Source organism: Pleurodeles waltl, chromosome 9 (genome assembly GCF_031143425.1).
Source record: "Pleurodeles waltl isolate 20211129_DDA chromosome 9, aPleWal1.hap1.20221129, whole genome shotgun sequence".
Classification (NCBI taxonomy): Eukaryota; Metazoa; Chordata; class Amphibia; order Caudata; family Salamandridae; genus Pleurodeles; species Pleurodeles waltl.
In genome coordinates, this window is record NC_090448.1 from 1,011,691,418 (window position 1) to 1,011,835,596 (window position 144,179).

General features: G+C 45.4%; 1 protein-coding gene across 1 annotated transcript; it reads right to left on the reverse strand.

The window, feature by feature from the left end:
* Window positions 1-11,571: 11,571 nt before the first annotated feature.
* On the reverse strand, window positions 11,572-71,912 carry TRAPPC6B (trafficking protein particle complex subunit 6B). The gene is made up of 6 exons (XM_069208612.1): window positions 71,645-71,912; window positions 47,989-48,056; window positions 47,702-47,819; window positions 33,903-33,986; window positions 20,111-20,204; window positions 11,572-19,476 (listed from the first exon to the last, which is right to left on the reverse strand). Exons 1-6 carry the CDS (start codon window positions 71,738-71,740, stop codon window positions 19,445-19,447), a joined length of 492 nt encoding a protein of 163 aa, XP_069064713.1. The 5' UTR covers window positions 71,741-71,912; the 3' UTR covers window positions 11,572-19,444.
* Between the last annotated feature and the right edge of the window lie 72,267 nt (window positions 71,913-144,179).

Here is a 144,179-nt window from a genome sequence, read left to right on the forward strand (position 1 = left end):
TATGGTTTCTCCGGTTTGAAAATAATCACATGATAAAGCTGACCAATCATTTATACCATGGTTTTAAAGTCATCATTTGGTGTACATGAGGATGCACTTACATCTGCATTCCACAACCTGTGTTACTGTCACCATGAGGTATCTTGTGTGTGAAATCATCTCAGCTCTGGAGTTTGGATTTGCCACATGCAACAAATCTGTCTCCTTCACCCATACAATTTAGGATGGGTCTGTGACATGATTGGACATTGCTAGACTTACATGTACATCCCAAACCGGATTGGCATGTTGGAGACCTAGACATTATTGAGATTTAGTCCCAGTAGGGGACTTTCTCTTGATCAGACATGTGAGTGTCAATGAGAGGTGTGTTTTCATATGAGGTTTGTGATGGTATCATACAGACACATTTATAGAATGGGTGTGTTTGTGGTTCCTGTAGAGCCGTTCCGTGGCAGCAGGTGGCACAAGTTCGACATGGGTGCAGTCTATTGTACCCAGCACATGCGGGAACCCAGAAATTAGGTAGAAATCTTGCTCCGTCTCCTGCTGCAGTTGCTGGGTGTTGGGGAAGCAGATGTGGTGGGGTGTGAGGCGGATAACTGCTTCCAGAACCTTTGATAGGAAGGCAAATACCTGGTACTTTTGTTTGTTGTCTGAAATGATCCTGATGCCAGCATGTGGAGGACAGCCAGGAGTTTTGTCATCGGTGGAATAGTTGTTGGAGTTTCCACCCTTGCAGTGATGTCTGGTGCAATGTGGTGGAGCAGGCGTACAATGGACTTCTGCTTCAGGTTGGTTATGATCACATTTTGTTCCCTGAGCGCAAGGATGGTTGTGAGCTGTCAAAACATCCTCTCCTGCCTTTTGCACTGCCTTTGTGGCTGCTGTGGTGCTGGTAGGACCCGTTGTCGTTGCTATCTGCGGCGTGTGCCAAGCTGGAACATTAACAGTTCGATGTTGTCCAGGAGGTAGCCAATGCTCCTTCTGGGTTTTTTCCTTAAGTAGTAGTGTGTGGACCTCATTTTAATGCCTGGCCTGACCAGGTGTTAAAATTTGATGATAATCGTGTCATTTTTTGGGACTGGGTCCTTGTGCATTGCTTTAGCGTTGGGTTGTAGGTATGGCCCTGGAGGACTAGTGCCATTTTTTGGCAGGGGAACACCTACCTTGCATATCATAGTCACAAAACAACGCAAGGTGGGGTGGTGCTCCCCAAAAAATGATGGCAACTCAGAAATGTTGTTCCTAGACGGGGTTAGCGAGAAAATATAAATATCGTGCTAGGTGTGCGCCACTTTTACGTTAAAAAAAAAATGTTGCAAAGGCAGCGCAAACTTTTCTTAAATATGGGCCTAAGTTTATCTAGTAATTTTTGAGGACGTGTGCATTAAAGGGTAAGCATCCACTACCCATTAGCCTAGGCACCAATGTTTTAGTGAATACTAACACTTATTTGTATTTAGGAGTCACTTTTACTTCATTGGGTTCGTAGGCCCATCATATAGCACAAAATAGGACCAAGTTTTCAAGGGCAGTTGGCTCCTTGTTGAATATTCCCTTCCCAAAGCATGAGACTCCTCAGTTCTCTTAAGCATATATATTCGGCTCAATGTGTCCCAGTAACGACTAAAGGGCAGGAATTTGGGGAATGCGGGACTCGAGAAGTTTGCATAAGGAAGAGAAACACTTTTGTAAAAGGATATTATCAGCCCCTCAAACAACTTCCACTTTTATATGCCACAATGAGCTGGGTCTAAGGCAGAGGTTCCCAAACTGTGCGCCGCGGCTTCCAGGTGCGCCATTAAAGCCAGCCAGGGGCGCCGTGAAAAGATGCACTTTATGATACAATTATGTGCTGATGGTGCCAATTAATCTTATGACCTAATAGGAAATCAAATTTTAAAACTGTAAATTTATATAAGAATCATTTTTTTGTTCATTCCTTTGTTACTGGAGTTCGTTAAATTGCACAAAAGTCACATAATTCAAATATATACAAACAGATACCAAAGCCCTAATTTGGCATTTTCATCGAGGACTATGCTAGTTCCATAGACAGCATTTAACAGGCTCGGACGCCACCTACTGGAGAGGGATTGAATATTTCATGTTAAACTACTTCATTTATTTCTGTATGATATACATAGCATGGTTATTTATTACCTAATGAACTTGGTTATTCCAATGCTCAGCATTTGGGCAACATGCCGGTTGAGGGGGAAACTGCTTACATATATTTTCCCACAGGTTCTGTGTAAACACCTTTATGTTTTTTATTGAGCAAACACATTCCTGTGCATGGGTAACAATCCGCGTTTCTCAACTGAGAAAATTCCTCTGTGATGTTAGCCCAGTTTGGGTCTATTGTTTTAAAAAAATCCAAATGTACACCCAAGTGTTGAAGAGTATTGTTTCTGACTTTACAAATTAAAGTTTGTTTTTTTAAATTAAACAATTGTTACATTTTAATTTTGTTATATTTATGAATATGGTACCTTCATCGGCTCCATCCCAATTATGTTTTAAAGTGAAAAAAGGAACTACTCCAGAGGCCGGGCTTACATCCCCCCACCCACCAAAAAAAAGTAACATAATGGGGAGCCATGGCCAGTGGCCAATAGGTCAGGGGAGCCGCGGGTCAAAAAACTTTGGGAACCACTGGTCTAAGGTATTTGTGTGATTTTAGCCAGATTAGACCGGTCATGCTATGGATGTCCATCTGGAGGTCTGAGGAAGCAGTTCTATCCAGAGATATAATCTGTGACTACTTGGCCTGCGATAGGTGTTGTATTGTACCCTGGTTACCTTATGTTGGCAAATCTTTAGAGATTGGTGGCCTAGCAAATCTGTTGGATGATGGAACTCAGAGTGCTTTAATTAGTAAAATGTATGTGCAAGGTTTATTGCAAGAGCTTGCTGAAACAGAGAGGTTTCAGGCTGAGGAGAATAATTCAAATGTAAAGAGTAATTTATATCTGACTCCTGGTGTTATTTCTTCTGAATATCTGTGGAATAATAATATGCATGGCATTTTTTTTTCTGTTTAGCTTTCGGACGGGCATTATGAAGTATTTTCTTTGTTTTCCATGTGGGTTCTAGGCAAACGTTGAAATTATGGTATGCCCATGTAGTAATTTGCACAAACAAACTATGCTGCACTTACTTTTTTTCTGTGGATACTATAAAATGTACACTAAAAGATTGCTTGAACCTTTGTTGAATCGTAGGAATATTCGGGGTTGTCTGCCTGGTTACCCTTTTTTTAGAGGCACACTCTGATGAGGAAATATGCGAGCAGGTGTTTTATTCCTTCAAGCTACAGTACGCTCAAGAAAGTCGATGCACCGAGATTAGAAACTCTTGCAGTATGACCTGATTTTATTGTTGTACATGGTCTCGCTGGTTTTGTGTTTTAATGTATTTTTATCAAGTGGTTTTATATGTTTTTGCTTTTATGGCTGTTGGCAGCCGATTGAAGAAGAGCGATTGTGACTGATGTATGTGGTGGCTGACAGCGAGGGAGGGTGTTCAATAAATTTGGAAACTTCATTCTGGCGATTTGCAATGTTTGGGGGCTGATAGGTGATAATCTGTTTCCTGAAAGTGATTGGCCTTTCAAACTTAAGTGACATTTACCTGCAGGGTCCACTTATTTTTTCCTGGTTCCTCAGACCAGACCAGCCTCTTTAGTTACCAAATACAAATCTACTCAAAATACTCCAGTTCTCTTCAACAGTAGTGCACTTGATTACACAGGTCTACCTCGCTGGGACGGAGTTCCTCAGAATCAGGAGGAAGTGGATGGAAGGACTCAGGGCAGGACTACCTCAACAGCCAGAAGGAGAAAGTCTTTGACTTCAAAGAGAAACCAAGATGATGGAAAAGACTCTGAGGCCTAGTAGTCACTCAGCTCTGTGGATGGGAGAGAGACACGCTGATTTGTGAAATGCTGCGGATTGTGTGTTTACTGCATTGCTGGCTCAAATGTGAAACTCCTCTGTATGTTCTTGCTCTGCCTCTGAGTCTTCCTGGTGCACTCCTGACTCCTCATGAAGCTTACCTCGCTTCCCTTTGTCCTTTTCCTTTACTCTATAATACAGTTAGTGTTTTCCAATATACAGGCCTTTTCCTGCACAAACAAAACTCAGTGAAAGCTCAAGACTCCAGCTTACTTAATGGACAGGTTCAACCAGGCACCCAAGAATGACACACATTCCAAAAAGAATGGAGGTAGACCGCCCAATTTGGCAATAAAGTGTCATTTTCCTTTTAACAATCATAATTTTTAGAACTGGGTGGGTTAACTTCAATCCCCCATAATTTGTCTTTTTCAAACCTACAAGACATAACATTTAGAGATATCTGGGGTCTCTCTGGGGTAGAAGTACTGTTTGCAATGCATTTAATCAAACTGTTTCATACTTATCCCTTCATCATTTCCTTCAACAACAGATTGATGACGGTGTGCTGTTCGGCGCTCTGATGAATATCGGCAGTTTCCTTTGTGTAGTGTTTGTCTTTGTCAGACCTTTTCCAAAATCCCCTTTCCCATACATGGATCACACACTTGCTGGGGTGAATGTGGTGATAGTGACACCAACTCACTGTATGACCTTCTAGTACCTGAGCAATATTCCACACCAGCCCCATCAACAGCATCGTTAAGGCTTGTTGTGTTGTGATCTGCATTAATGCTTAACCTTGTCCAAACATTCTTGATTCTGAGTCAACCTCTCCTGATTCCATGATTTCATTTCTTAAGTTTAGTATTTGAATACTGGCTCCCCGCCATTGCTCAGAAGAAGTTGATATTGCTAGTTTTTTTATCATCATATCAGGTCTTCTTTGTTGTGTGTCAAATACTGTCATTGTGGTAATCTGGCATCAGTCTTTCTAAAGTAATTATGCAATATGACCCACTAACTCTCCGTTTTCTTTCAATCTAGTTGACAGTGATGCATAACCCTTTGATTTATCCTGCAGTTTGAGTTTGCATAGATGGGAGTGGCACCTTCTGTCTTCCCTGTTAGCACGCTAGCCTGCTACTACTACTACTACTACTACTACTACTACTGACCACCCTCCCTTAAGATGCCGCCTTGGGAAAAACCCTGCAGAAGAAGACTCCCTTGCTCCATCTATTCAGGCAAGAGGAGAACTATGGATTAAAGTTAACTGTTTAGTTAATAATTAAGTCCTACTGAAAAAGATGTCTGTCTGCGGCTAGGTTTTTGTAGGCAAAATAGGCAATGTCAACCATCCGGTAGTTGTCAATATAGTTGCAGAGGGCAGTAGAGCAAGGGTATAAGTAAATGACATACCTTTTTTAGCATATTTAACAAAAAAACAAAAACAGGCTACACTAAAAAACAGCAGTGCAAATTCAAACACCGAAAAACAATTGAGGCATAAATTAAGTAAAATATATTATCTCCTTTTTATTTTTAACAAATACAAAAACCCACCCTTTCCACCCACAACAGGCCCACCCCTGTCCACATATAGCCCGTCCCTAAAAAGTCCAACGGATAGTCCAATATGAAAAGCTTTTGAAAACCCTGTCCCAGCTCCCTCCCCACCCTCTCCACCCACTAGTGCCTCCCACCAAAACAAAAAAAAAAAAAAAAAGGGCTCAGAAGAGGGCACTGTCTATGTGGGTCTGTAGCTGGTCCAGGCTCTGCTCAATCCTAGAGCCGGCTCTCCACTTGGTCTATTCGCTACAGGATACAAAGGAGCAATGCCCTGTAAGAGCTGGAGGATGGCAGCAGATGCAGTTAGCGACTCTGACAGCTGGCCCCGGCGATGTAGTGGCCAGGAGGCTGGAGGTGGCATGCTGCTGAGCTGGGTTGTGGGTCCAAGGCAGCTATTTCAGCCCCTTCCTCCTCCAGGACCACCAGTAGCCCGTATACGGTATGGGGGTTCTCCAGCCTCCGATGCCTTAGACGGGCCGCTATTTCTTGCCTGGTTCATAGTCATCAAGCAGGAGTAGCTATACTGAGAAAAACAAAAATTGTAACAATGCTCTGAACAAACCCTTCAAAAGTAGGTAGTACTACAATGCTGGTCCGCTAGGGACATTGGAATTTGATGTGATTATGATCAGGAAAGTCCCAGGGCCAATTTAATTTGTTTACCAGCACATGCCTCATTTAAAAAGCGCTGTCTGGTAGAAAAGAATTCAGGCAGAATAACACCAGATTAAAAAAAAAAAAACGGATTTAATTATTATTATTTTTTTAAAGGCTTTTCTAGTAACTAAACAGACAGTTTCAGTAAAAAAAAACAAAAAAAAATGAATGACATCTCAGTTATGAGTTAGGCATCATGCACTATGGAGTACAAGTTGTTTTCCCAAATCAATGGAGGCATGCTAGCCAGAGCTTCAATTACTTTGCTATTGTTTGCCGCTGGGGCAGCTGTAGTTGACAATTATCTATCTTTAATTCCAATGGCCCTGCTCTTCCAAAAAAGCCTTTCACTTATTCCTACCCTAACTCCAAAGAGGCAGATTAATAAGATACGACACACGTCATGTATAAAATGCAGATATATTTATTCTGTCTGCCGTAAGTAGATGGTGGGGAAAACGATGCACTGCACTACAGGGAAAGGAATGGGCTATATAGATTGTATTTGGCACATTCATCACTGAGTATACCTTAAGCCAAACTTTAAAGCAAATTGGGCACTTACTAATCCCACTTTACTCACTGTTCTCGCCCACCACCACAAATTAATTTGCTAGGCAGTATGGAATGGAAAGTTGCCTTACTCTACTGCAGAGTAAGCCAGAGGGATTAGGCGGGTAGGTAGAGCCTTTGCTATAGAACAGAGGGGTGTCACTCATCATAGATTCATTGTGTGCCTTGTTCAGTCACTGTATAGACGAACGTCTGAAAGGGATAAATCTGAACAGGCATAAAATAAATCTGTTATGGGAAACTATGAAATATATTTGGAAACATTTCACATAGCCATAAAAATGTGGCACATGCCAAGAATGGATTTTTTAATTTGTTTGGTAGGCTGGGACGGAAGAACTTAGGAAAGAATAAAGGAGTGAAGTACTAAGAAGTGACTGAGTGGGCAAAGGGGAAACAACTCACCTTGTGTGTTCGGTTTGCAATGCATTGAAAACTTTATAAATGCAGCATTAACTGAAGCAGAAGCACATTGCACAGCCAACACGTCAGGCACAAATTGAACCATACTGCACTTCTTCGGAGATGGGTGGTGACATGCCATGGGCAGGGAGGGGGCTGATGAATGACGGTGATGGGTGGGATACATACCTGCCTCTATAACAAATACAGTGAGCCAAGGGATTAGAACACAAATTAAAATACCCCCCCACTTTGAACCATAGCTTTGATAACCATAAAACACAAAGTAAGCAAAGTAGATGAGCAGCATGCCCCTCTACAGAAAAGCTCCCATGTTTATTCATCCAATCAATTATTTAATCATCCTTTCATTCTTCCTATTATATTCACCCAAAGCCACCATGATTTAAGCTTTACTTTCTCTCATCCAGTCTTTCACCAAAACTCAAAATCCCTACCCATCCATTCAGTATCCACTATCCACCCTTTCTTTCAATCATCCTTTCACCCATTCATCCTTTTACCCAATACTCACTCCGCATCCTTTCACCCACCAATCCATACATCCTTTCCTTTAGCTCATTTCACCGATCCTTTCTTTTAACCTTCAGTTCTTTCCAGTTTTCATCAAGCCATCATTCTTAGTGTACAATATATGTGCCTTTGCTGAGCTGCAGATAGAAGAGGCCATAGGTAACCCATCCACAGCTGCAGCTGTAAAGTGGGGAGGGCTTCAGGAACATGACGATGCCCTTGTAGTTAATAATAGTAATTTTCAATATACAAGCAATGCGACTTACCCACAGTCGTCCCTGCACAGCTTCTCCCCCTGCTCCAAGTGCTCCTGCAGTGGAACTTGAGCCAGCTCCACTGGTGGTCGGTGTGGCTAGAAAAAAACATTATACAGTTTTTAGATGCCAGGTGCACATCCCCTTAATTTTTCTAATAAAATAAATACAACTGGAATACACTGTTACATTTCAGTTAGCGCTGCAGTTATCGTCTATCAAAAATATCATTCTGGCCATACTTTGCGTAATGGCAGAGCAGAGCTATAGGCTATGATGATGACTCTGAATCATTGAAGCACAATGAAGGGGTGGAATAAAAATGGTAAATAAAAAAGACAGGGAAAAAAAAGATAATGCAGGGATAACAGGATTAAAACAAAAAATGGATAGGGGAGTTGGAAAAAAGGAGATAGTGTAAAAAAGTAAACCAGGCAAAATTAAAAGTAGCCTAATAGTGGGCAGAGGTAAATGTTAGGGAAATAATAATATTACATAATAAAGCTTAGTTGGATGAGCAGAGCCCTCAGCACTGGCGCTGGTGGTCGACACGTCCCCAGCTCCTGCCAGACCCGCCTCTATGGTGCCCCTCTTTTTGACCTTGGGTGCTGATGTAAGAAATGAAGATAAAAAACATTTGATTAGTGGTACAGTTAATCTCCACAAAATTATTATGTAACAGGCAAATGCAGTAACATTGTATTTATCTAAATCATATCTCCTATGGTACTAGTACAAGCGACTATCGTTGAGTTGGCTATACTCACAAAATCCCTATTTCAAATTTCCTTAACAAAAACTACATTTAGAACTAATGCATTGCAATGAGTGATCTTTGATTCTATTCTCTTTTCTCAACCCCCCTCATGGGCCAACTCAGTCTCCCTTTTTGGCAATGCATAGATAAATAATAGTACAACACATCACTGAGAAACTGCTTGGGACTGTGTGAGCTACATAAAGTTACAGAGGACGCTAACTCACAGATATCACTATTCACTATGGTGACAGGAGGACAGAGGAGTCTGTATTGCAATGGCTTCTTAAATAATCACCCAAAGCGAGTGCCTAGGAGTATGATGATGTAGCACCGAGCACCTGCCTACCACTAGCTGGATCACGTAATAAATAATATACTTAATGTAAACTAAATGTAACTTACCTCGGAGTGTGAGCAGCATGCTAATCAGAAAAAAGTAAGCATTGTAGAACACAAATACAATAGTTTAGTTAATACTCACTGAGCCCCGGAATCTCCATGCCTAGGAGGTCCTGCCTGAGGTCGATGATATCCACCCAGCTGTGCGTCAGCAAGGTGGTGCATTGGACCTGGGTGGTGCCCTGAACATACCTGCGCACCCTAGCCCAACAAAGCCAGCGCTCCTGCAGTTTTATGCTAGCCCGCAGAGTTCTGTGTAGAGTGAATCTGCATTCCGCTCAGGCCCAATGATCAGATGTGTGTGGTTGTTTTGTTGCATGTGGTCTGTGCTACATTTGTGCTGTGGGAGACCTGTGCATGTGTGTTGTCAGCTTTATGGCTGAAAAAAAACAACTTTTGGGGACGGATTAGCATCTTCACTTTGCTATGGGGCTGCTAATTTTGAAAAACATACTTTCAAGCAAACTTGATTTTCTTTTTAATCTAGTGCTCCAAAACTGTCTATCTTTGAACCATAAAAAAAGATTTGAAGGCAGCAGATGCGCCATGGTGCAAACGAACACATGCAATCATGCTGAGCCACACTGCATCATGTACGTACACGTAATCACACTATTTTTGCCAATGCTATCCGCATCAGGAAAAACTATTGGCAAAGCCAATAGGATTGTATTGCCAGCCAAAAAGCCAAACTTACTGGCTATTCCAATGTTCAATAAACGTGTGTCCGAAGGTGTAAATAAGTTGCAAAGTTTAAGTTTTTCTTCTTTCTTCAGGATATGGCTAAAGTACTGCAAGAAAAGACAGAGGGAGTTTCTTCCAAAAAGTGATCATGCTGTACAACTGGCATAGCTTAAGAGCTATAGGGGTCTATATCTTGAAAGGGTACACTACCTCTCCTGGTGATTTTTCTAAAGGGAGCAACATGACAGATGACCTTACCTTCAATTTATGAAAGCAGATTCCAAAAAGACTTGTTCGGGTAATGTCAACCAAGTAAATCAACATTAGTTTTATGATAGAGTAGACTTGGGTGATAAATATTGATAATGTCAGAGACTGTAGTTTTGTCTGAAGTCTTTTTTCCCCATATAAATGATAATAATTATAAAAAAACATACACACTGTTTGCATCCATGCTCTCACAGTACATTGATTCTATAGCAGATGGGACAACATTTGGGGAACCTTAGAATTGTGATTCAGAGTGGATGTGCTCCTCTCTTTAGAACAGGGTAATCAATAGAAAAAGGGAATCCAAAGCGTAATTATCCTATTGATTCTGCATGTTTTACATGTTTCTTCATTGCAGAATAATCGTTCCTTATTACCTTGTATATTTCTGAATGGACATTACAGGGGAAACCATGTATTATAGGACTGGACCAGATTATAAGGGCACTTTTTCTGCAGCAATATTTATCACCCAAGTCTACTCTATCATAAATGAACCACTTGACTTGGAGAATCTGGTGTACTGATAACATCTCTGGAAGGAGGGAATTTGAATGTTAAATGCATTATGTTCTCACAGTGTTCTTATTCATGTGCAATGACATTTTATTTGCTGTATCACTTCTTATCTGCTTCGAGCCATTATGCATGCATAGTTTTCACTTGAATAATCTAATAACTGCACTAGCTGAAATTGGTGAAACACAAATTGAGATCATTTACACAAGTAACTGCTCCTACTATAGCATTGTGGTCTGTGAGTGACCTGTTGCCAGAAAGTAGAGTTGTTCTGACTGGCTGCTGCCATGTGCTGCGCCTGACAACACTTCTGGAGTTGTTATTTTCTGGTATGGTGCTAATCTGTTAACTAATAATTTTTCAGTGAAATTCAAGAGAACCTCTTCTGTTAAGGAATGTGTTATCATGCTGAAGTTAACAATGGTGATAGAAAATGTGAATTACTTTCAAAGGGATCCATACTTTCAAACTCAAGGAAATGTTAGTTTCTTTGTATGAAAGTTTTAAAAATGTAGATTATTGTTGTACCGACTGATATCTTTCAGGGAGAGCTATGGTGATTTACATGAAACATAATAACAAAATTCTTAAGCACAAGAACTGTGTTCCAACTTTTCAGAAGTGCTTGCAACTGATAAATGTTTGTTGCGACAGATTACGATTGTTTTTTCACTGGTATATTAATGACTGTTCTCTCAACCATCATGCAGACTTTTGGAGGATTTTTACTTGCCAATTAAAAAGTTGTTTTATTCCAAAAGCAAAATGCCGCTTTCGGTATAGCCAGTTTATCAGATCTAGATTTGGCATTATGAAAAAATAGTATTTCAAACAGGTGTAAAGTAACAAACATTAGGAGTTGAAGGTATACAGCTGGTAAGACAACTGTGATTAGGCCCACCTACGTTCCTTATTTGGGGGTCGATAGTTTTACTGCTGAATCTGCACAATTTGTTTGGTCTTTCACATGCGTATCTCAAAGAGTTGAGTAACAATATTAAAACTGTGTTGAACAGACATACAATAATGAATCCAACAAAACGACTGTTGCTATATGTTTTATTTTTATTTTGCTTTCATTTAAAAGAAAATGTACAAACACTGAATAACAATACTGAAACACAAAGTGGTATTTACTGCTTAAGAGTCATTGCTTAATAATTTCATTACATATGTCGGGAGTTGAGAAACACTTACTTCACCAGAGACAGTAAAAAAGAAAATGTGAAATAAGCTCTCTGTCTCATTTGATGAGATATGCTTTAAAGATGATAACCGTGATAGCAGGTGAAATGGGCTGCTTCTTCCCACAACCCACTAAATGTGTCATTATCTTTAAGATAGTGCAATTAAACTATGCCACACTGAATGCTGCCTTAGCCAACTTACTTCAATATATTAACTGTAAAAAAACAAATAAAAACACACAAAAAACTGAACATTTTGTTACTTTTCCCAAAGAGAATCTAGAACTGCATTATATTACTTACAGAAAACATTTAGCATTACATTCCTTCACAACACACGTGTACAAATGTAATTTTTAGAATTGTATTATTTTAGCAATTACTCACAATTCTTTTGAAATAACAGCATGTGCAAATTAACTAGGTTATAGATTGGATTCTCTAGACCACATACAGAGAAAATGCAGCAGTTTGTAAAAGCATCACAAAAATAATGTTACATGTATTTTATTAGTTGTTTGAACGAACAGCTTGAAAGTTGTTGGCACCAATTTAAACATGAGAGGAATCTTACAAACACTGGTAAAATACTAGGTTTTAAGTTTCTTCAAAAACCCCCAAAAAGGCTGGCTAAACAACATTCCTGAAACAGAGTGTTCTTAAGATGTAACACCCCCAGAGAATGCCTTATGCTGATGGTAGTCAAGTTTCAGACTTTAACATGACCAAATGGAATCCGCCAAGTAACTGAAAGAAATACACATACGTATGGAGGAAGAGTCTTTCCCTTCGATTAGTTGAACAAAAATTCCCCAAAACACAACAAATTATTGAAAACGAGTAACTGTATTTGTGAGTGAAAGAAATTGGTCAATTTATTTATTTCTTGCTGAATCAAGGCATTTGTTCTAACTAGAAGAAAGTCATACCACTTCATAAACATTGCCTAAAACAGATCTACATTTTTAGACATCAGTACAGTATGTTCTACTGGGTGATTTTTTTTTTTAAGAAACTCCATATCTGATGAACTTCACTTCAGACACAGCAATTGCATAATAAGTAATTTTAAATTGTAGCAGTATTGTTCTTCAAAAACATTTTATACAGACAATATATATTTTAGAATATTTTAGACCTACTACTAAAGATCCCTGTTTTGCAATCACTCATGAAAAGTTCAATGTTAGCTGCAATGTAATTAGTAATCTGAGCTTCTTCATGACATGGTAGGGTACTGTCATTTGCGTGGAACCTTCTAACATAGGAACCTTTTATAAAAGCAAGTGAGGTAAAAACTGAACGGTACAAGAAACTCACCAACTACATTCTCAGAATTAGACTGTATATGTACATGTGTATAAGCTTATATTGTGATGAAAAAATAATGCAAACAGATGTGCCAGAGGTGAGGACAGTGCCAAACACTGTTGAGGTTTGTCCTTGTAATAAAGGCTAAAGTACTGGCACAAGTAGTGTTCATGGAAAGCAAGGGGATTTATAGCACTCTACACTGGCAAACATTCAGGTTGCTTTTTAAATAGGTGCTGGTCACAATAATACAGAAATAAAACAAGTTAGTTAATAAACATGATATATTTTAACATTAAGACAGTCAAAGGCACAAGAAACTAATTTAAGAGCAGCTTTTTTTAAGCAAGGTCATGGTTTAAAAAATAATCTAAAATAAGTGCCTGACAAAACTTATGCTATATTTTCCCATACCTAAGTTGTAGTGTTATGAGATGTTTTACAACAAAACCTGGTTCCAGTATCCTGTTTAACTGGCATGCTGTGCATGTGTAAGTGGTGCACTGACCAGTTCGTAGCTCCCAGGCAACAGTCAGACGGGGTTCAAAGGCTTTCCCCCACAGGAAGGTGTTTGCCAAGTTACACAAGCAAAAGCAAAACATTTCTAAATGAGGTGAACAAAACGGATAGAAGCATGCTATGAAGATAGAAAATTACATTACTGAGCATTTAAAGAAAACAGATTCTAGTAAAAGACAGTCTCTTGACTGGAAGGATTTTTGGTGAACAAGGCAATTAATTATTTTACTTTTATTTCTCTAGACATTTCTTGTGCAGGAGATAAAGAAGGGGGGGGGAGTTACCTGCAGCCCATTTGGGGGCATTGGTGATTGCCCACCTTCCTTGTTTCTACCACAGAGTTATTTCTCTCTGCTTTCACGCAGTGCAGAAACTAAAACTAATTAAGGCATTCAAAATAGTTCTTGTAAGATTTAGAAGCCATAATGATTAATTAACTCATATCAAAAAGGCAGAAAATACTCCAATCAAGCACTTTCATAGTATTAAAGATGTCTGTGCCTGCCGAATATAATGCAAGGTGAACTTTAATTTACCAAGTGCAATCTCTATACAACGACTAGCACTCCCTTCAAGCTGATCTGGAAATGTAATTCCATCTCTTAAGAGGTGAGATGGTGTGTCTACTTATATCTGACTGATTACATTTCATGATGTGCCCAAGGCGTATTCCTCTAGATGGATGAACAATCAGTGTCTAGTGCCTGTCATTGTTCAGCCACGTGTTCCCCTCCTGTCTTTCAACTCCATCTCAAAGAACTTCTGCTTGGATCTGGTTTTGAAGTGGTAGCTCTGAAAGACTTTGATTTCGTAGAACCATTTTAGCACTAGACTAAAGAACCTACTTCTTGAACAAAAGCACTTTTGATGGTTCAGCCTCATTTGTGCGGTGCCCTCTGGGTTAATTGAAGATCTTCTGTGTTCTGCTAGAAATCTCCAAGGATTTTTTGTTTAAAACATGTCTTCTCCTCCACTTCCATTTGCAAATATATTTCTCCATTCTGTAACCAGAGTCTCATATTGTTCTTTGGTCCTTCTGAACTCAACTGAAAAATTGCTCAACACAATACTGCCAGGGATTCATTTATTTACTAATATGAATCCGTCAATTCACAAAAACAATGTGCATGCGGAAGGAAGACTTGAACATCCCAATTAATACAATGCAAAGACGTTGGCAACAAGCTGTTCGGTAAAACACTTGCAGCTGCGCAACTACTGATGTGCATTTAGAAATTAGTAAAACCTCATGTGTGCAAGCAATGGGATATCGCAAGGGCCAGGCCCAATGGTAGCATATACTGATTCACAAAGCTGTGTGTAGTAATCCAGAATTAAGTCAAGTGATATTTGCAACAGCACAAAGGACAACATGGTTGCCACTTTCAATGTGGAGCTGTGCTATGTCATGCATAAAGGCAAATACATTTTTTGAAAAGTGCTGGAAGGTCCACTGCTTTCAGGCCAGTGCTATGAACTCCGGGTCTATAACATCTAAGGTAATCTACTGCCACCTACCAAAAGTATTCTTCTGCTGTACCAAATTGGCAATGGGAGCCAGTTAATATGCACGAGGCTGACAAATGCCTTACTTCTATCTACTCATGAGACAATCAGCTTTATAACAATGTTGCCCTCTCAAAATACAGAAGTTTGATTTGTGCAAGTGGCTTCCTGCACATTTTTGTTTGTGCATTTGGACTCACTTATTCTTAAAGAAGTGCAACAATCCTGTGTTGACAATTGTGAACTTGCTGAACAATTATTAAGGCTAGTAGTAGACGTTCAGTATTTGCCTCATAACAGGTACCTTGACATTGATCTAAGAGCCTCCTCTGTCTCGGTTCATTCGAACTCTTTGGCTAAAGAACAACAAATTGGAATTGATTTTGGCAGGTTATAAAAAGTGCTGAACAGCTTCTGAGCTGGTGTATTTTTTTTCATTATCTGTCTCTTGTTTGGTAGCCCCACGGAATGCACAAATGTCAGTTTTCCTAATATTAACATCATCATAAATATTATATACATTTCTGTCGCATTGAACTCTCAGGTACACGATATGGAAACTTATCTTAAAATGCATACACTCTTTCACCCTGGAAGGTGATTTGATCGGAGCTACAAAGAACTTCCTAAACTTCAGCGCTAAGCAAGTAAATATGAAGGGGACAACAGTTATGTTACAGAGATCAAAAACTGAGGTCATATTATCACCCACTGGAGAGGTTAGTCTCTTCCGTTTCTTGAAGGCCAACCCTGCCTAAATAATGTTAACACTCCAAAATGTGTCAGTTTGTTAAAGATCCCTATTGTATTTAACATAAATGTGTTCAATACATATATCGGAAAATAGAACTAATCAAATATTAAATTATTTTAAGCACTGATTAAGTTCTCTTACTCGAAGGTCCTATCCCATTTTGTTTGATTTGAGGAATTTACCAAGAAGAAAAGGTCATTCCTTTTAGCAAAGTGATTTTTTCCCCAATGGGTAGTGGAAGACTAGTGAACGGAAGCCAGATTAGTAAGAGGTGAGTGACACAAGGTATGTATAGTTATTCAGCATGTTATGGGCTATTTGTTGCGCAACTCTACCCTAGCTAGGTATGGTGTGGGGTTGTCCAGTCAGTTATGAAAAGGAATGCCTATACACAGGATCACATTTAGAGAAATTGTTAAAATAGTGGAAATCCTACAGTAGCAAGTGTTTAAAATAACAAGAAGGAAGTACCCAATCCAAGGGGACTCATAAAACATTGTTTCGAATTCTCCATTTATGTGTTTTGTTCTGACTAGAGTAGTATGGTTTCTACTAAGCTGTTGGGATAACATGGTTGTGGGAATAATTACTTGGGTAGAGTACTGGGGGTACAAAGGGCAACATGCTTTCTTTCATGCAAACCTTGTTGGCAGTATTTCATCTAAGATAATGGTGTAGAAAATCACTACTGCTTGATTTCTGAAACAATCTGGTTCTTTACTGGGTTATGTTACTGCAATTCTAATGTAAGTGTTTTTGCAAAACACCGACTATTAAGTTTAATATTTAAAGTGATTACAGCCTTGTCTTCTGCTAGTACGCTAGAGACCTTGTTTTATTTCTTCTTTATGCTCTGAGTGCACATAGGTGATCTGTGATGGGAAGCATCGGTGCTCAGTGGCTGTCTAGTGCTAGAGGCGGCAATTCAGAGACAGCTGGAAACAACACTCGAGAAATGATCAAGAGCAGAGGAATCAGTAGCTTGTCCATCGCACATCAAGTTTTTTTTAACATCTTGACAAACTTGCAAAACACCTAAAGACAATATTTGAAAAACAGGTTTTGCACGTCGGCCCATATACCAAAATTCTATATCCCTGGCCTGCCATAAGAAAACAACAAATAATACAAATGTTGTCAGACAAAGCAGATCCTCAAACTTCACAGTAATTTTTTTTTTTTTTTTTTAAAGGAATGATACCATAGAGACCCATAGGCCGCTTCACACTTGTTACTGCAATCTCCATGAGTACTAACATATACTTTGTCACTTTCTAGCTCCCCTTCATCACTGCCATGCTAATGACACTGGTTTGAAGATGCTTAGAAGGTCACTGGAACATTCACATCACCCTGTGCATTGCTACCTCTGGGGGTGCAGCTCACATGCCAAGTCATGCTGCCTACATCTGCTCTTGCAGCTTCTGCCATTGCACCTTATAGTTGCAAACATTCATCGGTAAGGTTGACATTCAAAAAGGTTCTAGACTCCTCACTAAGCATACACACTTCAACACAAGAGATTTTGTTTGCGTTTGCTTAATTAATATAGCTTGAGGCAGATTTGTTTTTACTCAGAGAAGCAGCAGAGCAGCACTTGAGTGACTGTGTAGCTGCAGCTTTTTATTCGCACTCTTCAGCAGCCTCCCACTTGTCTGTTTAAAAGAAGGTAAATTGAGTATTCTATTTTCTTCTGACAGCATTTACTGTGTTCACCAAATTCTTCGTCATAATACTACTTTTTGGGGCCAGAAGACATAAATAGCCCACAGGACTAGGTAAGAAAAGAAAAGCTCAAAAGGCCATATGTTTCAGCTTTTAACTATTGTGTTTAAGGAGGAAAACTCATCTATGCTACCTACCACAGACATATTTGCACACTTCATACGGAGGTAGTACTGCTTCAAGAATTTTAAACGTTTCTATTATCATTCCTTTCTCAAATGAAGTATCTTGGGTTCAGTAGTACATCTTCCTTTATCTCCTTTACCCTCTTTGTGCACCCAATATAGCCCTGCTTTTCATCAAATTCCTGCATTGTGAAGTTTCTATGAAGCATGTTTACTCTTCAAATACACATGCAGTTGTAATCATAACGATACTAACTTGTAACCTAATTGTCTGCCTACCTCTGGCCAAGTTCAAACACAGCTTCAACAAGAGAAAGCAACAAGAGAAAGCAGCAGAGTGCTTCCAAAACATGCTACAACAGCTCTGGAGGTAGCTTCTCTGCAACACACCCCGCTCAACCTATTCATTTTCTGGCTGTTATCAAGTTCCTCTTCTGATCAACTTCTGAAGAGATATCCTTCCATATTACCTATCCCTGTCTACAGAGCAAAGGCTTTCTACTTTATATTTCCTGTCTGTGCATTCCTTATTTTCTCTCTCTAATTGTGACAGCAAAAAAAAAAAAAAAAAAAAAAAAAAAGTTAAGTTAGTACACAAATTCGATTTCACAGAACCGGCAAAATGCACGAAGAGCTTATTTGTTCTTGTATTCATTCACCCACAGCAAATGACTTTGATCTAGTGTTTCAGGACACCTTTCGTTTATATGTAATCTCGAAGTTCAGACATTGAGGATGAACCTTTTCTCCTCTTTACAGAGCTTACAATTATTTTCTAACTTGGCAGAAATGCAGGTTCTTCTGTAGTTAGTCATATGAGAAAGTGTGTGCTCTATTAAGTCAGAAATGTGTGTTATCCGTCAGTGCCGCCCTTTCTCACAAAATGTTATTATCAACCCGGTGTTATTGCACACTTGATGTATACCAAAGTAGTTCAATTTTGCTACCATTCCACGTGCACATATGTATGTTAACACCTTCATCCTGTGACCAAAGCAAAGTGTCCACTGCACAGAACCCCTCTGGGTTAATTTCACACACTGCATAGCTTACACCGCTCTAAAGTTTGAGTCCTTTCAAATTATATACCTTTACACCAGGGCTTGAGACATTTAAAATCCTTTATTCGATTCCAGAAAGATTCGTAATTCCAAATAAACTCACTGAATCCACATTTTCAACAAAGCTGCATTTTAACAGCTTACGTCTAACAGCCACCCCATCAGTAAGTCTTTTGATTTGCACCCCTGCACTGGGATCCAAGCCCCCCCAGGAGTTAAGTGTCTGCCCAAGAATCTCCCCCAATGGTACAAATCCACCCATCACCCCCCAGAGAAAAGGTGAACTCCGAAATGCACTGGGGCCAGGAACTGCATTGGGGTGAACATAAAATGTAGTTGTTTCGAAATTGCGGAATTATGAAACTATCTGGAATTGAATAAAAAAATAAAAATAAATCAAGTCTGAGTAAAGAACTACAGCTAGAGAGAAGAAATAACTTTTTCAGCAGCGTAAAGATGTATCAAGACGTGTTCTGTCAAGCCTTAAAAATGCATTAATCAGCTTCACAAAATAAGCAGAAATCAGCACTCACACAAACATGGAATCCATACTTACATACTGGAAATCTCCAGCTCATTAAAAACAGAAGGTAAATTGTTACATACTGCGAATATATAGCCTCATTTGAAATCTAATATCGATAATAAATAAATTGCTTTTGAGTTAATGTGGTCAAGTAAAGTACTTTTAAATAATCAGGATGTCTGGAATTTACTTATTTTGAATATTCTACATCTTCTGTATCATCACTTGGAATTTGCCTGGAAGAAGAAAAAAAAAACATTTCAACTTGGTTGTACAGGTTACAAAAAAGAGAAAATATTATCGGAGAAACTTCAGTTTGGTGAATGCTGTCCTGACGCCATATTACAACTTGCCAGTTTTATAGCTTGATGAAGTTTACCAAGAGGCTAAAAAAACTACACTGTAGGACTGTGCAATAAAGGCTAGATTTTAATTACCTCTATCACTGGCCGAGTGTTATACAGGTATAAAAAGTCCGACCTTGCCAAATTCCTGCACAGTAGACCACATTTACAGGCTCTACGCTTTTAAACCTCATGGCATTCTCTTTTTGACACTAAAGCTTTGAAACAATCTGCCCTGCGTTCAAGGAAAAATAGCTCATTTATCCTTCGGAAAGGCACCAAAAATATTTCTGTTTCGTTATTTGTGATTTTCCATGAGTATTTTTTAAGTCACCCACTGATCTCTCATTTATTTCTTTAGTGCCAGGAAGCCTCTTAGATAGTTGCACGTTTTAGAAACATTTAATGAGAACAGCTGTAATTCAGCTTAACGTATCATTGCATGTCAGGTTCTCTATGTTGCAGGAATTCTGTAATCACGAAGTATGACATTGTATTCCTGGCACTATTTCTTCAGAATACTCACATGCAGGCATTATGGAGACTTCTGCTGTCACTATGCTTTTTATTCCCAAATTGGATAAACCTCCTCGGATTAATCCGCAGGTGAACGCCAAATACTGTACAAAAAGAAAATTCATGTCATACAAGTAAGTCAAAGCGTAACAAAATAATTTCACAAGTGAAAAATATGAAAAATGGTTGGTTGTAAGGACAATTGTTCCTCAAACTTACTGAATAGTTAACTTTTATTAAATCATTTTTAAACACATTTATCAGATGAAAAAGAAGACATTGAAGATTGATGGTGGATCTAAACATTTGGTTTAATGAGATTGGGAGCAACAAGAAAGGAGGGAAGAAGAGGTAGTAAAGAGGAGTTCTAATTTTCCTCAAATTTCAAACTGCATCAAAAATAGAGAGAGCTCTACCCTACTGTCTAGACTAATCAGTTCTACTTACAGAAGAAGCAGAATCGAGATGCAGTATTGGAAACTCCAGTAAAAGAAAAGACAGAACCGTCACTAGTATGCATTACCACATACAATCTTGTCTCAGACAGCGTTAGGAAGATCAGAAGCAATTGACGTATCCTCAACACAGGACCCAGGCATTGGGGTTACCCCCTTTTTTCCAACAAAAGAACAAAAACCTGAAAGATACACTGGTGCATACCAGACCTAAAGCAAAACCAACTAACACCATCCACAATGCCCTAAGTATCCCAGGACTAGTAGGTCACTACCCATGTGACCAGTGTAGTGTATCTAACTGTACCCAATAAAAGATAGATTTGGGTCTACGCTCTCCCTGGCTTTAGAGAAAACATATGAATTGTATCACAAAAGAAATGATAAACCTTATAACCTGCACAAGGAATCTTAAATACGTAGGCATGACTAGGAGAAAAAAAAGCACCAGGATAAGTGAGCACAGGAGCACTATCAGGTGCAGGTGCAACACTACAAAAATTTCAGAACATTACAAATTTACTGGACACTCTGTTAAAGATCTCAGGTGAGTCATCCTAGAACAAGTCAATGTAAGAACAAGAAACCTAGATAAAACACTATTTGAGAAAGAACAGCTTTGGATTTCCAAACTAACCAAGCATTAAAAAAAATTAAATGGTGATGTTCCCTGGTGGAATATACTGTAATGGAAAAAATACTCCATGTATAACCAGTAAGATGTTTTGAGATATCAGCACACAAACACTTTCCTTTTGCATCTTTTTAACCCTCATGTTTGTTAGTACTCACTGTGCCAACCTCACAATGAGGTTTCACTTTTTTTCAGTATTTTTTAACACGTTTTAAGACACCCCAGTGTGTATTTCAAAAATGTCCTTTCCGTGTGATCCCTATATACACAATGCCAAATACCCAACATAAACCCAGTTTCTGCATTCAGCCTTCTGTAACCAGGTGGCGGAACTACAGTTCCCTACCTCTCCAGCCCTCTTGACTACCTTCACCAATATGAGAGCTGAGTCACCACATTATTCCTTACCGCCAACAGCACTGGGGCATGAACAGAAGGTGGGACTATATTTCCCAGCCTCCCCACTTAATTAGGCATCAAAACCAATGGGATTTAACCCCCGGATCATGTGACATGGACATGTGACACCTGCCATTTACCTTCAAAATCTTGCATAAATACGGCCTGTGCCAGACATATTGGAGAAGTGCGGGCATAAGAAAGGGTGAAGTCCTTTGTTTAAATAAGTGTGTGTGTGAGTGGGGGGGGGGGGGGTGGGGGGGGGATGTGTCTCTCTTTTCTAAAAGGGAACAGGAGTACTTATGCCCTGGATATATTCTTTTGAAAAGGCTCACTATCTCTTTTATTCCCCCAGAGTGTGACTTCAGGGATTCCCCCACCCCCACATGAAGTCCTACTTAGAGGATATGTAGGTTTTACGGATTCTTTATTTACGGTATACACATTTGTTTCAATGCTGAACACTATATTATCTGCTTTTATTTACCTTTCTGTGTGTGTGTGTGTATATATATATATATATATATATATATATATATATATATATATATATATATATATATATATATATATATATATATATATATGGAAAATGTCACTTACCCAGTGTACATCTGTTCGTGGCATGAGACACTGCAGATTCACATGCTGTGCATTATCCTGCCATCTAGTGTTGGGCTCGGAGTGTTACAAGTTGTTTTTCTTCGAAGAAGTCTTTTCGAGTCACGAGATCGAGGGACTCCTCCCCTTTCGGCTCCATTGCGCATGGGCGTCGACTCCATCTTAGATTGTTTTCCCCGCGGAGGGTGAGGTAGGAGTTGTGTATATAGTAATAGTGCCCATGCAATGGAGTAAGTATGTATGTACATAATGTGTCTAAAAGTGATATATATTTACAAAAGTACAAGTTTTATTTTTATCAACTTATAACGGCTACAGGCTCCCGGGGAGGCGGGAGGGCGCATGTGAATCTGCAGCGACTCATGCCACGAACAGATGTACACTGAGTAAGTGACATTTTCCGTTCAATGGCATGTTATCTCCCCAAAAGCAGTGGTTTAGCCTGTAGGAGTTGAAGTTTGAAATAATGTCCGTAATACTGCCTGTCCTACTGTGGCTTGTTGTGTTGTTAACACATCCACACAGTTATGTTTTGTGAATGTATGAGGCGTAGACCATGTGGCTGCCTTACAGATTTCTGTCATAGGTATATTTCCCAGAAAGGCCATTGTGGTGCCTTTCTTTCTAGTGGAGTGTACCTTCAGTGTAATAGGCAGGTCTCTCTTAGCTTTTACATAGCAGGTTTGAATACACATAACTATCCATCTGGCAATGCCTTGTTTGGATAATGGATTTCCTGCATGAGGTTTTTGAAAAGCTACAAACAATTGTTTTGTTTTGCGAAATTGTTTGGTTCTATCAATGTAATACATTAGTGCCCTTTTGATGTCTAATGTATGTAATGCCCTTTCAGCTACAGAGTCTGGTTGTGGAAAAAATACTGGGAGTTCCACAGTTTGATTTAGGTGTAACAGTGATATAACTTTTGGTAAAAATTTGGGATTTGTGCGTAGAACCACTTTATGTTTGTGTATTTGTATTAAGGGTTCTTGTATGGTAAATGCTTGTATTTCACTTACTCTTCTAAGAGATGTGATAGCTATTAGGAAGGCTACTTTCCATGTTAAGTATTGCATTTCACAAGAGTGCATGGGTTCAAATGGTGGACCCATGAGTCGTGTTAATACAATATTAAGGTTCCATGAGGGAACTGGTGGTGTTCTTGGGGGTATGATTCTTTTTAGACCCTCCATAAATGCTTTTATGACTGGGATTCTAAAGAGTGATGTTGAATGTGTAATTTGCAGATAGGCAGAAATAGCTGTGAGATGTATCTTAATGGATGAAAAAACTAGCTTAGATTTTTGTAAGTGTAAGATGTAGCTTACAATGTTCTTTGTGGACGCATTTAGTGGTTGAATTTGATTATTATGACAGTAATAAACAAATCTTTTCCATTTATTTGCGTAGCAATGTCTAGTAGTAGGTTTCCTAGCTTGTTTAATGACCTCCATACATTCTTGTGTACGGTCTAGATGTCCAAATTCTAAGACTTCAGGAGCCAGAGTGCTAGATTGAGTGATGCTGGATTTGGGTGTCTGATCTGTTGTTTGTGTTGAGTTAACAGATCTGGTCTGTTTGGTAGTTTGATATGAGGGACTACTGATAGATCTAGTAGTGTTGTGTACCATGGTTGGCGAGCCCAAGTTGGTGCTACTAGTATTCGTTTGAGTTTGTTTTGACTCAATTTGTTTACTAGATACGGAAAGGAGTGGGAGAGGGGGGAAAAGCGTAAGCAAATATCCCTGACCAACTCATCTATAACGCATTGCCCTTGGAGTGAGGGTGTGGGTACCTGGACACGAAGTTTTGGCATTTTGCGTTTGCTTTTGTTGCAAATAGGTCTATTTGCGGTGTTCCCCAGTTTTGAAAGTAAGTTTGCAGTATCTGGGGATGAATTTCCCATTCGTGGATCTGTTGGTGATCTCGACTGAGATTGTCGGCCAACTGGTTTTGAATTCCTGGGATGTACTGTGCTATTAGGCGAATGTGAATCGCCCAATGCCAAATCTTCTGTGCTAAGAGACACAGCTGTGATGAGTGTGTCCCTCCCTGTTTGTTTAGATAATACATTGTTGTCATGTTGTCTGTTTTGACAAGATTGTGTTTGTGGGCTATTAACGGTTGAAATGCTTTCAATGCTAGAAACACTGCTAGTAGTTCTAGTTGATTTATACGAAGCTGGCTTTGTTGAGTGTCCCATTGTCCCTGGATGCTGTGCTGGTTGAGGTGTGCTCCCCACCCTACCATGGAAGCATCTGTTTTGATCACGTATTGAGGCACTGGGTCATGGAAAGGCCGCCCTTGGTTTAAATTTATAGGATTCCACAATTGAAGCGAGGAGTGTGTTTGGCGGTTTATCAACACTAGATCTTGAAGTTACCCTGTGCTTGTGTCCATTGTGTTGCTAGGCACTGTTGTAAGGGCTGCATGTGTAATCTTGCGTTTGGGACAATGGCTATACATGAAGACATCATGTCTAGAAGTTTCATCACAAACCTTACTTGATACTGTTGGTTTGGGTGCATGTTTAGTATTAAGTTTTGGAATGCTTGTACCCTTTGTGGACTTGGAGTGGCAATCCCTTTTTCTGTGTTGATTGTTGCTCCTAAGTATTGTTGTATTTGACATGGTTGTAAGTGTGATTTTAGGTAGTTTATTAAGAACCCTAGCTTGTGAAGGGTTTCTATTACGTATTTTGAAGACACTGTTTCTGAGTGCTGGTTTTTATTAACCAATCGTCTAGGTACGGGAATATGTGTATGCGCTGTCTTCTGATATGTGCAGCTACTACCGCAAGGTATTTTGTAAATACCCTTGGTGCTGTTGTTATCCCGAATGGTAACACTTTGAATTGGTAATGTACTCCTTGGATTACAAACCTTAAGTATTTCCTGTGGGAAGGATGTATGGGTATATGGAAGTAAGCATCCTTGAGGTCTAATGTTGACATGTAGTCTTGATGTTTGAGCAAGGGAATCACATCTTGAAGTGTCACCATGTGAAAGTGATCTGATTTGATGTAAAGATTTAGTGTTCTAAGATCTAAGATGGGTCTCAGTGTTTTGTCCTTTTTTGGTATTAGAAAATACAGGGAGTAAACACCTGTTCCTTTCTGATGGTTGGGTACTAGTTCTATTGCTTCTTTTTGTAACAACGCTTGGACTTCTTGCCGTAATAGATCCAAGTGCTGTTTGGACATGTTGTGTGATTTTGGTGGCACATTTGGTGTAATTGTAGGAATTCTATGCAATAACCATGTTGGATAATGGCTAGGACCCACAAGTCCGTAGTTATGTCTTTCCAATTTTTGAAATAATCTGTGAGTCTCCCCCCCACTGGTGTTATGTGTTGGGGATTTGTGACATTGGAGTCACTGTTTAGTTTGTGGGGTTTTTGGGCTTTGGAATTTCCCTGTTGTTTTAGGGAACTGTCCACTCCTATATTGTCCCCGAGAGCCTCCTCTTTGGTATTGGCCCTGGCCTTTGGTGTGGGTCTGGCCTGTGAGGTTGAAAATTCTGTACTTTGGGCTCGAAACCCCCCTCTAAAGTGTGGCTTCCTAAAGGTGCCTCTGCTCTGTGGGGAGCAGAGCGCGCCCATGGCTTTGGCCGTGTCCATGTCTTTCTTTAGCTTTTCTATAGCTGTATCCACCTCCGGCCCAAACAACTGTGTCCATTAAAAGGCCGCCGTGTTTACTGTTCTGGTGGCTGTGTCCGCTGTGTCCATAGCCGATCTTATCTGGTTGTTGGAGATACTTTGGCCCTCCTCCACCACATGTTGTGCACGCTTCTGAAACTCTTTGGGAAGATGTTCAATGAAATGTTGCATTTCGTCCCAATGAGCCCTATCATATCTTGCCAATAAAGCCTGTGAATTGGCAATGCGCCATTGATTGGCTGCTTGTGCTGCAACTCTTTTCCCTGCTGCATCGAACTTTCGACTTTCTTTGTCGGGTGGTGGTGCATCCCCAGAAGTCTGTGAGTTTGCCCTTTTCCGGGCTGCCCCTACTACCACCGCGTCAGGTGTTAGTTGTTGCGTGATGTACACAGGGTCCGTAGGGGGGAGGTTTGTACTTTTTCTCCACCCTAGGTGTGATGGCTCTGCCTTTGACTGGGTCTTGAAACACCTGTTTCGCGTGTTTTAACATGCCTGGTAACATAGGCAGACTCTGGTATTGGCTGTGTGTTGACAACAGGGTATTGAATAAGAAGTCGTCCTCTATAGGTTCAGAATGCAGTGCTACACTGTGAAAAGTAGCTGCTCTGTACACCACCTGCATGTAAGCAGTACTGTCTTCTGGTGGTGATGGTCTTGCCGGGTAGCAATCCGGACTATTGTCAGATACTGGTGCATCGTATAGATCCCATGCATCTGGGTCATCTTGGCTCATCCCTGTGTGCGTTGGTGATTGCATCACTGGGGGTGTTGCAATTGGTGACAGTTGTGGCGATGGCTGTGGAGAAAAACGTGGTGGTGTTTTTTTCTTTCGCCACTTTTGCTTTTGGCTGTTTTTCAGTTTCCTGGAAAGCGAGTTTCCGTTTCATTTTAATTGGGGGGGGGTAGAGTTCTTATTTTCCCTCTGTCCTTTTGTATATGGAGCCTTCTTTGTGTATAGTCTGGCTCTCCCATCTCTAGTTCTTGTCCGAATTTATGGCCTTGTAGTTGTGATGAAAAGTCTTATTCTTCGGTATAGGAGCTCTGTTTCTGCTCCGAGGCTGGATGTTTTGGCACCAAAACCTTTTCAGCAGTCTTTTTCGGCTCTGAAGCCACCTTTTTCAGTTTCAGGGTGCCGATATCTCGGTGCCTAGTTTGGTCGTAGCCAGTATCTCGGTGCAGAGTATACTCTGTGCCGGTATCTCGACCGGAGTCGGATGTCTTCGGCTGTTGTGAGCCCTTTTTCTGTGCCGATGCTTGGTCACCGTGTTTACGGGTTAAGCCATGGCCTGTCGGCGGTGGCGTCCCCTGGGCTTTCATTATTTTTGTGTGAGTTTTGGCCGGGGCAGTTTTACTCACTGTTTGGTGCCTCGCCGGCTGCTCACTCTCGGCGTCGTCCAAGTCCGAATAAGGAATGGAGAAAGTCTCCTCTTCTTCGACGTCGGGGTGTCCTGCCGGTGTCGACGCCATTTGAAGCCTTCGAGCTCTCCGGTCCCGTAGCGTCTTCTTCGACCGAAATGCCCGACAGGCCTCGCAGGTATCCTCTTTGTGTTCGGGGTACAAACACAAATTACAGACCAAATGCTGGTCTGTATAAGGATACTTATTGTGGCATTCGGGGCTGAAGCGGAATGGGGTCTGTTCCATGAACCTTGAAGACGCACGCGGTTGGGCCGACCAGGCCCCGCAGGGGAATGGAAGCCCCGAAGGGCTACCGGAGATCTTCTTTTCTTCGGTGTCGATATGCTATTACTAACCCGATACCAAGCGCAAACAATACCATCAAATTTTCCGATATTTAACTAACTTTCCGAACCGAAACACGGAGCGAAAAGGAACACGTCCGAACCCGATGGCGGAAAGAAAACAATCTAAGATTAAGTCGACACCCATGCGCAATGGAGCCGAAAGGGGAGGAGTGCCTCGATCTCGTGACTCAAAAAGACTTCTTTGAAGAAAAACAGCTTGTAACACTCCGAGCCCAACACTAGATGGCAGGATAATGCACAGCATGTGTATCTGCAGCTACACATGCCACTGAACACACACACACATATATATATATATATATATATATATATATATATATATATATATATACTTTTACTGGGCAACTGATAGAAAGAGCAGCATTCGCCCTGATGTTACAATTCATTGAAGACAACTCCATACTTTCAGACTACCAAACTGGATTTCGCCCAGGAAGAGAAACTGAATCAGCACTCATAGCAATTTGGGATGATCTTTAAAACACAGTCGACAGCAATGGAGTTGCTGCACTACTTCTCTTGGACTTCTCAGCTGCCTTTGATACTTTTGACCATGACACCCTAATTCAAAGACTCCCTGAAGCCGGCATAGAAGGGACTGCTCTGCACCGGATTACATCCTACCTTCAAAACAGAACTAACCGTATCTATTCTCCCCCCTTCTCGTCCAAACCCTGCCTCACAAAAGCAGGGGTCCCCCAAAGATCAACCATCTCACCTATGCTTATCAACATCTACATGATGTAATTACCAGAACTGATCAATGATTTTCAGCTCACATGCTGCAACTATGCAGATGACACAAATACGACTTTGATTGGAATGCCCCAAAGACATTGAAAACTCCCAAAACTTCAGTTGCCTCAGAGCCGTTGATCAGTGGATAACTAGGAGCCATCTCAAACTGAATGCTTCCAAAAATGAAATACTCACATGTGGCGACTGGAAAAATTAGGACCCCCAGTCAACTTCAAATAAAACTTCCTTAATTATCTCAAGAGTATCAGTTTGTGGTAAACTGGTATAGAGGGTCACAGTAGATTGTACAATGGACTGAAGTCTATATCCCGGATGAGACATAGGACGTCTTTCGTATTCCTTCAGATATGTGCTAGTTCCCTGTACTATTGGCCTTAAGAAGAAGTCAGCAAATTTTGATAAATGTTCCAAAATAGAGCAGAGATGAGAAACAATAGGGCATCAGGGTGGGGAGAACAGACAGATTCTTAAGAACCTTGGGAATGGTGAATCTTGTTCCTCAAAACATCTGCCTCTTTTGTAGTTATCCAGTCATTAGCCAATACTTGCTCTGTCATTCTTTTGATTTTTCTACTCAAATCTTCTGTGGGATCCACTTTTAAACGCTCGTAATTTCTCTCATCATTCAGGTAACAGAGGCACTCCTTCTAGTATTTCTCAGTAGGACTGAATTACAACTGCCCCTCCCTTGTCTGCTGGTTTGATGACAATAGTGTTTTTTCTTCTCAGTTCCTTTTTTGCAAAGCTCTCTTCTCATGTTATGGAAGGTTTTGTTCAGGGTAGAATCAATTGCCCCTAGCTCTTTCATTACTGCTTTTTCAAAAGCCACTACTTCCACTGGTACTGTGCTGGGTGGGATGGTAGATTTAAGTTTTAGCCCTGCATCCCCATTAATGAGCCCTGCTGTGATTGTCTAGGTGGTTCTCCCTTTCACACGTGTGGGTAAGAACAAGGTAGAAGGTGCCCAGAAGGGCCACACTTGAGCAGTGAGGCTGTGCAGTAAGCATCTTCAAACAGATCATGCTGCATTTATAAGAACAGACAGAAGACACTTTTTTAGGTGATAGAGTATAAATATGTAATCACTTTCTGTTGGGTTTCTTTTCCTCCGGAGCACGATGGTGATTAGGTCTCATCACTGCCTTATTCTTACCTTGCTGAGACAGTTGAGGTACTAAGGCTTTTTTTTCCTTTGGGTCTCCACAATTTTGCTTTGCGAATGGCATGCTAAAATAATCTTCCCCTTACACTGTGATATTTCACACAGCAAGTCATTTCTCTACACTGAGAGATTTCTACCTAATGGTTTGGCCCTGACCACATAATGATTGTTGTAATTACAATAAGGTATTTGGTTTTATGTTAAGGTTTTTCCATTTACTTTCGCAGACACTGGTTCCTTCAACTTCCTCAGTCCTGAGGAGGCCCCTAAATGATATTGGCCGAAACGCTTCAACCTTCTTTGGAAGGAGTCTGAATAAGTAGAAATTTATTTCTTAGAGATGTGGTAGGATATATCAAAATACATTTTACCCTATACTCCTGCTTTGATGAAACTACCTTTAGGTGCCTTCTGAATAAGTAGACATTTCTTTAGATTAGAGTAGTGGTAGGATATATCAAAAGGCATTTTACCCTGTACTCCTTCTTTGATGAAACCACCTTTAGGTAGATTACAGGCTGGAAGAGTGTGAATAACCACCATGTGCATTAAAGAAACAGGACGAAGCTTGAAGGACTGGACTGTGGACACATTCTCCTGCGGAGGAAACACATGCAAGGATTATGTGAAAGGGACAGATGGCATAATGGACCTCCTATTATATGAGGGTTATGAATTGTTATAGTTTTCACTATATAAATAAGGTTTTAAACAATTTATGGTTTTCTGATCAGAGTCCATTACATTTGATCGTGTTGGAGTAGAACCAGTACAGGATTGTGGACATTCTGGAATTCAAATGAATTGTCTGGATTAACTGGGATTCAGTTATAATTGAATGTTTCACTGTTTTGGGTATTAGGATGTATTGATCTTTTCCCTCTGTCACCCACAGTATGTGTTGCAATTCCCTGCTCTGGCACCAGCTCCACTACTCCATTCTGCAGCAGGGCTGGCACTTTCTACTGCAGGATCTGATGATGGTGTCTCAGAGAAAATAGTATTGGGGGAGTTTGCTGGCAGAAGGGTTGAGTATATTGACAAATCTACGATTTGTAGGACCTATCGGTCTGAAGTATTAGCCTGCCTCACAAAGAGGATATCGTCGTCCCACTGCCATCAGGTACTCCTTCGCAGACAAACTACTTAGACTTCCCTGGTGGCGTTCTTTGCATCTACCTCTGTATTAACAGACCAGATGGTTCTACTGTTGTTTGCCATACATTGTCGATTGGCTCCATCTGTAATGGAATCTTCTACCAACGGCCTTGGGCCCTCAATACTGATGAAAATCTCTGGATGTGAACTGAAATCTCAGAGATCTTGCTGCGGTTCTTCCTTCCTTAAAGCAATAAAGAGCTGTGTCTCCCTTTTATCCTTTTATTCAAAGAGATAACAGAATTTCCATTAACATATTCTGTACATATCCTGAAAATCACGTGACCTGCAGCCTACCATGCATTCTCAAAGTGATCAATAATCATACAAATCAAATAGGGGATACTCTTACGATATTAGGTTCAAGGTAATGTGTTACGGACCAGGAACACAATCAGTCACTAGGAGTGTCTGCTCATAGGAGGACAAGCCCTCACCCAGCCGAAGATGGCATGCTTCATAATTGAGCCAGCTCCTCATTGGGCACTTTGCCGGAGATCTTTTGATTCGCTAGAAAAGGTCTGGGTTTATTGGTGAGCACAAGCAACTGAGTAGGAAGATTGGATCATGTGGTGGGTTAAAATTGACTACAGATGTTTGCTGCATGTTTAATTGGGATTAAAGGATCTATGTCAAGGTTAATAAAAGATAGAGTGAGAAACTAGAGGAAATACTGTTCTCAGTTTCTAATATGAAATACCCATTCCTTGGTACAAGATACATGTGCAGTTAAATTAGACAGAATTCATGGCCAACGTGTTTCATGCTTCTGCTGTCATGAAGAACAATGGCATTTCATCAGGACCTCTAGAGAAACACCTAATCTTCTCTGGGGAAGCGGGTCCTAAGCTGATAGTATGACGACAGCAGTCCCCACTTTTGTGAAGAACACCAAAATATTGATTAAATCACCAACATACACTCCCAATGTGTAGGTTGTAGTTCCAATACTAGTGACTCTCCTCTATTAAGGAATAAGCCACTTGGAGGACATGGATAAACAAAGGATGCGGGCGAGAGGTAGGCGAATTAGCAAGACCCCACTTTCAGCAAAATTCCTGAGAAGAGTGTCCCCACATACTCTAAGGAGCCCATTCTTTAATATTGGAGGGTCACTAGTATTGGAAACACCTACACATATGGAGGATAAGTCTAAGTACTCAGATTGCAACATAAAAATCTCCTTTCGGGGCTTGGGACCCGGACATCATTAAAATTGACTATTTTCAAAGACTGGAAAGACAAAAGGGACAATGTAAAATGTTTCCCTTCTATTCCTCAGTTTGGTTAAATTGGATGATTTAAATGTCATAATTGTCATTTTCATCAACAAAAAGTGAAAACGTTTCATTTAATGTGAACATGTTTTGGGACAACACATCCCCTAAGCCTCAAGGCAATGCTCAATGTATTCAAATTAGAGAGTGCATCAGAAGTAACAAAGGGAAAGCGTAATGTCAATGGCCCATAAGCGATATTCCATACAGTATGTAAACCATGAAAAAAAGTACTAAACACAACAAGTAATACAGGAAAACCAGCTGCTCCCCCACATTTAGCAAACTAAAATAGTTGCAATTCACCCTCAGTTACCTGAAAATACAAAAGTATTTATAAAGGCATAACCCACTCTCTGCTATATGACCTCCTGCTTTGCAGTTTTCAGACACTAATGTTACACTAAGATTATTTTTAGTTTCTTTAAGTCTACTGACAAATAACACATTTGTAGGTGGGACTGATAAAAATATTTAATTAATTTGCCACAGGGATAAAATCTATTGACCTGGATTGGTGGTCAACCCATTAGTCCATTTTGTGTTGTCAGTATGTAGCTTAGCTTTTAGATTTTTTGTATTTTGAATCTTGCAGGGGTTTTGGAGTGAGGTCAGTGTGCCTTCTGTTTCTTGGGGGGGCAGCCTGCAGCAAGTCAGCCAGAATTTTGCTTTCTAATCATTTAGTTTTTTTTTTTTTTTTTTTACAGATGGAAAATAAAACATGGTTTCTTTACTGCCTTCTCTTCAAGGCTTCTTTGAGTATCCTCTCCTTAAGTCTAGACCTGGGGCAGATGCTCCAATAAATTGTCCACTAGAGAGACAGATGGTGCACTAGGCATTCCTAGTGTCTCTGGGGGTATATCATTTGTCAGTGTCAGCAGGCCACAATTCTTCTTGGGAAGAGAGTTAAAAACTTTGGAGATGCTATCAGTGCAAGTTATACTGAGAATGAAGAACTGGTGATGTTTTTAAGAATGCAGACAGGCAGCAATGTATATGTGGGCTTGTGGGGCACCAGGATTGTTCTCAGGTAGGTTTTCCAAGACAGGACTGCAGGGTGTGACTGACCCTCTTCCCCAATTGAGACCATGCACAATAAACACTTTAACAGGCCCATCTGTAACTGTTCCTAAGGCGGACGTGGGAGAACTGTTCCCACGTGGTCAGCCTTTCCCATGGCAAGCCTCATACTTGCTAGTTTGTTACTTAGGTAGGAAGTCAACGGCAGTTTGGTCTGCTGGGCCACTGGGCCATGCTGCATCTGAGGCCAAATCCATTATACCCGTAGAGTACAATTGTGGGTTGTTTATGGGTGCATGTGTGTGTGTCTGCCTAAGCTCATCTGGGGAGTCTGGCGGCAACTAATTCACCCAGAGACATTATTAAGAATAATGGACTATTGTAATGCTATTACATGATTCCATTTACGTTGGTTAAATAGACTGGTGGTATTGTGAACTGAGCCACAACCTTTACTGAATCAAACAGTCAGCAGGAAAACAGGCAATAATATTATGGTTCTTTCACGCCTTAAGCTGGGCACTAGAGATTATCAGGTATCTGGTGAGTAAGAAAACATATCCACCGGCAGAATCACCATTCCCAGAGTTCAGGTAGAATTAGCTTTTAGAAAATGTACCTCCTCCTGTAAACAACCTCAGTATCTGTTCTCCTTGTTGTTTCTTCCAAAGTAATACAACAAAGGTCATTTAAAGTGGCAAGGAGAACTGCAAGGGTCACACTGATCAATGAAGGAATACGCCTTAAGGCATTAAAGAAATATTTCTGTCAAGAGCTAAATCAGGTCTTCCAGTTCATGTGCCGTTAACTATAAGTCAAGTAAGCCTATTTTTTTTTTTACATAAATGTGTTAATTTAAAACATCAAGACCTATGTTTGAGGGATCAACTGTACCTTAGGTGCATGTGACAAATACTGCTTCCCCATTGACATCTGACTCAAAAGGCGGAATTTGTTGTCTTGAAGTACATAAATACCCTGGAAAGAAAAGGGAAAGATATGTTAAACAGTATTGAAAAGTGTTCTTTTCTGCGGATTAATTTCTAAGTATTACCAATCAGCAATATAAAAATCAAGCTTCAGACTAATACATTTCTTTTGACAAAAAGTATATATTTTTTTTACTCTCAAGACCATTTAACACCGAGTAATAACTGACCCATAAAAACCCCCCAGTTATGCCATACACTCCTTTTTAGCATACTACAATTGCCCTTTGAATGAAATGTTATGTTAGTATGTAAACATTGGGAGTGGTTCAAACATAGCATTATTTCTCCCAATAATTATGTTTTTCACAAACAAAAATATATCTCAGTTTCTCCTAAAGCCATTTAACTGACAAACGAAATTACACTTCACTATACATATACATACACTTTTCAGGAGTACTTTTTACTTCATTTTATTCGCTAAACTATGATATAGCTAGCAGACAGGATTATATGGCTAGATGGTAATGCCAGTACTGGATGGCAAAGAAAGAAGTACAGAAGTGGGGCAGTATTGACTGAATGAACAGGTTTTTGTCTTTAAGGAATCCGGACCCCCACCCCTAACCAGGATCAAAATACACTTAAACACAAAGTGTATTTCTAATCGACACTTCTACCTGCAGATGATTCTTCACTTTTAGAACAATGTGTGTCAGACTGGAACCGGAAACTTCAAAGCTCTCATCTCGCCAGTAGGGGGCACAGGATTTGTTTTGATGTACGAAGTTTCACCCTATGACAACATCAAAGCATAATAGCGCCCCCCCTGGCATAACCATATCAGTTCCCTTTTCTCCGTGCCTTTAATACAGATTCGGTGCTTGCACTCTGTGGGACTGTCTTCTCACAAAAATGAAAACCGTTGCAGTACCATGTCCCCTCCTGAGAAATCAGGGTCCACAGCCTGTAGGGTCTGTGAGGGACAGATGTCCATATGGGCCCCCAAGCTATTCGTCTTAGGTGCCTGGAGTCATACCATGCCTCCTGGGCCTGTGACTCTGGTAAAAAATGCACGCCCAGGCCATAAAAGAGCATGAGGCAAAACTCTTTATGGTCAGGGATAGGGATGACCATCATGTCACAATCCCTGTGGCATCACTTCAGATCTTCATCTGAAGCTGGTGGGCATAGCAAGGGAGACCTTGAAGGCAGTAATTGTGTCCTGCAGGCCTGTCCACCAGCTCAATCCCTGAATGACCTGGGAGAGGCTAAGGAATTAGGGTCCAGACCATCCGATAGGTGTGTGCTGTCACTAGTAACATTAGTCATATATTAATGAAGCACCTGGAAGTAAGCACCAGGAGTTTCTGAGAGCCTAGAAGGGAGGGGGCACTGGCAAGCTCCTTCCCACTACCCCCACAATGAAATGCTGCCCTCCATAGTGGTGGAGCAAAATAAAAAAAGGGGGGTGAGAAAGCTGGCATCATACCAATTGATTGGAAAACATGATGTATGTATATGTCATAAGCATATGGACACCCCTTCATTTTGACTATATACATGTCATTAGAATAGTAAAATGGTTACAATTACAAAGTTTTCCAGTTCATGTTATAAATCCAACATGAATTGACTGAAATCAATAGAAAGCGCACTCTAGGAATGCTGAAGTGTTGAATTTATTTATGGTAGTTATGAATATGCTGCAACCAACTCTTTTTGGCTAACACCTTTGACCTGTGACATGTCTGAGAGACATTCTAAGGATTTATTGCATTTTATATACGAACATATCCCTCCTGTTCTACTTTCCAAAGAGAAGTTAACCTTCCACACTTTTGCTGATAGGCTCACCTTTCCCCTCCTTCCCTTTGAATTTTTCCTCACTCTTTACATCGATGTGAATATTCTAAAGACCTAATTTTATTACTTCATGTATAAACTTCCCCATTATCTTATGATCTTTTGATAAAAATTATAGATCACACTAATCTAGGTTATATTTCCATATGCTAATTTATTCTGTTTTCTGTTGTCTATATGTAATCATTTCCAACGTGTTTCCTGATGGTCCTACATCAAGCCTTGTGTGCCATATGAAACAACAAAATAAATAGATTCAGAAGGAAATAAAAATGATATTGATCTTTAGTAGTGTGCAAAGGCAACTTGCTACCAAAGCCAGTGAATGTAAAATAATTTAGAGGATTTTTAAGCAATGTATGCAATTATAATCGGTTAATGAATTGCACATACCATTCTTATGAGTGTAATGGGGCGAGCTACCTTTAGCCATGCTTCCATGTGCAATTAAATAACCAAAATCCCTGCCTACTTCTAATTGGAGTTTAGTCTACATGATACCGAGACGGAAGGTCTTAGAATATTTAAAGCACCTGCTCTGGCCCTATCAGCAAACAAGGTATTTCCATTATAGTTCCCCCAATTAACAGATTAGATCTCTTTCCACAATCAAAAAGAGAAAATGAAACAGAGAGCTAATGGGGGGTGGGTGGGGGGGAAATCAAAGGTCAGATACTATTCAAATTTTGAGCTCTCCGAGTCCTTCAAGTTAAAAAGAATACACTGTTAACTATTTGAGGAATGACTGAAAACGTTCCCGACCATGTATGAAGACCGCCAAACTCACGGTGGCGGAATCCTTGGGTGACTCCAAATACGGCGGTCTTCAGGCACCCGCAACTTCGGTGGTCTTTCAAGAAGACAACTGAATTCATAATGAGGGCCGAAATCTACTGATGGCAGACAATATCCGCACCTAGGGTTCTAAAAAGCAAAGCTTCTGGAACTTAGTTGAACAACCAGTTATGTTCAAAGAGATTACTTTAACACCCTTGCTAATACAGCTAAGTATTTTTATGCTTGCTTGTATGATCAGAATTAGGTACACATGCTAGCCATTCCACTTAAATATATTGTCCCCTGAACGGGCCCCAGGAGCATCACTATCAGGTCCTAGGAGAGTAACAGATCTACCTGATGACCCAACTGAAATTACAGTTCATTTAGCGTTTTGTTTAATAAAACCTCTGTAGGGACCTCACAGTTCTCAAAAGGGGCATTGGCCTATACTAAAGAAGCCATTAGTTTTCTAAAATCAAGTTCACTGTGGTTTTGAAAGTAATAGTGACCCTGAATCTCTTCTCAATTGAGATGATCCATAACGGAACTTGTAAAATATCGTTACTCCTTATCACACTGAAATGGACTATTTCTGACATGCATTTTAATAACGAAGAGCGATCAAATAAGACACTTCATTATCAAACAGAAGCAAATAAATCAAGAGTCAATGGGGGTTATTTCATTTCACAGAGAATCAGAGGGAAAATATGGCTGCCTGGCAAAGCGCCACAAGGCCATAATGGGATTAAATAGGTCAGCTCTAGGATCTAAAGTAAAATAACAGAGGTTCGATTTAATTTAATGAAGGGAGGCTGTGTGTGTGGGGAGGCTATTTGGGGGGTTGGGGGGCAGTTTTTGGTTATGAGCATATTCTCCTCCATCCAAGTTCAGATTATGGATAATAGGCGCTGATATTGGGGCAGACTGGACAATGCCTATAAGTAGAGCAGGTTCTGTGTGGCAGTCTGAAGAATTAACCTGTCTAGTGTCCTCAAGAACCAATTTAATTTTCCTTGATCCCTATTTGCTTATCCTATGACATTTTGTTTCTTGACTTACCTTCTGATGGTAGAGCGAGATGATGTATTCAATTTACAAAGAAGCCGACTCTTTATGTGGTATGTCAATGACTAGATATACCGTGTAAAGAGTCAAGGGGTTACCCAGTGAGTGGACAGTGGCTTGCTATGCAATCCCAAAGTGCTCTATTTGGAGGTAGTGTGGTCAAGCAGCCTCAGGCTTAACACAGAGGAGTGTATTTGTGCAAGACATCCACAAATACACACAAGTCACACGACTCAAGAAGTTAATCACACCAATTTATAAAAATAGCACATAGATTTATGCATGTTTACGCATGAGAGAAAAATCCTTCAGGTAAGTACATTTTTAAATAGGAATACTTTTCAGTTTAAAAAATGGACACAGTGCAATTTCTGAGTTCTGCAATGTTATCCTAAGGGAGGAAAAACAAGTTCTGCAAACAGGTAGACTACAGAGACGTACAAGACCAATATCCAGTAGTTACGGCGAGTGGTGGACAAGGTCAAGGCAGCACTAGCAGTACATCACCAGCGGCACGGCAACGGCCAGGTGCAGGGTGCAAAACAGCGACAGATGCACAATGTGTTTCAATGGAGATCGGTCAATGTGAAAAGAGGCAGCAGGCTCTGGCCAGGAAGTCAGTTAGGCTGAATCAACAGGGGGGCTCAGGCCTCAAGACGCTCAGGCACAGGTAGGCACCTTTGGTTTTCTTCTTCACAGCATGGGGCAACAGGTGCAGCCATGTCTGGTTTTTCTTACCGGAGTGGCTGCAGTAGAGGGGGAGGGGGGGTTGGGGCTGCATGCAGAAGCTGCAGGCATCAGCAGGAAGTCCAGGAGGGGAGAAACCACAATGCCCTCTGAATCTGAAGGGTGGGGGAACCTTCTTGGCACTGGTGATCTACTTCAACTTGGGTCAGAGATGGCGGGTGCTGTGGTGAGTTCAGTTGTCGGGTTTTGGTGGCTCTAGAGGCTTCAGAGTTCCTTCTTTGGAGTTTCTTGGAGAACAGGTCCACTGTTCATGGGAGTCCTGGAGTCTTTTTCCAAAGAGAGGATGTCCTCCCAGGTTTCTGGAGACATAGCCGCAGGACAAGTCAACTTTAGTGCAGATGTTTGACTAGGGGCACAGACAGGCTGGCGGGGTTGGTACCAGGTCAGTTGCTTCTTTTCTCCTCTTCTGCTTTCATGGCTCTTCAGGATCCTTGGTCTTCTTAGGTCATCAGGACCTGCTTCTCTGGTGCCAGGGGCTACCCTAAATACTACATTTAGTGGCATTAGGGGAGTGTAGGGTGGTAGCCAATAGGCTACTTACCCTTGGGGTCACTACGCCCCCTATATAACCACTTCCTGTGGGAATGGGTTTAACCCTGTCCCAGAATTCCTAGGTATGCCATCACAAAGACGGATACCTCTGAAAATTTGTGTTCACCTCGGGGTAGCCCACCTTAAGGGTGGGACAAGCCCGAGGGTGGCATGCCTACCCGACTAGCTCATTTTCTGGCCTATCCAGTTGCCTAAGGGGGCCTCTCCTGTGAGGGGGAGCCAGGTTTGCAGTTTAAAGGCGGCAGCCCGTTGAGCCTTGCCACCTTAGGAAGGCTAATCAGCAGGTCATCCTGCGGGAGGGTGTGTTACACCCTCTTCTCGAACAGGCCTTTTTACTGGGCCTCCTGAGCGCAGAAGGCTATCAACCTAGGAGGTCAGACCAGTGTCTTGGGTGGCAGGCTGGCAAAAACCAGTCAGCATGCACACCAAAGGCTGGTAGGTTTTCAGGGGGCACCTCTAAGGTGCCCTCTGCGTGCATGTATTGATACATCCATCACTGGAATCACTGTAGGTTTATCAATACGAGTAATTTGATACCAAACATCCCTATTTTCAGTGGAGTCATCATGTAGCTACAGAACTCGTATTGACCAGTGTCCAGCACATGTATTTATTATGACTTCACTGCACACTTACTATGTCTAAGAATCAACAAAAACCTAGCAGGGGCATATTTGCTCTAGCAGATATACCCTCATGTAATACAATGCACCCTGCCTTAGGGTTGTAAAGCCTGCTGTAGGGGTGACTTACAAAATATTACAGGCAGTATTTTAGGGGACATGGCACACAGAGTGTGTGCCATGTGTGTTTTCACTTTTAGGAGCACCTTGTCACGCAGCCTGCAATGGCAGTCTGCATGAAGTTGTTGCTGGGTCCCTTAGAGTGGCACAAGTTGTGCTGTTGCTCTTAGTGCTCTCTTCAGTACCCATACTATGTACCAGGGCTACCATTTCCTAGGAACCTACAGCGGTGCTATAGCACCTGGCCACTTGGGGATCAAGTGACCAGGTGTCTTGTTTTGGGGATGGAACACTGGCACTGGGGACCTGGTTAGCAGGAACCCAGTGCACTTCAGTCAAAGCTGCACCAAAAACCAGGCAAAAAGTGTGGGGGTACTGCAACCAGAGCCCAGTTTCCTACAAGTTTTGCTTTTCTTTTCTGTTAAAAATTGGAAATTAAGTATGTGAAGTGTTATGGGGTGGACTACCGATTGCCCTAAAGGGGTTGCCTTTGAGCTTCAATATGTCCTCTGGAGAAAAAGAGCTTGTCTCTATTTCAGAGGTATAAACTATCAATTTACAAACACTGTTAGAAGCCCTTGATAAAGGACAACCAACTTGAGTCCTCACCTCATTGTAGTCACCTGGCCTATTTTTAAAGTGCTTATCCTCGAACTTGATTTCTAATTTTGTAGGTAGATCTTTGAAGATCACAAGTAGGATGCCAAGTATATGATCCAAGGTGACTCATTTTTTTCAGGCAGATTCGGGATGGAAGATAAAATATGTTGCAAGTAGCGAAGAGCTTCAAAATATTCAACATAGTCCCCAGGAAGGTGGTAAGAAGCATTCAAATTAAGTTCTGGAGCTCCTGATAAGTTGGAAACTGAGGATAAGAGTTTACTCGGTGTGCTGCAGAATGCAGACATCAGGATTTTACTGGCTGGCAAAGCAGAGGAACTAGGAGTAGGAGTAGTTAGAACTGTAGGTAATGATTACTGGTGATGGGCAAAACTAATATCCAGCAAGGTATAATGGAGAAAAAAAAGGAGCAGATGCGTTAATCAGCTCCAATGGCTTCTTAAACTTAGCCTCCTTTGTTACTTGGAGGTTACAGAGATTTTGATCCAATAGGCTGTTGTCTCCTGGGGCCGTATTAAATTAAAACTCTACCTTAATGTTAGACCCACATGATTTAAGGAAATAAACAGGGATAGGAGGGATCCCCTTCAATGCTCCAACGTGGTTAGGTTTGCTTCTTAAGGGGTTCATTAGGACAAATCCTAGTGGAAATTAGATTCAATTTTTTTTGCCATCATTTTAAAAGGCAGCAGTTTTCAGCAAATAGCACAGGAGCACAAGCTAAACTTCGGGGTTTCAGTAATAAACTAAGCCTCGCCCTGATAATGTAGAGAGGGGAGACCTTTCTGGCACCAGAGAGGCACCTTCCTACAGAACAACAGTGCAGGCAGGGGGGCCTAGAGAGAAGGAAAATGTGTGACCTCGTTTGTTGCTACCAACCCAAAGATAAACAGGGGTTGGGTAATATTGCCCAGCACAAGCAAAGCAGTGTATTTGGGTGTATTTGAAAGCAAACAACAGCGTGCTTAGAGTGAGGCGGGGTAGGGCAGGGGGATGAAGTGGACGGAAGCTGCACCAGCATCTAAGCCGGTCGCTTCTGCATCTATTCAATCCCCGACCCTGCACGACAGGAGCCTAATCCCAGAGCTCATTCCTGCCAAGCATATAAGTTTGCTAGGAGACCCAGGGGTTTACCCACTTTGGCTGTGTTCCCCGAGGCCAATGTACCACTATGCCGCCCTGCTTCACTGCAAGTCCAGCAAGGTGCCCTGCTCGCCGCTCACAGCTGCTGTGCCTGCTGCAAGCCTGCTCAGCTCCACCTCCACGAACAACGAAGGGGGGATACCATTATGGTGAACGTCTGCATAAAAAGGATTTTTATGCTATTTTATCTGACAAGTTACTTGTACTATACCACACAATAACAATTTACAGGCAGCCAAAGATTTGTTGGGAGGTAAATTATGTATAATAAAGTCAGAGATTCTCTGGCCTAGGTAGAAACGAGAATCTTTAGGAACAGAGTTTGAACCGTGCAAGAAGTCATGATAGTCTTAACAGAGAAGCCAGGCAGAGACCTTATGACGAGTAATTATCAATGACTCTCACTTATAAATCTGGATTATAAAAAGTATTTGCCAAAACATTATCCAGAAGAATAGAGATGATGCTCCTGTCCTTAACATTGATCTGTTAGAATGTTGCGGGTAGTAGAGGTTCTGAAAAGCTACGGCTCATCTGTAACCTAATTAATATTGCTGAAAAAGTGAACTAGGAGTCATTGTTTGCAGCTTTTGATGCCGACAAGGTCCTTCATTCAGTGGTGTGACCTTTAAGTAGAGGCCGTTAAGGTGGCTTGGACTTAAAGATGATTACAGTAACTTAGTATAGATTCTCTACGGATCTCCTTAATTGTGTGCTTTTGCTAACGGTGTATGTCACCTCATTTAGAATTGGAACATGGTATTAAACAAGGGTGTGTACCATTGTGTATGGGATGTGAAAAGGCATAATACACCATTATGCATAGCTCTGTCAACTTATCAAATGGGCAGTTATTGTCAATACCTATATTTTGTTTACATACTTGGCCCATGTTACAGAGCACTATGGAGTATGTGGCTTGGATAGGATACTAAAAAAGTTTGGAATCCATAAAGAATGTGGAAAAGAAAGGGAGATGAGCAACTTTAGCAAACTGCAGGAATGTGCATAGTCATAAGTAAATATTGAAAGGATGAGACATTTAGAGTGATTGTATTAATTTTCAAGTTTAAACAAATTATGTTCTTGCTGCTACGCTAGAGATTATCAAGTCCTATGAGAGTAAATCAGGGTACAAATTAAACATCGGTATGTGTGAGCAGCTTCCATTTTCTGATCCAGTGACAAATTACACCACTTGAGATATAGTCTGGAATGGAGAATGTTAACAAGAGGGCGGCAATTACATATACCAGTTAGTCAGAGTCACTTGGAGGAGATAATACTAAAAGCCTGTATATTTCTTGTCTGGATTTACTTTCCTGTGCAACTAAAAGTTTAGTATCAAAACTAAGAGCTTCTAAAGTTTCCCAGTTGTTGAAATTGAATGTTTCAGGCCGGATTCAACTTTTCACGGCTGAAGTAGCAAGTTTCGGATTGTGAGGAACATTAAGTCTGCCATTTCAGCGGTAATCAGTTCAAATTTAGAGATGACAGCCAACCCAATTGTCATCTATTTACCATCAAAGGAACAGCGGTCACAATGGGTCCTTTCAAGACATAGAAAGTTTGCTGGAGGGCTGCCATCAGTTGTGATGGAACTTCACCAAAAATGTAGTTTTTTAATCTTTCAGAATCAAACCCAACGCATGAGTTTGTTTCTGAAAAACAAAAAGCATATTTTTCTGTCCTGCAAAGTCATGCTCTTCCTGGCGGTGAGGGACAGAAACACCCCACATGTTCCAATGGAGTGGGCGGTGTGAGGGCTTTACCCTGACTGCCTGTACTTAGTCATGCTGCCGATCTAAGTTTCCACCGACAGAACCAATAGGCGCTTTGATATATCTTTGGTCTACAAGTTTGAGCTAGTGTCACACATGTGGCTTACATTTCCTAAAACTCAGCTGGGACATCGCTTCCTGTGATGGAAAAAAGTAGGTAATATGGCTGAAGTATTGATGCCTATGGTGATGAGTCAATTTGCGAAAAGAGGATCACTCCATGCATGCTAAGTGCAATGCACAGCAATGACATTTTTTTTTAAAGAGGGCACAAAGTGGCTATAGAATGATACAATCTGTCATTTCCGTACCACCTGCTCATTTGACTTCAAACAGCAATATATTGACCTTTACTGGTTCTAAAGCACCACTACAGAGCAAAATGCAAAAGAGCGTAGGGCTAGTAAAGAAGGGTAATATAAAAGGATTAACACTGCTAACTGGGCAAAAAAAGACTGGGCAGATCTGCTGCTCCTTATCTGCTGCTAGAGGAGAAGAGCAGGATCAGGATATTTCTGAGATCTCCTTTACAAATATGTCCTATATGATAGAAGATGTGTGCTTAACAAAGCATTCATAGCTACTTTGAAAGATGGGCTTACTTGTCCAATCAAGGCACACAACAGTGCAAGCTACTTACTGACAAGGTATGGCAGTGATACATAGTTAAAAGGCATCATCTAGTGGTCCCTTCTACAAAACGTGATGGCAGAAGCACACAGTTCCCTTTCAGACAGAGGTCCATGACACCCAGGATACGACACAGAGAAATGTTTCTTGATTTAACTGGAAGTATGATACTGGTGTACTTGCTACTGGAACACATAACCACTACTAATGTCATTGATACTGCTACTACCTTCACTGGTACTGCTACTATTGGCACTGTTGCTGCTACAACTGCTGGCTTTGGTTCTCCTACTAACAGCATTGTTGCTACTGGTTCTGCTAATGAAGGCACTGATATATTAAATACTTCTGCTACTACCTTCACTACCATTACTAATTTCACTACTCATACTGCTACTATTTGTACTGACAGCTGAATACCGTGCAACTGCAAACAAAATACTGGCCTCATCCTTCCCCATCTCTCATGGGAAAAGCCAACATGTGCTCTAGTAGCTTTGACCATCCGAATAGCCTTACTTAGATGGGTCTGTGTGGTACCCGGTGCACTACATGAGCACTGAATCTTGACAATCTCACGTAGATTCTCATAAAATGTACCACCTACATATCTATGTGAAATACCAACATCCTCTGCATTCTCCAGAACTGCAGACCGGCTTTACAACATCGGACTAAGATTACCAACTTGACTGCAAACCTGGTCCTCTAATTTATGTTTCTGGCAGAAACATGTCTTAATGATAGCTCTTAAGCTGTCCTAGACTTTCTTCTTCTCCCCAACTATGGTTATATATGCCTCCACAGAGAAGGCAAAATGAGCATTGGAGTGACTGGGATCCACAATCTATTCCCTGAAAATGGTAGGAACAGAAACTCGCCCAACCTTCCACTGCCTCAATATAGACATGAGGGCCTCAAATGAAAAGCTCATTAAATTCAATAACAATACAATTTGGCTGAAAGCTGTATTGACTTTGTCAAGACACAAATCAATGGCAATGACACAAAGATCTGCTCCTCTGACCCCACTAATGTTGAATGGTCTATCTAGTTATCTTTAAAATGTCCTTCTCCAAATCTATAACAAACTGTCAACCTAAGTGCCAAAAACCCAATCAGAGGCAGTAATAACATCAATCCTGACACTCTTGACTCTTGCTTGGCCCTCAGACTCCTTCACCCAGTACATACCAGGAGAAAAACTCTACAACTAATTTCTTCGACAACACACTTACTGCAATGGTGGATGAAGTAGCCCACCTAGAAGAGAAGCTGGCCTGGGATCAAGAACACTCATTCACAATACAGTAAAGATCTTAATGAAAAAGGACAGCACATAAGAATCATTGAACACTCCGTGTCACAATCCCTCTGGCCAAATCTTGCACCCCGCGTGCAGCTCTAGATGTGCATACAAAAATGAAGCCTGAATGCAATTCCGTACTTATTAGGTCCTGGGTTCCTGGTGTTAAAAATAGACCCAAAAAGCCCTCAGAAGTTGTGAAAGCAACATCCACCCCTACGGGCTCACATGATTATACCTGAGCATGACAAACAGAGTGAAGAATTGGCCCACTTCTTCCATACCAAGATAACTTTTGAGGCCTCTATTCTCATGACTCCAGTCCCAACAGTATCATAACCAACAAAACACAACAACTGAGCTACCTTCAGGGACATCTCTCAGCCTGAGCTCCATAACTTTATCTCCAAACTCAAACCTTCTAAATACTTTCTTAGTTCCCTACCTGTGTACCTGGCTAAAGAAATAAGTAACGCTCTCATACTTGAATGGGTCAGCTTCATTAACTTGTCTCCATGCCAGGGTTCTCTTTCCAACTAGGGCAAGTAGTGTCCTATCTCACGACTTCCCTTTCTAGTAAACTCCTTCAAAGCTGTGTCAATGACCAGCTTAACCAGTTTAAAAAAGAAAACAATTTGTTGAATGAGTTCCAATCTGGTTCCAGGCCTAATCGAAGTATGGACCTACCAATAACCAAAGATGCACTAAGAACGCTGAACAACTGTGAGTCATGTCTCCTCATTCTTCTCGATTTCTTGGCAGACTTTGACACCCTACGTTTAGAAGGATCGGTAGTGAATTGCTGCACATCTCACCTAGAGAATCCCTCTCACCTACTGAAGATTAAGCATGCTTCATTAGCGGTTCCCCAGGGCGCCCCACAAGGATCTTTGCTAACCAGCTAGGTGTGCTCCTAAAGGACTCTGGCCTGTCAGCCTCATTAATTTGTCTCTGATGACATCCAGCCCTACTTAAAAGCTTCTTCCTCTACTGGTATATCCTATTTGGCCAAAACACTTGACAAAATGAAGTCCTGGATGACTCAAGCTCAATCTTCATAAAACGGTTGCTTCTCTTTTCGCCAGTGTCTCCTTCTTTGCCCATCTATTTTCGACTAATAGTCTTGACTTCTCTCCCTCGATTACCAACACCACCAAATCTCTTGGCTCCACAGCAGACTGCACTTCATTGGCCACGTCAGTCTTGCTCCCAAAAATGCCAACTAACAACTTACACCCATTTGTAGGATCAAATGATTCCTTCCTGAAAACGACCTTCAAAGCGTCATCCAAGCCACTGTGCTTCCTAGACTTAAAAAAAGGGAACACCATTCTTCCCAGCATTCCTAAAATTCACAAAGCCACAATCAAAGTCCTTCTGAATGCTGCTGCTTGCCTGGCCACAAGATCTGGTGGCTGCAACTAAATCTACCCTATCCTGTCAACTCTTGGCTGGCTCCCTAAAGAAGGCAGATCCTTGTACAAAACTACCTGTTTTGTTTATAGATACTGACCATTCCTATTACTTGGGCAACAAACTTAAGCTCTGCAGTCGCACTCTTCAAGAAGAGAGTCAGTGCTCCAAAGTTGTAGTCTCTGCTTTCAAGAAAATGCATACTGTGACACAATCCTTCTCCTGCTGAGTGCCTTAAAATTTGGAACTCACTTCCTCCCAACATCTGGACCATACTCTCACACCCAGCTTTCAAGAAACAACCCAAAGACTTTCTCAGTATCAAAATGTTGAATGTTTCCGCTTAACAGCCAAGTGACATTTATGAATTGTAGCATCATTGACTATTGCTGGGATTCCCTGGCATATCCCCACTTGGTCTACAAATCCTTTTTAACATGCAACCCTTCTGAGCTTCAGCTCATCATGGTCTCTCCCCTTTGGAATGCTACTCTTACCCTATTTTTGCAGTTTTTATCTTTCTGATTTCTCTCTGAATACGTTTTTGATATTGTTTTAAAGCACTCTAATGCTCTTGGGCCTTGTATGCACTATATAAAAATCTGAATAAATAAATGTAAAAATATTAGCAGTTTGCTGCAGTTTAAACAGTTTGGGCTAGTAATTAACCCACCAGATTGCAGATCCACTTTCATTCCAATTAGCAGTTTGCAGATTTATTTGCCCAACTCCTATCAGCACCTTTCAGCAGCGTGAAATATGCTACCACATGAACACTTATATACGTTTTGATTTGTCTGCTCTGATCAGAAGTCTCTGTCCCTAAGCTGTTATTAAGAAAACATAGTGATTCACATCACAATGTTATTTTACAAATGTATCCACAAAAGTAAAGGGAAACATTTAAGCAAACCCTCTCAAAATCCAGTCGCCTTTCTCGACGACTCCTCACTAATGGCAGTGCATAAATGTTATGTCTACAGAAAAGGATGGTGAAGTCTGGAACTTGAAACGTATCTTGATTTTATGAGGAAAAAAACACAAAAGTTTCAAACTCGAAGAGTCCTGTAATGGGTGTGGTGGTTACAAAGCAGGTTATCATCTCTACTACCTGATGATTTGTTCTCAAGTTGTCAATTTGCTTTTTAAACACAGTCGTCCAAAAATCCTTGCAAACAAACTTCATTATATCCAACTCATCCTTGAACCTTGCAGTGTCCTTTGTAAATCTGAAAATGAAATAATTGAATATGTCACAGTGTAATCTTTAATACAGAACACTCAAGTACTAAATATATGAATAATTTACAAAAGCACCACTGATGAAAGAAAAGATAGGCTCAATAACAATCATGCTTGCGATATTCGAAACATCCAGAGCTAAGGTGGGCAATGTACCTTTCTATCAGACCCTGTCCCACTCTGAAGCCCATATTTTCCAGTTTAGTGATGCATCTTCCATTTTCCTAGAAGATAAAAAAGTATGGATTGATGGTGATTCGTTTGCTTCAGTTCAGTAAATGTATACAGTACACTTAATGCAAAGGATAATAATATGTCAGCAGTGTTGGTTGCCCATGTATGTGAGTGCCACTGAACTGAAAAAAAAGCCCATGCAAAGGGCACCCTTGAAGACAGAAAATGTGTTTTAGCAAATACCTACCAGACCAAATTGTAGTTTGCACGCATATAGATTCTTTTTTGCATAAAACAATACGTCAAATATGTGCATGTTAAATCTTTGGCATATCAGTGGGCAGATAAACAAATGGCAGCAACTGAAAAATGTCCCCAAAATAAGGTTTTCTGATGATATCCAACCCTGATCAGTTTACAGAAGTAAAACCACAAGAACTGATAAAAAAGACCCCATAACGAAATGCATACTGTCTCTTCTACAAAACACTGACGGACATACTTTTACGTTAGATATAGAAGGAAGCTAATCCTTGTATCAGTTGCAAAAATGCCCCCATTCTGTCAAAACATTAATCATATTTCACAAGCTACCCAAGTCCAGTGTCTAGTATGAAGCATCTGTAAAGGTTTTGTGAAAAACAGGACTACATGGTCAACTCAAAGTATGAACCTTTCTGATGCAGTAGTACTAAAAAGAGACAGTGCTCAAGGATAGTAAAGCTTAGATGCAACCATTAGGTTTTTACGTCTCGCATAGACACTGTATGCTCCGTCTCTCCAAGACATTTGGTTTGCAATTAGTAGGTTTAGAGCCCGCCCATAGCTTATCATTGGATAGCTTCAGCATTGCTCACATTTGCTTTGTTCCAATTTGTCTCAGCAAGCCTGCGTCATGTCCTCTTTTTGTGCTTGGCCCTGCCTACAGAGTGGACCAACTCCTAGTGTCCTTTCACTGCTCCCGTCTTAGGAAACTTTTTTCTTTATGTTCAAGCACTCCATATGAGTGCTTGTGTTTTCAGGCCCTTTCCCATATTTTGATTCTTTTCACTCCCACCCACTCACATCCGTGACATCTCCCCTCTAACTCGTACAATACCTGCTTCATCCCGCTCCTCTATCCGCACTCATGTCAGTTTCTTCTCTTACCCCCCCAAACCTTTGTCGGTTTCTTCTACTCCTCCAACACCCTCCAAGTAGGAAGTCCTACTACCTTGACCATGTCGCTCCCAAGCAAACACCCCGTTCGTTCTTGTTGATCTATATGTATTACTATTCCCACACTGCATATATAAAACAAGAACAGGTTTTATTCCCAAAGTAAAACGTACACTATAAACTTCTGGGTTAGTCTACTCACAGTCCTCCTATTTGCAGGTAAGGCTACGCAGTGCACCTACAGCGGCGGCTACTTCATTTTTTCAGCAAATCGCAAATCCGAATGTAGGATGGTGTCCCTGACACCATCTGTGATTCGCAAGGGCTTCGCAAATGCTCACCTAGTGAATAATCATGAGGTGGGTCGCAATTTGCGACCCCCTTGCGAATAGCGGCCCTCACAGGGATGGTGGCCTGCTGGAGACAGCAGACCACCATGTCTGTGACTGCTTCCTTAAAGGAAAACGAGATGCATTACAAAAACGAAAAATACAACGTTTTCGTTTCATTTTTTCAGAGCAGGCAGTGGTCTGCAGGACCACTGCTTGCTCTGAAAAAATGTTTACAGTGACATTCACAGTGGGGAAGGGGTCCCATGGGGAACCCTTCCCTTTTGCGAAAGTGTTAGCACCCATTTGAAATGGGTGCAAACTGCGATTGGTTTGCGCCCGCGTTCGCGGTCACAAAACAATCCTACATTGCACTGCGAGTCGCAATTAGGAAGGGAACAACCCTTCCTAATTGCGAGTGGCAAACCCGTTTTGCGATTCGGTAACCAGGTTACTGAATCGCAAAACTGGGTTTGTGCATCGCAGTGTGCTTTTTGCATGTCGCAAACAGCAAAAGTCGCTGTTTGCGACATGCAAAAAGCTACCTACATATGGGTCTTGGTCCCTAATTAGGTCTGGTGTTAACAAAGACATTTTGTTTTTATTAAACTTCTTTTCTCTCTCTTTCGGCTGGCTTTACTGTGAGTGATTGCATTCTGCTCTTCCACAAGGAGCATATTGGCACACAAAGTAGTTTTGTTCAGTGTCAGGAACTACAGTGGCAATCAGTGACGTAACGAAACTGAAGGGTGCCCCTTTGCAAAGAACATGGAGGAGCCCCCTCTCCAGACTCACTCAGGGCAGGTGCTGTGCTGAAGGGGCCCCCTGGAGGGCGGCTGCAGGGCCTTTGTTAAACCACTGGTGGCAACGTGTGCTTTTAGAGTTCAAAAACTTTGGGGGGGGGGGGGGGGGGGGTTTGCCAGTGTTTGTTACAATGTTGAGGGCCTGGTAGCTCCCACAACAATAAAGTGTTACAAAAGCCATGTCAAAACAAGACACGCATTGATGAAACTAAAAAAACTTATAAAAATATGTCAGACCAGTTGGCTTTGTCAGTGTTTGTTTATTTTCATGCTTCCCATATTCGTGTTGAAAATGGTTACACTGATTTTCCATTAGAAATATTTTTGGGAAATACTAGCATGCATCAACACATTTTACTAAATTACACTTCATTTGCATCTAATCAGAGAGCATTCTGGGAGCATTATACATAGCCTCATAGCCTAAACTTTTCAAACATGTGTATACACGGTTTTGTTTTTTTTGTACTGGAACCAACGTCAGTAGTAAAGTGTGACCTTAAAACATATATTTACAGCACTCACCCTAATAATGAAGGCTTTCAATTAATGAACCATAAATACAAGTTCGAACAGCATTATTTTTTGGAAACACATTACCTCCACTGCAGAGAGTTCCACTCTCTGTAAACAGGCAGCCAAAGGGTTTGTGCTGCAGAGGGTTGGGCCTACTTGTCCCAAGGACAAAGTAAACATAAAAACTTGTTGCCCTTGACCCCAAACAAGATGCCCCGGGGCGTCGGGCGATAGGAATTCCACATCCCTGAAAATGCTAACTCGCCAGCATATTAAGACTCAAAGGAGCGGTCAATGTCAGAAATCTAGGGGTTGGCTCAAGTGGTTACCCCAATGAATGCAGACAAGATTGTGTGATAGAGTGGCAGTCCTAACTCGACTTCACAAAGATAGACCTGTGCTGGGAGCGGAGGGTGGGTGGCAGCATTTCAGGTGACTGTGTATTCGCCTATGTCACATGCTCCTTACACATGCCAGGATGAATTTGAAGCAGCAGTTACATTGTTCATGGGTGGGCCTATGTTTTGGCTTCCGTCCAGAGCAAAAACTGTTTGATGGCTATAGCAGGCCACTATAAAGCTTTGAGAAGAAGTTGCAGTGGGTGGCTAACAGATGAGTTGTTGAAACCCATATACTGTTTGGTTCATATAGGTATGTGTGTGTATATATATATATATATATACATACATATATATATACATACACATACACACACACACACAACTCAAATACTGTAAGGTGCACATTGCATGCCTGCAAGAAGCTCACCTTGTTAAAAACAAGCTGGAGAAATTTAGGAAACAATGGAGAGGTAATTTGATAGAATTAGTGCACTCGGGGTGTGGCCAGGCGCCGGCTAAGATGGCAGACATGTAGCAGAGCTCTGCACTGAAGCGAGCTAAACCCCCAAATATCCTGCCATCAATCCACATGATCTGGTTGGAATGGGTGCCCGACGGCTCTGGAGACGGAGGAGAGGTGATTCGAGGGGCCGAGTGGTGCTGTTAGGGACAGGAGGCAGCGTGCAGCCGAAGGAGGCCCGGCACTGATCGGGGAACCAGTTGCAGTGATAGAGGACGGGGCGCCTGGCCAGGGCCCCTGGAAGTGAGTCTGGTCGGCCACGGGAACTGGGAGAGACCGTGGCGGTGATTTTCTGGCTCGCGAAGGAATCCCCCTCCCCTCTGTTTTTGGATTGGGTAGTGGCTGCTGGTGCCGGCCGGGTGAGCAGAACGGGCCAGACGGCTGGCAGGAGGACCGCTTCCTGAGACGGGGTCTTGAGGTCTGTGAAGGGGGACGGGGAGTCGCGACCCAGACCAGACAGTGGTCTGCACCCCCACCCTCCCTGCGTTCAGCACTTTTTTTGGAGCAGATCTTGTGGCGTGGGTGCCTCCGCCACCCCTCCCCCGGAGGATGGGTCTGAGGTGGCCCGCAGTGGCGGCAGAGAGACCACTCGGTGGAGGGTGGTGTGACCCGCCGCCTGCGCCTGGACTGTGATTCGCGCAGGACCTGTGGCCTGGTGGGGCCCGGGTGACCTGCTAGAGGGGGCACATCTAGTATGGTGAGGACCAAAGGCCAGCTTCTGCAGCAAACAAGATGGACAACTACACAATGCCAAGACAGCTGGGAGATCCTGGGGTCGTGGGAGGTGACATGGGGGGGAAAGGGGGTGGGGGGGGCAGAACCCCAGCCCGTGCGCAAGATTATGGCAGCGGTCAAAGACCTGAAGGGTGGTGGTAGTGGACGTGGGCCTTCTCTGGGCCGACCTTCAAAAAGTCTACAAGAAGGTCTCAACAGCGGAGACAGATATAACCAGTCTATATCCAAGGCACTGGAGGAGCAAGTGCAGTTTCTCACAGCGGAATATGGGCACATGGCGGCGCGCCTAGAGGACCAGGAGGGATGGGCGCGGAGAAACAATATCAGCGTCGTAGGGGTATCGGAGGGAGCAGAGGGTCCGAAAGTCGAGCTTTTTGTGGAAACCCTGATTACTGGGTCCATTATTGCACCCATCTCATTTTAGTGATTGTGATGCTATCCTCCAGGCTGCCACCTCAAGGGGGGACCTACAATTCGAGAATGCCACTGTTCGCTTCTTCCCAGACTTTACACTACAGGTCCAACGGCAGCGCCAAAGTTTTGGGGGAAGTCAAAAAAGCTCTACGGGACCGTGAACGTAAGTATATGATGCTCTTCCTGGTGCGGCTGAGGGTCATTGCAGATGGTAAGACCTGGCACATTGCCGCGCCGGAGGAGGCCTAGGAGGGGCTTAAGGGGTCAAAAGCTACGGGCTGCCCGGATCTTCGGAAGGCGAGAGGAGGGCCCAGTGGAAGGAGGAAGACGGCCTCGCAGACGGGGCAACAGAAGCTGGGACCGGGACAGACAGACGTGCCTGCAGCATAGTGATGGAGGGGTTGGCGACATGGCTGGTGCCTGCCGTGGCTCAACAGGAGACACAACAGACGATGCATAGTATGGTGCGATGGGGGATTACTTTGAATTGACTGTTTATATACCGTATGGTGGAGGTCATGCTTGGTTACGCTGGTCCACCCATGTTTTGGACAATAGGCGCTCTGTTGTTTGGGGGGTGCAGTTTAAAGCCTGCTATGCAGGGCTGCGGTGCGGGGGAGTTTTCTTAGGGGAATGTTATTTTGTAGTTTATGGTTGCACCTTGTTCTTAAGCCACTGCATGATACTGCAACACTATGGGACATTGTTTGGGGATGGGACACACACACACACAGGACTACAGAATCGAGGTACACTTAATGGCAGGTTCGAGAGCACGTTCTCTTAGGGCCATGACATGTAATGTTAATGGGCTTGGGAGTCGGATTAAACGGACCACAGTCCTCCAGTTTCTGCGCAGAAATAGCCCTGATCTTGTTTTATTGCAGGTAACACACCTAAAAGGAAAGTAATACAGGGCGTTGACAGGTTTGGGTGCCAATTGATTGCTCATGCGGGTTACATAGCGGGATCCCGGGGTGTGGGTATTCTTCTTAAAAAAAATCAATACCATTCATCCGAACACGCACCTGGTGGGATGCGCTGGGACGATATGTTGCAGTCTCGGGGGTTTGGGAGGGGCACAATCTTAACAATTGTCTGTCTACGCTCCACTGCGGCTTCAGGGGTCCACCCTGGCGGACCTAGGTGCACTGTTACGCGACTTCCTGACGGGGCTCCTGGTTCTGGGTGGGATATGAACCTGGTGGTTGATCCAGGACTCAATAGAGTCACACATGCATGAACGCCTGATGTTTCCACTATGCTGAAGTCCTTTCTGGACTCCCTCGGTCTGGTGGATGTGTGGAGGGAACATAATCCAGGACTGAGGCAGTTCACCTTCTCCTCGGCCCCCCATGGTGGCTCGGTGAGGCTGGATCATTTATTCACGGCCTGGATCCATTTGGATAGGTTCCAGGAGGCTATGCACTATCCGAGAGGGATATCCGACCATTCCCCTGTTGGGAGTCAAAGTGCTGGGCTCCTAACGGGCATACTCACAGCTGAATCCATGTTATCTGAGAGATAAACCCTTTGCTGACAGGGTAAGGGAGGGGGCGGATCAATACTTTGAGGAGAACTTGGGTTCAGTAGACTCTGCGGCCATTTTGTGGGAAGCCTTTAAAACAGCCCTGAGGGGTCAAGTACAGGCCATGATTGGGGGAAAAGAGGAAGGCACAACATTTGCAGGTCACGGAATTGGAGCTAGAAATCGTAGCTCTAGAAGCCAGCTGTCAGGCAGAGGGAGGGGCTATCGCACCAGTTGCGACTCAAACGATATGAGCTGCGTGCTCTGGCCGAGCAACATGTCAGCGCCTATGCTTTGGCGTCTCAGCGCCGGCTGTATGATGTGGGGGACAAAGCCAACAGACTATTGGTGTGGCTAGATAAGCGCAACCAGGAGCGCCCTTGGGTCAGGATGATACTGACCGAGGAAAGAGCCATGTGTGAATCCAGCGAATCCATAACGGAGGCATTTGCTGCCTATTACGAGGAGGTTCATGCCTTGGTGTCTCAGATGACAGAGGAGGACTGCTCGGACCTCCTGTGGGATATCCAGTTGCCGGTGCCCTCGGAGTCGGAGAGAGGGGACCTTGAAGCTGAGCTTATGGAGGAGGAGGTCGTGGATGTGCTGCGGGGGCTTCAATCGGGCAAGGCGGCGGGGCCCAATGGACTCCCGGTAGAATTGTTTAAGTGCATGGGTGGTAAAGTGACAAAGCATATGTTGGCCATGTTCCGGGAGTCGCGGGACGTGGGACGGCTGCCGCTGGATCAAAGGACCGCGACGGTTGTGGTGGTCCAAAAGAAAGGTAGACCCCCAGAGAGATGCGCCTCCTACAGGCCCATCTCCCTATTAAATACTGAGGTTAGGGTCCTGGCAAGGGTCTTGGCGACTAGTCTGAGCGTAATCATTACTAAACTGGTGCATCCAGACTAAACAGCCTTCGTGCCATCCAAGTCTACGTGTCTGAACTTGCGGAGACTGTACGGTGTCTTACATATGACGGAAGGTCAGAACAGGGAGCAGGCAGCGCTTTTGTCCCTAGATGCCCGAATGGCCTTCGGCAGTGTGGAATGGCCCTATATCTTCGCTGTCCTCAAAACATTTGGGGTTGGCCCATGATTTTTGTCATGGATCAGATTGCTGTACTGGGATCCAGTGGCTCAGGTGAGGGCCAATACTGTGTTGTCAAGGCCCTTCTCCCTCCACAGGGGCTCCCGGCAGAGGTGACCCCTTTCTCCCATCCGGTTTGCCCTGGGAGTGTTTTTTGAGGGAAAATCTTCAACCCCAGCTTGACAGATTTCACAGGGATGTGGCCCACAGGAGGACATTGCTCTTTCCACTGGTGGGCAGGGCTGCACTCTTCAAAATTACGACACTGCCCCGCCTCCTATGTGTTTTCCAGAACACTCCATATGAGATAATGACAGAGGTGTTCCGGAGTCTAGACAAAAGAGGCTACTATTATGGGACGGCGGCTGCTCTTGTGTGGCACGGTCAAAATTGAAGCTTGACGTGTATGAGGGTGGGTTGGCCATTCCAGATCTCCTTTGATATTATTGGGCGACTCATCTGGTCAATATTAATGATTGGGCATTCACGGAATGGGAGGGCACATCCTTTCAGGAGGACAGACAAGATGCGGGGGTGGAATATGAGCCCGCCTCTATTTCCGTGGGAGTTCGCGGTAGCTTCCGGCTCACACCGCGATGGTGGTGAAGGCCTGGCATGACGCCACCCATTATCTGGGCTTGGGCTCCACCCTGACAGCGCGGAACCCCTCTGGTGTAGTGATTTGTTGAAGGATTTGAGGACCGTGGGTGGATTCCACAAATGGTCACTGGTGGGGGTTGATCACCTGAGAGATGTCTGGAGGGGTCAGGCACTTGTGACGTTCGAGGTCCTGCAGCAGGAATGCGATATGGCAGGAACAGAGTGGTTCAGGTACCGCAGCTGTGGCATGCTTTGAGTCAATATATTTCGAAACACGAGCAGTTGCCAAAGGCAAATCCTCTGGAGGACAGACTCCTGATGGAGCCCCTAGAGTCGAAGGCCATATCCTTGCTTTACAGGAAACTACTAAATAACTCGCCAGATCAGATAACTGACCTAAGGCTAAAATGGGAGTCGGATTTGGGTACACTCTCCGACGAGGACTGGGGAGCGGCGAGACAGGGTCTCAGGGTGGTGGCGATCAAGGCACGGTTTAGACTGATCCAGCTTTGGATTCTTCACAGGGCATACTATTCCAAGGTAGTGATGCATGGGATTGGTCGGACTCAGAGTGTGCAGTGCTTGTGGCGATGCAGGTTGGAGGGCACCTTCTATCATATTTTATGAACATGCCCCAGGCAGCAGACTTATTGGCCCTGTTGTACCAGGGGAGGCGGCTCTGGTCCTTGGAAGAGCGGTCCCACTAGATCCTGAGCTGTTGTTCTTCAATATAGTTGGAGAGGAACACTGGACGAAGCAGCAGGCAACATGGTTGGCAATAGCAGCTGTAGTCGCTAAGAGTAATATAGTGTGGATGTGGGGGCACGGAGATCAGACCTCGACTGGAGCCGCGGTGCGGAAAAAGTAATCTATGGCAGCTGGGGGTGCCCGCGGGAAATGGAAGAAAATTTGGGATGGGTGAGGGCCTAAAGGGGAAGGGATTGATCCTTCTGCCTGCTCTGTTCTGCGGAAGGTGTGCAGATAGTGTTCTGCGAAATGCTGTGTACTAAATGGGGGATGTCTGCCTATGATGTTAATTTGATATTGCACGATTTTGTACTCCCACTCTGAGAGGTTGACAAATGATGGGTTCTCAATGGTCGTATGTTACATGATGCAATGGCAGTTTCGTTTTTTAATAAAAAGAATTAAAAAAATAAAAAAATAGCACACACTGCATTCTTAAGAGGTGCACTAATATGGATTGCCCCTGGCACACCATACACTATAACCACCACACACAAACATATAAGGGATGTATATGTTACTAGAGGGCCAATTAGGTAGGAATGCCCTCAGATTAGCTGCCATATATGCACCTAATAAAAATTAAATGCAGTTCTAAACCCTAGGCCGGCTGTGCTATACAATGTGTGCTATGTTTTGGGGTCAGAGACTATAATGCTGTTCTAGATATTGAGAAAGACAGACAGGGCATTCTGCTGCAAGGGGCACCCTGTAGGATAGTGACCAAGGTTTTCACAATGGACACATAACTGTCAATTTCAGTATGAATAAAGAGAGGTGTACCCGGGTAACAGTGAGCACTCATTCCACTCACCAGTACATGGGACATGTACAAGGCTTGATATATTTCTATTGAGAATGGGAAAAATGCTGGGTATGAACAGGAACAGAGTTGAATCACAACCTCTTGCTGTTACGGTCTGAATGGGGGACACAGCAGTGTGGCACACCAACATAGATCTTGCAGACAAAATCACTAACCCATACCTCTTTTAGGGCTGTGACTGGAGCGCATGCAGACAATGACATTAAATACAATCAAGAAAATGTGATGACACAGCAAAGGAATGGGTTGCAATCAAGGTGAACATTAGAGGTGTATGTCTGAAAACCTATACAGTGTTAATATTTCCTTAAGCATGCAAATATATGCTATGGATGCAGAACAGAGTTCTCGAGTTAAGGGTAGTACCCGACAGCTCCTTGGCAAACACAATGACAGAAGTCAATGAGAGAAGCCTTCTCTGTGGTGCTACCAAAGGCTGGGTGAGACCCTTTGGACACAAAACCTTATAGGCTGTTGTCTCACCTAAACATGGAATACAAGACTTTGGATTAAATACATTTCCAACAGATTAGTCCAAATGATCTAGATCTGGTACACCAGAATGGGTTTATACCCGAATGGCACACACATATAAACCAAATAAAGGCTGTTCTGTGTGCTACATAAGGCCCATGAACAGCTCTGTGCCTCAGCCATAGGGTTCTTGTATACAGAAAAGGCCGTTAATACTCTTAATCTTTGCTTACTACGTTAAGGAAAGTGGGGATTGGTGAATATTTGATTAAACCAATAAAACTATTATACACCAGGTTGAATGCCACAGTCTGCACCGGACAAACCTTCTCACATAGCTGGGTCATACGAAGGGAAACTCGGTAGGGTTGCACGCTTCCCCCGAAGCTGTTTGGGCGACGGAGCCTTTAGCATGTATGCAGTGGGAACAAGCGGATGATTGGGGAGTGCGGTTATTAAGTGCAAAATATATAATTTCCTGTATGCTGATAACACATTACTATGCTTAAGGGCTCTGGAACGTGATCTCCCCTCCCCAGGTAATGCTCATACTGAAATTGTTCCTGGAGTTGTTTGGTCTCAAGATTAATTGGGACAAATCTTTTGTTTTTCCCCTGAAGCAGGAATTAATTATGTCCCCCTTAATTGAGAACCACACACATTCAAGTGTGTTAGAGGTCCAAATGTATCATGATACAGACCTCCTTCAGGCGGGGACAAGGCTGGAAACAAAAAAAGACAGCTTCCTAATCACCACTATGTTGTGCTGCTAACCTCAAAATGTTAATTCTACCTTTGTGCAGCACTTCCCATAATCCTTAAAGAAGCCTTCTTTGTAGAGTTGAATGGTATTCTGTCAGACTTGATCTGAGGTAAGAACAGAAAAAAAAATGATTGGGAAGTCTATGATGCCCCTGAAGGAAGGCAGCAATAGTGCACCCCTTCTTGAGCCATACTACTTGACATCACAGCTGATATGGCAGATGTGTTGTTTGAGATGTGAGAAAGATCATGAGAGAAAGATCATGAGAGACGTGACATACAGCCTCCCCTTGGTGCAGCATTGTTAGCTGGGGCCTTAAAAGGTACAATAAAAACTGAATATTTTGCACTGCAGGGCGCTTGGATTAGCTAGTTTCCGCTGGTCCCAATATACACACATTTAGGGATGTGATATCATTGGTCTCGGTATAGACATATAATTAGGGATGTAAGAATGTATGCATCAGAGATAGTTATGTGGTATATGGCCAAATTTACACCTACTTATGATGTAGGATAAAGGCCGTGAGAGGATGTGGGCGTCAGGGTACTAAATCTAAACACAAATGGGATGCTCTGAGACAATTCAAACCAAAAGTGCAACAGCAGCATGACAGCATATGTCTCATAATGCTTTGAGGAGAGTTGCTAGATGAACTTGGGGAATGGAGGACACCGAGCCCAACATCCTGCATGGATGCACTACAAATAATGTTATCTAGCTGGATATGCGGTAACCAGTTTACATACTCCTACAGCACTCGCATTCAACACAGACTTGTCACAAATGAAATTGAATTGGGAGCAAACATTTGATAAGGAAATCCGGAAAGGGTCTGGGCTAGAATGTTGAAATACATCAGAGCTGTCACTAGAAATTCCCACTTTAAATGTACATAACTTAATTACCACTACCAGGTGTTTTTATCACCTTCCAAATGGTCCAAACTGTACCCAGTTGTCTGGGTATATATCTGTCAAAGATGTCAGCAGGAGAAAGCAGATATACAACGTGTGGTATGGGAGTGAAAACAGACAATTCTGAGAGAAGTTATTCGAAAATATAAAGGAAGTCTTCCTCAAAAGAATAGACCCCAACCCTTTAAGTTGCCTACTGCTCCAAATGAAACATCCAAAACTGTTAAAACAAGAATGCAGATTTGCAGACATGGCATTAGTGGTTTTTAAACGAACTAAAGCTATGGGTGGGAAAGCTCATAAGACACCTGATGTCGAAACATGGCTGACTGGCCTAAAAAAGAATGGGATGCTGCAGAACTGACTGTACTGCTCATACAAAAGAACAACAGTGAGAAGAGTAAGGCAACAGATGGATTGAGCACAGTCCTGTTATCCATAAGGGCTAACATGGACAATAGATCCCCTTACCATGTCCAGGGTTATTAGCACCAAATGATAAATGTAAATTAAGGTACCTCTCTGAGGGCAAGTAAGTGGGCAGGATGGAGAGAGGTTGATTGATAGAGGGCAGAGAAGTAGTCTGGGAAGAAATACAATACAATCTGTATGTGCTTTACTAGGAGACACTCTATAGGAAGCAGGAGGCACTCCTTGACAGAGTACAGTTTCCGACTCTGCCTCAGGGTACGGCTGGGGAACTAGGGGGTTTGATTACTGCTCTGGAACTACGTCAAGTGATCAAGGAGATGGCCAAGGGTAAAACTCCGGGGTCCGATGGCCTTCTGTCTGAATTCTATACTACATAAATGGATGTACTGACTCCAAAGCTGGAATTCCTATATGCTACCTCATTAGAAAGGGGTAGTCTACCGGAATCCACTAGGAATGCACTGGTGCTTCCACTCCCTAAGACTACACGTGCAGAGGCACCTGCCTCAGCATTTCATCCATTATCTATGATAAACATTGACTTCAAAATACTCAGCAAGGTTTTGGCAAATGGAATTCTTTCCTAACAAATACTCATAGACAAAGTTCAGAACGGGTTTATCCTGGGTACAACACCTCCCTTAACCTCTGCAGACTTTTCCACATTCTGCACCACCCTGACGCGCGGTCCCAGGCTGAGGCCACAATGATGTTTGTTGATCTTGAGAAAGCGTTTTATTCTATTCACTGGGACTTCTTGCCTAGGATTATGCAGTGAGTGAACCTAGGGGAGGACGGGATAAGGTGGGTGACGCTGCTGTACACTGAGCCAACTGCTAGGGTGCAAACTGGGGTTACGGTCTCCCTGTATATGCAGTCAACAGAGGGACTAGGCAGGGTTGCCCATTATCACCTTTATTATTTACGTTTGCCATAGAACAATTGGCAGCCTGGTTCTGAAAAGATTGTGCAGAAACTGGACTACTATTGGAAGGACACTGCAATACTATTGTATTGTATGCGGATGACCTCCTCCTGTACTTGGAGAATGGTAGGACTGGTGTGAACAACCCCATTTAGAGACTAGAGGAATTTAAGAGAGTATTTGGCTTGTGGCTGAATCGAGTGAAGACCTGCCTATTCCACTGGACTAAGGATGGCCAGCACTCGCAGCACCTACTGATGGGAACCCTCCTTTAGATATTTCAGCGTCCAGATTTACCATACCATTGAAGGTGTGTCCGAAACGAACTTGAGAAGAGCGTATCACTCTTTTAAGAGCAATTTTCTTTTCTAAAGGTCACTAAAATTATACCTGATGGTTTGCATAGCAATTACTAAAATGGTGGTGTTTACCCCACCTCCTCTACTTTTTAGCAAATATACCGATTAACATCCCAGTTGTCTGGTTTCGTCAGGTGGATGCATTTCTCAGAGACCTCATATGGGATGGGAGCAGACAGAGTGTTGCTCGCAATTTTGAGACACCCTTCAGAAGAGTTAGGTCTAGAAGTCTGTGATGAGTTATATTATTTAGCGGCGCAACTGCAGTGGATTGCCAGGTGGCTTGGAGATGCCCACCGGGGTTGTTAGATCAGATAGGCTTGTCCCCTTACCAGGGCTTATTATTGCCACAGTTACTGAGGCCAGATGTACCAATTTCCCATCCAACTATATTGCTGAAAGTGGCCTTAAATACATAAAAGAGAAGTCAGGTGAGGGCTCAAAGACCAGTAGTGTATGCATCTGGACTACATTTAGTAGGCCTCCCACATACGGAACGGATTACTTATTTTACAGCGACCAGGCTTTCGAGCTGGTGGCCACTGGTTTGGTGATGGTCGGCGACTGTTTCAAGAGGGAGGGCTCAGCCCCCTGGGGGGATCTCATGGACACTTACGGCCTGCCTGGTGATCAGTTTCTGACCTATGAGGCCGTGGTGCGATCCTATGCAGACCTATGGCACTGTGGTCAGAAGGAACCCCCACACATGCTATACTTCTGCTACTTCTCTCATTGGGCTCGTCTAGGAGGTTGATTACCTGGTTCTACAAAGTGCTGAGTGAGATGGGGCATACACCCTTAATGTTAAGAACTACATGGGAAGGGGTCTTGGGAAAAGAGATATCTTATAGAGACTGGAGCGGGATGATGGCATACCCAAGAGTCTCTCGCGTAACACCAGGCTTAAATATATTCAATTCAACTTCCTACAAATGACCTACTTGATGCCGGAATGGACTATGGGTAATATATATCAGAGGGGTGCCCAAGATGTGGAATGTTAGATGCAGACTTCACATGACATGGGGATGTGCTCCCTTGCAGCTTTTTGGAGGACGGTCATTATTAAAATACACCTCACACTCAGACACCCCCTCCCACACACCATTGACGTTTGCTTGGTGAGTGACTTCCCCAAACCAAGGAAGTGCAAGGTTGGGTCCCGGTTCATAGGTCTAGCACTGGTTTTGGCAAAGATGCGCATTACAATTACCTGGAAATCGGCCAGATGCCCAAGTTTTGATGAATGGGAAGAAGATATTACGAAGTAGGTGGGAGCAGAAGAGCGAGAACTTAAGAAAAGAAGACAGCAACTAGATCAGAAGGCGCTCTATAGCACACCTCTGGACAGAGATAATGAAAGCATGGCTGCAACCAAAAGTAGATACTGAATCCGACGACAGGGTGGGCACCAACTATATGTACACACCACGGAAGGTAGACCAGACGTAGAGGAGATGTGTAAAGGGAGCAACGGAAGGAAGGCTTGGAAGTAGTGGAAGAGGCTCATGATAGCCCGCCTTGCCTACAAAGCTAGGGATGCCATATCCCCCCCATTAGGACCCCGGCCCAACTGAAGCATGCCTCATTCGGAGATTGAGGTTTCCAATTATTATGTATTAGCCTAACTGAAAATGCAACTTCCCCACAATCCGGCATACCATCTATTACCGGAGTCGCCGTAGTTAAACTTAAGTTTCCTTTTTCCTTCCCCCTTTTTTTTCTCTAGGGTTTCCAATTGTCCACCTTGGACTCGGCTACAAATACACAGTGCCCTATGCCCAAGCGGTCATACTGGGGTAGCAATAAGCATGTGCAGCAGTGTGTATGGTAGAGTGGCACCCCCCTAAATTGTGGGGGGGGGGGCTCTTAGAGCACAGGCCGCCTTGGCCCAAGCCCTGCGCACTTGTCGTGCGTTGGCTTACCGGCAACACTTCCGCCCCCTTGGCTGGCGAGGCGGGAGGGTGGAAATGCATGATCCTGGAGTCATGCGGGCCGCGTCATTTCCGGGTCCGCCTGCTGGCGCCGCATCCGTTGGGGAGGTACATAAGTGTCCCCCAGAGAAGGCCTCAGCCTTTTTAGTGGATGAGGAGGTGGTGACTGGGGCCTGGAGCAGCATAACACACCCTCCCATCCCCTGGTTGTAGGTTAGAGTTTGGAGGGAGAGGAGATACTACAGTCACCTTAAGCAACAGAGGGGTCACAAAGGCAGGGACCCCAGGAAAACACCGAAGGTAGGCTCCTGCAGTTCTGAACCAACTGGCGGGATAACACATCAGCTTGGGGGTTAGGGAGCCCAGATCGCTGGGGTGGGCACGGGGCTCCCGCTCCTGGCCACCCTGTTACACCCCATAGCAGATTGGTGTTTTTGGGGAGGGGGCGGAACTTTAGCACAAGGGACAGTGAAGTGTGGGGAACCACCCCCCCCCCCCAGGGATACAGGTGAGGTACAGTTCACCTGGGTGGTCCAACGGAAGTTCGGAAGCAGATGGATCCATTAGATGCCTGAGTGCTTGCAAGATTAATGACTTGATTGATTGAAATGTTACAAATGTATTGATGTCATTTTAATTGAAATTAACTGTGTGTTTTTAATCCCAACGTTGTAAATAAATTCCTTCCAATGCAAAACAGACAGTCTTTGTCGGTTGCGTGTGGCGGGTGTTGGGGCGGGAGCCGCCTGGTAGCATCTGGACTCTATAATACAAGGTGGCCTTGGAACTACAAGCAAAATATACTTCATACAAGTGTGTACAGATCGGGGAACTCAAATAGTCAGACTCCATTATAACCGATAAACATACTATGTTCAAATGGCATAAGGAGTCGATGACGTTTCGACCTATAGTGACTTAAGCACCATCATCAGCATTAATGGATTAATACAGAAGCAAGAGCAGGAAATATGCAAATCATAAAAATTAGATTAATATAAAAAGGAGGGCTGAAATTCCAGAAGAGTTAATGGATATACAGTCCTGCCAAGCGCCACTCATCAGGCGCTTGACTAACGCAAATTTAGTAATTTACCTGCATCCCCGCACTTGCCAGAATTGTCGCGCATATTTAAGTCTTTTGTACGAGGACCGGCTGATTGATCAAGACACTTAAGAGTGGTTGCAGGCGGGTGCTGGCTCACCAAGGGTTAACAATCCAGTGCTGAACCTGACTAGCATTTAGCTGCTGCCTGGAAGGCTCAGAGAGGTGGTTGCCATGGTTACAAACTGGGGGTGTGGCTTGCACATGGAAACCTCTCAAAAGCTAAAGCAAGACCAAGGGGAAGAACCTGGCTGGCTAGGAAATGCATATAGGAAAAAACTTTTAATTTGTGTATTTGTTTGTGACAAGCACATTTGGAGACAGTGAATGGATTAGGTCCTTGCTGCCAGGCATGGCTGTGCAGCTACAAAGTCTATCCTCTCACCCCAACAATCACTGCCAGTTCTGCTTAATGATATATAACACTGGGGCACTCTATAAAGCTCTGTTGACAAAGTATTACCAAAGAGATAGTCCATATATTTGTGTGTTTTGGTATTTTGAGTAGACATTAGAATGAGGCTGGTAATTTATTTAATTTACTTTAGAAAGCATTGCTTTTTCCCATGCCTCGCTTAAGGCTGCTTTCACTTTTTGTTTCTCCCAGGCCTTGCTACTATACACTATGCGAAATGGTGATCTCAGCAGAGACCATAACCTGACATGCTTTGTGACGCAAGTGTGCTCCTGCCCTCCAAGGTGTACTAATAAGGGACTGTCTTTACTCAAAACTGTCAGCAGGTCCTGAATACTTATTGTAGCCCTGCACGCATGGTGTCAGCAACATGTACAAATTGGGTCTCTGATGAGTCCATGTCTTCTTGTCTTATCTGTCGTATCAGACTTCTTAAGTGAGTTCTGGCTTTGTAGTCAACTGTACAGAAAACAGTTCAGGTAAACTACAAGTCCCAGAATGCAACTGTATATTAGAAAAGAAATGTCATAACTGGCTGAAAATCTCATACAATATAGGGCTAATTTTGGAAAGCTGTTCTCCTGTCTTTGCATGACTTGGTGCTACTTTATAGCCACCAGCCAGACAGTCAGCTACTGGCAACTGAAGTGATTCCTGCATGTCCTATTTGTGGGTTCAATCATGCTAACAGTAGAAAACAAATTTTAAATTAGTATGATGCATTTTGTCTGCAGGGCCAAATGTTGGTTAATATATTTTAAGTAAATATTAAAATGAGTGTATGTTACATTATTTGATTTCAAGGACTTTGAATGTAAATACGTGTTTATTTTAGAGAAAGGACTTAGTTAAGTGAACCTGTGTAACTAGTTCCGGAGCATTGTGCAGTTTCAGGGCTATATCTAAAGCACAATATTTCATTTTAAGTAGCAATACCTGAAATTTACCTCATTGCGTGGACGTCACACTGCCCGGGATAAGGCGTCACACATAAGGTACAGAAACATCACACATCCGCACTCTAAAACAGTGGTTCTCAGCTTGGGGTACGCAGCCCCCCCAGGGATCTGTGACAATTCCAGGGGGGCCATGGGCCTGGGCCCGCAGGAAGGCACTTCTCCAGCTGGGGCCTCGGACAGAAAAGTGTGTGCTTTTATATTTATTACTTCCTTCGTGCAGCAGTTTTAAAGGTACTGCAAAGCCATGTTCGGGCAAAAATAAAACTGTCAAGATAACTCTGGTGATTGATGCACCTGCTGGAGAGAGATTGGGATTTTGTCAAGCCAACGCTATTCACTGTGTTATGTTCTGAATCCTGAGCTTTTGCTTCTCCAGACCAAGCAATCTTAGAAAATGCCTACCAGACATGTGAATCCTACACCTTGCAGTCCCTGTAAAGTGCTTCAACACCCTACACTGGTATGAGAGGTGCTATAAAATAATTAATTGCATGTTACAGAGAAGTTATAGAGAGGAGAGAGGACCTTATGGTTTTAATTCCTTTTCCCACCACATATTTATGTGAAAAAGTTCTTAGATCGTATGTACCTAAAAAACATAAAAACAGAAATCGCTTAGGAAATGTAGACTCTGACCTAAGGATTCAACTTTCCTAAATAATTCCAAACATTGAAAAGTTAGTCGCCAAGATGCAGTACCAACCTTCCCATTAAAATGTTTCAATTTTTGTATATTTTTTCAATATGAAATAATCGTATCTTTAGTAACTCGAGTATTTGTTTGTTGTGTATTTTTTGCGAAATAAATTAATGTTTGAAATTTAAACTGTACAAATTACTTGAGGTCCCCAGCTTCCAGTAATGAATCATTGGGAGTCCGCCAGAATCAAAAGGTTGGGAACCACTGCCCTAAAAAATGGAAATGTCACACAGAACGAAACCTTAAACAAACTTACTCCACAACCTGGCCTTCGAGTGGGTAGTGTTTCATAACAATACAGTAATGAGCTCTTGAAGAATTCTGGAACATCTAAAAAAGAGGGTTAGTTATTGGATCCAGATAAGGATTAATGGTCAAGTACGCTTAAAACAGCGAATGTATTCTAGGTAGGGCTGCAAGCAAGTCAGCGTGGTGAGCTGGATGACAGCGAGTGTCAATGTCCAAGAATCCCTCTGGAATGATCAGGCAGGGCAAGGACCTCAGTGATCATGAAGAAGGTTCCGGGAGCAGCGTGGTCAAAGAAAATGAAAGAAATACCCTGAGTGGAAAGAGAGGCCCAGAGGGCTAAATACTATTGGGAGACAGAGAAGGGGTGGAGGGGTCAAGGAATAAACTTCAACAGTAAAAACAAAAACAAAAAAAAAAAAAAGCAAGCATTTGCAATGCATGGGTCTTGCATTTCCTCGAGTTAGAGCTATTAGCGTTGTAAATTCCTAACTGGACTTTTCTTGCCACATAAACTAAAAAATGAAAAGTAAAACAGTTGACATAAGCAGGCCAATTCAAAGCATCACAGCCGCAATGAGCTTAAGCGCAAAGGAAAGACACAAAAGGAAAAAGAAGTTTGCTTGCAGTCAAAAGAATAGGCAAACATTCAATTACCCATGTAACAGGGCTGATGGCCAAAGTGGTAAAGAAACTGCCCCAAGGAGGGACAAACGTAAAGCATTTACCAATGTTAACAAAAGATTTTTGAAAGGCAAGCCCATGAACCAGTGATAGTGATGGGCGTGGTTAAAAGCCCATAGATAAATTACAACACGTCAGAGCGCTTAAGCGCTCAAAATAAAAAACAGCGAAAGAATGAACAAATGCCTGATGAAAAAAAAAAAATGAATGAAACAAGGAAAGAAATAACCAAGTTTTTGCACGTTTAAAAAAAGAGGAGGTAGCAAGAGAAAGAGGGACTTTTTTTTTTTTTAAAGGGAGAGGATTAGAAATAAACAATTGAAAGAAAGAGTGAAACTGTTAACCTGTGGATTTTAAGAGCTGAAAAGAGAAAATTGGGCGAGAAAGAAAACATTGAGAGTAAACAGAGTAAAGGGAAGAACGGACTGAGATAGGTGAAACAGACCTGCCCAAATAAAGATGGCAGCTAACAATAGATTTAATTAGCTCATCCACACACTCAAACATAAGTCAGAATGTGGAACAGCAGGGGGCACTCCAGAACAGCAGGAGGTGCATTAGTTGAGTTGTATGTGAACCCCAATACAGCAATATTATGGCGCTGTAGATCAAGATTGGGGGTATAGACAGAGCTGTGTCCCGGCCCAGGGCTGGAATAAGAGAAAGGCAGAGGGTGAGGAATGAGAAACGGAGCGCGGTGAAATTCCTGTTATTGGAATAATGGGGCGCTGCAGGTTAGAGTTGAGGTGCACTGACAGTAGTATGTGGGCTGCAGTACTAGTAACGGGCACACATGGTCAGAAGTGAGGTATGTTAATGGAGCTATATGTGGAACCTAGTATTGGTGTGCCAGTGTTGGCGAGTGTTAGCTTGGAGGTGCTCTGCTGAAGCTGCGAGTGGAGCCCAGTATGGGAGTGGCATTGCCTCTGAACCAGAGAAGCGAGTAGTTCTGAAGGGTGTGTGTGTGTGTGTGTGTGAGCCTTAATACTGAGAAGAAATGTGCACTGAATGTTTGAATTTATGGATTCTGGCGGAGCTGTGGTGGTTCCCATCAACAGTGGCGTTGGATGTTAGACTTTGGGTGCTCTGGCTGAGCTGTATTTTGCTCTTCTGGGTTCATTATTGGCTTGGCAGTGAATATTAGAATTGAGCTGCTGTAATGGAACTGTATGTGAGCGGGGTCCCACTATAGGAAAGGAAGTGACCTCGCCGGGGTAGAACTGAGGTGCACTGATGGAGCTGCACCAGAGCTCCTACTCCTGCAACAGAGCGTGAACTGACTGTAAGAACTGGCATCGTCTGGCAGACAGCGTGTGTGGGGTTCTGGCACAGTGTAATGATATTTGTGTTTTGACCACGGACTCCACGTTGCACTTAGCCTAGCAGCACACTGTCACATTAGTGACCATCAACTTCATTTTGCCTATTGACTTTATTTTAGAATTAGCCACTGCCACGTTAAAAGCTGCAAGTAATTTTCCATGCACACGTTATACAGTGTGCTCATGTTTTTATTCTGCGTGTTCTTTTCTCACCAAGGGCTTAGGCTAAGAATGTACTAGGACGGCAGGGAACGGTTTTGTTTTGATAGAGAGCACCTTGGGATTCTGGCCAATTCCTGACGTGTTTTTTTCAAAGCTGACCTAAAGTAACCAGCATGTTTCGAATAATTAACTTATGCAGTGGGAGGGAGTTTTTAGAATTCTCCTTTCTTGTTTGTTAAAAGTATATAAGAGACCAAGGTCGACGGTGGGGAGATTCAGAGACCTCAATCAGTATTGAGACATTGAATGCCTGATATATTTCCCATGAGGGTAGATCTCTTTTTCTCACTGCAGTCGAACCGGGGTCAACGATTTGCTGCCATGAGAAGGATGAAGCACCAGATAGGTCCCATGGTGATTAATTTTTACTAATTATTTGCTTTGCATTGTGTATGAATATATATCAATACAAGTATTTGTATCTTTGCATGTATATATTTGTTGTGTATATGGCAGTGGAGAATCATTTGTACATGTTTTCATTGCATTGCTGTGACCATTTTTAAATGTGCACTTTCAGCATGCTAATCTCCTTCACGAACCTTGCAAAGTGATTTAATAAAAGTCTACTTTAGACTAAGAAGCGCATTCCAGAGATTTTTGTCAGTGCATGAGTGTTTCAGCTCAGTTATTACTGAAGCAAAACAAACGGCTGAGGGCTTGGAGTGTGAACTGAGGTGCACTGATGGAGCTGCGCTCGAGGTCTCACTACTAGAACAGCAGAGTGTACTGACTGTAAGAACTGAGGTGCTCTGGCAGACAGTGTGTGTGGGGTTGTGGCACAGCAGAGGGGCTTGGAGTGTGTGAACTGAGGTGCACTGATAGAGATGCGCCCAAGGTCCCAGTACTGGAACATCAGTGTATACTGACTGTAAGAACTGAGGTGCTCTGGCAGACAGTGTGTGTGGGGTCGCACAGGCTCGACTGAGGGGATTGGAGTGTGTATACTGAGATGCACTGATGGAGCTGCGCCTGAGGTCCCAGTACTGGTGCAGCAGAGTACTGACTGCAAGAACTGAGGTGCACTGGCAGGCAGCGAATGTGGGGTTCCTGGCATTGGCACAGCTGAGGGCTTGGAGTGTGTGAACTGTGGTGCACTGATGGAGCTGCGCCCAAGATCTCAGTACTGGAGCAGCAGAGTGAACTGACTGCAAGAACTGAGGTGCTCTGGCAGACAGCATGTGAGGGGTTCCTGTCACTAGCATAGCTGAGGGCTCGGAGTGTGTGAACTACAGTGCACTGATGGAGCTGCGCCTGAGTTCCCGGTACTGGAGCAGCAGTGTGTACTGACTGCAAGAACTGAGGTGCTCTGGCAAACAGCCCGTGTAGCGTTCTAGGCACGACTGAGGGCTTGGAAGGTGTGAACTGTGGTGCACCTATGGAGCTGCACCCAAGGTCCCAGTACTGGAGCAGCAGAGTGTACTGACAAAGAACAGAGGTGCTCTGGCAGAGAGTGCATGTGGGGTTCCTGATACTGGCCCTTTCAGCACACAGACAGGAACACTTGGTAAAGAAAATCCAAGCCAAGGAAGGGCAGGAGCAAGGCAGCTGAGAGAGGGTGCAGAGGGCCCACAAAGACCAAATGTGACCAAAATAACAGCCTGATTTATAGCCTTGTTTACAGCTAAGCCCAAAGGAAGAATGCTCTGCAAATGAAAAGGGATGCTTCCCTGGACAGGAGCAGGAATGAAAGTAAAAAAAAAAAAAAAAAAAAAAGTTAGCTGCAAACCCGATAAACAGAACAAAGTGTAACTATACAGTAGTTGGTCCCTGCTCCCACACAGAGGAAGAAGGGGCAAAGAGGCATGACTGACTAGCAAGTAAGGATTTTTAAAATGACACTGAAACTAACAAATGAAATAGTTGGAAGCCCACAGAAGTAGTATACAAGAGGTCACATGCTTACGCTCGACCTAACTAAAAGTGTACAAGAGGTCATACGCTTACGCTGGACCTAAAAAGATGTGCAACAGTAAGAACTAACAAACAAAAGAGGGTTGGGGGGTAAAACTACTTTCTTTTATAGATGTTCCTGATTTATTTGAGACTTCTTTATTGAATCTTTTGAGCTACTTAGCGCTCCCTGTGTGATTAATTCAGCAGAAAGCATTATTCTTTGGATGCTGTCAAATTGCACGAGTATACAATTATGTCTGCACGCCGACAAGGGTACTCCAGCAGTTTACTTTCATTACTGTTGTTTCATTTGTGCTATATGGATGTTTGCGATTTGAAACCCCTCCCACTACCCTTATGCTTTTCCGTGTTCTTCACCTTCCAGCGAGCGCCAACCTATGCTCGTTATGCTATCCACCTATCATTCGCTGCTCTTCCCGACAACCACTGGCAACGTTAGGACAGCTTAGGGCGGCGGTTGCCAGGGACCCAGCTAACTCTTTAAACGAAGGAGTACCATTTGTCCTCTACACATAATGCCGGCTTCCCCTTTAAACCCTTATTCACAAAGTACCACCGCTGCCCCCTGCATCCCGTGCTCAGCACCCCATCCTGGTGCCTCCTCCCTTGTGCCCACCACCTCAAACTCTTGCTTCACGGAGTACCCCTTCCCCGTCCTCACCACTTCCCCCTGCTCGGCTGACTTGTAGACACAGGTCACGATCTCGTTATGCAGCAACAGGAAGAGCGCCTCATCCGCCATCTCCTGCTTGTTCATCCTCCCGGGTGCCGGGGCCCTGTGGCCCGCTGGGGAGCAGGGACTCCTTGCACACCGCGGCTCCCAGTCACGGCCGCCGAACACCAGGTCACCAGCTGACAGCCCAGCACTGGGCACACTCCGGCCCCGCCCACCAACGCGAGGGCCGTCACTTCCGTTTTCGACAGTCCATTTCCGCCTCCTCAGCTCCTTTGACGTGTATAGTAAAGTTATGCGAGCGGTTAGCTGCGCTGGGTAACAGAGTTACAAGGAAAGAGCGTGATAAAAGCCCATAGAAAAGGAATGGAACTGGCGGGTTATAGCCTGTAGATTTAGTGTTTTTTGTATTTACCAAAGTCTTGTAGGTAAGTAGCAGTAATTCGGTGCATAACTGCATACCTCTGAACCTTTTGAATCTCCAGGGTGTGCAAGATGGAGTGGTTTTTTTACGTGAGCCTTTTGAGGTCAGTGGAGATTAAATATTTATTGAGTGATGGCGAAGGTTTTCAGAATGGGTGATTCCGTTGAAGTGGGTGCCCTGGTCTTGTTTAGACCGTGGCGTTGACTTTATGGAGGTAGCATCCTCCATATGAGGGTAGTATCAGGTACATAGACAGGGTCGGCTTTAGGGCGGTGCGACCCTTAAGGTGCGTGCATTTTTCGAGTAGCAAAACATTATTAAAGTGAGCTATATTAACAGCCAATACCTGGCTGGTTTTGTAGCAGCTCCACCAATATTTTAATATCCCGGCCCGTACAAAAAAACAAATCGCGTCAAGTAGGTAGATAGTTTTATGTTGCAATGCTTGTGCTTCGTGACATTGGTCCTTCGCCTATTGTTGTCACTAAGGGCCAGATGTAGCAAAGGTTTTTACCCATTCTGTGTCTATGGGAAAATGTGTTCGTACATATGGCCCTAAGTTCGAGCGTGGCAACCGGGGAGGATTCGGAGGGAGACGGTTGGTGCCATCGCCGGCATTAAGACGGCTTGTTTTGTCTGTTTTTACAGTAATAAACGTATTCACCACAGACCAGATTGTTGTATCTCTACATTTTTGTTCTTATTTGTACAAACTCCAATCAGCAAATATAAATAGAAAGCTATTTTAAATGTGTTATTGAGCCGCTTTAAAGAACCTTGACTAATAATTGAAGCGAACAAAGTCAAAACGTCATGTTAAAATAGAATACATATTATTTTGTTTAAAGGCCTATTTAGTATCATGTCCGGGTAGTCAACAACAATAAATGGCTGTTTTTTTTCTTCTTTTTGGTAGGTGGCAACCCTTTCTATTGGCTAAATATATCTCCTGGCACAATACGTCAGATAGTTAAGGCACCTTCAGCAGAGTACAGCATGTCTCCAGTCAGTCTCAGCATTCACTGAAACAGAATCATAACCTTTCCTGTTTTTTCAGCAACAGAACTTTGGCTGGAGTTGCATTCTCACTTTTCTTATAACTATGGGTTTAAAAGTCCTAGCATCAAAAATTTGGTCGGCTAAAAAGCTAGGCCAGCTGATGGTGTCACACATGACAGCTCACTTGCAGAAATTCAAAGCTGCTTTGTGTGCAATGTTACATGGAGTGGATCTTTGCATTAAGTGGAAAGTTATACAGAATGCACTGTGATGGTATGTCATGCATAGAATGGTGGGGCTGGGTGGTGCCAGTTCTCTGCGTGGAATGTTGAACCTTGGGGGGGTGGTGGGAAAACAGCAGTTCTTGCTGGGACGAGGAAAGGAGAGGAATGAAGGAAAAGATCACCAAGACGATGTCGTCCTCCTTTCAGTGTAGACAGGGATGGGATGAAGCGATCCAGGGGGAGAAGCGAGCATCGGAACATGCTTGTGGTTGTACTGTGTCACAAAATTCAGGTGTGTGCAGCAAGCTAGGAGAGGCACATTGCTTGGGGGACGGATTAATCGGAAGGCGTTAAGCCAATTTCAAGCGGCCGTGAGCTGCTGTGGAGTATGGTGATCACAACGATTGCGGTATAACAGCAGCTGTTCACGGAGTTGAGTGAACTGTGGAGGTGTGGTTCCAACACTGCGCATGTCTGGTGGACAAATTGAATGTGGGGAAGAATAGAGGGACATATAGGAAGGACTACGGACCTGCTGGAGGCAATGTACCGCAAATGTCTGGTGGCTATACTGGCAGGTTAGGGAGAATTTTAAACAACATGCCCAACCAACTGGAAAAAAGACAAACGGGTGAAAAATTGAAAAGTAAATAATTTGAGAACAATCAAGCGTATATTTAAATAATTACATAGGATGCATTAACAACAAGAAAACCTTGATTAGAATAGGAAAAAAAGGAACGCTTAAAGGTCTAGATAGTCTGTAATTCCAATCAAAAGGAGCATTATAACTGAGAAGCACAGAAATTTGAAAGGTGAAAATGCAAAACTCAAGATGGAAAGGATACCTGCACCTGCACCATTTTTACAGGTGTCAGGAACACACCAGGTTGACTTGAAAATGTTGAAAGAGACATTTGAGGCATACTTAGAGGCCATAGATAGGGACACGTTTACTTCTAAAAAGAAAAAAGCACTTTAAATATATAATTTAGGTGCAGAATGCAGGAATATATTAAAAATATTACCGATGGAACCAGTGAGTATTTTGACAGTAGGGGATGATGGAATTGAATCAACGTCTACAATAGATGAATATGTGTCTATAATTAGCACATTGGACAAGAGATTCAACCCTAGAAAAAACGTAGTTCTTGAAAGGCATACATTTCTTCAGCGCACCCGCATTCTGGGAGAGTCAATAGACGATTTTGTGGCAGCACTCCATAAACTTGCAATGAGTTGCAATTATTGAGTGTTCAGAGATGAGATAATGCGCAATTACAATTAAATTGAGAGGACAAATAACAAAAAGATAGAAGAAAAACTATTATCCACAGAAGACGCAGATTTAGAAACTGCTTTGAAGTTGGCTAGGAGTATAGAACATTCACAACTTTGCATGAGTGTAATGAACGAAAACGTTAAGTCTTCAGAGATAAGACAAATAAAAGTGAAACAAGTTGCAAAACGACCAAGAGAGGATATAAAGAAAACGGATATGGTGATCAGGAGGTTTTATTTTCCAGGAAGAAAAATGAAATAGCATGCTACCGGTGTGGAAGTAAATCTCGTGGGCAATTCAAAAGCCTGTGTAGCCGTGAATCAATTATGTTTCAAGTGCGGGAAAAGAGGTAATTTTGCACGGGTATGCAAAGCAAGCACTAGCACAAAGAATACGGCGCAGACAGTTAGAATGATTGGAAAGAGCTATGTGGACTCGGATGAAGAAGAGAATGTTATCCTCGTGCTCTCATCTGATAGTCAGAAAGACAACGGAACTGTAGAGATACCATCCATGATGGAGACCCAGTGGTTTCTGTGACCAATGAAAATGTGAGGTTTCTAGCAGATTCAGGGCCCCCATTAACATTAATTAATGTGATAGATTTTAAGGATAGTAACAATATGGTTATGCATGAATCCCGCATAAAAATGTCCGCTAACAGTGGAAAGCTTGTAGAGGGGGTTTGAAAATTTGAAGCTAATTTGAAATTCGATCGGAAATGTGCAGTAGGAACTGTATATGTTATTAAGGAGGGAGCTAATTTGTTGGGTTGCGATGAACAAGGGGTGTTAGGAATCGTCCTGGACCCGAATCACCCTGATATGGTGTTGTAAAAAAGTAGCAGTATTTACCAGATTGGTATGGGGTAATTAAGGATTGGATCAATGATTAGCCATAAATATTTGCAGAGGAGTTAGGAAAGCTCAAAGGGTTTAACCATCGCATAATATTAAAACAAGGTGCCAGGGCTGTGGCTCACAAGGTGCGCAAAGTACAGTTGGCCTTACGTGCTGAGTTAAACAGGAATGACAAATCCTTAAGACTTAGTGTGGATTTGAGAAACTTAAATGCCAATATTTGGGTTGATCGTAAACCGCTACCAAACATTAATGAAATGTTGGCAACTTTGAAAGGATCACATTTTTTCACCTCACTTGGCATATCCTCTGCATACCATCAGGTAGAGTTGAGTAGGTATTCTAGACACTACATGTCATTTGTGACTCCTGAAGAAGTATATCGGTATGTCCGTATGCCGTTTGGACTGGCATCGGCATCTGCAGTATTTCAGCATTTGATGAACAAGTTTGATAACAAAAAAGGAGTCAAGTATTTTGAAGACGATATTTTGATATTTGGAGAAACTGTAGAAATGCATGATGAAAGAGTAAAGAATGTTTTGGAAGTTACCAGGTCAAATGGGGTGACTTTAAGGAAAGACAAAAGCAGGTTTATGCAGGAAGGTGTAGATTATTTGGGACATCACGTATCGGAAAAGGGCGTTGAACCCAAGATGAAAATTTTAGATGCGATTCGACATGCACCAATACCTACAGACAAAAAACAATTATGGTCTTTTCTTGGCTTAGTAGAGTACTATGCAAAATTTATGCACAATTTCTTGGGTATAACAGCATGTTTACGTTATCTTTTGAAGAGAATTGTCAAGTTTACATGGGACAAGGAATGTGACAATAGATTTGAATTAATGAACAAGAGTATAGCTGATGTGCATCCCCTCAAGGCTTTTGATATCAATGACACGTATAATTTCAACTGATGCGAGTAATACAGGTGTCGGTGCTGTTCTTATGCAGCAGAGGAATAATTCAAAGGAGGACACTATTGCTTTTGCATTGAGAACCTTGAGGGTGGTGGAATCTACATACTCTACAATTGGAAAAAAGCCCTAGCCATGGGGAGTGGTGTAGAGCATTTTAAACATTTTCTGTGGGGAAAAGAATTTATATTAAGAACAGACCATAAGACATTGGTGGATCTTTTCACCCCAAAGGGAAGGGGCAGGGCCACTCCCCGCATTGCAAAGTGGCAATATAGACTACATGAATTCAAATACAAACTAGAGTATATGCCAGGTGTGAAGAATCGGGTGGCTGATTGTCTGTCCAGATTAACTTTGACAGTGTGTGAAGACGAATCAGGCACAGTAGATGAAATGGAAATTGTGTGTCAGGTGAGTTCTGTTGGTGAAGTCTCTAAAGGAGCGTTGATGGAGCAGGAGTGGGTAAATGCATATTTGAATGATGAAGAGTTGGAGGAGGTAAAGAATTTAATCACAAGCAGATGGCCTAATGTGAAAAACACCCCAGAAGCTTTAATTCCCTACAAAAGAGTTGAAGAGGCATTATCCATTGTTGGGAATATAATGCATAGAGGTACTCAGCTGATAGTCCCTGGCAGTTTGTGGAAAAAAAGTGTTAGACTTGGCACATGAGGGGCATCTTGGGATTCATGCTATGAAGCGTAGAGTAAGAGAGGATTTCTGGTGGCCTAAGGTGGATAGAGCAATTGAACACTGTGCGGGACTGTTGCATGTGTGTGCTGAGTGACAAATCTTGGGTGACGTGTCCCTCCTCTGTGAACCCAAATGAGGTTAAAAATGTGCCATGATCTAAGTTGACATTTGATATCTCAGGACCGTTTGGGGTTATTGGAAGTACACCGAAGCATGCCCTAGTAATTGTAGACTACATGACCAAATGGCCTGAAGTGACATTTGTGGATAACATAAACACTGGTTCCGTCACTACATTTTTTAAAGAAGTGTTCCTGAGAGAAGGTTCCCCAGAAGTGATCGTAACTGATAATGGGACACAACTAGTTTCTAGAGAGTTGGCAGATTTCTTAGCTGGCTTGGGGATAAAGCACATTCAAACATCCCTATATCATCCTTGTAGCCAAGGGTTGGTGGAAAGGTTGAACCATGTCATAAGAGACAATTTGCAGTTTGCACTTGTCAATGGGCTACAGTGGAAAGAATCTGCTGAAGACCTACTGTAGGGGATTAGGACCAGACCCCACATTAGCACAGGGATATCCCCGTTCACGTTACTAAGAGGTAGAGGAGCTGGTTTGAAGTTAAATAAGGAATGGATGGCTAGGAGCATGTTGATATGGATAAGGTGGGAAGTGTGGTGGATGTGAGAACTGCAGTGCAGGAGAAATACAATACCAAGGAGAAGCAACACAGAGGTTCTGTTGTTCAGGAAGGTGATTGAGTGAGAATTAAGAGACTGGGTTTTGTACAAAAGGGGTTGTCTAGGTTTTCTTCTCCTGCAAAGGAGAGCAAGGTTCTAGATCACGTAGGTGTGTTAGAAAATGAAAAAAATGGAACAAATGTTTTCTTTCCATTGTTCCGGAATCTAAAATGGACTATGTCGGCAGAAGGATGGGTGTACAAACAAGAGAATGTTACATGGTGTGACGGGCTGGACTCTGCTCGCCCACACTCTGCTCCTGCTTGTGCTGACTCTGCCCCTGGTGCTCTAAGGCTCCCTGATCGTGATTGGTGGAAGAACCGGCAGTGGCGATGCGCTGACACTTCAAAACTACTGCGGCTGACTTTCATGGCGTTCAAAGCCTTGGAGGAACTCCCAGGAGAGGAGGGGAGCGCTGTGAACCCTTTCGTGAAAGAAGAAACACCCAGCAACCGAGACGTGAAGGTGAAAGACCAGGATCGGAAGTCGCCAAAGAGTAGGAGACGGCGGTCTCCTACAAGCCCTGAAGCTGCAGACGAAAGACGAGCGTCCGGAGAACCTGATCCAGGCATCCGGGGAGACGAGTGGCTGCATCCCGCCATGCTTCAGGAGAAGCGTGGCCGTTCAGGTGCGTGGGACTACGTCCCTGAACGATTGTGCGAGTGAGAGACAGAGGGTACAAGGAGGGAGGTCGGAAAGTGTGGAACAGCGGGAGGGGAAAGAAAACAAAACGAGGACTCATAACCAATACGAAAACGGAGGAAAGGAGGGGGGGGGCTGGAACAGAGTAAACAGATAAATATCAGAGGAAAGGTGAGGAAGGAAACGATTATACTACGTACCCGAGTCCTTGTAGAAAATCCAAAACGAAGGCCAGCAAATCCATGTGTAGGTCCACATACTAGGAAAATAGAAAGGATAGAAGTAAAAACACTGAAGAAAGACAACATCTGTTATTTATTACTAACAATTGTAATAAGACGAACAGAGAGTCAGGGGGGGAAAGAAAAGGATATAAAGACTAAACCGAGTTGGGTGGCATGTACACTTACTGCTGTCTCCTCTTCTCTCCACATGCACTTCCCGGGAATGACTTGTGAACCAAGGAGACAGAAACGAAGAGTGAAGATAGACTCTCAAGACGATCCCCACCCTCAAGTCATACAACCAAATACTCACCTGGTTTCTCCTACATCTTCAACTTTCAATAAACATAAACCTTTCTTCAGCTTACTGCGGTCTAGAGTGCTTTATATCCGACTACCCGCTCACAAGTGGTGTCAGAAGTGGGATTTCCAAACATAGAAAAGAATCCACAACTATGGAAGAGAAGGCAACTATGGCAGATGTCATAGCCCAGTTGGCTGAGGGACAAAGACATCTTCAGTTGATATGGGAACAGCAAATGAAAGAAGCCAAAGAGGAATGGGAGGCATTGCAAACAGCGCTAAAAAGCCAGGCGACGATTATGGCTAATAACCAACTGGTACATGAAACAGCATTGGGTAAACTTACCGACACCATCGCCCATACAAAAGTACACCCCACAGTTCCAAGTAGTGTGTTACAACGATACCAGGACTCGGAAGACCCCGACTCTTTCTTCACGAACTTTGAAAGAGTGGCCAGTACTGCTAATTGGCCTGAGGATAAATGGGGTCAATCTATCGCTCCCCTACTCACCGGCCACTTGCAAACAACGTATCAAGCTATCAATCCGAGTGGGAACTTGCCATATAAAGACATAAAGAAAACTATCCTAGAAAGAGTGGGTTTGGACAGTGAGAGTTATCGCACGAAGTTTAGGCATCTAAAATGGCAACACCAGGAAAATCCCCGTACCTTATACTATAGAGTCCAACATTCAGCCGGGAGATGGTTGCAACCTACAGAGAGGACCAGAGAAGAAATGTTTGATATAATAGTATTAGAACAGTACTTGGATGCTTTACCTCCTACCACTCGGAACTGGGTACGCCAGCATCCTGGACTTACAAATGAAACAGCAGTAGATCTTGCCTGTGCTTACCATAGAGGTTCTGATTTCTGGGCTACAGTTAGCCGGGCTCCTCCTCCTACGATCCGACCAGTCCTTCCTAGACTACAACAATCTCGGCCAGCCGGAGCCCATGGACCGGAAAGAGCACAACCCTGGGGCCCTGGACCCTCTGGATATACCAGCTCTAGTCCTCAATGCTACAATTGATCAGAATGGGGCCATATAGCCCGATATTGCCCACAAAAAAAAGATGTTGAGGAACCCATGGAGATAGGGCTGGCAAAGGGGAGAGTATTCTGGACTGGAGGAGAAAAACCAAAATATATCCTCCCTATCTTTGTCAATAACATAGAAAGATGGGCCCTAATCGACTCCGGGTGTAGTCAGAGCGTGATCTGTAAGGATTTAGGGGGTCATTCTGACCCCAGCGGTCTAAGACCGCCGGGGCCAGGGTCGGCGGGAGCACCGCCGACAGGCCGGCGGTGCCCCGCAGGGCATTCTGACCGCGGCGGTTCGGCCGCGGTCAGAAGAGGCAAACCGGCGGTCTCCCGCCGGTTTACCGCTGCCCTCAGAATCCCCCATGGCAGCGCAGCTTGCTGTGCCGCCATGGGGGATTCTGACACCCCCTACCGACATCCTGTTCCTGGCGGTTCGCCCGCCAGGAACAGGATGGCGGTAGGGGGTGCCGCGGGGCCCCTGGGGGCCCCTGCCGTGCCCATGCCACTGGCATGGGCACGGCAGGGGCCCCCGTAAGAGGGCCCCACAAAGTATTTCAGTGTCTGCCTAGCAGACACTGAAATACGCGACGGGTGCAATTGCACCCGTCGCACCTTCCCACTCCGCCGGCTCAATTCTGAGCCGGCATCCTAGTGGGAAGGTTGATTTGCCCTGGGCTGGCGGGCGGCCTTTTGGCGGCCGCCCGCCAGCCCAGGGCAAATCTCAGAATCACCGCCGCGGTCTTTCGACCGCGGTGTGGTGTTCTGACGGCGGAACCTTGGCGGACGGCCTCCGCCGTCCGCCAAGGTTAGAATCAGCCCCTTAGTGTTGCCAGGGCAGGAAGAACCCGGGTCCCAGGTTCTCATCACCTGTGTACATGGGGACCAACGATACTATCCCCTTGCCACAGTAAAAGTAAAATAGAGAGAACAAATCGAGAATCTTCGGGGCGGGGTACTCTCCACCCTAGACGAAGACATAATCCTTGGGACTGATTATGAGGACTTCCCTTCATTATTAGAGAAAGCCGGGCAAGAACACCTCCTGAGGGGTTGGTGGGCGGAGGCGCCTAGTGATATCACCACTGAAGAACCCACATGGGGAAAGAGTATCCTCAGCAGGAGACAAAAAAGAGAGCAACGACGGGCGTATATACAGCACTATACATCATTAGGCGACCCTGCTACAAGGGGAAAGATTTACACGATCACGGGGGATTTTCGACAGAATCAGCATGAGGACCACACTTTAAAACATGCATGGCAACAGGCTGAGGCTGCGGCAGCAACAGGGGTAGGTCCCAGGTTCCTGATTCGTAATAACCTGTTATATAGAAATCCTACACCCACTAGAGGGAACGCCCTGCAGTTAGTAGTGCCTAAAAGTCACCGCCAACAAGTGTTACAATTAGCCCATGGGGATAACGGAGAAGGGCATTTAGAGAGAGAGAAAACTGAGGAAGCAATCCTTAGACGATTCTATTGGCCAGGGGTTTATGGTGAAATAAGGAAGCATTGTTCGGAGTGTCCCAAATGCCAGTTGTATAACCCCTCTCCACAAAAACCTGCACCCCTACAACCTCTTCCGATTATTGACATTCCCTTTACCAGGGTTGGAATGGACCTTATCGGGCCCCTCACCCCTTCCACTCGAGGTAGACAATATGTTCTAGTCCTAGTGGACTATGCCTCACGCTATCCCAAGGCCATACACCTTTCCAGTATACACACTAAAGCTATCTCCCAGGCAATGATAGAGTTCTTTTCACGGGTGGGTTTTCCAAAAGAAATATTGACGGACCAAGGGACTCCTTTTATGTCTCGGTTAATGGCTGAAGTATGTCGTTTGCTTGGATTAAAGCAAATCCGTACGTTGGTGTATCATCCTCAGACAGATGGGTTAGTGGAACGATACAACAAAACCATTAAATCCTTGCTACGAAAGAGTATATCTGAGGCTGGTAAGGATTTGGAGAAAAAACTACCTCTGGTTCTGTATGCTATCCGTACCCATGTACAAGCTTCTTTAGGTCATAGCCCTTTTGAAATGCTGTTCGGTCGCCAACCACGCACCTTGTTAGATATGTTAGCCGAACAGTGGGAGGACACGGAGGAAGAGGTAAAAGACCTCTTGACCTATACACGGTGTCTTATCCAGGTGGCTGGTTCACCTGTGCGGTATAAGTCAATAAGGACGCTCAATGAAGGACCACACGCAAATTATAAATACAATTTAGCTTTACTAGAATTGCAGGTAAAAATGTAAGCATTTAGCACATTAATAATAGTAGAATAAGAATAGCAATGAAAAAGCATCTATTTATATATATATATATATAGGCAACGAATTAATTGACAGATATGTCTTGATTAACTGTACACTAAAATGCATTGCACTACAATATTCAGGAATACGTCAGGTAAGCTTTGATGTACTGCACACCAAAATGCATGTTTCAATTACTGCAGCAGGCTCTCACTATGATGTTCAGGAGACAATATATAAACAAACTAAATACTTCTGATAAGCTTTGATTTACTGCACACCCAAATGCATGTTTCAGTTATTGCAGCAGTTCACACTAATAGGTTTAGAAAGCAGAATAAAACAACGAGTTCAATACTTCAGGTTATAAACACAGTGCAGGCATAAATAATCAGTCATAATAATAGAGCAGAGAAACAAAGGTGTTTTATCCCTGTGTGGAAACTTAACTTAATCCACGACATGCTGGGGAGCCCTCTACCGCCTGCTTGGACCTCTCTCCCCCTCAAGCACCACGAGCAAACAGGGAGGCAGCGCTGGGCCATGGCAGCTTCCACAATTCCATCTGCGAGCTTCCTACTCCCTCACACACAGTTCAGTGCTTAAGTAACTCGAAGCTTGGATTCTATCTCATTCTGGCATTTTCTAGCTAATGTTATCAGTACTTGTCTGCTCTGCTCTGCTACAGCCTTTGTTTACATTCCATCTTCTCCCTGTACTCGTTCTCAAGGTTGAGACGGAGTCTTCTACACAAACAAGTGTGAAAATAATATCATGAACTTTTCCACGATGTCTGGGAGGGGGTTTCAACAGGCATCACGCTCATCTACACTGCTCAAGCTAATTAACCCTTCGCGTTACAATGTCTTCCGCAACTTTCCCTAAATACTGAACACTCCACCCCTTAGATGCGCGTGATGCATGTTGAAACGGATATCATTTGCTTTGACATTCCGCTACCTAGGTTGCTACTAATACTGGTCAACGTTATTCTAAGCGTTTGCATCTTTAGTATGAAAACTGCTTTGTGCATACATATAGTCTACATAGTATAGTCATTAGCGTAACACAAACAATCAATAACCAAATTAGCTGTTGTAACACTATAGTTAGCGTCTTTATAGCTCCTAGTGCCCAGCCTAAGAAGATGTCATACCAATGATGCTCAGTTATTTGCTGGATGCATGAAGCAGTGTGCATAAGCTGTTTAGTTTTTATGGTCATCAGTATGGCTGTATCCTTGGTGTATTTAGCTGACATATCAAGTTTAGCAAAGGTAACTTGTGCGTAGTGCCTGATTGCCTCTTATCTGGGTAGCTTAACAACAAGCAAGATGTTCCACTCTAACTGCGCACGCATTTGCGTCTGTAATGTGGTTATGGTGAACTTGGTCAGTACAAGATGTGAGTGCTTATGTTAATAATGCTGGTAAACTCTCTGTTCCTATCTGATATAAGTCTGTGCCATTAATAGTATAACCATTCACATTCTCCTGGTATTGGGTGAAGGCATGGGTCTAGCGCCCGTCCAGTGTGGGTACATACCCATCCCTTAGACCAATCTGCACATCTAGTGGGATCTACGGTGTGATTTGTTTGATCAATCCATTTTTGTTTGTGTGAGGTATCCACCATTCTTCACCTATTACTACAGGGAGCAATATAAAGGGACACCACATTTCAGGGGGAAGATTGCTTCTAGCTATATCAAAATGAGCAGAACACATCTCTCCCTCACAATGGAATTGTATAGGCTTTACCCATATTTCCTCAGGCAAATGCAATTGTTGTCTCCAATATTCACCTTGAAGCTGTCCCCATTCCGCTTTAAAGTCTACATACTGTTGATTAACAATACTTTGCCATGGTATGCACTGAATTCCTTCGGACATTGTTTGGGTGCTTTGAAAGCTTTTTCCAAATTGTTCATAAGTGAAATTATGCCATTGCCAATCACGATACAACCCACGCAAGACTTTCCATACTTCTTGTGAGTGTGTGGGCCCCCATTGAGAAATCACTTTTATGGCCTCTCCTGTACTATATCCTGTAGAAGATAGCTTGTTCCTAATGGCTTCAACATCAAAAGAATTCAGGGCCCCTACCCCGATTCCGGTGGCCCCAGCTATCAAGGACCCTAGATCTCTTCTAATGCGTAACTTTAGCAAGGGCCATAACTGTGGTATCCATGGTGCACATAATAGATCATACTTTGAGACATTCTATCTGTAACACAATACGATTAATTATGCTTGCATGCAGAACTTGCTTACATCCTATTCTATATCGCATTATAGAAACGTTGCTTATGTTGTTAACCATGTGCCTTTCGGTTATATAAAACATGAAGGCTGGTATTCTATTGTTCATTGTAACAACCACCATGTGTCCTGTTATCACAATATTTACATATCATGTTTGGCATATAATTCAAAGCCTGTACTGTTGCTGGCGTCCCCTGCAACTCGTTTAGTCCGTTGGCATGTCGGATTTGCTGTCCAGTTACCTTCCAGGTCACAGCTTTGGCAGCCATCCACTTGCCTCCAGGTACCTCCACGTTGCAAAGTAAAACATTTCCCTGGTCATCAGTTATGTTAGCTGCTTGAGGTGCACCAGTGACATGACTATATTCGGTCGGACTCATACACTTTTTCCGGTTATAATCATGAACCACGTCATCGATGCAGATGTCATCATTTACGACCGTGGGGTAAGTCTCACTGCAAGTACAAATACAGGTACATTTGAGTTCTTTAAAAGTGGATATACGTATACGTACTCCCCACCCCTTGACTCAATATCTCTCCTGCCTCTGGCTTTTTCCCTGGATGATGCACCCATACTCTTCTTCCTGTGCTTCCAAATCCTCCTTCACCTCTCTGAGTGTTATCGGGAGGGGCAGATCTTTCTACAATGTGGGGGGTATACGCTTGTTCACAAATTAATTGGGCAAGTCTGTCATGTGCTTGATACGATACAGTAGCATCTCCTTTGTTCAATAATACTACTTTAACCTCTCCTCTAAAATCTGGGTCTATGACTCCCCCTAGTACCGACACTCCCTTGATGGCTAGACTGGATCTAGGGGCTATTCTACCATATGTTCCGGATGGTACTCTCACTCCTATTCCTAGGGGAATAGTCTTCACCTGTCCTACGGGTATTTCTCCATCCTCTGGCGCAAATAGGTCCAGTCCTATACTGCCAGAAGTAGCCTGTAAAGGTAATCGAGCTCGAGGGTCTGTTTTCCAGACAATCATTGTGTGGGTAATTTCTTTATCATGCCCTGTCATCCGAATGAAAGGAGTCTGCTGCCCGACTGGTCTATTGTTCAATTCAAACAAGGCTTTGTCTAAATTACTACTCCATCCTTTTAGAGTCTGATGTGCTGATAACTTTTTTAGCTGCTCTTTCAACAGTCCGTTATATCTCTCAATCATGCCTGCAGCTTGTGGATAATAACTAAGGTGTAAAAACCACTGAATTCCCTGTTCCTGCGCCCAATCCTGCACTGTTTTCCCTGCAAAGTGTGTGCCCCTATCTGTTTGGATTTCATCAGGTTCCCCATAATGTTTTATCAGGTAGTTTAGCCCTCGCAAAGTGGACTTTTGATCTGCAGACTTACAGGGCATACCCAACATAAGGCCAGAGTAGATGTCCACCATGGTCAATACGTAGCTTTTTCCTCCTTCCTTTGGTAGCGGCCCGATATAGTCCACTTGCCACACTGTAGCGGCTGCGGTTTCTCTTCTGATGTGGCCGCTAGGCTCCTTTTGCTGGGGCATTTGTTTTATCTGGTTGCATATGGGGCACTCTTTTACTGCTTGTTGGACCTGTTCTTTAGTGACTGGAATCTGTCATTGCTGTGCCCATGCATAAGTGCCATTCTCTCCTAGATGTCCCGATGTTGCATGAGCCCAGTTTGCTAGAGCAGCTTCAGCCTCCTCATTGATGATTACTGTTCGTGTTTTGGCCATCTGATCTGCGGTGTTGTTGAATAGAGATGCAAGAGAGGTGTCTGAAGGGCAATGGGCGTCCACATGTCCCCCATAGATTTGACATTTGTGCCCTTTCTCCCACATCTCTTCCCACAGCTGCTCACCTCCCCAAATGGGGGTGCCTTTGATTTTCCATCCGTCCTTGCGCCAAGTCGGGCCCAGCTTACTAGTCCTTGATAGGTGGCCCAGCTGTCAGTGTACACAAATGTTTTCTCTCTGATGGGGGCTTGTTCGATCACTGCTGCTGCTACCCCCTGCAGTTCTGCAAGCTGACTTGATCCATTATTTCATCCTCGCAGCAACAGCGTTTCTGTAGCAGGCTGGAATGCGACTATTTGCCATTGTCTCTTTCCTTGATGGTACCGGGTGGTGCCATCTGTAAACCATGCATTTTTGCTGTTCTTCTTCTGTGAGCTGTTCAAAAGGTGGGGCTGTTTTAAATGGTGAGGACTCCATCTCAGATGGCTCTGGTGAGGGGACCATTGCTTGTAAGTCCACTGCCCCCAGCATATCTTCTTGTAACTTCGATACTCCTGCTGGCCCCGGTTTTGCCCTCTGCTGCAGATACCATTTCCACTTCACGATGGCAAACTCCTGCACTCTGCCTACTTTATTGCCAACCCCTCCTTCTCTTGTCCAACCTAGTAAGGGGACCCATGTTTTTAAAGTGACCAGCCGATCATCAGTTATGCGTTCTATTTTTACTAAGGCCCAATCTTGTGGCACCCTCATTTTTTCCTGCCTCTGCCATAAGCTCCACATCACTACATCATCTACATCATCCTGTACTATCATTTCCAGCTCAAACGGGTCTCCTTCTGTGATGGGACCTAACGTAAAAGAATTCTGTAATGCATCTTCTTCTCCAGTGTCCCACAACCTCACCAACCATTTAAACAAAGGCTCTGCAGGCATCTGCCTTAACATACGGGTTCTCTGTAACAACTCACTCTGCGTATAATCTCCTACCAAACCAGAATTCTGTATTTGCCCGCCATTCGCTCCCTTTTCACCTTCAATTTCACCTACACGTCCTTCTCCACTTTCAACTCCACCTAGTTCTGTTACACGTACTTCCACCTCATCCTCCCAAGTATGTGGATCCCAATTTTTCTTTGTGTACCAATGCCCTCACTTGCACAGTTAAGGCTATTTTAGGCTTCTACCTACTCTTCTGTTTGCGTATCAGTGCCCTCACTTGCACAGTTGAGGGCATTTTAGGCTTCTGCCTACTCTTCTGTTTGCGTATCAGTGCCCTCACTTGCACAGTTAAGGGCATTTTAGGCTTCTGCCTACTCTTCTGTCTTGCTACTCATACTGCTAATGTGGTGCACCTTGCCTCCATTTGATCACCCCGAGTCACTGCACTTTCTATTGTCTCTTTCATAAGTAACTGCCTTTCCTGCAAGGCTGCAACCTCATCCCGCAGTTTTATTATCTCTGCATTGTGTGTTAATGTTTTCCTGTATTCCGTACGGAGCGCAGACAGGTAAAGCCATCTCACTTGCCCTGCTGCTTTCAGCTCCAGCTTTGCCCCTCTTAGCTTTACACTCTTAACCACATCTTCCACTAAGAGAGGAGTCACTTTCTCATCTAACCATCGGCGCTGCCCACCGGTTCAGGAGTCCTGCCACACCAGAGAACGGGTCAGTTGCTAACCACCACGAATTGATCTGGCTCCTGCCCCATGCTGCCTTCCGCTCTCTGCCTCACTTTTCTTACGTCCCCAAAGAGGCAATATTGACTTACACCCCACTTCTGGTACCAAATGTCTTATCCAGGTGGCTGGTTCACCTGTGCGGTATAAGTCAATAAGGACGCTCAATGAAGGACCACACGCAAATTATAAATACAATTTAGCTTTACTAGAATTGCAGGTAAAAATGTAAGCATTTAGCACATTAATAATAGTAGAATAAGAATAGCAATGAAAAAGCATCTATTTATATATATATATATAGGCAACTAATTAATTGACAGATATGTCTTGATTAACTGTACACTAAAATGCATTGCACTACAATATTCTGGAATACGTCAGGTAAGCTTTGATGTACTGCACACCAAAATGCATGTTTCAATTACTGCAGCAGGCTCTCACTATGATGTTCAGGAGACAATATATAAACAAACTAAATACTTCTGATAAGCTTTGATTTACTGCACACCCAAATGCATGTTTCAGTTATTGCAGCAGTTCACACTAATAGGTTTAGAAAGCAGAATAAAACAACGAGTTCAATACTTCAGGTTATAAACACAGTGCAGGCATAAATAATCAGTCATAATAATAGAGCAGAGAAACAAAGGTGTTTTATCCCTGTGTGGAAACTTAACTTAATCCACGACATGCTGGGGAGCCCTCTACCGCCTGCTTGGACCTCTCTCCCCCTCAAGCACCACGAGCAAACAGGGAGGCAGCGCTGGGCCATGGCAGCTTCCACAATTCCTTCTGCGAGCTTCCTACTCCCTCACACACAGTTCAGTGCTTAAGTAACTCGAAGCTTGGATTCTATCTCATTCTGGCATTTTCTAGCTAATGTTATCAGTACTTGTCTGCTCTGCTCTGCTACAGCCTTTGTTTACATTCCATCTTCTCCCTGTACTCGTTCTCAAGGTTGAGACGGAGTCTTCTACACAAACAAGTGTGAAAATAATATCATGAACTTTTCCACGATGTCTGGGAGGGGGTTTCAACAGGCATCACGCTCATCTACACTGCTCAAGCTAATTAACCCTTCGCGTTACAATGTCTTCCGCAACTTTCCCTAAATACTGAACACACGGGAATTAAGAGAGAACCTTCATACAGTATGGGAGGAGACTCATACTACCTTACAGGAAGCTCAAAATAAACAGAAGCAAAGCTATGACACCCGAAGCGCAGTGCGCACCTTAGCCATAGTAGACAAAGCTCTAGTCCTACTCCCTAGCACTGAGAATAAATTACTGGCCAAATGGCAAGGACCATTTGAAGTAATAGCACCAATCAATCCCACCACCTATAAGTTGGCCATTCCCCAAGGAAATGGACGGGAACAAATCTATCACATTAACCTACTAAACAAATGGTTAGAACCCACAGGAGGCACTTCCATTCACTTTATTAATGCAGAGGTTACTGAGGACATCCCCTATCCCATGTTACCTCACCAGGGCCTGCCTTGTCAGGCACACCCATGGATCAATTCCACTCTTGAAAGAGAGTATCACAAACAACTAATCCGCATAGTCCAGCACAATCAAGGTGTCTTCTCTAAATATCCTGGCAGAACCACCCTAGTCCAACATCCCATTCGACTGAAAATGAACACTGTCTCACGACAGCGTCCCTACCGTATTCCGGAAGCCAAACAAAAGATCATTGAAGAGGAAGTCCAAGCCATGCTGGCAGCCGGGATAATAGAACCATCAGTCAGCCCATGGTGCTCGCCAGTCGTATTGGTACCCAAGCCAGACGGTAGCACCTGATTTTGTGTAGACTACAAGGCAGTTAACAACTTAACCTATTTCGATGCATATCCTATGCCTAGGATAGACGAGCTTATTGAGAGATTAGGCCAGGCTAAATTCCTCTCAACTCTGGATCTCACCAAGGGGTATTGGCAAATACCGTTGAGAAACGGAGATAAAGAAAAAACAGCATTTGCCACCCCCTCAGGTTTATATCAGTTTACCGTCCTCCCTTTTGGACTACATGGGGCCCCCGCCACCTTCCAAAGACTCATGGACGAAATCCTACGGCCCTTTAAGCAGTATGCTGCTGCCTATCTCGATGACATTGTTATTTATAGCAACACTTGGGAGGAACACTTGACACACCTAGATACTATATTACAAGCACTTCGTAAGGCCCAGTTAACAGCCAATCCTGAGAAATGTAGACTTGCACTGACTAGTATCAAATACCTGGGGTATATTGTGGGGAATGGTCTAATTAGACCTCAAGTGGAAAAAATTGAAGCCATCACACGAATGTCCTTCCCCAAGAGAAAGAAAGATATCAGAGCATTCCTGGGTTTGATTGGGTATTATAGACGTTTTATTCCCCATTTCTCCACAGTAGCGGAACTCCTTACTGAACTGCTCAAAAACTCATATCCCAATACCGTTGGTCCCCCCTCGGTATCTGCCTTGCAGAGCTTTGAGAAGTTAAAAACAGCCCTCATGTCCGAACCTGTCCTTTGCTGTCCTGATTTCTGTAAACCCTTTGTTTTAATGACTGATGCCTCTGACATAGGTTTGGGAGCGGTGTTGACCCAACCACAGGATGATGATACCCTCCACCCCATTTTGTTTATCAGCAGGAAACTTCTACCGCGGGAAGTACATTATCCGACTATAGAGAAGGAATGTTTGGCGATTAAGTGGGCCATTGAATCTCTCCGTTATTATCTGTCGGGCAGGACATTTACTTTGGTTACTGATCACGCTCCTCTGACTTGGCTTGCCCATCATAAGGACTCTAATTCTCGTGTTCTCCGCTGGTTCCTTTCCCTATAGCCTTTTCCTTTCGGATACAGCATCTTCCGGGGAAACAATTGGTGGCCGCTGATTTTCTTTCCCGCTATCCGGTCTCTGAGCGTCTCGACAGGCCGCTCTCTTGGGGGAGTGTATGTGACGGGCTGGACTCTGCTCGCCCACACTCCGCTCCTGCTTGTGCTGACTCTGCCCCTGGTGCTCTGAGGCTCCCTGATCGTGATTGGTGGAAGAACCGGCAGTGGCGATGCACTGACACTTCAAAACTACCGCAGCAGACTTTCATGGTGTTCAAAGCCTTGGAGGAACTCCCAGGAGAGGAGGGGAGCGCTGTGAACCCTTTCGTGGAAGAAGAAACACCCAGCAACCGAGACATGAAGGTGAAGGACCAGGATCGTAAGTCGCCAAAGAGTAGGAGACGGCGGTCTCCTACAAGCCCTGAAGCTGCAGACGAAAGACGAGCGTCCGGAGAACCTGATCCAGGCAACCGGGGAGACGAGTGGCTGTATCCCGCCACGGTTCAGGAGAAGCGTGGCCGTTCAGGTGCATGGGACTACGTCCCTGAACGAGTGTGCGAGTGAGAGACAGAGGGTAAAAGGAGGGAGGTCGGAAAGTGTGGAACAGCGGGAGGGGAAAGTAAACAAAAGGAGGACTCATAACCAATACGAAAACGGAGGAAAGGAGGGGGGGGCTGGAACAGAGTAAACAGACAAATATCAGAGGAAAGGTGAGGAAGGAAACGATTATACTACGTACCCGAGTCCTTGTAGAAATCCAAAACGAAGGCCAGCAAATCAATGTGTAGGTCCACATACTAGGAAAATAGAAAGGATAGAAGTAAAACACTGAAGAAAGACAACATCTGCTATTTATTACTAACGATTGTAATAAGACGAACATAGAGTCGGGGGAAAAGAAAAGGATATAAAGACTAAACCGAGTTGGGTGGCATGTATACTTACCACTGTCTCCTCTTCTCTCCACATGCACTTCCCGGGAATGACCTGTGAACCAAGGAGACAGAAACGAAGAGTGAAGATAGAATCTCAAGACGATCCCCACCCTCAAGTCATACAACCAAATACTCACCTGGTTCCTCCTACATCTTCAACTTTCAATAAACATAAACCTTTCTTCAGCTTCCTGCGGTCTAGAGTGCTTTATATCCACCTACCCGCTCACACATGGATAGTGGTATGGACAGGAGAGTGTCAGGAAGGGTGAAGTCATGTCCTATGAAATTCAAAGACTACAGCATGTATTAGTGAGTATGAGCCAATTACATGTATAGCATTCAGGATGTACCCTCCATTTTGGGCTGTATTTGCATCTGTGTATATATGTTAATTTAAGCTATTCTGGTTGCTCATAGTTTTCATTCTATTATTGTGAAGGAAGGTTTGTGTAATGGGATGTAATGCATAGAATGCTAGGGCTGTGTGGTTCCAGTTCCCTGCGTGGAATGTGGAACCTTGGTGGCGGTGGAAAAACAGCAGTTATTGCCGGGATGAGGAAAGGAGAGGAATAAAGGAAAAGCTCACCAACCCAGTGTCGCCCTCCTTTCACACTGTTAAAAGGACACAAATGTAACACTGGGTGGGCATGGAGAGAAGTGTTACATGGGATGCAATTCCTCATGGAGTGTAGTGTTACATAGAAAAGGATTTTAGAAAGTGTGGATTAATGAACAGAGCCACGTTAAATGGAATTATAGATGTTAGCATAAATGTGCTCAGAATGTAATGTTACAAATAGCGGAATGTTACAAGACGTGTAATGTTACACAGAGAGATATGTTGCACATGGTGAAAAATTGCACAGTGGAAAGATATCAAGTGACAAAGGTACTTCTACATGTAGATTATCAATTGTATCATTAAGTTTCAAATTTGCTATGTTAATGAATAAATGTGAATTGGATTGGCAAATGTGCTAGCAGAACCATCAATCATTTGATTTTGATGCTTACATGCTATTTGTTGGTGTTTTTGTATTTGAGGCATTTCTAAGCTTGTCAGAGTGGGAGGAAGAGAGGGTGGTGAAATGGTTGTGGTAAGAACGAGGGCTAGCAGTGTGGTTGTTACTGGATTGTAAGAAAAGGGTTGCGGACAAGCCTTATTACTAACCCTTTCCAAGATGGTGGTTTGCCCATCAGATCTTAACAGAGGATCCCAATCCAAGATAAGACAGTCTTATAGTGTGATGCCAATCCCTGTTAGCACGATTTATAAGTAGACATTTTCAAGTGAAGAGTGCAATGAGACACAATTTCCTTATTTTTCTTTGCAACCTTCAGGCATTTGCTTCCATTTTTGTCTAGCCTTTTTTCTCCTAGCAATTTTAACTTTGAACTGAACTTTACTTTTTTACCATTGCCTGGCTCGTAACCTTCTTGATGTCAGAGGGATTTGGTGCCTTGTTAATTTCTTCATTACTAATCTTCCTCCTCAATCAAGACTTACAAGATTGCCAGGGAGGCTTTTTCACCATTTTTGTTTTTAATCCTTGCTGGGACCCTTTTAAGGAGCCACCTTTCACATGTACATTTCTGTGCAACATGGTACCATGGCTACAGGGAAGAGTCACTCTTTCCTCAGGTAGTCAAGAAGGAGTCTCACCAGACCATCTAAACATTCGATGACAGCAAATATTTTGGAGCTGAAAAGTGGTAAAAAGTGAAACCTAAAATTAGGGATTACAGAGAAAGCAGAATATATTCCACCAGTGGCAGAAGCATCAGGCAAAGTGAGACAGTTTAATTGGAGATTGTAAAATAGGAAGCTTTTAGTGCATTATTGTTATGGTAGGTGTGCATCTATATGTAGACGTGCACACATTCAGACACTGAACCCCTGCAGATGTCGAAGCACATTATTCTGAAGTGAGCGCAGGTACATGCATGTCATAGGCCTATACCAGTGCAACAGTTTAACCTTGGAAAATGTAAAAGAAGAAGCTGTTGATGCAGCCTTTGTGAGGACAGATGCGCATTTGTAGTCGGATGTGCACACATTGGGAAGCTGAGCTCATATGAGTGCCGAAGCACATTATTCTGGGGACACCACTAGTGCAAGTGTGGCATAGGCATCCATGGGCAACAAAGAATGAATCCGTCTTTGTGTGGGAGTGCTCTGCTTACGGGGTCTGCTTTTTCAGTGTAGCTGCTACCTTTGCCTGGCGTGTCTAGCTTACCTTTCATTACTTCTTCAAATTCCTAAAAGAAAAGAAGGACCTAAGTGGCTTTTGGAGTGCCTGGCTATGTTTCCTGATGCTGCATAGGCAATGATTCATCTTTCTGAACAGGCATGGTCTCGCTCATGAGTACATGTGTGTCTGCAGCTCAGACCATGTTTCTTTTTAATTGAAACAAATAAATGGCGGAATGTTTGACAAACAATGTTAGAGAATCATTAAGATGATAGGGTTTCCTTTACTTGTTCTGCTCACTGTTACATTTAAGCAGTGTCTCTGGACTAGCAAATAAATATATTGTTTGTTATGTTTACTGTAATGGTAAAACATTTGTAATCAATGACTCATGGTGTTTCTTCTGTGCACAAATCTTATTTAGTGCTTCTCATTAAAACAGCCTACTGTATCTGCAATAGGCATCTGTATGACCACAAATATTCTTACAGAAACAAGTAAAAAAAAAATGCCCAAAGGCAAAAGGGTGAGAACGCACATTCACATAAATACATGACTTAATGTATGCTCATACACTGTGGGGCCCATTTGCTAAGGTTAATGTACACTTGTAGATTTACTACAAGTGCATTCACTCTTACACTTTTGAGTAACTTCACTACTTTTGGCTAATTATCATTTATGATTGTAAAGTTTCTCAAAAGTAGGCTTACATGATCCCCCTCCTGAAATATGGGTGGAGTCAGTAAAAACATCAACTCCGACTGTAAAGTTATTAGTAGTAGCGATTTTACAACCATATTTAATGTTCTACATGCTTGGCGGAGACCTGCAGACGTGGCAGAGATCTTTCTATGGTAAAGGGAAGATTGTAAACATTTATTAAAGTTTATTAAAAATTAGCAAACATATCTTTATATTAAGTTTTAATGTTAATTCATATTTTATTAATTTAGTTTTTAAATGAAGACTAATATAAAAAATATTACAACTTGAATAACCTAATTTTAAATTTAAAGAATATTTTTGATATATTAAAATCAAATTATTTTTCTGATGTTAAAAGATATTAAAAATGATCTTTAGAGCACTGCGGGAGTACCACAGTCACTGAGGTCTTCATTTCCAGAACAATAATTTGGTGATTTCTACACATGCGGACAACACCTTGCTATATACCCGAGACCCACACCATAACGTAGCACCGATATTAAGAGAGATAATAAAATATGGCACCCTCTCCGGTTTACGGGTCAATTGGGGCAAGTCAATGTGCCAGTAGATGTGAAATTCCCCCTCAAGTGGGAGACAGGATTGGTTTGGTACTTGGGCATTCAAGTCCACACAGATCCTAGGATAGTAATGGCAGACAACTACGAAGTCGCGATTAAGGCACTAGCAAGTGACATGGAGAGATGGATCAGGCTGCAGCTATCATTTGTGGGTAGAATAGCCCTAATGAAAATGGTAGTGCTCCCTAGATTTTTGTTCCTTTTTCAGAATATTTTTATGTTGCTGCCGTCGGTATTTTTTGTGACCTGGAAGGGCTCTACTTATTAAGCTAGCCTGGGCAGGAAAGCAGCCGAGAGTTAAATGGCAGACCCTGACCCTACCATACGAGATGGGCGGGCTCAACACACCTTATCTGGAGTTATACTACATAGTCGCCCATGTCATGTTTGCCCAAACCTGGATACATGGTTCCCAGGATTTGCCATTCTTAAAAATAGAGCATGGGCTAGCGGCCCCTGATCCTTTGCCGAGCAGAATCTTTCACTCCCTGTCTTGACGAAATGGGGAATTCGCATCCTTAAACACTACCATACAGGCTTGGCATAGCCTAATGTGCAGACAGGGGCTCGCTCTCCTATACTCCCCACATGTGCCTCTGAAGTGGTGTGCGTGGTATGCATTGTGGCGCGATAAAAGTATGGTAGAGGCCTTGCATTAACTGAATATCATGACAAAGGGAGATTTTTTCTGAGAGGGTGGTATGAGTACATGGGACATGGCGGTGGAGGAGGCATATGAGGCGACTCTGCTACTGCAGAACCAGTTCTATAGGGCCAGGCATGCAATGGATGCCCTTCTGGGAGAGGACCTGCGGGAACCGCCGGACATGCAGCCCCTCTCTATTGTTGTTACAGATGCGCAACCCCGGTGCTTAGTGTCTAAACTCTATGCACATGTACAGAAAGCACATATGTACGAGCTGACAAAAGCCAGAATCAAATGGCAGAGAGATTTGGGGTTGCAGTTAACAGATGACCAGTGGCAATACTGCTGATCAGTGACCCGCGTAGTCTCTTTGAATGGCAGGCACCGCTTGATACATTTAAAATATATAAATAGGGTGTATTATACACCCTCAAACTCTGTGGATATGGGCTGCGTATGGAGGCCACTTGTCCTAGTTGTGTGGAAGACCAGGCGGGTTTCCTCCATATGTCATGGGCCTCCGCGGGCATTCAGCGGTTCTGGGGACAAGTATTTGCAGATCTGGAAGGCATGGGTAGACATCGGTTGGAATGCAGGCCACTCGTGGCGCTGCTTGGCTGGGGTAGGGGAATACCGAAATCAATTTGGTGGTTGATAGCTATTGGGCTGCTGCTGGCTAAGCAGCGCATAGCAATGCGCTGGGATCGGGGACCGGTGCCGGTGATAGAAGAGTGGCACAGGGATATGGTGTACTGTAACACGCAAACAGACATATACAATGAACTGGTTTCCCCAACCAGCAGACCTGCACAATACTGGGAAATTTATAAACAATATTTGATTGGCAAAGAAACGGGTGATCCGAGGGAGATGGACTTGCAAAGGTGAGAACTGATAATTCCTAAAGGTCTGCTGCTATGGTCAGGTGGCTCCCGGGAGCCTATGAGTGGCTGTAATATATTACTCGCCAAAGGGGAACTGGGTGGAAAGAGATGGGAGAGGGCCCAAGTTACTCAGAACAGCTATGTTTTTGTATCTGCTGTCAAGAGAAGTGTAAGCTATGGAAGGAAATATTTAATTGCGAGTGCTATGTCAAAATATGTTGTGCGATGGTGCAATCACTTTTTTGTGTTAAAGTGTGTTGAAAAGCATAAATAAAAATACAAAAGTGATCTTTAGAATTAGTTAAAAGTACTTTAATTTTTTAAATAATTTTTAATGTTAGTCATTCTTAAATTTAAAAAATGGTTAATAACATATTTAAAAATTAAATAATAATTATGCTTTATGTATAGACAATACTATAACATTTAATATAATTGATTTATCTTTTAAATAGCTTAATTAACTGAATTTGTTTTAAAATTAGTCACTAAAAGGTTCTTACCGCCATTATTTTCTATTGGAGGTATTGCAGTACCAGAGGTTGGTCATGTGTGGTGCTGCACTTACTCCAGGTCTGAGCTTCGGCTCCTTTACGATTGTTTTGGTTCCCGTTTGGCTGTTCCATCCGCAGAAGGACATTTTGTAAATAACAATGGGCTTACTCTTTTGTGGGAGGGTGTGTTACTTCCAAGCTCCTCCTTAATTCTCCCTAATCCCATGCTTAGCCCTTCCTTAACCTCTTTTTAGTAGGAAGAATTCCCCATTTTCCCTCCACTTCCCTTTGCCCTCTCACCTTTAGGCCCTCATTATGAAAACGGCGGGCCGGCAGTCATTCTACTGACCGCCAGCCTCCCTGGAACCCCGCCGGCCGCATAATAAACATTTGAATGCCTGGCCGGGACATTGCCGGCGGCTCCACATGGATCCGCCGTCAATTCCTCACTGCCCGACCTGTGCGATGGGGCACTGCAAAGGGGCCCCTGCACCGCCCATGCCAAGTGCATGGGCAGTGCAGGGGCCACCAGTGGGCCCCCAGAGCACCCCTTCAGCCAGCCTTTCTCTGGCGGGAGAGGCTTGGGACAGTAGGGATCATTATCCGAAGGGCAGGAGCGCTGCCCTGTCGGATAATGATTCCTTCCACCGTCAGGCTGCCTGTCGGGGGCAGCCTGGCAGTGGAGGAGGGCCGTCTATGGCAGCCCTCCATGTGTCCATTATATGGCGGTTCAGCCCGCAATGCCGGTGGCAGGCTTTTCACCCCCCGCTGGCATGGCGGGCTGAACCGCTGGGGTTCATTATGACCCCCTTAATTCTTAAACATATGCTTACATTACAGAGATCTCCGCAGTCTAGGCAGAGATCTCTGCACAGAAAAGATAGGTGAGATAGAGACCTCTGCACGTAGGTAAGTGAACAGCACTTTATAGTACATTAGTAGTACTATTGTAATACTACTAAACATACTACAAAATGCAGTATGTGAATAGGCCCATGTGAGAAAGTACAACCCCATGTGTCTTAACCTGGACTGATATATTGTTTATTAATCAATTGTGATTTTGTTTTTGTACCCATTTGAAGTCTACTAGATCCTATGCTGAGCATTATTGCACATTTACATATATTTGAAACATATTTAGTCCTCTATATTTTCATACCACGAGATTCTCTCTTTGATATTCAGGGGCACACCTGGATAGGATTACCGCCAGAGTAGTCTACAGCAATTTTTCACCCCTGGTAATGTGACTTTTGTTGTGCTCTGAGCATCAATAACTTACATCCATACAGAAGCAGTGTATTCTGTACAGGACCGGACTACCACTCTGTCACTCTATAATTTTCCAGGCTGATGAGAGCTTCCAGAGCAGGGTGAGCTGCTTGTTTTCCAACCATGCCTCTGTGTGACAACTTTATACCTTGGAGTTTCTATAAATTTGCTTTCAATCCCATTTCTGATAACATAAAGGGAAAGAACTCCCGGCTTGGCTGATCAGATTTGTATTTCTTGCGATGCAGTCTTCTTTCCTGAAGTTGCTTGAGGGTTGCACAATGTTAGCCTGATTTCTTTCTTCTTCATATAGCACAATTTGACCTCCTATGCCACCTCTGATCCTGAAGCCCACTAAGATTTTGATTTTTGCATTTGGAAGCACCTTGTCACAGCCAACGTGTGGCATGTTCCTCGCAAGAATGGCACATGAAGTTTATGGTGTCGCTACCAAATTCTATAGCGCCCAAAATGGAACTAGGATTCTCATGAGTTGACAAGAATCAGAACAGCACAGCCATAATATATATAGTGTATGGTACACATGACTACGACCTAATAGATCTTATGAAAGACTGCTGAACTGTTTCAAGGCTCAGGCTGACGTAAATTAAAGACGGTCGAACTACACATCAGTCATTCCATCCAACAGGTAGAGCTATGTCATAGAATAGGAGCATTCCACGTACTCTCCAAGGTCAAACCGGACCTTTTCACACCTAAAAATGTTGACATAATTGAGCATGTTGAGGGACCCACCCTTTGGGTACTTCCTATTGTTGTTGTTCATTTAACACCAAGACAGCAGATTGAAGTGCACATGCATCTAACATATAAAAGGGTCTGTAGCTTGAAACTGGATAGTGAGAATGTTAGGGTATTTCGTCTTCTGGGTTTGACCCTAGCTCCCATTTGCATGTAAATAGTTTTATTTGGAACAGTACACTTAGGGGCGGGATCTGCACACTCCTGATGCCATTATAGCCATGTTTGCTGCCTTTTATAAAGACTTCAATCAATCAATCAATTGATGATTTGTTAAGTGCGCTACTCACCCGGAAGGGTCTCAAGGTGCTGGGAGGGGTGAAGGGGAGGGGGGTGCTGCTGCTCGAAGAGCCAGGTCCTGAGGTGCTTCCTGAAGGTCAGGAGGTCCTGGGTCAGACGTAGTTTGATGGAGAGGGAGTTCCAGGTTTTGGAGGCAAGGTGGGAGAAGGATATACTGCCGGATGTGGTACGGTGAATGCTGGGGATGGTTGCAAGGACGAAGTTGGCGGAGCGGAGCTGGTGTGTAGGGATGTGGAAGTTGAGACGCTCATTGAGGTAGGCCGGTCCGGTGTCGTGGAGAGCTTTGTTAGCGTGTATTAGGAGCTTGAAGACGATCCTTTTGTTGACGGGGAGCCAGTGGAGGTCTCTGAGGTGTGGCGAGGAAGGTTGAGTATGAGTCGTGCTGAGGTGTTCTGGCTGTGCTGAAGTTTCTTCTGGTGCTTGGCCGTTGTTCCTACGTAGAGGGCGTTGCCGTAGTCCAGTCTACTGCTGACAAGGGCGTGGGTGACCGTTCTTCTGGTTTCCACGGGGTTCCATCTGAAGGTCTTGCGGCACATGCGAAGGGTGTTGTAGCATGAGGATGAGATGGCATTGACTTGCTGGGTCATGGAGAGCGAAGAGTCCAGTCTGAAGCCAAGGTTGTATGCATGGGTGGTGGGCTTTGGCGCCGACCCCAGGGTGGCAGGCCACCAGGAGTCGTCCCATGCTGATCTGTTTGGGCCGAAGATGATGATCTCAGTTTTCTCCAAGTTTAGCTTGAGGCGGCTTTCTTTCATCCAGTTGGCGATGGCGTAAAGTCTGGTATGAAGGTTGTTGTTAGCATTTGCAGGGTCCTTTGTGAGAGAGAGGATGAGCTGAGTGTCATCTACGTAGGAGACGATATTGAGGCCGTGGGATCGGACGATGTTGGCGAGCGGAGCCATTTAGACATTGAAGAGGGTGGGGCTGAGAGAAGATCCCTGGGGAACTCCACAAATGGTCTTGGTGGCCTTGGACAGGAACGGGGGAAGGCGGACTCTCTTGTCAGTCCAGGGCTCTGTGGCGAATTCCAGCGTCGGAGAGGCGTGTGCGAAGGGTGTGGTGGCAGACGATTTCGAAGGCTGCGGTAAGGTCAAGGAGGATGAGGGCGACGGTTTCCCCTTTGTTGAGCATGCTCCTGATGTCGTCGGTGCAGGCGATAAAGGCGGTCTCGGTGCTGTGGTTCTTGCGGAATCCAGTCTGGGAGACGTCGAATAGGTTGTTGTCCTTCAGGAAGCGGGATAGTTGGTTGTTGACTCTCTTCTCGATGACCCTCACAGGGAATGGGAGAAGGGAGATGGGCCGGTAGTTTTTGAGGTCTTCGGGGTCGAATTTGGGCTTTTTGAGCAGGGCGTTGACTTCGGCGTTTTTCCAGCTCTCTGGGAAAACGGCAATCTCGAAGGAGCTGTTGATGATGGTCCGGCGCTGGGGAGCGATGATTTGGCTGGCTTTATTGAAGACTTGGTGAGGGCAGTGGGCAGCGGGAGAGCCGGAGTAGATGGTGCTCATGGTCTTGGTGATTTCCTCATTGTTGGTGGGGGTCCAGGCGTTCAGGATGTTGGTGTGGCAGGGTGCATTGGGGTCGACCTTGGGAGTGATGGTGGTGGGAGATGGAGGTTCAAAGCTTCTATGGATGCCGGTGATCTTGGTGTGAAAGAAGGTGGCGAGGGAGTCGCAGAGGTCATGCGAGTGGGGTGGGTCGGCGGAGCAGGACTTGGGGTTGGTGAGTTCCTTAATGATGCTGAAGAGCTCCTTGCTATTGTGTGCGTTGTTATCAATTCACTCTTTGTAGAAAGATCTTTTGGTGGCTCAGATGAGCTGGTGATGTTTGCGCATGGCTGATTTGAGGGCGGCGAGGTTGTTTTCTGATTGTTCTTGCCATCAGATCTTCTCGGCTTTCCGGCATTCACGTTTGGAGGCCTGAAGGTCTGCTGTGAACCAGGGAGCTTTCTTGTTGGTGCAGGTGTTGGTGGTTTTCTTGAGTGGGGCAAGGTGTTGGCACAATTGACGTTGTTTGAGGTTGAGGGAGGCGGTGTTGGGGTCGTTGGTTTTGGGAGGTAGGGCGTGAGCGAGGTTGGAGATCAATTGGTCCTTGGAAATCTTGTTCCACTTACGGTGAGGGATCAGATGCTTTTGGTGGTGGGTGGTGGGCTTCTGGAAGGAAAAATTAACACAACGGTGGCCGGTCTGTTGTACTCGCGATCGCTAGTCGCGTGCAGCGTTCTGGTGTTGCCTAGTGCGACGCGCAGAGCGAGCGCGGCTGAAACGATTAACGGTTGCTGGAGAGTGCTGCCTCGGACGCATTTGGAGACCGGGGGCACATTTTATCACCAAACAAACTTTACTAAGCTTACCTCGTTTATGTTTTCCCTCACTTACTTCATTTGGCGACGAGGATCTTCTCCAAACGCAGCGGACCTGTGCGGCAAATTCAGGCGAGGCTGGTTTCTCCTCTGTTTTTCTTCACAGTTGGAGGCAGTGGCGACTTAAGAAACACCAGGAAGTCGGAAAAAAAAAGTGATTTCAGCACCTCGAGGGAGTGGCTTTGTTTCCTGGAGATACTCCAACTGCATGCAAAAATCAGCCCAACGCAAACTAAGGAGTTTGTTTACTACAAAATATAAACAGAGTTATGGATCTGGTCTACAGATGTTAAGAGCTTTGCCACTTTACGTTGCACAGTATATGTGTACAGACAACGTGTAACAGACTTAAGACAATGGGGGTGATTCTAACCCTGGCGGTCGGTGATAAAGCGGCGGCCAACCCGCCAACAGGCCGGCGGTCCAAAAAATGGAATTCTGACCCTGGCAGCAACCGCCAACACAGCCCGCCACATTAACACTCCGACCGCCACGGCGGTACAGACAAACAGCGCAGCGGTCACCGCCAACAGGCAGGCGGCAGACAATGTACCGCCCACAGTATTACAACTCACCAATCCGCCACCTTTTCCGGGGCGGGAGCCCCGCTGATAAAAACACGGCGGAAACAGACTACGGACGGGAAAACGCTCACCAAAACACACTCCACGAGTACGGAGGACAGCATGGAACCCGAATTAAACATCCTACCTGCTCTCGTCTACCTTCTCATCTACCACGAGTACGAACGCCGGCGCAGACGACAACGGTGAGTACTGCACCTACGACACACGGGAGGGGGGAGGAGGAAAGGTTACGGGCACACACATATGCAACCCCCACCCCCCCAATCTATGTACACACCAATGCAGAGCAACAATGCACAGTGACACCACCCAAACCCCCCTGAAAAATGCAAAGACATAATTAAATTGTGAAGAAAAATGTATATAAAAAATAGACTCTGATATGTATCGGTCAACTATGCAAAATATCCATAACAAAATAATACTATACACACTGCCATGGAGAACCGAGGCAATTAGTCCTCTACATCAAAGTCAAATAGAACAGTCCGTGGGCTACAGTGTAGCGACACAAGGGCAAAGCCCACACAGGAGACCTGAGTCCTTTGGAGAGAACACTGCAGGGGCATCTGATGAAAAAACTACAGGCACCTCAGGGGGAAGGGAAGGGGGGGGGCACCACAGCCACATGAGTCCACGACGCCAGATCCACGAAGGGGCCACCATGCCCACTGTGCCATCCTGGGGAGTGCAAAGCCACAGTCTCTCAAGTCTCTACAGTGGGTGGGTTGCCCACTGTGCCATCCTGGGGAGTGCAAAGCCACAGTCTCTCAAGTCTCTACAGTGTGTGGGTTGCCCACTGTGCCATCCTGGGGAGTGCAAAGCCACAGTCTCTCAAGTCTCTACAGTGGGTGGGTTGCCCACTGTGCCATCCTGGGGAGTGCAAAGCCACAGTCTCTCAAGTCTCTACAGTGGGTGGGTTGCCCACTCTGCCATCCTGGGGAGTGCAAAGCCACAGTCTCTCAAGTCTCTACAGTGGGTGGGTTGCCCACTCTGCCATCCTGGGGAGTGCAAAGCCACAGTCCATCAGGTGGATGACAGTCTCCACTGGTCAAGGAGGAGGCATGGTGGGCACAGTGAACCATAAACAGTGCTTGACAGGAAGGGCCCAGCGGAGCGGTGCTTGAGACGGCGGGGCCCAGCGGAGCGGTGCTTGAGACGGCGGGGCCCAGCGGAGCGTGCATGACAGGAAGGGCCCAGCGGAGCGGTGCTTGAGACGGCGGGGCCCAGCGGAGCGGTGCATGACAGGAAGGGCCCAGCGGAGCGGTGCTTGAGACGGCGGGGCCCAGCGGAGCGGTGCTTGACAGGAAGGGCCCAGCGGAGCGGTGCTTGACAGGAAGGGCCCAGCGGAGCGGTGCTTGACAGGAAGGGCCCAGCGGAGCGGTGCTTGAGACGGCGGGGCCCAGCGGAGCGGTGCTTGAGACGGCGGGGCCCAGCGGAGCGGTGCATGACAGGAAGGGCCCAGCGGAGCGGTGCTTGAGACGGCGGGGCCCAGCGGAGCGGTGCTCTTCTGCACGGCGGGCCCTGTTCAGCGGTGCCTATCTTCACGGCGGGCCCTGTTCAGCGGTGCTCTTCTGCACGGCGGGCCCTGTTCAGCGGTGCTCTTCTGCACGGCGGGGCCCTGTTCAGCGGTGCTCTTCTGCACGGCGGGCCCTGTTCAGCGGTGCCTATCTTCCCGGCGGGGCCCTGTTCAGCGGTGCCTATCTTCACGGCGGGCCCTGTTCAGCGGTGCTCTTCTGCACGGCGGGGCCCTGTTCAGCGGTGCCTATCTTCACGGCGGGCCCTGTTCAGCTGTGCTCTTCTGCACGGCGGGCCCTGTTCAGCGGTGCCTATCTTCACGGCGGGGCCCTGTTCAGCGGTGCCTATCTTCACGGCGGGCCCTGTTCAGCGGTGCTCTTCTGCACGGCGGGCCCTGTTCAGCGGTGCCTATCTTCACGGCGGGGCCCTGTTCAGCGGTGCCTATCTTCACGGCGGGCCCTGTTCAGCGGTGCTCTTCTGCACGGCGGGCCCTGTTCAGCTCTGCCTATCTTCACGGTGGGCCCTGTTCATCGGTGCTCTTCTGCACGGCGGGCCCTGTTCAGCGGTGCCTATCTTCCCGGCGGGGCCCTGTTCAGCGGTGCCTATCTTCACGGCGGGCCCTGTTCAGCGGTGCTCTTCTGCACGGCGGGGCCCTGTTCAGCGGTGCTCTTCTGCACGGCGGGCCCTGTTCAGCGGTGCCTATCTTCCAGGCGGGGCCCTGTTCAGCGGTGCCTATCTTCACGGCGGGCCCTGTTCAGCGGTGCTCTTCTGCACGGCGGGCCCTGTTCAGCGGTGCCTATCTTCACGGCGGGCCCTGTTCAGCGGTGTACGTCCAGTAGGTTCAAGGGAGCCAGACCTGGGCTGGACTCCCTGCTCAGTCGCCCTCCGACCGTGATGTTTCTGGACCCTTCGGTGATGGAGTCCTGGGCCCTTTGGTGTCCTCCTTTACAGCTGGGATGTGGCATGTGGGGCCCACCTGCTCCACGCTCCTGCTGGCTGACTTCTCCGCCCTGCTGCCCTTACGCTCCTTAGATGGGGCTCTCGGGCCCTTGCCTCCCCTAGATGTTGTGGCTGGTGAAGTGGGCGAACTCTGCTCCTTGGGGGCAGCCGTGTCAGTCCTCGCACGGCGGCCCTTGTGTTTCCTGGTCCTCTTGCCGGGGGGGGGGATGGATGTGTCCTTGCTGCTGATGGAGGTGTCACTGCTGGCAAAGGGTGGACTCCAGAACCCATGCACAACAGTGACACCCGAAGCTGGGCTGGTGGTGGCTGTGGTGCTCTTGGGACTCTTTGCAGATGGAGGGGGTAGGTCATCGGAGGGAAAGAGGTCAAGATTAGCCAGGAAAAGTTTTTTAGGGCCAAGGTAAAGGGTAGGAGAAGTGGTGATGGGAGTGGAGGAAGAGGATGTGGTTGTAGGTGAGTCAGGTGTGCTGTCATTGGGTGAAGGTGCAGGTGCTGTAGGCTGTCGTGAGGTGGATGTCTGTTGGGTGGGTGGCTGCCTGCGTTTGTGTGTCTTGGAAGAGGTGGTGACAGACACAGTGGGAGAGGACACAGGGGATGTGTAAATGGCAGTGGGGGTGGTGACTGCACGCGTGCGGACTGTACAGGAGGGTGTGGTGGTGATGGAAGCACTGGTTGATGTTGGTGTGCATGCAGGTGTGAGTGTAGACGTCACAGGGAGGGAGGAGGGAGACGAGGAGGAGGGGGACACAGGGGTGGTAGTGACTGTTGGAATGTCTGCATCTGGGTGTTGCTTGGGTGAGTGTTTGTGGGATCTGTGGTGCTTGTGTCTGGATGAGCTGCCCTTGGGTGTTGAGGTGTGTGCAGGCTGGTCAGATGGTGTGGATGGGATAGGCTGAGGAACAGGAGACAGAGACAGGGTGGAGGCAGTCAGAAGAGGAAGGCTGGAAACAGGGACAATGGCTGCCGTCAGTGCTGAGGCCAGAGCAGTGAACGATCGTTGATGGGCAGCCTGACCCGAATGAATGCCCTCCAGGTAGGCATAGCTCCGATGCACCTCCCTTTCTACCCCCTGGATGGCATTCAAAAGGGTAGTCTGCCCAACAATGAGCGTCCTCACAAGGTCAATGAGCTCCGCACTGAGGGCAGCAGGGGTGACAGGGGCAGGGGCTGAGGTGCCTGGGGCGAAGGAGACGCCCGCCGTCCTGGGCGAGCGGGCACGGAGCGTAGGCTGAGGGGCTGCAGGGAGGGCGGGGCTGGTGCGCTGGGTGGCGGCTGTACCTGTAGAGGCGGGGGGCACGGATGTTGCCGCCACCGCTAGGGAGCACCCATCCGAGGACGTGTCTGTGTCGCTGCTCTCACCACCGGTCCCCGTTGTGGTGCTCCATTCACCCTCCGGCTCACTGGTGCCCTCGGTGTCTGTTCCTGGGCCCACCGGGGCCTTGTGGCTTGCAGCTCCCTCGTGCTCCGATGCCAAATCTCCTCCGCCTGATGATGCTAATGCACACATGCACAAGAAGATGAAGAAGAAGGGTGGGGGGAGAAAAAGAAGACCTGGTTGAGTGCATGCAATGTCAACACCGTTGGCGGAGAGGACAGACACAGGAGCCGCATGCACTAAGCCGCGCATTCGGGGTACACTACTCAGTACTTCTGACTCGGACAACAGGTCAAGAGACGACAAACGCGCACATGTGTGAGGCTGGACCATCAATAGCTGTACTTGTCACCCTACAGAGGTGGGGGCCGGGAGCACAGGGCCATGCCTAAGGGAGAGGACTACACTACAGAAAGCGCCCTGGCCTAATGTCACCCACAACCCTCCTCCCCCACCCAGACGCCTCCACTGCGCAGAAAGATAGCAGAATGTGCTGATACTCACCCCCTTGTGTCTGCTGTGATGCTCTCAAGCGCCCATCCAAATCAGGGTAGGCCACCGCCAGGATCCGGGACATCAGGGGGGTCAGGGTACGACTGGCACCCCTCCTAGGTTGGGAGGCCATCCCCAGCAGTGACTCGGCGGTCTTCCTGGTTCCGCGGCGGATGTCCTCCCACCTCTTGCGGCAGTGGGTGCCCCGTCTGACGTGGACCCCCAGGGCCCGGACTTCCTTGGCGATGGCACGCCAAATCTCGACTTTCTGATGGGCGCTGACCTATGTGACATGTACAGGGTGGGAAGGAAACATTAATCAACTTACTGCATGTTAGATGTGATTGGCCCCCCCTCCCCAACCTTGCAATATAGCACATGCTCTCATCTGTTGTGCGTTGCACTCCTCATTCGCCCCCCACCCCACCAACTTACATCCACCCCACTCCACACAGGCATCGCCCATTCCATGTGCACCCGGTGTACTCACCTATTGGTCTGGAGGACCGTAGAGTAACGCATACTGGGGGAGGACCCCATCCACGAGCTTCTCCAACTCTTCAGACGTGAAGGCAGGGGCCCTTTCCCCAGTCGCAGCAGCCATTGTCTCTTCCAGACCGAGTTCACAGCAGCACTTGCAGTATAGGTCCTCTCCTGTGGATGATCAGGTCTCGAGTGATTAAGCAGATATAAAATGGCGGTCACGCCCGCGCCGGCGCACATCGTCATTGGCTCCTGAAACCCATAGGCTTCAATGTTATCCAATGCGGCTCCGTATAGCGGTCTTCGACCGCCTACCGCCACGGTGTGCTCCGCCAGCGCAGTGACCTCACATCCCATTGTCCCACTTCACAGGTCAGGCAGCCGCCATTTCAAGGGCCCACATGGCATAATTTCTACTGCGACACACAGGCCTAGGCCTTGCATTGCCACACATACACGCCTTTCTATACATAGATAACCGTGTGCTATGCAAGCTGTGGTGAACGTACCAGTGATTAGCTTGACTCTGTGCTCCATGCTGTCATTCCTAGGCACCGTCCGCTGGGACTTGCGAGGAGAAGGATGAATCCTCACGTGTACCGACCGCTGGTGGACCTGTCGACAATGGAAGAACGCCACATCATACTACGATACCGACTTGACCGTGCCACTATCCATGAACTGTGTGCCCAGCTGGAGCCAGCCCTGATGTCCCCCATCCGCCAACCCACAGGAATTCCACCTCTGGTGCAGGTGCTGTCAGTCCTCCATTTTCTTGCAAGTGGCTCATTCCAGACAACAGTGGCCATGTCATCTGGAATGTCTCAGCCAATGTTTTCTAAAGTTTTGTCTAGAGTGTTGTCTGCCCTGACGAAACACATGCGGAGTTACATTATATTCCCTGAGGAGGTTGATTTGCCCACTGTGAAGGGTGATTTTTATGCCCTTGGACATATTCCCAACATAATTGGTGCCATTGATGGGACCCATGTAGCCTTAGTCCCCCCAAAAGACGATGAGCAGGTGTACAGAAACAGGAAAAGTTACCATTCTATGAACGTCCAGGTGGTCTGTTTGGCTGACCAGTACATCTCCCATGTGAATGCCATGTTCCCTGGTTCAGTGCATGACGCGTATGTGATGCGTAATAGCAGCATCCCTTATGTGATGGAACAGCTACAGAGACAACGTGTGTGGCTAATAGGTTACCCTGGTTACCCCAACCTGCCTTGGCTATTGACCCCAGTGAGGAATCCCCGGACCAGGGCTGAGGAACGGTACAATGATGCCCATGGGCGAACTAGGAGGATCATAGAAAGGACCTTTGGCCTCCTGAAGGCCAGGTTTAGGTGCCTGCATATGACAGGGGGATCCCTGATGTACTCACCAAAGAAGGTGTGCCAGATCATCGTGGCCTGCTGTATGCTTCACAATCTGGCATTGCGACGTCAGGTGCCTTTCCTGCAGGAGGATGGTCCAGATGGTGGTGTTGAAGCAGCTGTGGAGCCTGTGGAGAGTGAAGAGGAGGAAGACTCAGAGGACGACACAGACAACAGGGACAGAGTTATCCAACAGTATTTTCAGTAGCACACAGGTAAGAATCACACACGCCATTTTAATTTTCCTGAAAGCCTCCAGCTTCTCAACTTTGTCTATGACCCCCCAGTTCTTTAAAACTGATGTTTGATTTTCCCTTCCCTTTTCAGTGCTGTATGACCCACTGCGTGACTTCTGCTTGGTTAGCCCATGGACTAATGCTTATTGATCTCGGTATGTGTTCAGCACAAAGTTAACAGAACATAATTGATCGGTAATGTGTTATACATTTGTAAATAATACAGCCTGACTCCAGCATGATTTCAGTGCATTGAGTGATTTATTTTTGGTGCTAGATAATGGTACATGATATTAACACGGTGATGGGTGGGGGTGGAGTAATGTCCATGGCAGAGTCCAGTTCTCAGTCTCACAGGTGCATTGTCCATATGCCTGTGGAAGGATGGAGCAGGGGCAGTTCAAGGTTGGACAGGGTGGCAATGTGGGACAGTGGGATGACTTCAGGGGGTATCTCATGATGGCGGGGGTCTTGACATCCTACTCTGTCTTTTTTTTGGATCTCAGGCTCCTCTTGCGGGGTGGTTGTTCTTCAGCAGGAGGTGGGGTTCTGGTGGCCTGTCGTTGTGGTGGGGCCTCCTGTCCACTAGCGCCGACGGAGGTGGTAGGCTGTTCCTGGTCCGGGCTAGTGACAGGGGCCCTGTGTGGTGCCACATGGTCCCGCAACGTGTCTTCTATCCGGTTGAGGGCCTGGACTATGCTCCCCATAGCGGTAGAGATGTTGGTGAGATGATTGGTGAACCCCATGTAGCGTTCCTCCTGCTGTGCCTGGATCTCCTGGAACCTGGCCAGTACTGTCGCCATCGTCTCTTGGGAGTGGTGGTAGGCTGCCATGATGGTGGTGAGGGCCTCTTGGAGAGTCGGTTCCCTGGGCCTCTCCTCCCCCCCCTGTCGCACAGCAGCCCTCCGAGTTGCCCTGTTTCCCCCGGCCTCTGTCCCCTGGACGGTGTGCCCACCACCACTGCCCCCAGGTCCCTGTTGTTGTTGGGGTGGTGGGTTAGCCTGGGTGCCCTGTAGTGGCAGACACACCGCTGATTGACCTGTCCTAGAGACAGAGGCATGGGCCCGCTGGGTGGGAGCTGTGCTGTTGTTCCCAGAGGGGGTTGGGTCTGCTGTGGCCTGTGTGTGGGGAACCGACTGTCCAGAGGTCCCCGATGGTCCGGGCTGGTCATCAGGTTCCAGGTCGACAGAGCTGCTGTCATCACTGGGGGCCTCTTCCGGGGGGGGGGGATGGACATTTCTGGACCCTCCTGGCCGGTGTGTTGGCGTTCGGGTCCTGCATGGGGTAAGAGAGTATGGTTATTGTTTCTGTGTGTGCTATTGTGTGCGATTTATGGGTGCCCTTGTCCCCCAGTGCTGTCATTCCCTTGGGGGAGGTGTTGTGGGGGTGTTTGGGGGGGGGGTATGTGCAGTGGTCATGCTTAGGTGATGGGTGTCCATAGTTTGTGGTGGCATGCAGGGGTTGGTGTTGGGTGGGTTGTGCTGGAGAGACATTCTCAGGGAGGATGTGTGATGGGGGTTGGGGGTGAGGGTGGTGGTGGGGGTTAGCATGCTGGGGGGGGAGTAGTTGAGATTGTACTTACCAGAGTCCAATCCTCCGTGTACTCCAGCGAGGCCATCAGGATGCAGGATGTTTAGTACCTCTTGCTCCCATGCTGTGAATTCGGGTGGAGTGGGTGGGGGTCCCCCGCCAGTCTTCTGCACTGCGATGTTGTGTCGCGAGACCATCGAGCGCACCTTTCCCCGTAAGTCGTTCCAGCGTTTGCGGATGTCGTCTCGATTTCTGGGATGCTGTCCCACCGCGTTTACCCTGTCCACGATCCGCTGCCATAGCTCCGCCTTCCTGGCTATAGTGGTGTGCTGCACCTGTGAGCCGAAGAGCTGGGGTTCAACTCTTATGATTTCCTCCACCATGACCCGGAGTTCTTGGTCCGAAAAGCGTGGGTGCCTTTGGGGTGCCATGGGGTGGTGTGGATGAGGTGTGGGGTGGTGTATATGGTGAAGAGTGTGTTGGTGTGTGGTGCTTTGTGCTTCTATGTGGTGTGTGTGATGGTGTAGTGTGCCTCTGTGTGATGTAGCTCTCTATTCTGTGATGTGTCTCTCTCTCCTTCGTCTCTGATCTTCGGTCGTAGGGGTTTGTGGGTGATGTGGGTGTGTGTTTTATAGTTGATTGGATGTGTGGGAGTGTTGTTTGTATGTGTGTCAGGTGTGTGTATTTCAAATTGTCCAATGTGGCTGTGTTTTGGAGCTGTGTGTGTATTTTGACCGCGGCGGTGTGTACCGCCAATGGAATACCGCGGTTGAAAGACCGCCGCGTGGATTGGTGGGTCAGAATGGCATGGGCGTGTTTGTGTTGGAGTGGCGGTGGAGGTTTGGTCATCTCCAGTTTTCCGCGGCCCGCTGATGAGGCGGCCTTCCTTGGATGTTGTTTTTTGGGCGGATTCACAGTTGGTGGTCAGAATGACCGTGGCGGTTTGCCGCGGCGGTAGTATGGCGGAGTTCTGACCGGCGGTAAGGGCCTTTTACCGCCGAGGTCAGAATGACCCCCAATGTTCTCAGAAGCTTTTTAGACTTTGTTGTGAACAGATGCTGTTGGAAATCTAACAATTGTTGTAAAAGGAAAAAACTAAATTTTTTAATTCTGATGTGTAGTGGACAATTCATCAACATTATTTTTTTTTCGTTTTATTTTTTTTTATATCATTTTTGTGTAGCCTCACCATGCAATCTGTTCTGCCCCCACCGCCATTTTTAGACAGCCCAGGTGAACCAGCTATATGTTGGAAACAATGGTTTGATGCCTTCGAAACATATTTAGGGTCGATTGGAGCATCACGATATAGGCCAGAACGAAAAAAATGTCTGCTGCTCCATTCTACTGGCTTTGAGGGTAAAGCGATTTTCAAGCACCTACCTGAAGTACAAATGGAGGATGAAGAAATGGATGAGTATGAGTCTGCGGTGAAGAAAATGAGCAACAGATTTTATGCTCCTCCCAGCTTGGTGGTGGCTAGACACAATTTTTTTAAAAGAGAACAACGCTCAAGTGAAGATGTGGACACATATATGTTGGCGTTCCGTCTTCTAGCTGCAGAAGGCCATTTCGGAGTGCTGGGTGATCAACTTATTAGAGACCAGTTTATTTGTCAAGGGACAGACAAGTCTATCAGACAGAAGTTGTGACAATCCAACATTGGTGGAGACGATAAGAATTGCTAAGAGCATAGAATCTTCTATCAAGTCTTCTAAGGAAATAGAATTGGCAACGTCTAGCAGAGTCAATGCTGTTGTCAACAAGGATGACAAAAAGACTGGGATCAAATCTAGGGGACAGAAAAACAATAAGTTTGCCAATTCCAATGTGTTTTTTAAACAAAAAAATGTTTGTTTTAGATGTGGTAATTCTATGCATCAAAAAGGATTTAGGAGTTGCCCAGCGTTGGGTGTCCAATGTAGAAGTTGTGGCAGGTTGGGGCATTTTGCAAAAGTTTGTCAAGGTGGTAAACAAGAATCTGTCATGACGGTGATGGAAGAGAATGATGAAGCGGTGGAGCACCTTATGGGAGAGGTTCAGGACATGGTTTTGAGTGTTGTTGAGGGAGCGGTTAAGACTGGTGATCCAGATAATTGTGTGGATCCCTATGTTTGCATAAGAGTGGGAGACAAGTTGTTGCGTTTGCTAGCATACTCAGGGGCTAGGATCACCATGATTACTCTGGACTTGTTCAAGCTGAATTGGGGAAAGCGTGTCCTTGAACCGCCAGACAGGGCTCCAGTGTCCTACGAAGGGAGGAAGATTGAACTCCAAGGTTTCTTTGAGGACATTCTCGAGTTTAAGGGGAGACGCATATTTGGTAAGGTCTATGTAGCGGCTAGAGGGTTGAACATTTTAGGCTGGTTCCATCAGGGCCTGTTTGGAATGGTGTTGCGGACTGGTACGTCTGAGCAGGTTGCAGTACTAAGAGATTCGGGGGAGATTGAAGGCCTTCTCAATGATTTCCCTAAGGTTTTTTCAGGTGCATTGGGAAAGTTGAATGGGTTTAAACATAAAATAAAAGTGAAAGCCAATGCCATTCCAGTCAAGCACAAACTAAGATCTGTTCCTTTTAGTGTTAGAGAAGATTTAGAAAGGGAACTGGAAAATTTACAGAACAAGGGGATTATAAAACTAATTGAATCCTCTTTGTGGCTCTCTCCATTAGTAGTGGCTAGGAAAAAGAACGGGGAATTAAGAATTTGTGTGTACTTGAGAGCACTCAACAATATGGGTGGACTCACATCCCCTCCCCAATATCAACGAAATGTTGTCCATTATCAAAGGTGCGAAGATCTTTACGAAGTTAGACTTGGCTAGTGCGTATCATCAGTTAGAACTTGGGGCCAGATGTACGAAAAAAGCAATTTGCGACTTGCAAATTGCGAGTCCCTGCGACTCGCAATTTGCAACTCGCAAATTGCTATGCAGTACGGTGTCTCAGACACCGACTGCAACTCGCAATGGGGTCGCAATGACCCACCTCATGAATATTCATGAGGTGGGTCGCAAATTGCGGCCCCATTGCGAGTATAGGCACTCGCTAACATGGAGGCCTGCTGACGTCAGCAGGCCTCCATGTTAGCGACCTGCTTGTCAATAAAGCAGGTTTTTTTTTTTTAAAGTGTAGCCCGTTTTCCCTAAGGGAAAACGAGCTGCACTTTAAAAAAATCCGAAACCTTTAGTTTCGGTTTTTCAGGGCAGGGAGTGGTCCCTTGGACCACTCCCTGCCCTGAAAAATTTATATCTGGTCCAGTCACAAAGGGGAAGGGGTCCCACGGGGACCCCTTCCCGTTTGCGACTGGGTTACCATCCACTTCAAGTGGATGGTAACTGCGAGTCCATTTGCGGCCGCTTTCGCGGCCGCAAATGGAATTGCATACCAGTGCGAGTCGCTAATAGGAAGGGAACACCCCTTCCTATTAGCGAGTCTGAAATGCATTTTGCGAGTCGGATCCGACTCGCAAAATGCATTTCTGCATAGCAAACCCACGTTTGCGAGTCGCAAACGGCGATTTTCGCCGTTTGCGACTCGCAAACGGGTTGCTACATCTGGCCCTTGATTCGCAGTCCAGGTATTTAGCAGCTTTTGTGTCGCCTTTTGGTGTTTTCCAGTTTTGCTGTATGCCGTTTGGTCTGGCATCGGCGGCTTCGGTGTTTCAAAGAATCATGTGTACATTGTTAAAGGGGATTTCCAACGTGGTGGTTTTCCAGGATGACGTATTAATTCATGCACCTGACCAGCAAGTGCATGACAATATTATAAGACAGGTGTTACAGAAATTTATGACTCATGGCATTGTTCTTAGGAGAGAGAAATGTCATTTCATGAGGTCGTCGGTTGAATATTTGGGTCATGTAATAAGTCAGGAGGGTGTTACTCCCAAACCCGGTTTGATTGATGCGATCACAGCTGCTCCTCAGCCTACAGACAAGGCTGGGGTAAAAGCGTTTTTGGGTATGTGTGAGTTTTACTCTCGATTCATACCGGAGTATGCGAGTCGAGTGAGAGTTTTATCCAATTTATTGAAAGACAAGACTAGTTTTGTGTGGGGTTCAGAATGTGAAAAAGCGTTTGAGGACATCAAAATCCAGTTGACACAGGCCAAGGTGCTGAAACCGTATGATCAACGTTTCCAATGTTGTCTTACGGTTGATGCCAGCAATATTGGCCTGGGTGCAGTGTTGACCCAAATGATTGATGGTGTTGAAAACACCATTGGTTTTGCATCTAGAGTATTAAGAACACCAGAAGTGCATTATTCTGTCATTGAAAAGGAGCTGTTGGCTTTTGTTCGGGCCATTGAAAAATTCAGGTGTTATGTGTGGGGGAGACACTTTCTGTTGAAAACCGTTACTCTCAATTTTGAAAGGGACTAACGACAAAACAGGTACACCCAGAATTGCTAGATTTGTAGCAAGATTGATGCAGTATGATTTCAAAGTCATGCATATACCTGGGGGGCGTAATGTAAGAGCAGATTATCTGTCAAGATTTCCCAGTCAGTGTAGTCCGACATTTGATGATTTTGTGGACGACGAATGTTGTATGATTGCAGCAGTTGAGGTTGAACAAGTGTGTGTATGTTCTGAGTCAGAGTGGAAGGAGAAGTTGGCAGCTGATATTGACTTGTGCACAGTTATGAGGTGTATAGTTGAGGGCTGGCCGTATGAGAGGGACTTGACGACGGCCATTCAGCCATTTTGAAACGTTTCTGATGAGTTGACAATTGAGGATGGTATTCTCGTGAGGAACAACAAATTAATTCCCCCGCAGGGGTGGAAGTGTTCTCTATTGAAGAAAGCGCATGAAGGTTATTTGGGGGCCACAATGACCAAAAGACGAGTGAGAGACAGCTTCTGGTGGCCTCGCATGGACAATGAAATCGAACAATTAGTAAGGAATTGTGTTGTGTGTTCCAACTCTGACAAGAGTTTGAAACCTGTGACACCACCCCTTATGCCTATATCGTGTCCTGGTGGTCCTTGGCATAAATTGGGGGTTGATATGGTAGGACCTTTTTACTCGCTAAATTGTAAGTTGCGGTATGCGTATGTTGTTGTTGACTATTTTTCAAAGTGGCCTTATGTCAAATTTGTTCAGGACCCGAATGCAGAGAATCTTGTGTTATTCTTGAGGGAAGTGTTTATGAGTGAAGGGTTTCCAGAGGAAGTCATTGCGGACAATGGAGATCAATTTATGTCTGAAGAGTTTAAAACATTTTTGGAGCAAGGTGAGGTTAAACATCTGAGATGTTCTCTTTATCAACCCCAAACGAATGGTTTGGTTGAGAGATTCAACCGTGTGTTGGGGGACTGTGTCAAGTGGGCGTTGAAGAATGGGTGTGATGTGCAGGCGTCGGTCCAAGCAATGCTGTGGTTTTACAGAACAACTCCTCATTCCACCACGGGGGTATCTCCTTTTGAAGCTTTGAAGGGTAGAAAGCTCAATACGCAAATCAAACCTGGGTGGATGTCCAAGTTTTATGAAAATATGCAGGTTGGAGACCGTACTGACCTCATCAAGACTTATGTGGAAAACAAGCAGTGTGCACAAAAGAGATACTTTGACAGCAGGAAAGGGGCTAAAGAGTCGCTTATTGCAGTAGGCGATTGGGTTGCAGTAAAATTGCCTACTTTTGTTAAGAAAGGCAATCCCAAATTTTCTGAACTGGTTAGGGTTGAACTGGTTTTGGGTAATGCTGTAAGGGTTCAGGGCAATAAGTGGTGGAACAAATCCAAGGTTGTCAAACTGAAAGATCGGATCCTCAGGTCGTGAGCAAGGGTGATTTAGTAAGGCAGTCTGACTTGAATGGAAGTGAGGCTGGTTTAGTGAAACAGTCTGATTTGCGTGGCAGTGGTGGTGAAGGTTTGGTCGTGCGCAGGAGTAACAGATTAAGAAAATTGCCTTGGAAACTGTGTCAATGAGTTAATGTATGAGATTTGTCTTGAAAACTGTATCTATGAGACAATGTGTAATTTCGATGTATTCGCTGGCAACGTTAATTCTTATTTGTTTATTTTATGGTGGTTTGTAGTATTTGTAGATATTGGGGTATTCTTTCTGTTGGGATGGGGGTCGTGATGGTTATGTAAAAAAAAAAAACTCAATGTTGTATTCACGATCGCTAGTCGTGTGCAGCGTTCTGGTGTTGCCTAGCGCGACGCGCAGAGCGAGCGCAGCTGAAACGATTAACGGTTGCTGGAGAGTGCCACCTCGGACGCGTTTGGAGACCGGGGGCACATTTTATCACCAAATAAACTTTACTAAGCTTACCTCGTTTATGTTTTCCCTCGCTTACTTCACGGTCCTATGGAGTTCGGTGGTGTGAGTGAAAGTGACGTGGCTGCTGGAGGAGAAGATGGCGTAGATTGTGTGACCAGCTGAGTGGGTGGGCGAAGTGACCAGTTGCCCGAAGCCGAGGTTGGCAAGGTTGACAGTAGGGCTGAGGAGTTGCTGTCGCTGGTGTTCTCCAGGTGGAAATTCAGGTTGCCGAGGAGCATTTAGTCTGTGGAGGCAAGGGCGTGGGTGCTGATAGTGTTGGCGATGGCATCGCAGAATTGGGGGCGGGGGCCCGGGGGTCTGTAGACGAGGTTTCCTCTCAGGGTGGTGTTGGCGTTGACGTATATCTGGAAGTGCAAGTGTTCTGTGGCATCTAGGGCGTCGTGGGTGTCGGTTGAGATCCTCATGGAGCTTCTGTGGACAATGGCGATTCCTCCTCCTGGTTTGTTGGTACAGTCTCTTTGGGTGATCTTTTAGCCCTCAGGGATGGCTATGACGATGTCTGGTTCCGATGAGGGGTTCATCCAGGTTTCGGTGAGGAAGGCGATGTCTGGGGAGGTTGATGTGAGCAGGTCCCAGAGTTCGATGGCGTGCTTGTGGACAGAGGGGGTGTTGAGGATGCAGCTGACGTGGTTGAGGTGGGTGGCATTGTTGTGGTGCTTGGTGGCTTGAGCACAGATGAAGTGGCATGAGCGGCAAGAAAAAGGTCCATGGGTGTGCCTAGGAGAGGCCCGAATGCAGGCGGTGGGGTGACCGGGGTTCAGCGCGAGGAGTTCTGAAGACTTGTATACTTCGAAACTGAAAGTCAAATATACTGATATTCACAAATATGTGAATAAGGCAAATATGGCATGGTTGGGGCTTGAGAAATGTACCTTATTAAATCAACAGATTCAGTGGAGTAAAAAAACTTGAGGGCCCCCCCTTGCAAAATACATGAAGGGGTCCCCTACACAGAGCTAGCTTTAGCACTGGTGGCGCCTGGTGCAACAGTCTTTGTGCGCCTTCCCATGACCTTCTCCACCACTCTGCAACAGTTCTCTTCACCTCTCCATAGCCCCTCTCTGACATATATTTAGTTCGCTCACAGTTTGGTGATCTGCATGGTGCACATTATTTGCAGCAGACACATTATCCCTTTGAGCCAATTTATGATGAGTAAAAACTGCCACTAGACAAAATTCGTATCTCTCACCAGCAGTAACATTAATCATCAGAGTTGACATTTTTATTGTTGACTGAAAACTGCTGGATGTACAAGCAAGTTCAGTGCTTCTAAACCCATAAGTTATTTTCAGACACAGCACCCACACCAAAGTGCACCAGGGTCACCGCCCTAAAGTCAACTCTGCCCCTATGCTCTGGACCCAGTCAGGAGGTTTCAGGCCAGGGTCCCGTACATAGTGCCTGGGAGGCCCCGTGGAGCTTGGGGGCCCGCACCGTGTGGGCTGCATGGGCTTTTGTTACACCATTGAACCGATTATGATGGAAGAGATCAAATCTGTGATCAGGCAACTTAGAAATGGGAGTGCTTCTGGCAGTGGCAGTCTCGCTGCTGAAGTATTCACTGAAGAACTTGTTCTTTTGCTCCTGGAGGTCTACGAAGAGACTTACAAAGCAGGGCATCTCCAATAGACCATGGAAGAGGCAATTGTTATAACGCTCCACAAGCCAGATATGCTCCCAGAGCTATGGGATTTCTATTGTCCCCTATCCCTTATAAATGTAGACAGCAAGATTTTAGCTAAAATATTTGTGAACATACTGTTACCACTGATGCCCCTCCTGGCCAGACCAGATCAGTTTGGTTTCATTCCTGGACGATCCACAGCTGATGGTCTTAGATCATTTTTTGCTTTCGCACATCAATTGAAATCTCGTCTCAAAGTTTCTGACATTTTTTAGATGCCACAAAGGGTTTCAGTACTGTTGAATGGCCATTGCTCTTAGTGACGCTGTCTAGAATAGGACTCAATGGTGGGACTTCCTCAGCTCTCTCAGTTACTAGAAGTACGTGCCAAGGCTGTCCACTATTCCCCCTTCTATTTTCTCTTGCTGTGGAGCCTCTGGTCTGTCTCAGAGGGTTCCATAGTCAGCATGGGATTATTCTGGGCTATCAGTAAACCTTGTTGTCCATGTACGCAGATGATGCTCTGCTGGTGGTGCGGGATCCTGACACCAATCTGGGCCCTCTTATAGATGAGATAATGCGATTTGGGCGATGGACGGGCTTTCCGAATAACTGGTCAAAATCCTCTATAGTTTCTCTCAGGGGGGCTACTACACAGCCCTCTTTGTTGTGTCCCTTCAGTGGCAAATGAGACCAGTCTGCTACTTACGCATCCTTTATCATAGATCCACAAACAATCCTTAAAGACAATTGTGTGAAATATGTCACAGGACTAAGTGCATGAGTAGATCAATGGATTTCCCTGCCGCTATCTCTGGCGGGCAGAACAGCTCTGATGAAAATGGTAATTCTGCTGAAGTAGCTCTATATGTTTCAAAATATGCCCATCCTATTTAACAATGCCTTTTTTAACAGCTGAATTTGCTCATGATTCTATTGGCATGGGTGGGGAAACAGCCTTGTCTGAGCTTGAGTCAGTTACGCCAGCCTTCCTTATGATAGGAGGAATTTGCAGCGACCCATTTCGAAGTATATTATTTGGCTGCTCCGATTCAGTTTATGGAGCATTGAATACACAATAGTTGACATGCCCCACACATTAGAAAGTTCATGCAGCACCCTCATAGGTAACGCACAATCCCTAAGAGTACCTGATTATCCCAGTGTTCAGTAAAGGAATAAATACTTCAAATATCAAGAATGGCGTGCAACGACACTGAGGCCCCTGCTGCATAGAGGGCCCTATAGGCAAAGCAAAGCCCTGTAATGAAACAAAAATAGGTGGTGCACCGAAAAAAAGACAAAAGATTTGAGTAGTAAATAAACAGTCCAATCCTTTAGTAGTGGGGACGAGTCAGATCATCCGTTTGTAAATTTTAATTCCACGCAATTGTCGTATTTATGTTACAGCACATACTGCAAACATAAGACAGCCAACGCGTTTCGCCCATCAACAAAAGTGGGCTTTCCTCAGGGCTGTAGTACAATATAGAACAGAAGCATATGATATATATAAAAAAAAAAAGGTTGTAATTTTATATAACCAATCATGATAGTACGCTGTGTACCAACACCAAGAAAATCGCTATTAATAATTCGGTGCGAGGTGCTAGACGTGCATAGAAAGTACATGCGTAGTACCATATCAGTGACAAAGAAAGTGAGTGGAGAAATGCAATCCGAGACATCGCAAGATTTAATCAAAGAAAGCATGACTAAAAAGAGGATGGATGAATTGATGCTTTATGGGCAAGGAGGCAACAGTCTTAGCCGAGTGACAACCTGGTCTCATTAAAATTTACAAACGGATGATCTGACTCGTCCCCACTACTGAAGGATTGGACTGTTTATTTACTACTCAAATTTTTTGTCTTTTTTTTGCGGTGCACCACCTATTTTTGTTTCATGCCCCACACATTACTCTGGAAAAGCGGCAAATACATCATCTTCCTACACAGCAGGCCCGATACTCTTGGTTTGCTAGATCAGCACTGGGGATACACACAGTGACATGCACGGCCTGTGCTTTGTGTAGACTGACTATACTATGTGGCGTTTCTGTGGTATACTCCCAGTTCGTTCCTATAAAAAAACTACTGCCTTACCTGGATGGACTGCACTTCTGCCATGATGGCTCACCCTTAGTAACAAACATATCACTACTTTGGGTGACTTGTTCACAAATTGTGTATTTAAACAGCATCAAGAGTTCTTGGGGAACACAGAAAACACACTCCAAGTCCAGAATGCTGTGGAGATCATGACTCAACATAATTGTTGGCTTTCCATTGACACTGTTCTTTTGGGACATGTTAAAAGTATTCCCAAGAACTTTCGAAAGCTAATTTCAACTGCAATCTTATTGGATAAACCTGGGGTTGCCATGGTGTCGGGGGGGGGGGGGTTGTCAATCCCCTTGTTTTCAAGATTGACTTAAAGATATGACTCTATGTGAAGAATGGTCTAAAGCTTACTTTGCCACCCTTCCCAGCTCTGCAAGATCTAGGGCAGGGGTCTCCAAAGAGTAGCTCATGAGCTACTAGTAGCTCTCAAGCTACCCATAAGTAGCTCTCCCGTGTAGCCCAGCCTACAAAAACTGAAAAGTTTATATTTAAAACAAACATGTAAACTTGTCCGATGTGGTCAGTATTAAACTTCTATTAATTTTCGTAGCTCTGGGTGATTTTCATCAACATAAGTAGCTTTTACTACAAAAAAGGTTAGAGACCCACATAAGTAGCTTTTACTACAAAAAAGGCTAGAGACCCCTGAGACATTTGGGAGCCCTCGCATACTTATTTGCTCACTCTTGCTGCTGCTTGAAGGACATATCTTTGTACAGCCTTTTTCAAGCTGGAAGGTTGGTGATTCACATTGATGAACTAATGCTCTTATCTATGAAGAGACTCTTCACATCGACTGTTGTCTATGGATAATTGTTTCTTGTCCTTTGGTGCCCTCTCCCACGCTGGCTGTAGTGAGCTGCTGCATATTTGATTGCCTATTATATATGCTCTCTGTATGCTGTATTAGCTGTCATTTTTGACTGCGTAAGTCTTATATGCCTTGTATTGTTTTGCCTGCCTCAACAATAAATATACTATAAAAAAGAAAGAATGGTAGAATGGGATGTATCTGTACATTGAAGCTAAAACGTGGTCTATGAAGCAAGGGAATGCCCCAAACAATTCCACAAAATATGGGATGGGAGGAAAAACTATTATGGTTTTTATAATTTATACATGATGTCACATGTGACACTCTACAATTTTACCCGTAATCCCTGATGGTATAAGGTGGTGATAAACCTTAAGAACATATGGTTTGTTTGGAAGACAGGCCCAGGAAGGGCTAGCAAGAAAGAATGTATGCGTGTATTGTGGGACCGATAACCTGTATAACCTCTGGTCGTTTAGGTAACTGATTTTGCGATATACAATAGCTAATGGCTACCTATTGATGTGTACATTGTTTATGAAAAGAAAAAAGAATATACACAGAACACAGCATTTTTTCATATCAAATGTCTTAACATTATACCTAGATGGCCTCAGTCAAATTGTTATGTGGAATGCTTCATGGGAACAATAACGAAAACCAGTTGATTTGCTCATGCCTCTTGACACAATATAAAATTTGATTTCTATGCTTTTACATGTGTTGTTGGACTTCTCATGTTACCACTGGTCGAGCTCAGCTCAGATGTATTGATGTCGAATAGCAGGGGATGTCATAGAGTCCTTACCATCTGGAAGATCATGTCAAAGACCCACAAGAAGAGGATTGAATGCAGCAACACCTAAGAGCACAGTGATGATCTTCTGTCTCTGAAGGCGATTATGTATTGGTAAAGGTGTCACCCTTTCTCACCCTGGCAGACAATTCCATCTCCATTTCGAGCTTCCCGTGGAGAATGGTGCAACTAAAAAGCACAATGGTAACTGCAGAGACAGGACAAGACAGTGACATGAATGCTCTCATTCATCAACTCTTTATCTTGAGTTATAGTTTCAGAACAAAGTGCCTTGGATCCATCCAGTGAATCAGGAGTGAGGCATAGTCAGCAGTCAAATGGCATTTCGTGTTTGCAATAGAATCCTTCTACAGGCTACAGCTATTATGGATGTGAAACATTTGTGTAATTTCCTTTACCATAATTATGAGGAATATTAGAAAAAATTTCTAAAATTCAAATCTGGCTGTTTGCACTATTTTTAGTACAACATGTATCCTCATGTCTACACTTGACGCAGGTGCACTTTTTGAGCTAAAAAAGGGCACAAAAACACAAGTACCAAAATGAAAAACTGCTTGTTTTCTTTTTGTTTGCGTTGTTCTAGTGTTCCAGTGATAGAATGGTGTATAGAACCGACCCCCAGTTATGCCATATGGCATAAAAGTGTAACTTTGTGGAATTTCTTGTAAAAAGAGTAGCTTGAAATGCCAGTGATGGCTCTTTTCCTCCTTATATCAATTTGAAGTGCTTCTGAAAGACCAGGAGTGGTATTAACACCCAAGGATTTTTGTTGCTCCTCAACTGGATCTAGTCAAGAAAATTATAATTCAGTCTGTAAGGTATGTTAGGCGTTACAACAAAAATGGTACAAATAGTATAATAGAACCATGAAGGTTTATTTCAGGTAAAAGCATTAGAGAAGATAGATGGTTAGAGGTTAGTCAATTAGTCATTTATAACAAGAAATAATATGAATCTCAAAATACAAGGCAAAAAATAATCAAACAGACTCAGATGTAGGTCAGTTCTAATGAGTAAACCAAAGTCGTAAATCTGAGGTCAGACCACATGGTGCTGCCTTCTTAAATCAACGGAAAGAATGAGCCCCCCACCCCCAAGAAGGGTTTTCTTTCATAATATCTTACACAATGGAAATTGTACGTTTAATACAATTGTGAACGACTAATTTGGTTTGAACCTATAACATTAGAGAGGGAATGCTGGGCATGGCCTTTAGGGAAGTTTCTTGAAGCTTTTTGCTTTTTTCTCACAGTTTTTTTCTGACTCTCTCTGCGTGACCTTAGGACTCAAGGCACTTTCCCACTGTAATACAAGGGTAAAGTGTGTGCGCCCTTCCTATTCATGCCAGGAAGAGGCGCATATTTGATTGGTTGAGGTGCCATACCCACAAGTGCCCTGTAAAAAGGTACACCACATACCCAGGGTGGGTACAGCCCTGGACAATGGTGGGACGTTGCACTGAGTGTGACACCAACCAGAGTTGCCTGAAAAACATGTATTAGACCTGTTATTGCAGGCCTATGGAACCGCAGGTGCACCTACACTTAAGATGGCTTCTTCCCCACTGAGACCAGCCCTGAATAGGGCTTCCGCTACTCCTAGATCCCTACCTAGAGGACAGAGCAGGTGGTAGGCAGAAGGCAGGACAGGGACAAAAGGTTGTCCCATGCCTTGGTAGGGGAGAACCTCCACATAGGATTCCCTACAGAGGAGAATGGCTCTTCTGAGTGGCCTTAGGGCCCTGGCACTTTCCCACTGTGAGTACAGTGTGAAAGTGCACACACACCCTCCCTACATAAGTTAGGAAGTGGTGCCTACCAGTATGTGCACACTTCCACATTGGTGTTTTCATGTATATACTGAGGCCCTCATTACAACTCTGGCAGTCGGTGTTAAAGCGGTGGTAACAAAAATGGAATCATGACCATGGCGGAAACCGCCAACACATACAGCCACTTTAACACTCCGACCGCCACGGCGGTAGCAACAAACACCGTGGCGGTAACCACCAACAGACAGGTGGAAGACAATGTACCGCCTACTCCATTACAGCCCGCCCATCCGCCAGCTTTTCCGGGGCAGTACCAGCACCATCAAAAGCATGGCGGAAACATTACTTTGAAGGGAAACCACTCACCTCTTGACACTCAAGGAAGAACTAGGACGCCATGGAGCCCGAGCTGCAGGTCCTCCCCATGCTGGTGTATCTGCTCATATACCAGGAGCACCAACGCCGGTGACGACGACCATGGTGAGTACTGCACCTAGCACACAAGGGAGGATGGGAGGAAAAAGAGAGTGACACACATGCATCACGCAACACCCCCACCCCACCCACAACCCCAACACCATACATACAAACACATGCCACCACATTACATATACACCCCGTAACCCTCTGGAATAACGCAAGGACAAAAGGAATGGATTAAATTGAGTGTAATATTAGAAATAGTTAGAAATGCGTACATAAATAAATGAACAGTATGTACAATCTATACAATATATACAAAATGAGGGACAATGTCCACACAAAAATAGTCTGTGGGCCACTGGGCCATAACACGTAGGCCAAGCCCACACTTGACTCCTGCCTCAAAACGGAGAGGACACAGGTCAAAAACACACAGGCACCTCAGGGGGACGGGGAAGGGGGACACCTCAGCCGGAAGATGGTACTACGCCACTGCTCCTGGGGGGGCTACATGCCCACTGCTTGGTCCTGGGGAGTGCAAAGCTACAGTCTCTCTAGTGGGTGGTTTGCCCAATGCTTGGTCCTGGAAAGTGCAAAGCCACAGTCTCTCAAGTGGGTGGATTGCCCACTGCTTGGTCCCGGGGAGTGCAAAGCCACAGTCTCTCAAGTGAGTGGTTTGCCCACTGCTTGGTCCTGGGGAGTGCAAGGCCACGGTCTCTCAAGTGGATTCCTTCTTCCACTGGTTCTGGAGGGGGCCTTGTGTCCAGTGTGCTTAATCCTGCCAAGGAGGGGCTGAATGGATGCTTTCTTCCACTGGTTCTGGAGGGGGCCTTGTGCCCAGTATGCTTCATCCTGCCAAGGAGGGGCTGAGTGGATGGCTTCTCCCACTGGTTCTGGAGGGGGCTTTGTGCCAAGTGTGCTTCATCCTGTCAAAGAGGGGCTGAGTGGATGGCTTCTTCCACTGGTTCTGGAGGGGGCTTTGTGCCCAGTGTGCTTCATCCTGCCAAGGATAGGGTGAGTGGATGCCTTCTTCCACTGGTTCTGGAGGGGGCTTTGTGCCCAGTGTGCTTCATCCTGCCAAGGATAGGGTGAGTGGCTGCCTTCTTCCACTGGTTCTAGAGGGGGCTTTGTGCCCAGTGATGCAGCACTAGGGGAGTGCCAGGTCACAGTCTCTCACCTGGGTGTCAGAGCCACGAGATATGCACTGGCCAGGATGCATGATACTCCATGGAGGCAGGACTACAGTCCATCCGCCGGCAGCTATGGCTGCACAGTGGTGGTAGTGTCGGTGCTGGTGGGGGTGCTGCCAGTGGTGGGGGGAGGCTCCAGCCCTTCCCCTACAGCCTCAGACGGCTGCCCATTGGGGCTGCTACTGCTGGCAGTGGTGCTGCTTTCAGCGGTGCAGGTGGTGGTGCTTGCGGCGGTGCAGGTGGCGGTGCTGGCCGCAGTGCAGGTGCTGCCAGTGGTGGGGGGAGGCTCCAGCCCTTTCCCAACAGCCTTCGATGGCTGACCACTGGGGCTGCTGCTGCTGACAGTAGTGGTGCTTGCGGCGGTACAGGTGGCGGTGCTTACGGCGGTGCTTACATCGGTGCTGGCGGTTGTGCTGGTAGCCACCAGGCCTTCACCTGCAGGCTCGAGTGGCTGAAGTGCCTTGGCTGGTGTTCTGTGCCCCTTCCTGCCCTTGGCAGATGGTGTTGCCTCCTTGGGTCTGCCAGCTGGAGTCTTTGACGTGGGCTTGCTGGGTGGTGTGGCTCCTTCTCCTTGCTGGATTCTGTCCCCTTCTTGACCTTGCCAGGTGGCGGAACCTTCTTGGCCTTGGCAGGGGTTGGTGGCACACTGGCTGGGCTGATGGGTGCCCCCTTAGAGCCTCTGACAGCTGCAGAAACCACAGCGGAGGTGGACTTGGAGGCTGAGGTGCTGGGCTTGGTTCTGGCCACCCTGGCCCGAGGTGAAGGACGGGGGGTGAGGGGTAGGGAAGAGGTCAATGTTGGCTAGGAAAAGCTTCTTAGGGACATTGGGGCGGGAAGAGGGTGAAGGTATGGGAGTGGAGGAAGAGGGAGTGCTTGTAGGAGGTGTCAGTCTGCTGTGCTTGGGTGTATGAGCTGGATGCTGTTGTGAGGTGGATGGCTGTTGGGTGTGTGTGTGCCTGCGTTTGTGCACTTTGGGAGGAGGGGTCACAGACACAGTGGGAGAGGACACAGGGGATGTGTGCATGGATGTGGGGGTGGTGACTGCCAGTGAGGGGCGTGGTGATAGTAGGGCTGGTGATGGAGGTAGTGGATGAGGATGAGGATGTAGTGCATGCAGGTGTGAGTGGACATGCTACTGGGAGGGGGTGGACGAGGAGGAGGGGGACACAGTGGAGGCAGTGGATGTTGGGATGTCTGAATAGGGATGGTGCTTGTGTGAGTACCTGTGAGATGAAGTGTGGTGCTTGTGTTTGCCTGAGCCACATCTGTGTGTTGATTTGGGTGAATGCTGGTCTGAAGGTGTGCTTGGGATAGGCTGGGGTTGAGAGGATTGGGACTGGGTAGAGGAAGTTGGAGGGGGAGACTGAAGACAGGGACAATGGCTGCCATCAGTGCGGAGGCCAGAGCCTGAAATGCTCTCTGTTGGGCCGCCACGCCAGAGTGAATGCCCTCCAGGTATGCATTTGTTTGTTGCAAATGCCTTTCAACACCCTGGATGGCATTCAGTATGGTTGACTGTCCAACAGTGAGGGATCTCAGGAGATCAATAGCCTCCTCACTGAGGGCAGTAGGGCTGACTGGGGCAGGGCCTGAGGTGTCTGGGGTGAAGGAGATGCCCACCCTTCTGGGTGAGCGGGCACAGGAAACACGCTGAGGTGCTGCTGGGAGAGCGGTGCTGGTACAGGGTGGCGGCTGTACCTGTTGTTGGGGTGGGCACAGAGGTGTCCGCCACCGCCAGGGAGCTTCCATCGGAGGAGGACTCGCTGTCTGTAGTGTCCCCTTCTGTCTCCGTCGTGGTGCTTCCCTCCCCCTCCATCCCACTGGTGCCCTCACCCTCTGGCGATTCAGCCTCCAGGCCCATGTGGGATGCAGCTCCCTCCATCGCCGGTGCCTCTGCTCCTCCGCCAGATTATGCTAATGCACACAAGGACAGGGCGACAAAACAAAAAGGGGGGGAGAGACAGAGGATACACTTGGTCAGTTCCAGCAACAACACTACCATTGGCGTACACAAATCACAGGGAGTAGCCCTATGCACTAGGCCATGCACTACCAGTTACAAAGCTAGTCACCAGCCCGTGAGGTACATAGCATAATGCCATCAGCTGCACACCTGAAACAAACAGGACCCTGCCCAATAGCAGATGTCCACTAACACTATTTGGGTTGGAGTGCTTCAGAGCCTGCCCAACAAGGGACCTACCCTGTCATGTTCACCCTGGCTTAGGGGCACCCATAGCCAACATCCCCCACCCAGGTAAAACCTTCACGCGCACAAAGTCATGATTCGGAATCTGTACTCACCCCCTTGTGGCTGCTGTGATGCCTTCATGCGCCCATCCAACTCCGGATAGGCCACCGCCAGGATGTGCAACATCAGGGGGGTCAGGGTACGACGGGCACCCCTTCCTCATTGGGAGGCCAGCCCCAGCTGGGCCTCCACCATCTTCCTTGCCCAGCGGCACAGGTCCTCCCACCGTTTGTGGCAGTGGGTGCTCCGCCTGTCAAAGACCCCCAGGGTCCGCACCTCCTTGGCAATGGCACGCCAAATACCCTTTTTCTGATGGACGCTGACCTGCAGGAAAAAGACAGCAGAAAAGGGATTAGTCATACCGTCTGGACTGTCATACTCATGGCCCACCATGTCCCTCCCATCCCTTTATGCCCATACATTGACCACCATATATGCAGCACTCTGCCCACTCTGCCCAGTACCCCTTAGCCCCCCCACATAAGGCTGACTCCATCATTCATGGCCCACACATCATGCTCACAGTGTACTCACCTGTTTGTGTGGAGGACCATAGAGTAAAGTGTACTGGGGTAGGACCCCATCCACCAGTCTCTCCAACTCCTCCGAAGTGATGGCATGGGCCCTTTCACCAGACACTTGAGCCATTGTTTCTTCCAGACACAGGTCACAGCAGCACTTGCAGTGTAGGTCCTCTCCCACTGAGGATGAATATGATATAGAGACATTCTCCCGTGTACAGACCCCTGGTGATCCTAGCGACAATGGAGGACAGACATGTTATCCTAACCTACAGACTTGATAGGGCCACAATCCAAGAACTGTGTGCCCAATTGGAGCCAGACCTGATTTCAGCTAACCGCCAGCCCACAGGTATCCCCCTCTTGTGCAGGTCCTGTCAGTGCTCCATTTCCTGGCAAGTGGTTCATTCCAAGCGACAGTGGCCATGGCATGAGGGATGTCACACCCTATGTTCTCCAGTATTCCCCCAGGTGGAGGATTTGGCCACAGTGAAAGCTGACTTCTATGCCCTGGGACAAATCCCCAACATCATTGGTGCCATTGATGGTACACATGTAGCATTTCTCCGTCCCCCCCCCCAACCCCCCTCTGGAGGAATGAACAAGTGTTCAGGAATAGAAAAAGCTATCACTCTCTGAATGTGCAGATGGTGTGTTTGGCGGACCAGTACATCTCCCATGTGAATGCCAAGCATCCTGGCTCTGTGCATGATGCTTTCATCTTGAGGCATAGCAGCATTCTATATGTGATGTCTCAATTCCAGAGGCACCGAGTGTGACTAATAGGTGAGCCCATGGTCCCCACCCAGTTGATGTAGGTATATGGGTGTGTAGTTGTCCCTAAGGGTGAGTGTATGTCTAACTGGTATCCCTCGAATATTTGCAGGTGACTTTGGTTACCCCAACCTCTCATGGCTACTGACCCCAGTGAGGAATGCCAGGACAAGGGCAGAGGAACGTTACAATGAGGCACATGGGCGAACAAGGAGGATCATTGAAAGAACCTTTGACCTCCTGAAGGCCAGGTTCCGGTGCCTCCATCTGACAGGAAGATGAGCCTTGAGACGCCAGGTGCCTTTTCTGCAGGAAGATGAGCCTGGAGATGGTCTTGTGGTAGCAGTGGAGCCTGTGGACAGTGAGGAAGAGGAGGCAGAGGAAGAAGATGTGGAAAACAGAAGATCACTCATACAACAGTACTTCCAGTGACACACAAGTAAGACACTGTAACTTCACTTTCCATTGCAGTTTTGTGTTGGACATTGTACATGGCAGCCTGATTTTCCGTATTGTATCGCCACTTACTGTACCCTTTGGCATCTCTATTTTCAGATCTCTGTGCCCCACTCTGGGTCCTGGTGTGTTCCCTGCTGCCCACTACAGGTTATACCTATGTATACATGACTGTACAGTTGAATTGCAATGTTTACTGCTTGTTAAACGCATACATATTTGAAATCAATTGACGGACTCCATACTTGTAATCGTTCCAAGGGTGTTTATTTATGTGCAAATAAGTGGAGGGGGTAGATGTTGGAGGAAAGTCCAGGGTAGAGTCCAGTCTATTGGTATCACAGGTGCTTTGTCCAGTGGGGCATAGGAAGAGGAGCAATAGTAGTTCAAGGTGGACAGGGTAACAGAGTGGGACACAAGGGTGACAATCAGGAGAGTCTTATTTCCTTGCGGGGGTCTTGGCAATGTTCTCTGGCTTCTGCCTGGATCGCAGGGACCGTTTGCGGGGTGGTTCTCCTTCTGCAGGGGGTGGGGTGCTGGTGGCCTGTTGTTCCTGTGGCGGGGCCTCCTGTCCACTAGCGCCGGCAGAGGTGGAGGGCTGTTCTTCGGTGTGGCTAGTGTCAGGGTCCCGTTGATGTGCAACTGCCTCCCTAATGGTGTTGGCCATATCAGCCAGCACCCTTGCAGTGGTGACCAGGATGGTGTGGATGTCTTTGAGGTCCTCCCTGATCCTCAGGTACTGTCCCTCCTGCATCCGCTGGGTCTCCTGCAACTTGTACAGTATCTGGCCCAAGGTCTCCTGGGAATGGTGGTATGCTCCCAGGAATCCTGCAAGTGCCTCGTGGAGAGTGGGTTCCATGGGCCTGCCCTCCCAGCTTCCCTGTTGTCCTGTGCCTCTGTCCCCTGAACTGTGTGCCCACTGCCACTGACCCCAGGTCTCTGATTGTCTTGGGTTTGTGGGGTTGCCTGGGGTCCCTGTAGTGGTGGACACACGGCTGATTGATGTGTCCTGGGGACAGAGGGACGGGCCCGCTGGGTGGGTGCTGTGCTGGTGTTTCCTATGGGGGGAGGCTCTGTGGTGGTATGGGACTGTGGCAGGGTAACCGACTGTCCAGAGATCCCTGATGGGCAAGGTTGGTCATCGTGATCCAGGCGTGCAGAGCTGTTGTCATCACTGTGGGCCTCTTCTGGGGGGGGACTGGATGTTGGTGGCACCTCCTCTCCGGTGACGTTGAGTGGAGGTCCAGTGGGGATGAAATGCAGTGTTATTGTATCTGTGTGTGCCATCTTGCGCATGGGTATGTTTCCCTCTATGGTTGTTATTGGCAAGGCAGCTTTGGCTTGTGTGAGTTGTGATTCGGTTGGCTAAGTGATGGTCACTAGTGTGCATGCTGTGGTGATGGGTGTCCATGCAGGTCTGTGATGGGTGTCCATGCATTGTTGTTGCATGCAGGGCTTGGTATTGGGATGTGTGGGTTGTGATGGTGGGGTATATGTGAGGTGGTGGAGTGATGGGAGTGAGAGTAGGGGTGGGAGTGTGTGATGGCATGCAGGTAGGGTGGGGGATATAGTAGAAAAGATTTGACTTACCAGAGTCCAGTCCTCCTGCTACTCCTGAGGCCCGCAGGATGCATGATCGCCAAGACTTGCTCCTCCCATTTTAGTTGTGGGGGTGGAGGTGCGGGGTCCACCGCCAGTCCTCAGTACAGCTACCTGGTGTCTTGCTACCACGGAACGCACCTTCCCCCGTAGGTCATTCCACCTCTTCCTGATGTCATCCCTTGTTCTGGGGTGCTGTCCCACAGCGCTGAACCTGTCCACGACTCTCCGCCATAGCTCCATCTTCCTTGCAATGGACGTCTGCTGCACCTGTGATCTGAATAGCTGTGGCTCTACCCGGATGATTTCCTCCACCATGACCCTTAGCTCCTCCTCTGAAAACCTGGGGTGTCTTTGTGGTGCCATGGGTGTAGTGTGAGTGGTATGTGTGAGGATGTGTGGGGTGATGTGTTGGGGTGTGTGGTGTGAGGTGCGTGGATGGAGTATGGGTGATGGTGTTATGTGGCTCAGATTGAGTTGGTGCTCCTGGCTTATCTCTCTCTCAGCTGGCAATATTTTTTTGTTGTAAGGGATTGTGGGTAATGTGGGTGGGTGTTTTATAGTGGTGTGGCTATGTGGGTGTGGTGTGTGTATGTGTGTCAGGTGTGTGTAGTTTGAATTGTCCAAAGTGGTGTAGTTTTGTTAGTGTGTATGTATTTTAAGCGCGGCAATGTGTACCGCGAATTGTTTACCGCCGTTGAAAGACCACCACGGTGATTCGTGGGTCCTGATGCTGTAGGCATATTTCTGTTGGCGTAACGATGTGGGTTTTGGTACTGCCAATTTATCACTGACCTTCGGGCTGGCGGACTTGTGTGTGTGTCTGTATAGTGGCGGATTTCTCAGTGTGGGTCATAATACTCGTAACGGTATACCACCGCGGTCACAGTATCTTGGCGGCCGTCTGCACGGTGGTCAGCGGCATTTACCCCCAGGGTTGTAATGAGGGCCTGAGTCTGGCATGGCATGCCTATATGTGCACACTTGCACATTAGTGTTTTCATGTATATACTGAGCCTGGCATGGCTTGCCTATATGTGCACTCTTGCACATTGATGTTTTCAGGTATATACTGAGCCTAGCATTGCTTGCCACTATCTGCACACTTGCACATTGGTGTTTTCATGTATATACTGAGTCTTGGGTGGCTGGCCTATATGTACGCACTTACACATTAGTTTTGTTATGTATATACTGAGCCTTGCATGGCTTGCCTACATGTGCACACTTGCACATTGGTGTTTGCATGGATATACAGATGCTAGCATGGCTCGCCACTATGTGCACACTTGCATGTTGGTGTTTTCTTAAGTATACTGAGCCTGTATAATGACATTAAGTATGTTTGACCACTGACTTTGTGTTTCACCACTGTGCATATTAGTTGTTCAATGTTAGCCAGTAGCACATTACATTTTGTATTCGGTTTAGCTGCCTATTGGCTTTAACGTGGCTGTAGCAGTGGGTTAGGTGATATTAAGGACTCGGATGCTTGGGATGGTTTGAAACAGTTAATTTATTAACGGTTCTTTACAGTCCTTTGCTGTGTGCAATAATATAGGGGTGGTGATTTCCTTCTCATAGAATGTTTCTTCTCTCTCTTTCCCAGGTCCCCTCTTGACCGGCGACGATGTTCAATTCGTGCTCCCAGGTGCACCGGAAAGAGCAAGGAAAATGAAAATGAAGGTAAGTCTGGGTTTTACTGAGGTACCTGTTCATATTAAGAGTAGAGAGGAGGGAGAGAGAGTGAGAGAGAGAGAGAGAGAGAGAGAGAGAGAGTGTGTCCCAGGATCTGTGTAGAATTGGGAAATAAGTGTGTTGAACCAATCACCTCTTTGTGATCTATTTAGAATAGGGATTTTAGGTCAAGCGCTCTCAAGTTTCTCTAGCTCAAGGAAGTCTGAACTTGAGTTCCCTGTTTCTTACTCTTATTCCTATTCTTTCTGTCCCCTCCAAGTATCTCCCTCTCCTCTCCCCATCTTGTCCCCTCCCTCTCGCCTCCTGCCGTTGCTCTTCCCCTTTAAAAAGAGATTGTCCTTTATGAAGGACTGTACCTTCGTTAGCCACGTCCCTCCTGGGACGTGGCGGAGTGCAGGCGGTTCCACTTCCTTCTTCTCCCACGGATGGTCGTTTTTTGGGGGGGAATCCTCGGTGTTCCCGAATCTCCTTTCTTCTCTCGTCTCCTGCGGCACTCGGTCGGCATTCCGTTCGTCGTCCTCCTCCTCGTCGGCCTTTCTTGCGCTGAGTCCTTCCTCTCTTATTGTGTTTCTGGGAAACCGGATATCCGGGTTCCCGAGGCGCGTTCCAGCATTTTCGTTGTCCTGGAAACTGTGCCAGCCCTCCTCAACGTCGCGGGCTAAGAGTTGCGGCCGCAACTCTGGGGAATCTGGAGCCGCGTTACCCGATAACCGGCTACAGTGGCATTAGACATTACATTCTGTATTCAGTTTAGCTGCCTATTGGCTTTAAGGTGGTATTAGACATTTTGTATTCAGTTTAGCTGCTTATTGGCTTTATCGTTGCGTTAAACATTGCAGTTGAGACATTGCAGATGAGCTGTGTTTTTCCACAGGGTAAACCAAGCTTGTGTTGTTGTATTTTCTCTCACCGAACACTAGCATGATAAGGAAGTGCTTATTTTGTGTTTTTCTCTAGTTCAGCCTTGAGAAAAACAAGCCTTGAGGACTTGGCCAACCCTTGACACTTGTTTTCTTCCAACTCTGATCTACAGTAGCCAGCATGTTTTGACTATTAGAGGGAAGGGCCTGTTAGCAGGCTTTTTCATTATAAAAGGCGTCCCTGGGCAGCAGCGAGGGGGAATTTTCCGCGACTTCAGTTAGGAGCGGACGTCAGCTGCCTAACCTGTCCCGTACGGGTGGAAAATCTCTTTCTCGCAGTTCAACAGGAGTCATCAACTTGCAGGCATTAGAAAAATGACGAGCAGTGATAGGCCCTGCAGTGATGAATTTTGACTTTTATTCTTTGCTTTGAAGTTATGCTATAATATAATCACATATATTTGCTGTGTACATTGCAATTGAGAATCACTTTGATATATTTTCCTTTCATTGCTGTGACTATTTTTAAACGTGTGCCTCCAACCTACTAATCTCCTCTCAGGAACCTTGTGGTGAAGTAATAATAAATGTCTACTTTAAACTAAGAAATGCATTCTAGAGATTGTTTTCAGCTCGGCCATTAGTGAAAGAAAAACAGCCTGGCACAACTTGCCAGTATGTGCATAGTTGCACCTTAGGGTTTTTATATATGTACGGAGCCTGACACAGTAGGCCTGTATGGGCGTACTTGCACCCTTGAGGTGTTCTCAAAGCTTGTGTCCAGCCTGCCCCTGCAGGCTTGTGCTTGCACCAGGGCACGTGCCCTTGGAGTGAAGAATGCCTATGTGTGTTTTCACTGCCATTGAGAGCTGCTCTACCTATAGTTTAATATGGTGATATGGTGGGAAAGTTTATAAATAATCCTAGCTGCAATAGTGGATTGCAGAAGAGGAACCTCATCATGTTTACTATCATTAGATTCCCACTGATAAACCCTTTCCAATGTTAAAGGTGGTTTTGTCAGTAATACCTTAGAAATTCCACTTCTAGAAAGTGGGCATTTCCATGTTCTAAAATCCCCTTTGTGTGCCTTTTTAATTCAAGCTTCATTTCACTGGGAGAAAAGACATCTGTGCATTCCCTAACAACAGTTATAAAACTTGGACTACCAAAACGACAGACCTCTGCCATCTGAGGGCCTGGCTGAATAGATTGGAGGGAGAGGTTTTGACTCTTGGCCTCTCGGACTCAGGTCATGGCACCACTAAAGATATGGATCTACATTCCAGGGCCCCATGGCAGAGAGGACTGACATTTAGGGGAGACATCTGTGGTTCAAAGGGAAACTCTTTGAACCATCCCCAACTTCAAAGGCTTACTTCAGTATAACTAGGGGGACAACAGGTCAGCTATCCAGAGATACACTTGCAGGAGCCCAGGACCGAGTCCCCATACTGCGGGCTGCACACTGCCAGAGGAATCTTTTGTGCACAGGAGTATTTACTCTCCTGTGAAGGGATTGCACACCCTTCCTGTATTGTGGCTGGCCTGGGCACACTGCTTGCTGCAGTGTGACACTCTGAAGTGTGCTCTCCAAGGGCTTGTTGGTTTGCCCCCTGTTCTGCATGGAGGTCCCAGGAACATCAAAGACCTCCTGCTACACCACCTACTGTGTCATCTGGAGAGCAGTGCCCTCCTGTGCATCTACATCGTCTGCTGGATTCCACCTGGTAGCACCGATGTGAGTGTTGAACTCAGTATCGTACTTGGAGACCCGATTTGCCTGGTGCGGGACTTGCAAATTACAGCCTGCATTCAAAGAGTGTGGCCCTTCATTGTGGGCAATGTCACACATTAATGTTTGGTTGGTAGTGAAAGGATTACTGACTGCGGGACCCCACATGGCCCGCTGTTGTCGAGTGTGCTGCATTTCTCTCATGTAACAACCAAGTGCACGCTCATTGTATGTGGTCTCTGTGTCACTGGTTGCGACCCTCGGAGTTGGGGGTGTACCTGGAGCAGTGCCACATTCTACCTTGTGCAGTACCACATGAACTGGCATCTCTGTGTATGACCGGATTTGTCTGATGCGGCTCAAGTGATTGCGTACCAGACATTGTGCCTCATTCCAGGGAGGTACGGAACGGGAACTGATTGTGTGCTCAGAAGTGCCTGGTGCAACTCAAGTCATTGTGCACCAGGCAGGATTGTCTCATGCCAGGGAAGCGCTGCATTGGTAACTTTTCGTGAGCAGCAGGATTATCTGGTGTGACTCAAGTCAATCGCGCACCAGACATTGCGCCTCATTCCAGGGAGGCATGGCAGTGGTAACTTTTAGTGTGCAGCGGGGAAGTCTGGTGCGAATCAAGTCATCACACACCAGATGTTATGCCTCATTCCAAGGAGGCACAGCAGTGGTAACTTTTCATGTGCAGCGGGATTGACTGGTGTGACTCAAGTCATCACACACCAGACGTTGTGCCTCATTCCATGGGAGTACGGCAGTGGTAACTCTTAGTGTACAGGGAGATTGTCTGGTGCACCTCAAGCAATTGCGCACCAGACGTTGTGCCTCATTTCAGGGATGCACTGCATTGGTAACGTGTTGTGTGCAAGCAGGATTGTCTGGTGCAACTCAAGTTATCGCGCACCAGACGTTGGGCCTCATCCGAGGGAGACGCTAAATTGAGCACTTTGCGCTTGAGTTCGGAAGTGTCTGGTGTGCCTCAGGTCATCGCGCACCAGTCCTTGGGCCCATACCAGGAGTACATGGAATTTGGTAAACTCTTCCTGTGCAACTGGTCCAAGTCAACCAGACGTGGTGCCTCCTGTTCTGGGAGGTGCCAAATTAGTAGCTCTCTGGGAGGTGGAGTGTCTGGCTTGGCTGGGTGCCACTGTGAACAGCGTGTCCCAAGGCTACCCTACCCCTGTACGTTGCAGACTGGAGCCCCAGCCGGAAGACAGGTGTGGAGAACCCTGAGTGAACTTCCCGAGTGGGGACCACACCTCCATTTGCTGACTGTTGCCTGATTAGCAATTCTCTCCTTCTTCCCCGGTACCTTTGCCATGGGATAATGAATAAGTGTAACCACCGACCGTGTGCGGGCTAGTATCTGTGGAAAGGTTGCTTAATTTCTAACTCTGAGTGGGCAGGAATTGGTTGGAGAAAGATTTGGTTCCAAGAGGGGCCTATGAACTCATTTACTTTCACCTGCTGTTTGTCAGAGGACCTCAGTAGCGTGAGTACGAGTGCATGTAGGTGAGCGTGGCTGACAGACATGGCACTGTGAAGCGGTGCGGAGTGGGTGTGTGGAAGTTGGAATCTAAGCTTGATTTCACCGTGCAACAGCATTGCCGTGCATGCTGTTTACTATTGTGGTTGACAGTGAGGTTTACTGGTGTAGCTTAGGCCGCCAAGCTATTTCAAAACTGCTATAGTTCTCTGTATGTATACATTGGTGCTATGGTTGCGAATCAGGATGCATCCTACAATTGTTTTATAGTGAATTGGGGTGATCGTTTGGGTGGGTCTCATACTGCCAACGCGGTAGTACCACATTTGAGTGCAGGGAGGGAATGTATCATTTTTCTGGCATGTACATACTGCTGATTTCGTATTAACACTATTGGGACTCATGCTATTAGTGATATTTCTGAATGTTATTCATGCCCAGATTTACATGCTGTTCATGTGGTGTTAATTTGTGTGTGTGTGTTGAATACAAACTTTATTTACATATACCTCAAGTGAAGTCTTGTTTGTGATGCTCAGTGTACTTATTGTGTGGTCATGCTGTGCCAATGCTTTACACATTGCGTCTGTGATAAGCCTGACTGCTCTGTGCCAAACTACCCAAGGGTGAGCGCAGCTTATACAGTGAGTGTAATCACCCACCCCGTGACAGGAGTGGTAGGTTCTGCCTGGCTAGGGCCTCATCTCAGGCACCCAGAACGTGCCGCCTCCAACAGGGAACAACACAATTCCTGAGCTCACATTCTCAACATTATCCCACAGATTCACATAATCCAGTTCCCATCCCTGGTGCCCTTCAGACACCTACATTGTTAATACAAATGTTGTTTCTTAATATAGAATGATAAGTTCTCATGAAGAATCTCACTATGATCACAATAGGCAAGACCTTGGGAAAATGTACTCTCAGTGGAACATTGTGCAACAGAATTTAGGAGAAATAAACATTACCCCTATGTCCCTTGTCTCAGTAATGACAACTTGAGGTGGTTCTGTCTCCACGATGTCAGGCGAAGGATGCAGAAGTAAGGTTGAGGGAGGACTGCTCCCCTGCTGGGCTTGTGGAGTCTTCCTCCACTGCAACGAGGAATTGATTCTTGGCCAGACTCAAGTTGCAGAACTTATTGCTCTGGACGGCAGTATCAGTCCTGGATTCCTGCTTCACTCCTGTGCCGAAGGAGAGTTGGGCAGATGTCTTTTGGCTTTGTTCTTGGGTGCGCAGATGAGGGAAAGCAGTGTTCTTGACTCATGCATTCACGTAGCGCAGTCGGCTACATGCATACAATTTCATTTTCTGACAGATTCAGTAAGTGCACTCTTGAGAAGCATATTGAAGGTTTCCTCCTCCAAGTTGGCGAAATTCAGTTGTTTTTTAGCAAGTCTGTTTGGGCATCTATTCCAGTTGGTGGTTCCTCTGTCAGTCTTCTTCAAGATAGGGAAGCAATCATCCAAAACAAGACATCTGTCCCCTTCTAGGTCCCCATCTTACTCTCATTCTGATGGGGACTCCTCTTCCTCTCCCAAGAGATGCAGGAGTGGGGAAGAGGGAAAAATTAGAGGAAAATTTGCAAGCTTTCAAAGACAGCTCCAAGAAGGAGGCTTACAAGACTAATCTGGGTGGCAATTTACTTTCTGTTTCAGATGCCTCTACTGATAGCAAGGATCTCTCCCTTCCTGTGGATCAGAAAGGCAAATATATTTCAAAGGAGATGCTACTGTTTGAGCTGGCTCTTGTTCAGGAGAACACGATTTTCGCACCAGCTGAGAGACCTTCTTCATAGCAGGATACAGTGTTACAGTTCCAACTACCTCTTTGTTCTGGATTACCCATATATCAGCATGTTTTGGAGGTTAATAAAAATGAATTGAAAGACCCAGAGAAAATATTTCTACCTAGGTTTATGACCTTGAAGATAGCATTTGAGGGTTCCAAGTAATTTGGAGCTACATTGCCTTTTCAAGAAAAGGAAGCATACTTCATCATTTAAGAAGGAGACTCCTAAATCACCTAGATCCTTGAAATGGAACTTAGTCGGATAACCACCTTGCTGTCAGCAGTTTGATTTTACCTCAGGGGTAGTCTACCTCACATCATCGTTTTGTTCCTTTTTAGAAGCAGAAGCAGGATTCGATGTGTAAACCACAAAACTCCTGACTATGCTGAGTTCACCCCACCATTACTAGTTGAAAGTCAGATATTTTTATTTCTGAATGGAGAAAGATAACGTCAGACAGATGGGTTCTTCATATTGTCAAATACGGTTAGCAGATCAAGTTTCAATTTCCCTCATACGCCTGCCTTGTTTGCCGGTAGAAGACAGTAATTTCCTTGATGTGGAAATCCATCTCTCAGAAATCAAGGCTGCTATAGCTGCAAAGCAGTACGGTAAGACACCCAGGCAGAATGGCCTTCCAGTAGAGCTTTTTAGGAAAAACGTGGACATTCTAGGCCCCTAACTTCTCTGCATGTATCAAGAGGCCAAAGAGAAAAGAATGCTCCCTTGGGACTTGCGAAGGGCCACAATAGTGGTAATACCTAAGGAGGGGAAGCCCCCTAGGGAATGTAATTCCTATTGTCCGATCTTGCTCTGTAATACAGAGTTAACCATCCATGCTCAGAAACTTGCCACTCATTTAGCGGCAGTTATATGGTCTCCAAATCATCAGGACCAGACAGGCTTCATGCCCATGAGGTTGACGAGGTTAAATCTTCGCAGGCTTCATGCCTGGATTGACGCAGTCAGGTAGCAAGAGGAACCCCATCTACTGATAGCTATAGACACGCCCAAAGCGTTTGATAGGATTCATTGGCCGTTCATGATAAAAATGCTATAAAAGTTCGGCTTCGGACTAATGTTCAGGGAGTGGATCACGTTGCTGTACACAGGCCCAGTAGCGGCAGTTTGAGTGAATGGGCAACAATCGACAGAACTTTCCATTGCGAGATGCACGCGTCAAGGGTGCCCTCTCTCACCCTTGCTGTTCGCCCTCACGATTGCACCCCTCATCTGTGTTATATGCACACACCCTTATATCTCTTTCTTCCGTACATAGGGGGGTGGGGCGTGCAGAAAAGATCGCATTGAATGCAGATGACGTCCTTCTATATGTCACTCAACCAAGGACAACGCTGCCCCAGGTTTTGGCCACATTTGAAGATTATGGGTCCTACTCAGGATATAGGATTAATTAGGCGAAGTCGAGCCTCTGTCAAGTGGGGGGCGCCACAAGCAGATAGAACCCTCAGATAACCTGCAAATAGACAGGGGTGGCTTCACTTACCTGAGGATTTATGTGTCAGTTGACCATGAAAAGTGTCAAGAATACAGGGGGTCATTCTGACCCCGGCGGTCTCTGACCGCCGGGGCCAGGGTCGGCGGGAGCACCGCCGACAGACCGGCGGTGCCCCGCAGGGCATTCTGACCGCGGCGGTTCGGCCGCGGTCAGATGCTGGAAACCGGCGGTCTCCCGCCGGTTTCCCGCTGCCCTGCAGAATCCTCCATGGCGGCGGAGCGCGCTCCGCCGCCATGGGGATTCTGACACCCACTACCGCCATCCTGTTCCTGGCGGGTCTCCCGCCAGGAACAGGATGGCGGTAGGGGGTGCCGCGGGGCCCCTGGGGGCCCCTGCAGTGCCCATGCCAATGGCATGGGCACTGCAGGGGCCCCCGTAAGAGGGCCCCACAAAGTATTTCAGTGTCTGCTATGCAGACACTGAAATACGCGACGGGTGCCATTGCACCCGTCGCACCCCTGCAACTCCGCCGGCTCCATTCGGAGCCGGCATCCTCGTTGCAGGGGCATTTCCGCTGGGCCGGCGGGCGCTCTTTTGGAGAGCCCCCGCCGGCCCAGCGGAAATGTATGAATGGCCGCCGTGGTCTTTTGACCGCGGTGCGGTCATTTGTCGGCGGGACCTTGGCGGGCGGCCTCGGCCGCCCGCCAAGGTCTGAATCAGGCCCACAATGTCCTGAGGTTCCTGGATGAGCTCCATAAAGACGCAGAACACTGGGGGAAGCTCCCCTTAACAATGTTCAGTAGAGTGGCAATGTATAAAATGATTTCCCTACCAAAATTATTATATTCCCTCCAGCACGCTTATATGCGCCTAAATGAGGACATCTTCAACAAGACAGACTGGGTGGTCTGTACATTTGTTTGGAGCGGTAAACATCCCAGAATATCTTTACAAACGCTTCAGCATATCACCTATAATGATGGGATAGCCCTGCCTGACATTAGAGCATACTACTGGGCAGCACACCTCGTAACGATCAACTACTGGGAGCACGCACCTGGGGACCATCCAACATACCTCTTAGAGAGGAGTCAATTTGTACATGAGTCACACCTGTATTTTCTGTATGGAGGGAAAGGGTTACAGTCATGCCAATGCCCATGCAACTAACGATAGAGGCTTGGTGTAAAGCAGAGGCTCCACAAAATGGGGAGGGCCCCATCTCCCACCTGCATATGCTGCGGGACAGACAGGGGCACCTTTATGCAAATATTATGGTTATGCCCACATATTCAGACATATTGATCTAGCCTTTTGGGAGAACTCATGCGGTGCTCGAAGTGCAGATCCCAGCTGACCCACATTATGTGTTGTTAGGCATCCCAACCCAACGGAAATATATCTGCTCCGCCCTAAGCCCCTCTTTAGTAATTTGGGCTTAGTGGTGCCCAATGTTCCCTCAAATTTTGTGCGGCAGTGTGCGGTCTCTGTGCGCTGCAGCCAAGGATACGTGCGGCAAGAAATTGACCATTCACGCGCGCGCAGTGCATAACTAGCCAAGATCTTTGGCATTAGCCTCTCCATACCACTAAAGCAAAAAAGGGATATCATTGGTCCATGCAATAGGGCATCAAGGCAGTTTTGTGACCTGGTTGCACACCCCAAGGACATGACCTGTTAAGTGCCACCTACACCCCAGTTAGAGAAAACAGAAATCAGGAGGTTGAACCATTATGAAACTTTAATAAATACTCTCAGAGTGCTGCAGAGGACCCCGCACATCAAATACAGCCAGTTGTACAATTGGTTAACATTTACAGTTTGATGAACTCACTGCTGATGAATGCCATGATGCCCCTGCCAAGATACAGGCTGAGATATGTTCCTACCCCACCCACACACGGACTGTAGGAGAAGCCGCATCAGAGTTTAGACAAGTCAGGTGCCAATGTTAGATGTGTGACATGTTTGTTTTTCTCGCCGGTCCTTGCCATTTTTCCAGTGCTGATAAACTTGGTCTAAATCAACTTTCCCATTTGAGAGGTAAGCCTTTGTCCTCATCAGCATATCTAGGTGACTCTCCTCTAGTCTGTTTCTTAATTTGGACTTGATTGAGTTCATGAGGCTGAATCCTCGTCCGCAGTCTGCACTTGAAGCCTGGAAAGTTGCACAGATATCAGCAAGCTGAGATACAACACTATACTGTGCAGATTTCCGCGGAGTGAAATTCACCATGTCTTGAAAGGTCCTAAACAATCTGTTTTTTATATGCGCTGACACCACATATTTATAATCTCTGTACTGCCGAACAACATCACCAGGGGTGTCACAATCACCCAGGACCAAGACCTTCTTATACTTCTCAACAAGTCTTTGTACATTCTCAGTCCCAAAATCAAACTGTGATTGTGTTGTTACTGTATGGAAATCAAAGCTTGTCCATTCCTTCAATTCATCTTCTGGGAACCTTCTTTCCATGTGCTCACAAAGAAGTTTAATGAAAGATAACATCGGCTCACTATCATACTCTCGGTTCTCGCTGCACAAAGCCATCAGATCTCTTACTGTGTCGCTCCAAAAGACAGTGTCGCCCAAGTACTGTTCCTTTATTTGGGTAATTTTTGCTCTTGCATACTGTACAGTTTCAACGGTGGTCAAAGAGCTTTTCTGGAACAACTTGCACAAAGATGCAAGTTCACCCAGAATGTCATTTAGTGCTGCAAAGGAAATATGGTAGTTTGAATCCGATAGTTTTTTGTAGCAATATTTAGCAATTGGGTCATTCTCCTCAACTCTTTCATGATCAAAGTATTTGAGAGCAACCTCATAATTACGCAAGAGTGCACCAACAGCAAAATGCCTTGAAAGACACTGCACCTCATTGAGTGGCCGAAAGGAGACCGCTTCACATTCAGTGACCAAAGCAATGTTGTCCAGCTTGGACTTTCTTAAAGGTGAGCGGAAGAACACAGTGTAGACAGTCCTCAGTAATGTTTCCATTTCCCTGATCATCGGCACTTTTTTCCAGGCATCATCAACTCCCAAATCTTCTCTGTGCGCAACACAGTGCTGCTCAACTAGATGAGGAATGGATTGTTTGAGGCGGGTAGCAACACCATTGTTCTTTCCCAGCATCACTGATGCACCATCTGATGTAAACATGACCATTTTCATAAGGTACAGCTTATTGGCAGTGTAGAACTCTTTTACAGCTCTAGTGATAGCCTCCGCATTACATGCACTCAGAGTTACAATTCCCCCAAACACTGTTTTGTGCTCTGTTGATGTTACAGATCGGAACTTAAAGTAGAGGCCTCAAGTTATCTTCTCAGCCACTCGCTATGACTAATCGGATTTATAAGGATGAGCCATTTTTAGGCCTACTGGCTCGTTCTGGCAAGCGGACAAAAAAAAGTGTTCTGTCCATTCAGACGGTAAATGAGCAATGAAGGTGCCTTTACGTCTTGTTGTTGTCTTGTCACATTTGCTGTGCATGATGCAGGGAGCAACGTTGCAAGAACGTTGCAACGTGTGAGCTTTCCAAAGGGGCCTGCACGACGGGGGAAGGAAAGGTGCGCGCGCCTTACAGGGAACATTGTCCGCGGCCTTTAAACGCTGTTTTCATTGACTTCAATCCAGATTCAAATATGAGCATTTTCTGCAATAGGAGAGCACGACTATCGCTCTAAAAGGCTTATTTGAGCTGAGAAAGTGATAATGCATATAAACTATGAAGTACGACAATGATGGAAAAGTTGATAACAGCACATTTTCTACTGTTCTGAAGCATTTCCTAGCTCATTAACCATTAATTTTCAACATAAATATCACTTGCTCACTTGTATGCTGAAGTACGCCAAATGATGTTTAAAACACTCCTGCGGCCTTTAAACGCTGTTTTCATTGACTTCAATCCAGATTAAAATATGAGCATTTTCTGCAATAGGAGAGCACGACTATCGCTCTAAAAGGCTTATTTGAGCTGAGA

Excerpts from the sequence above, each read along its gene's own strand:
- TRAPPC6B (XM_069208612.1), bottom strand. The coding sequence starts at position 71,740 with ATGAACAAGCAGGAGATGGCGGATGAGGCGCTCTTCCTGTTGCTGCAT. Across the intron at positions 47,820-47,988 it reads GGACAGGGTCTGATAGAAAG|ATTTACAAAGGACACTGCAA; the intron begins GTACATTGCCCA and ends TTTCATTTTCAG. Across the intron at positions 33,987-47,701 it reads ACTTGAGAACAAATCATCAG|GGTATTTATGTACTTCAAGA; the intron begins GTAGTAGAGATG and ends TTTTCTTTCCAG.